Raw genomic sequence first — 138091 nt, 5'->3', positions numbered from 1 at the left:
TCTGAGTCAAATGTGTTGGCTTTAGGCCCTCCTCCGACTAATAGCTTGTTTAGGGCAAGGACTGTCTTACTCTTCTTTGAGTCTCTCAGAGCTTGATGCGTGCAAAGTAGAAAGTGAATAAACATTTATTAAATATAATGTAAGGAGGTCTCCAAGAGGGTGGGAGGGACGTGGGTCGTCTCCAACTAGACAGGACTCAAGCAGGCTGGACCTGCTCCCACTTAACACTTGTGCTCAGAACCCCTCACAGATTCCTCTCTTTTGCTCTGTAAAGCTCATGGTAACATGTTTACTAAGACCTTCCCTGCTCTGGACACACCTGACTCTCTGCCCCACTCCCAAGACAAATCCTGTGCCCCAGCAGTCAAACTGGTCCATTCACCACTCCCAGAGCGCACCTTGGGGCTCCCTGCCTCAGGCCCTTGCTCATGCCTTTCCCAATCTCTGCCACTGAAAACCCAGCTCACACGGCCTACTCCCTAAAGACTCACCTACTGTTGCCCTGAAGGCTGGGCTTCCTTCCTCTTCCAAGTCTCCAGGTGCTTCTCTCAGAGTTGTAGCCACCTTGCATTATGGTCGTCTAAGCCTCCCCTACTGCAGCATAAAACCCTGCCTTCCCCCGTGGCTATTACATTGCTAGGAAATGCTTTCTTTAGAAAGAGAGAAGGAGAAACACAAAGGTGTAGTTCAAGTCAGAGGTAGAATTAGGTTAAAGGTTGAGTTTAGAATTAGAATTAGAACTGGGTTAATTCTGGTTAATTCGAACTGGGTTAGTCGATTCCTAATCCCACCCACCAGGCGGCGCCCGCAGTCTCATTCCGGTCCAGACGCCTCCGGTTTTTGAAGTTTATTACCTGTCTAACAAGTTTCCTTCCTGCTCTACTGTCCCTTTAAGAAGGTGATCCAGGTGAGGCCCGGCTCCGCCCCCGGTGCCGGCCCCGCCCCCCGCCCCCGCCCGGCCCTCCCAGCTCGCCCAGTCCTCGCGACCTGACCCAGCCGTCTGGGCCGAGGTCCCAGGTCCCGGCCGGCGCCATGGAGCGGCGCTGGCCCCTGGGGCTCGGGCTGCTGCTGCTGCTCTGCGCCCCGCTGCCCCCCGGGGCGCGCACCAAGGAAGGTACCGACCCCCGCCCCGCCCCCCCCCCAGGGGCCCGGCCGGCACCCTTTCCAGGAGCCGGCATTCCTGCGGAGGCCCTCTCCGCGCGCGCCCCTCTCCAGCGCTCTTGTTTTGCCCTGCCGCCAGGCGATCGACTGGCCAGGCCAGTCTTTGGTCTTTGACCCCCAAACAACTGGTGGCCCTGGTCAGTCGCCCTGGTCAACAGTTTGCGCCTGGTGGTGGGGAGGGACCTACTGACCGCTGCGAGGAAGCGGCGTCCAGACCCCCGCGCCCCCCCCCCCCCCCAGCACTCGTGGGGATCCCTCATTCCCAGGCAGTCTCAGTCTCAGGTGCCCAACCCAAAGATCCGGACCCTATGAAGTCAGGGATGGGAAGTCCCCTTATGCCATCCTAAGCCTGAGGGGGCGCGGGGTGGGGGTGGGGGTGGGCAGAGGGACCTGCCACTGGGGAATGGATTCGAACTCGGGATTGCAGGAGTTTCCAGATGTAGAGATCAAATCTTAATGGTGAAGGCCTGTACACCCTCTCTGGCCCTACTACCCCCATTTTCCCAGGCTCAAGAGCTACGCCTGGTACCGTCACTACACACCCCCAACCACAGGCAGAGCAGGCCATTTGCCTGTAGGAAGGAGCCTCCCCACTCAGGAACCCCCTGTAAGGTTCCCTGACCACACCCTACCCACTCAGGACCCCCAGGGGCTGAGATCCTCTCTTGCCCACACACTCTTCCAATTTTGCAGCTGCTGTATTTCCCCCAGCCAGCACCAGCCACTGCTGAGTGAGAGGGTGCAGGTCTTAAGTGGGGCTGCGCTTCCCAACACTTCCTGCCTTGACTTTGGTCAAGGATCCAGCCTCCAACCCTTGCCCGACTCTGCCTTCCTCCCTTCACACTCTGGAGGAAGACGGACTAATCCCTGAGCTCTTCACTCCTCCTTCCCCAGCTAAACCTCAGGAAGTCACAGCTGTTAGGAACAGGACGTTGAAGCCTTGGGGCTGGGGGCCCAGAATGAGGAATGTGGGTTGCACGTGTGGGTCCTCCTCCCCCAAAGGTGACCAACCTTTTCCTCACCACTTCAGTCACTCTGATGGACACGAGCACAGCACAGGGAGAGCTGGGCTGGCTGCTGGATCCCCCAGAGGATGGGGTAAGTGTCAAGGGAGGGGAAGGCTCAAAGCTGCAGGCCAGTGGGAAATGGGCGGAGAGGTGGGTGGAGGAACGGAGAAAAGAGCAGGAAAAACTGGAAGTGTCTCCTCAGGGAGGGGGAAGGGAGGTGAGTCAGAGCCTCCTGAATGGGACATTTGGGGGGGGTTCAGGCTTCACCCCAGAAGAACGCTTCAATGCCTGGCTCCTCCCCTCCCTGCCCCAGAGAGAGGACTTGGGAGGTGATGAGACCACAGTCCTCCAGGCAGAGGATGAACGGGACCAGGGATGCAATCATTGAGGGCTAAGAACCAAAACACTAGATGTATCTTCAATGCGAGGTCCATCTATCCCAATAGAGTTGCACAGACAGACTTCAGAGGGTCAAGGGTCAAGGAACCCCATAAAAGTGGATCCTAAATTGCATAGATGTATGGGGATATTCTTTTCTGGATAGGAAAGCCAAAGTTTTCTGCAAGTTCTTCAAACGGTGTTTGCCTCCCCAAAATTCAAAGCTGCCCTCCCACTAGAGAGAGGTCCCTGAGTGCTTGGCACCTTGTCCATTTTCCTCAGCCCAGGCACAGCATGCATTCCAGCTGTCTGAACCTGCTCCAAGTCCCTTCCCTCCACAGATATTCCTAAGACCTAGTGAGCAGAGAGACGTTCTTGTGAGTCCCAAAGCACACCTTTCCATCACTCAGCAGAGCTGGCCACAGAACCCCAGGAGGCTGCCCTCGCTGTCTCAGCTTCCTGGAGTCTGGCCTCAGGGCCTCCTTCCCTCTGGTCCTGGACCCCTTTGGCCTTCCTATTCCTATAGGAACGCAGCCTCTATTTCTGGTATTGGGGTCACCTGCTTTCTTTCCCTCTGGGTCCTAGGGTCCTGGCTCTACTCTTAGTTCTCCCACAGAGTGGCCTATAATTAGAATTAATAGACTAAACCATAATGTATCCTACAGGAGGGGCTGCTTGGAAAATCCTGGATTAGGCCAGCCGTAATAGGCGCCTCATCTCATAAAGCAGCTAATCACTCCACAATGAGGGCTGCAGGTCCATTAGCTGGCTCCCACAGGCCTTCGCTGTGCCCCAGCCACCCCCACCCAAATAACTCTTCCCTAATTGGGCTGGAGTGGAAGCAAGGCCCCTTGTGCAGCTCAGGTCAAACAGCATATGTAATGCATATATGCACATATATATGCATATATATGCATTATATACATATATAATATATTTGCACCGGGAGGGCAAGAAGACGGGAGCAGTTACAGACTCCCAATGTCTGCCGTGTCCCCTCCCCTCATCTCACACACATGCACTCGGATTCAGGCTCACCAGAATGTACCCATGTAGCAGCCAGCAGCCTGAGTGATAAGTGAAAGGATCCTTGTTGCTGATCCTGGGCAGCTGGTTCTCCCCCATCTGTCACCGCTGGAACTGGGAAAGGCAAGTCACAGCTGGGAACATCTGCTCCTCCGAGCTCCAGCTGCAGCCATGACAATCTAGCTAAGGAGCTGCACATTAACCGCCTACCACCCTTCCACCTGACCTCCACGCCATGCCTTCCCCTTGGGCTTCCTCATCACAGCTTCCTGCTAAGAACAGGCTCCAGATGCCCTCACTGCTGGACACCCCCTGCCCAATCTTTGAACTGCCTCACACAGTGCAAAATTATGTACCTCATATACTCCTGCCCCTGCCACACCCCACCCAATTCTCAGTTGAGGGTGCTTTCCCCTACTTTTTCCCAGAGCTGAGAGTAGCAATGAAAGCCCTTACAGAAGATGTTCTAAGGGCCTCAGACTCCTCTTTAAGGCTCAGGTCAAGATCTCATGGGTTCGTGAGTTTGAGCCCCTTGTGGGCTGACAGCAGAGAGCCTGCTTGGGATTCTCTCTCTCTCCTCTCTTTCTCTACCCCTCCCCCACTCACATGCACTCCCTCTCTCAAAAATAAAGAAGTAAACTTTAAAAAAAAGTAATTTAAAAATAACAAGGAAGAAAAAGAATGTGAAGTTACATCTCCATTTCATACTTTACACCAAAAAATAAATTCTAAGGAGATTAAAATCTAAACCTAAAAACGAAATCCACAGAAATATGAGGAGAAAATACACAAGATCCTTGTAAGTTTGGGATGAGAGAGCTTCCCAAGCAAAATACACGACCTAGAATTCATAAAGGGAGAGAAGATAGACGTTACTATGTAAAATTTTTAAATGTAGGCCAACATTAAAGATATCATTAGCAAATTAAGTGGCATGACAGGAAGAAAACATTTGAAACATATTTCAAGCAAACGATTAGCATCTATGATGTAAAAAAAAAAAAAAAGGTTCATCCAAATGAACACTCAAAAGGTAACAGGCAAAGTTTACAAACACATAATTACATAAAAATACAGATAGCCAATGAACAAAATAGAAACGCACAGCCTCCTTCTCAAAAGAAATGTAAATTAAAATGGCAGGAAGCTGTGTTTTGTCCATAAGAGAGGCCAAAAGTAAAGAGATCTTCAATATCCAGTTTCTCAAAAAAAAAAAATGAGGGGCGCCTGGGTGGCGCAGTCGGTTAAGCGTCCGACTTCAGCCAGGTCACGATCTCGCGGTCCGTGAGTTTGAGCCCCATGTCGGGCTCTGTGCTGATGGCTCGGAGCCTGGAGCCTGCTTCCGATTCTGTGTCTCCCTCTCTCTCTGCCCCTCGCCCGTTCATGCTCTGTCTCTCTCTGTCCCAAAAATAAATAAACGTTGAAAAAAAAAAAAAAAATGAGCCCTCATGCATTGTTGGTGAAAGTATAAATTGATAAATCCTTTTTGGAGGCCAATTTGACAGTATCTTCTTACAAACTTTATAATATTTACCTTTTAATACAGCACTTCTACAGAAATCTTATAGAAATCTACACATTTACTTAAAAAAAAACTAGAAGCTACCTAAATGTCCAACAACAGGAGAATAATTAAATAAATTACGGTACATCCATACAATGGAATACTATTTTATGGATTGCTAAAAAGACTTAGGTAGATCTTTTTATACTCTCGTGAACATCTTTCAAAGACTTTTTATTTGTTAAAAACAAAAAGTAGGTTACAAAATAACAGGTTAAAAAATTATGTTAAAAACACAGAAAAACATTCAAACGTTTCTCTAGAGGCACTAAAAATGGTCTGGGGAACTTCACTCCAAATTGTTAAGAATAACTTCCCGTGAAGAGGTAGTCGGGTGGGAGGACTTTCACTTTATATTACATATGTTTATTCTTTGACTTTAAAAAAAAAAAAACCTCATTTATTTTGAAAGTGTGTGCATGTGGGGGGGAGGGGGGAAGGGCAGAGAGAAAGGGAGAGAATCCCAAGCAGGCTGGGCACAGTCAGCTCAGGGCCCCTCGTGGGACTTCAATCCGTGAACCTTGAGATCATGACCTGAGCCGAAGTTGGACGCTTAACAGACTGAGCCACCCAGATGCCCCTTCTTTGACTTCAATAATTAGCCCTTAGAAATAAAATGATCAAGAACATAGGAGCACCTGGCTGGCTTAGTGGAGCATGTGACTCTTGACCTCAGGGTCATGAGTTCATGCCCCACACTGGGCAGGGAGCCTACTTAAAAAAAGAGAGAAAGAAAGAAAAAGAGCATAAACTCTGGAGCCTAGAGTGCCTGGGTGCACATCCCAGCTCTGCCTCCTAATGACAATGCACAGGGCAAGTCACTTAACCTCGTTGTGACTCAGTGTCCATCATGGAAAGTGTTTATAACAGTGACTGGTGCATAGTAAGTCCTGTATTAGTGCTAGCCATTGTTATTACTAAGTTTAAAAATAAAATGCTTTTGGGGCTCCTGGGTGGCTCAGTCGGCTAAGCATCCCACTTCAGCTCAGGTCATGATCTCATGGTTTGTGAGTTTGAGTCCCGCATCGGGCTCTGTGCTGATAGCTCAGAGCCTGGAGCCTGTTTCATATTGTCTCCATCTCTCTCTCTGCCCCTCCCCTGCTTGTGCACTATCTCTCTCAGATATAAATAAACATTTAAAAAAACTTTTAATAAATAAATAAAAATAAAATGCTTTTCGTGTAAAAGCAATTAACGGGGGTGGACTAGATGGTGTCTACGAGTCCAAGCAACCCCATCCATTGTTGATTTTGATAGTGACCATAACTGGAAGGAATACTGGAGAGGGTGAGTTCCTTCCATACAGAAGAGATTTATGCTTGTTCGTGCCCTCCAAAAGCTTAGGGGCCTTAATGTTAAAGGTAGTTATCCTCTTTTCTACACAAATAGGCAGAAAGGTTTTGTGAATGAGTTTCTGCCATTTGGGGCACTTGACAATCCTGACTGATGAGACAGGTAAAAAAGCGGTGCTCATACTTCTGCAGCTGAAGTGGGCTCACTGAAGAGACCGGGGCTGGCTGCAGATCACATGGGGGTATTGTCTTGCCCATCCTGTATCCAAATAAATCCTGACTCTAAACATTTAGCTTCTTCTCCTGGAGCCCGGGGGGGGGGGTGGAAAGAGAGCAGGACAAGCAGGTGAACTGGGGGAGCTCTGACACCAGCTTCCCCATCATCAGCTCTAGAAAACCAGAGTTTAGGGAGCAGGTGATGACTTGGATGGAGCCTAACTCGGAGTTTTCCTTCTCGCAGTGGAGTGAAGTGCAGCAGATACTGAATGGGACACCCCTCTACATGTACCAGGACTGCCCACTGCAAGATGGCGGGGACACTGACCACTGGCTGCGCTCCAACTGGATTTACCGGGGGGAGGAAGCTTCGCGTGTCCATGTGGAGCTGCAATTCACCGTGAGGGACTGTAAGAGCTTCCCTGGGGGAGCCAGGCCTCTGGGCTGCAAGGAGACCTTCAACCTCCTGTACATGGAGAGCGACCAGGACGTGGGCATTCAGCTCCGACGGCCCTTGTTCCAGAAGGTGCTTCTACCCCGCCCCACCTCCCACCCCTGCCACTTTGGTCCTAACACTGGTTCCTGCCCCCGCTCAGCTCAGGAAAAGAGACAGTGGCAGAAGGAAGAGAAAGAGGATCTAGGTGTCCAATAAGGACAAGAATGCGGGACTAGCAATCAGAAGAGGTGGATTTGAGTAGCGTAGAGGCCCCCTGACCTGCGGGACATACCTCCCAGGACCCCCCCCCCCCCCCACGGGATGCCTGCACAGACAGTACTGAACCCCGATACATACATTCCCGCGGTTAAGCTTTCACGTATAAATCAGGACGGAGCCAGAGACACAACACTAGCTCGTAATAAAATAAAACAATGATAACAGTACACTGTAATATAAGTTATCAGAGTATAGTCTCTTTCCCTCCCCTTCTGTCTCAAAATATTTCACGTGCTGTACTCACCCATTTCCTCGTGGCGCTGCAAGATAACAAAACGCCTCTCCAGGAGAGGGAGAGAGGAACGAAGCACCGCTGAGTCCTGTCGTCAGCCTGTGACGTGACGTGACGTGGCGTGGCGTGGCGTGACGTGACGTGACGCCGGCGCACCTGGCTACTATTGACCTTCTGACGCAAGGTCAGGAGGAGGAGCCTCTGCTCGCAGGCGTGGTTGACAGCCCTGCCGGCTTTGACAACTGCAAAGCTGAAGCCGCGAAAGCCGGACCGCGGAAAAGGAGGAGCTGCTTTGCCTTTTCTGCTCCGTCCGGCCTTTGCGCTCTGCACTTAACCTCTGAGAGGTTTTCTTGTCTTAAAATAGTGGTGATAATAGCCAATTTAGCCAATAGCCGGCCTTATCTGTTTCGGCGGCTTTGCCTCCGTTGAGATAACGGCATTCCCTGGTGGAGGTATTTGGACTTTTGCTATCAGCACCCAGGCTGCTTGCGAGTGACACACCCCCGTGGGTCTACCTAGAGCTGTGTAGGGAGACACTTCTCTGCAGGCTATCTCTCTAATACCATCCCTCTCTTTCCTACTCAAGAAGATGTACCGGAATGCAAAAGCGTAAGAAGCATATTATTATAGGACGTGCTCGTTTTTTGTTTGTTTTTTTTTTTTTCCCAAAGAGAAGATGTTGTAAAGTTTGTTATTAGTAATAAATGAATGATGACGCACTTCATAACTGATCACCTCATTGGCACAGACGCTGGGAACACCTTCGAATAGTGGAAATTATATGGGCTATAGCGTCTCACTGCCTGGTTACCAGTCCCATCATGTAGCTGTGTGATCTTGTCCAAGGTGTCTAGCCTCTCTTCGCCTTAGTTTCTTCATCTGTTAAGTGGGGATGGTAATCCATCCTACCTCGTAGGTTTATTGCAAGGACTGAACAGCATAACACACATAAGACGCTTAGCCAGTAGCTCACAAGTAATAAGCCCTTGGTTTACAGTTGTGTAAACTATACTTTATTTATTTATTTGTTTGTTTGTTTGTTTATTTATTTATTTATTTATTTATTGTATATTTTAATGTTCGTTTATTTTGAGAAAGAGACACAGAGTATGAGTGGGGGAGGAGCAGAGAGAGAGGGAGACACAGAATCCAAAGAACACTCCAGGCTCTGAGCCGTCAGACCAGAGCCCTACATGGGGCTGGAACCCATAAATCGTGAGATCATGACCTGAGCCAAAGTAAGAGGCTTAAGTGACTGAGCCACCTGGGCACCCCTAAAGTATTTTTTTAACGTTTATTTATTTTTGAGAGAGAGAGTACAAACATGGGAGGAGCGGCGGGGTGGACAGAAGGTGCAAAGCAGGCTCTGCACTGACAGCAGAGAGCCCGATGTGGGGCTTGAACTCATGAACCATGAGATCACGACCCGAGCTAAAGTCGGATGCTCAACCACTGGGCCACCCAGGCGTCCCTGAACTATAAAGTATAGAGCAAACAACGGTTTTCTGTCCTGTGGGAGTGAAGCATGACTTTACCATCCCCTTCTCGCACACCTCTCCTTCCCAGGTGACCACTGTGGCTGCAGACCAGAGCTTCACCATCCGAGACCTCGCATCTGGCGCCGTGAAGCTGAACGTGGAGCGCTGCTCCTTGGGCCGCCTGACCCGCCGAGGCCTCTACCTCGCTTTCCACAACCCAGGTGCCTGTGTGGCCCTGGTGTCTGTAAGGGTGTTCTACCAGCGCTGTCCTGAGGCCGTGCAGGGCTTGGCCCGATTCCCCGACACCCTGCCCGGACCCGGCGGGTTGGTGGAAGTGGCAGGGACCTGCTTGCCCCATGCCCAGGCCAGCCCTGGTCCGGCGGGTGCACCGCGCATGCACTGCAGTCCGGAGGGTGAGTGGTTGGTGCCCGTGGGCCGATGCCACTGTGAGCCTGGCTACGAGGAAGGCAGCAGCGGTGAAGGATGCCTGGGTAAGGAGGCCGGAGGAGGTGGTGGGCACTTGCAGGGGCCACTCGGGGGAGGGCCTCCAGGTGCCGAGGGAGGGAAGGAGGTCCACGCTCCATCTCCGCGAAGTGTTGACTGTGTGGCTGAGCACCCCAGGAGACACATGCAGGGTGCTTCTGGTACAGAGGATTGGAGGCGGTGGCGAATGGGGATGATTCTGCCTGTAAACACATTGGCCAACCATGGCTCTGCTGCTTTCTCCCTCCAGCCTGCCCTAGCGGCTCCTACCGGGCAGACACAGATGCACCACATTGTCTCAAGTGTCCAGAGCACAGCACAGCCGAGCCCGAGGGGGCCACTGTCTGCACCTGTGAGAGCGGCCATTTCCGAGCCCTGGGGGAGGGCCCCCAAGTGGCGTGCACGCGTGAGTCCAAGGGGGAGGGCCTGGCCATCTGTGAGGAAGCTCAGGACTTTTGGTGAGCCCATGTTAAGGTCGAAGTTTTCCGGAACTTTTCAGAAATTGGGCACCATTTAAAGTGCCAGACGTTAGAGCTCCTCCCCCTCCCCCCACTTTCCTGGAAGAATGCAGAGCTGAGCTGGGTCTGAATCCAATCTCCCAGCAAGGCCTTCTGCGGTGGGAGGAGGCAGGGGCCAGCAGGCTAGATGAGAGCAAAGCTGGTTCCTCCTAATGGCCCCTCTTCTCCTTACAGGGCCCCCCTCAGTTCCCCGAAACCTGAGCTTCTCTGTTTTGGGGACTCAGCTCTCCCTGCGTTGGGAACCCCCAGCAGATATGGGGGGGCGCCAGGATGTGAGGTACAGTGTGGGGTGTTCTCAGTGTCGGGGAGCAGCAGTGGACGGGGGACCCTGCCAACCCTGCGGGGGAACTGTGCGCTTTTCCCCGGGAGCCAGCGGGCTCACAGCACCGGCCGTGCGTGTCAACGGCCTTGAACCCTACGCCAACTATACCTTTAACGTTGAGGCCCAGAATGGAGTGTCGGGGTTTGGCCCGTCCACGCATGCCAGCACCTCACTGAGCATCAGCATGGGGCACGCAGGTGAGTGACCTGGGCAGGGGCCAGGACAGGACTGGAGGAAACCAGAAGGGCTCAGGACCACAGAGACAGATTGACGGGCAGAAAGCAATCAAAAAGCGACTTAGGTTCTTTCTTCTTTCTTCCCAAACCCCCTGGAACCCTCTTGACTCACAGAGTCACTGTCAGGCTTGTCCCTGAGGCTGGTAAAGAAGGAGCCACGGCAGCTGGAACTGACCTGGGCAGGGTCCCGGCCCCGCAGTCCAGGGGGGAACTTGAGCTACGAGCTGCATGTGCTGAATCAGGTGAGGATGAGGCAGAGGGACAGTCCCTGGTGTCTGGGTGTCTGTTCTGGGGCACAACTCGCCATTCCTAGCCTGGGTGATGGGACGGAGGGAGAACTGGCCGAAGCGAACGGTGTGGCTTTCTCAGGACAAAGCCTGCAAACAGCCCTGCCCTGACCATTCCCCAAGCCACCCCTGTCCACATGATCCCAAGACTGCCATCGCCTCCACCAGGTCTCTCTCTGCACAGCCCAGTTTCCGTTGGTTCTCATCCACAGGACGAAGAAAGGCACCAGATGGTTCTAGAACCCAGGGTCTTGCTGACCGAACTGCAGCCAGACACCACGTACATTGTCAGAGTTCGAATGCTTACCCCTCTAGGGCCTGGCCCTTTCTCCCCTGACCATGAGTTCCGGACAAGCCCTCCAGGTGGGTGGGTTATCCTGTGTTCTGCCCCAAACACACATGCACCCGTCATCCCACTGAGGCTTCTCAAACACTGCTCCAATCAGTGACCTTTCCTCTTCCGCTATGCATGTGCATATGCACATACATGCACGTACACATAGGAACTGCCTCAGCGGAGAGAGCCCCACATGGACTCCCACAAAGCCCCCTCCCCATAGTAATCTCAGACATTTTCTTGAGAGAGAGCACAAGCAGGGGAAGGGGCACAGAGAGAGAGAGAGAGAGAGAGAGAGAGAGAGAGAGAATCTTAAGCAGGCTCCACACTCAGCAAGGACCTGGGTCCTCAGTCCCACAACCCTGGGATCATGACCTGAGCTGAAATCAAGAGTCAGACACCGGGAGCACCTGGGTGGCTCAGGTGGTTAAGCGACTGATTCTTGGTTTCAGCTCAGGTCATGATCTCATGTTTTGTGAGTCTGAGCCCTACAGCGTGGAGTCTGCTTGGGGTTCTCTCTCTCCCCCCCTCTCTCTCTCTCTCTGCCCCTCCCCCACTCACTCTCTTTGTCTCTCTCAAAAATGAATAATACACTTGAAAAAAAGAGTGGGACACTAAACCAACTGAGCCACCCAGGCGCCCCTCCTCAGAACACCTTCTGCTGCTGGATACTGCCAGCCAGGATCCTGCCAAACCTCCTAGCCCCCCCGGTTTCGTGCTTGTCACCAGGCAGCCCAAAGCTAGGGGCCCTGGGGTGAGGCCTCTCCGCATGCTCCCCACCCCCACACTCCCCCATCTCCTCGCACAGGAGACACACCTGAGGCCCACTGAGGGACCTGCCCCTGGGTGTGCCCTTGTAGCCTTCATCGTCCCTGTGGACTCTGAGCCCTCCAGCCCTCCTCACCCCCTGTGCCACAGTTTCCAGGGGCCTGACTGGAGGAGAGATTGTGGCCATCATCTTTGGGCTGCTGCTGGGCGTAGCTCTGCTGCTGGGGATGCTCTTCTTCCGCTCAAGGTGCTGTTCCTGCCCCTTGCCGGCTGCCACCCGGGGCCCCAGAAGCCCTGGAATGCAGCCCCAACACCCCTCCCCTCGCTAGTATGAAAGCTCCCTCCAGCATTCCCCCACCCTGTCCTGTGCCCCCAGCCCCTGTGGTTTGTGGGTAAAACCCAGCCAGAGCTCCCTGGGCCCCTGCGGCAGTCCCGGGACTCTAAAGCAATGCTCCCTCACCCCTGCAGGAAAGCTCAGCGGCGACACCAGCAGAGGCCCCGTGATCGCGTCACTGACGTGAACCGAGGTGAGCCCAGGGCACCTGTGTGTGTGTGGGGGGGGGGGGGGGGGGGGACGTGTGGGCTTGGGAGGAGCCACTGGGATAGAACCAAAGAACCCACATTTGCCAAGCCAACTCTGGGAGCACGAGTCGGGGCCATGGTCTCTGGAGCTTTTCTGTTTTGCTACCTAATTAACTTTGGTTAATTAACTTTGTACTGATAGCCCCCCAGAGGCTCTGTGCAATTACCTGTTAGCTCTTGGTGCCACTGTTCCGACACCCTGGCTGGCCAGGTCTGCTGGCCGAGGCTTGGTGGGAAGGGGGTTGCTGGCAGGCTCCCTGAAGTCCTCCGAGGCATGTGGGCTTCCTACCGGTCACCTCATTAGGTGCCCCCACGAAAGGGGGAGGCAGTGGTCCCTCCGAGTAACAGGGTGAGGGCGAGGCTTGTCTGGGAATGTGAATGAGGTGTGAGTGATTGGAGGAGTATGGCTAGCAGGGGTGAGGAGGAAGGGCAAGAGATTTGAAGTGTGGTCAGCGAGCCATGGAAAGATTGGGTAACTCGAGGCTGTGAACAGCTTTCAGCCCCAGGTTCTGGGACTGCAGCTCTGGGACTCTGGGGGCGAGGACACAGAGCTTTGCGCGTAGACAGAGGAAGAACCTCATTGCTAAGGACGGAGACTTTCTCCCACTTTAGCCAAAACAGGACTCTTATGGGAACAAAAAAACTCCTGAGCCTTGAAGTTCGAGTTCCTGTGGTGAGCCCCCCACCCCCTGTTCTGCCTGCAGAGGACAAGCTGTGGCTTAAGCCGTATGTGGACCTCCAAGCATATGAGGACCCTGCCCAGGGAGCCCTGGACTTCACCCAGGAGCTTGATCCAGGCTGGCTGATTGTGGACACTGTCATAGGGGAAGGTGAGCCCCGCAGGTCCCCTGTGTGTGGCAGCACAGAGCTGCGAGCCGGCTGGCCTGTCAATTGACCCAAGAGCTCCTACATGAGTTTCCTTTCTGCTCTACCCTGAATCTTCCTCGAATTGCTGTGGTCATGCTGTAACCCCTTTATCAGATGTCCTCAAGCAGCCCCTGCTTCCTACACAGTTTGCTTCAGTGGTTATGGAGTTTCTGATGAACAGCCTTAAACACATCATCTTTGTCAGCAGAGGGGTCATCGTCCCCAGGCTCAGGCTCTTCTCAGATGGTTCCCAAACGTGGGAGAGCTTCAGAGCCTCCCTCGCCCTGCATTCCACCCCACCAGGGGCCCAGTGTCCTTGGGTTGCCCTGATCCCTTGGGTCACTAGAGGAAATGGATCTGAGCAGAGAACAAAGCTCAGCAGTGTCCTTGCTGGCTGTGCAGCCAAGCCAGCTGCGCTGTGACCGGAGGAGCTCGCGCGAGAGGAGGCAATGGTTAGCCTCCCCCACTGGTGCACTGGCCCCGGCCCACCCCGCCCTTTATAAACACAGCCCAGTGCCACTGCACGACACGCACTCACCTGGCATTTACCGAGCACCTACTGTTAGCTGAGAATTCTGCTCACCTGGGACACCGTGCCGAACAGGTTGTGTGGCTGCACCGCTCCTCCAGATTCCTGGCCCCTTGCCTAGGAAGTACAGCCCAAGCCCCTGTCCCACAAAGAGCAAGCCACTTTTCTGATCCAGCGAAGAAAAGAACCAGAGTGCTGGAGGATACTGCTACCTGTCCCCCCAGGGGCATCGGGCCATGGCCTGTCTTCTTTCCACCCAGGAGAGTTTGGAGAAGTGTATCGAGGGACCCTGAGGATCCCCAGCCAGGACTGCAAGACTGTGGCCATTAAGACCTTGAAAGACACATCTCCAGACGGCCAGTGGTGGAACTTCCTTCGAGAGGCCACCATCATGGGCCAGTTCAGCCACCCACACATTTTGCACCTGGAAGGCGTTGTCACCAAGAGTAGGAGCAGTGGTCTCCAGGAGCGTGGGGAGGGAAGGAGGAGGAAGGGAGGGCAAGAGAGCACCGGAAGCATAGGGGAGATCTGCTGCCAAGGGCAGGAAGTCTGGTTCTGGGAGGAGATGGGTAGAGGCTGCCAGGCCGACTTGTGCTTTGTGTCTCAGGAAAGCCCATCATGATCATCACGGAGTTTATGGAGAACGGAGCCCTGGATGCCTTCCTGAGGGTGAGGAGGGTGGACAGCCAGCTGGGGAGGGGGATGCACCATGGATGCCTGGGTTTGGGCTCCTGGTTTGGGAGGAGGAGACCCTGCCCGGTGCCTAACTGGCCCGCTCACCCTGCTGCAGGAGCAGGAAGACCAGCTGGTCCCTGGGCAGCTGGTGGCTATGCTGCAGGGCATCGCGTCAGGCATGAACTACCTCAGCGACCACAGTTATGTCCACCGGGACCTGGCCGCCAGGAACATCTTAGTGAGTCAGAACCTGTGCTGCAAGGTGTCTGACTTTGGCCTCACCCGCCTTCTGGACAACTTCGATGGCACTTACGAAACCCAGGTTAGAGCCCTGCGCTCACTGCGTCTACGCTCGCATTCAACTGTGTGGCATACATACGGTCACACACGTATGAGTATGGGACGCGTGCTTTTGTGGACACAGTAATGACTCATCCCTTTGCACAGGTGTTTTCTCGCGCCCCTCCTTGCCCTGAAACACATCACCTTTCTGCCCTACATGCCCTGTTAGGGAGGAAAGATCCCCATCCGTTGGACAGCCCCCGAAGCCATTGCCCATCGCACCTTCACCACGGCCAGCGACGTGTGGAGCTTTGGGATTGTGATGTGGGAGGTTCTGAGTTTTGGGGACAAACCGTACGGGGAGATGAGCAATCAGGAGGTAAGCCTGGGGTAGTCCTCCCCATGTCACCCCTGACTGACTTCTCATCTCCCCAAACCTTCCCGTGGCCCCTTCCTGTAGACATCCTATTCTTTCTCCCTGACCCAGTCTTTCTGCACTCTTGCTCCTCTGTCCCCATCATCTTACTCCCTGTTCTCTTTCCTGCTGGTCAGGGGGTGGGTAGAGGCTCTATCGCAGTGATCTTGTGTGCACAGAGGCTTCTCATGGGGCCCCTCCCTGCTCCCCTGCTGCAGGTAATGAAGAGCATTGAGGATGGGTACCGGCTGCCCCCTCCCGTGGACTGCCCCGCCCCTCTCTATGAACTCATGAAGAACTGCTGGGCCTATGACCGAGCCCGTCGGCCCTCCTTCCACCAGCTGAAGGCACATCTGGAGCAATTGCTTGCCAACCCCCACCCCTTGCGGACCATTGCCAACTTTGATCCCAGGTAACCACATAGGAGAGGGCAAGGGGATTCAGAGGGCAGATCTGGCAGAAGGAAAATAGGAGTTCAGCAACATTCACCGAGGGCTAGGCCTGTGGACCTGTGGACAGAGCACGGCGTCTGCCCTCGGGGAGAAGATGCCGTCCCATCCTTGATAGGTCTGGGTTGGTAGGATAGAAAACAAGCACAGAGATGGAAAGCACATATAAACAGTGCCTATGACCCGATAACTACTCCAGAGAGCTTGTTTACTTGGGTGGGGATTGGGGTGGGGGAGATAGAGCAACCAGCAAGTGCTAGACAGTGGGATGTGTGCATGTCATGGCCGAGGGAGGGGCAGCCTCGTGGGGTCTCCCAGAGCACATGGCCAGCCTGGGTTGGGGAGCTTAGGGCACACCGGTTACAAATAGCGCAGGGTCCCAGCAGAGATGGTGGGGTCAGTGCAAGGGGGACCAGCTCTGCTGAGAAGTTTGGACTCTACCCTGAGTGCAGAGAACCATTGACCAGTTTGTAAGTCGGAGGGACATGGTCAGCATCGTGTTTTACCAGAAACATTGCCGGCATGTGGAGAATGAACTGGTGGCAGGAGTGAGGTGGGGGAGATGGGCACGGCTGGACTCTGAATGCTGGATCGGGTGAACCAGCCCTGGCATGCTGGCCTCCATATCACACCACCATATATAACCTTGTTTCTGGGAGGAAATATGCTCCAAGCTCCAGCTTTTGAAACTATCTTTCGGAGCAACAACTCCCTCGTATACTGGAGACTGCGTGTGCTAATCTTTCTGGAATGTTGAATATTTTTCCCCCAGCAGATTTACTTTGCTAATGGTTTTGGCTCTGGCTGGCTTTAGTACAGCAACACTCATTGTCTTTGAGGGTGTCGGAGTGCAAGAATAACAGCTGAGGTGGAGGGGGCAAGCCGTGGCTGCTCCCAGAATTCAGGGGGCCGCCCCGAAAACGGCAGGACCATGCCTAGCTTCTAAAGCCTCCGCTCTCCTGCCGTCTGCTTCCTCTCAACTGCGGTGGTTGACGCTTGAGTCTTAACCAGCCACCAGTCAGTTACTCAGGACTGGCCACTCCCATGGGAGATGGGCTGATGGCATGCTTCTGTTGGGGGCTTCCAGGGCTGTCACTTCCCCTGAGTCTATCAGTGCCACAGGACCCTCAGCCTGCCTGTTGCCGTGAGCACACCAGGACTTGGGCCAGGAAATGAGTTCGCAGACAATGGCCAGGCTAATCCACAAAGTCCAGATAATCTCTGTGCTCAGACACCCAACTTGAATGCTGGCTGCAGATGCTCAGAGGCTGAGCCCCGATCTCAGAAAAGCTGGGGCAGGAAGTTGCGGACAGCCCCTGCACGTCCCGTGCAACCGAGGGACCCCTTGTCCCACAGGGTGACGCTCCGCCTTCCCAGCTTGAGTGGCTCTGATGGGATCCCCTATCGAAGCGTCCCTGAGTGGCTGGAATCCATACGAATGAAACGCTACATTCTGCACTTCCGCTCGGCTGGGCTGGACACCATGGAGTGTGTGTTGGAGCTGACGGCCGAGTGAGAACCCCGGGGGGAGGGGGGCCCCAGGCAGGGAGGGCTGCTGGGGGTTGAGCCCAGACTCACAGTCCCCTTTCGTCGCCCACAGGGACCTGGCACAGATGGGAATCACGCTGCCGGGACACCAGAAGCGCATCCTTTGCAGTATTCAGGGATTCAAGGACTGAGCCCCTCCTGCACCTACCCTGGCCTCAAAGAGCAAGGATGGGGCCATGGTCACTCCCCATGGCCCTCCCCTCATCCTACAAGATGTAGGCCTTAGGTGCTGCTCCTGCCCACCCTTGCCTGAGGAACTCACCTCTGGACCCAGGAGCCTTTGTTTTAAAAAGGGAGGTGGGGGTAGAAGTGAAAAGGTAATTGGGGGAGGGACTTGGGGGAGGGTTTAATATATATACATATACATATATATTTTTGTAAATAAACAGGAACGGAGTTTTCACCTTTACCCCGGGCTTTTTTTATCCCTGTATCTCCTCCATCCCACCTGTGAGGGCTGTACACACAAGAAAGATTCCTGAGAATTCTGGAAAACAGGTGTTGTTTTTTTTTTTTGTTTTTTTTTTTTTTATCTGTAGCTATAGCCACAACCTGGCAGCATGGGGGTGGGTGGGGGTGTCCAGGCCAGTCAACCCAGCCCAGCCCAGCCTCCCCGAGTCAGGGGGTCTCCAGGCCCTCAGCAAGCAGAATGCACGGCTGCTAGGGGACCAGCCAAGGGCATCGGTGCAGCAGTGAAAGCAGCAGCGCTCAACCTGGTGCCCCCTCAGGTGGGGCACACCTTGGTGGGGGGGGTGGTCCCTGCAGGATGGGGGTGGACTGGAAACCCAGAGCTGGGACGCTGCAGCCCTAGGCCATGTCGGGGCTTTGCACAGGACACCTGGGATACGGGGCAGGGGCTGGTGTGGAAGGAGAGGCTGAACATCAGAAGATAACTGAAGGGGGGCAGGGCAGGTGGAGGGCAGGGTGGTCTCAGTGTGGATGGTCCGCTAATGGGGAAGGAACGGACTCGCCGGTGCCCACTCAGGTCTGGGCTCTGGCAGTGTGGCACTTCCGGCAGAGCACGTGGCCATCCAGGGGGAAGCAGCCGTTGTCATCCGCCTCAATGGACAGTGGCTTCCCGCAGTCCTGGAAGGAAGGAAGAGTCCACCGTTGGGAAGGCCCCGGTGCACGCCCCCCCCCCCCCACCCCCGCCCGACACCTCCGCCTTTAAATTAGGAAGACCAAATGCTCTATGCCTTGGCTGATGCCCAGCTTCACTGCCTGTGTCCCCAGTCACACCTACCCCTAGCCCTATCCTCACTTCTTCTACTGCCCATTTTCACTCTTGTCCCTAGGCCTCTCCCGCCCAGGTGAGCAGTGGGAAGAGCTGTTCCCAAGGCCTCCACCCAATAAAAGATGTGGGGCCTCTCCCACCTGCCTCAACTCCCCTCACTTCCTCCTTTAGCCTCACCAAGCACATCCCCCCTCCCCAAAATAGCGAAGCCCCACACCCTTTCCTCCACCGGCCGCCCCCTTTCTTGGTTTATCTGAAATACAGCGGAAGCTCAGTGAAACCCCACAGAAACCCCTCCCTGCATCATGGGCAGTGACGGGAGCATCTGGGTGGGGACAAGTATGGGCACCGCGCCCCGTCAAAATTGCAACTGCGACCTCCAGGCTGGCACTGCCCACCAACCACCTGGTAGCGAGCAGTGTCCCACCACCTCCCAGCCCTGGGGGCCGGCCAACCTCACACTTGTAGCACTTCATGTGGAAGTTCTTATCCAGAGCGACCACTCGCACGGTCTCCTCGCGGCCAGGCTCAGGCATGATGGGCCCTTCGCAGACCGAGCACCTGGGGGCGTACTGCCTGGAGGGGCCGAGAGCGGGGCAGGAGTCAGCACGGGGCAAGGGGTACCCAGGGCTGCCCGTGAAAGCGCAGGGGAGGGAGATGGCAGTTGCGTGGCAACAGAGCAGACTTAGCCCATTTTGCGCCACACAAAGTCCTGAGACGAGCCACCTTATCTGGCCCTTGTCAAGGGGGTTTCCCACCTTTCCCCTCACCCACTCCAGGAACCTCTGCCACTGGGTCTTGACTCCGTCTGTCATCCACACTGCAGTCAGAGGCATCCTTCTCCAGCCCCCATCCCTGGACCCTTGACCCTAGCCTTCGGCCACGCAGGTGTCTCTCTGCCAGACCACTGGGGTGTATGGAGGGAGGGATGTGAAGTTCTGGACGCCTAAGGTGGAATTTTTAACAACACACACCTCAGACACACCGTCAGAGGTGGGAGTCGGATTCTGCAGCTTCCCTGCACTGCCCTTGAGCTATGGGATTCTGCCACTGGCCTCAGAAAGTAGCCACCTTGTAAACACTGTTTCTAGGGAAAAACCAGACTTCTAAAAAGCTGATTTCCGAAAGAACTTTTAGAACCCAGCCTGCGTGAAATGAAGTCATTCCAGCACACATTGTTGAACACAAGACCGCACCCACGAGAAGCCTCAGCGAGCCAAAGGCCAGAGGGCACTTGCCAGCAGCCAAGACTTGCTACCAAGGTCTGAGGCCACTGGACAGCTAAATCCAGATGAACTGGTCTCTGCTGTCTACACACAGGATGTGGGGCCAGAAAGGAAGGCCAGGGGTTGGGGGCTGTCTCAGAATCAGGAGGCAACCCAGCTCCCAGACGACCGCGGCTGGCAGCCAGAGAAGAGCCCAGAAGACAGGAGGTGGGTCCTCACTTGTGGTAGTCGGGTACACAGTGGGGCCGGTTGGCCTGATCCACAATGAAGGAGGTGCCCTCCAGCGGGCAGGAGCAGACCACACAGGTGAAGCACTGCGGGTGGTAGGCTTTGCCGGTGGCCCTCAGCATGCGGTCAGTGATGGGCTGCCCGCAGGTGTTGCACTTCTCCAGGGTGTCCTAAGGAGATAGCAGCAGGACATCAGCAAGGAACTGGCACCCAAAAGGCAGCTGCCGAGGTGCGTTGGCCCCAAGTCCCCACCCGGCCCTTGACTGAGCCCCACGGCGGCGTGCCCCTCGGCCCAGCCCTGACTCACGGTATAGCAGCCCTCACAGTAGGGCGCCCCCTCCAGGCTGTAGAACTGCTGTCCCTGCAGCTGCTGCTCACACTGGTGGCAGGTAAAGCAGGTGATGTGGAACAACTGCCCCAGAGCCCGAACTGCAGGCTGCGTGCGTGCCAGGGGCTGATGACACCGGCCACAGGACTCTGGAGAGGCCAGAGAAAACAGAAGTCAATAGGAGGAAGGAGCGGGGCAAGGGATCGGAGGCTCTGGGGGCGGGGTGCGGAGCCCAGGAGCCTGCGGGGCAGCGGCGGGAGGCCCTGAGGGAGGCCGTGAGCTCACCGTTGACAGCCACGTTCTGCCTCTGAGGGTGCTCCATGTCCTGCATCAGCTGCTGGGTCAGCTGCTCCAGCTCCTCCACCTCCTTCAGAGTCAGAGGTCCCGGGGCCCCAGGGGAGCGGACCTGAAACCCCAACACTCTCTTCATCCTCTCTCGACAGTCATCTTCCTCCAAGAACTCTCCCCAGCCAGCTTGGCCACTTTCTTCCAATGAGGACTGACTCCCCGCGCATTTCCCAGACGCTCACGTTGGACTCTGAAAGCTCCTCCTTCTCCCTCCCTGACCCCCAGCACCACGCAAATAAGGGGAAGGGGATGAACCTTCCACCCACTTTGCCCACCCCCCACCCCCCGGGCAGTCACGGACAGGCCAGAACAACTGAGCGGACAGAGGCCACACACACAGCAGCTGAGGTCACCGAAGCAGCCAACACACCCGGCCACGCGTCAACTCCACAGAGCATGCGCAGACATGGCCCCCCACGGAAGAGGTCGGCACGTGATGGCGTGTGCACCCGTGTGCACACACACCTACCCGGCCCGCCTGCTCTGAGCAGCCCCTGTCAGCGTGCGGATACAACACAGGCGGGAATCACAGGTTAAACCCCCAGGGCTGTCGTTGGGAGCCCAGCCCACAGCTCCCCAAGCGGCCTCCCCAGCAGGCCTCAGAGAAGGACCATTCCCTCCACCCGCCTCCCCTTTCTATTAAGAGGGTCCTGGGAGAGCTGCGGACTGGGGGTGGGGGGCACTGCCAGGAACCCCAAGCGGTCCCAGGGGAGCTGCCGCAGGGGCTACCAGTGCTTCCACGAGGCTCCCACAGAAACATGGGGCTGGTTTCCCAGGACTGCGGCCCCCGCAGAATGGAATATCCTACCTGCCACCTGCCAATAATGCCTCGGTTCCTGTAACACTGGAACCCCAAAGCCTCCGAGCTACCTCCTCCCACAGCCACCTTCCCCTCGGCCCCGGCTCCATCGTGCTCATACCCGTGTGCATCCAGAGCTCCAGGCGTTTTCCACATAGAGCGTCCCCTGTAAGCCCCTTCCCACAATGAGCTCCACCCCTCCCTCTCCCAATCTTCCCTTCCTGGCGTCTTGGGGACAGAGGAAGGGCCCTTGCTCTCTGGTACCACTTAGATGCCTGTCCCGCTCTCTGGAAGTAGGAACCATTCACGGACATCAGCTCCCCGCGGGTATGCACAACCCTTCAAGACACACTCAGTCCAGCCACAGTTTCCTCTCTGCCTGCCACAGCTTCAACACCCGTGGCCCTCGGCCCTCTAGCTCTTCAACTTCAGTGGCTCCAAACGTGCTTCCAGCTCAGGTACCTTCCACCACGGAACACTTCGAAATTGCCACTCACTGGTCAAGCTCATCTTACGCCATGATCCTACGCTTGACCTCCCAATGATTACCTTCCGCCCTCCTTCCCCATTCACACCAACCAAATGAGCCGATCAGAAAGGCTCCTCTGCTTCCCAGCCCACCCCCTGCGTCTTACGCATCGAAGCATCGAAACTTTCTGGCTCGCCTCCCCACCCGGTCTGCTCCCTTAACCATTCATTTCTACAAGGCCACCCTCAGCCACCATCTCTTGTTCATCTGGCTCCATCTCAACCCTGGGTCATGCCACTGCCTGCTTCCTGCTTCTGACTCCAAGCTGCAGGAAGTAGGTGGAGGGCTCCCTGAACACTGCAGAGTGGGTTCTCCAAACACTGCAGCACCCTCTGCGCCCTCCAGCCTCAGCCCAGCTGTCTGGTATTTGGCTCCTGCGGATTCCCAGTCGCCTTCCCCACAGCAGCTGTTCCAAACCTTTCCATCTCCTCGAGCCCCCAACTGCGTCCTCCCCTCGCTCCCCGCTCGCTCCCCGCTCACCGATGACCTCACCTCCTACAAGACGGAAGCCAGCCAGCTCCAGCTCCCTCCTCTCCCAGAAAACCCTGTGGCCACACTGCCCTTGCTCTCTGGGAATGCCTGGGGGCGGGGGTGACCCCGTGTTTCCCTCCAGGACTCCATCCTAGCAGCAGCCCCTGCTCTCAGGCATCATAAACCCCTCTTTCATCAGCTTCTTCCCTCTGCTTTTCTCCCTCTCTCTCTCTCTCACGCATACACACACACACACACACACACACACACACGCACGCACACCCTCCCCACCACAGGGCACCAACAGGCCACCCCACAGCCATCTAGGACTTCTGAATAATCAAATCTCTGGGCTCAGTCCTCGCCCGCACCCATGAAGAACTCCTCAGCCATCACACTCTCTTCCAACGAGACCCCACTCTGCCTGGAGCCCCTCTTCCGCCTGCCCCCCTCCCTCGTGGTCAACCTGAGCATCACCCGAGGTTCCTCCCAGGCCCTCAGCTCCTCCTGCTCGGCATCCCCTGGGCCCCTCGGCAGCCCGTGCCACGCCTGGGGCACCACACACTACACCATGTACACCCACACCTCAAGTCTGCCGCCCCCACCTGACACCCAGGCCTCCATTTCTAACTGAATGACAGTCCCAGCTGAGGCCAAGCCCTCCTGGAACCTGTTGCTCAACAGGCTGACAGCTGGACCCCTCCCCTTCCCGTCCGAACCATTTCCCCTTCTGGACTTCTCTATTCGGTCAGCAATACTGTCATTCCCCAACACACCCCTCCTCTTCCAAAGGCTTATCAGCTACCAAGCCTGGAGGCTCTTCCTTTTTAACAGCTCTCCTATCTTGACCTTATTTTTCATAACACTACAGTTGCCCAGGAGTGAACTCTCCCTCACTTTGCTGACCTCCTACCTCCAGCCTGCACCTCTGCCAAAAAACCTTTCCCAAAGCTTCCAAAAGCATGGCTGGGCTGTCGGCTGTCGCCAGCCCTCCAGCCCAGCCATGCAACTCCTCAGAACCCATTCGTGACTCTCCAGGACGGACATGCTCCCTTGGTGTGCTATTTTATTATTTCCTCCTCCCTCCAGCCAGCCCCTCCCTCCCTCGGTACAGCTCTGCAATACTCCCACAGGAACCGACTACTGTGTGTTCTCCAAACACCCTGGCATGCTTGTGCCCTTGAGTCTTGCTCATGCTCTTCCTGCCCAAATGCCCTTCCTGCTCTTCTCCAACCTCAAGTCCCACCATCCTTCAAGGCACACAGGTGCGATGACGCCTTTCCTAACCCACAGGCCCCCATGTTGACGCCTGTCCGGAGCTCTGAAACACCAGGTTCTGCAAAACTCACTGGCATTTAGTATCTCTTCCTCCACTGTGTCTGCACACAAACACACACACCCATGCCGTCAGTTAACTTGATGGCTGGTAGGACTAGACGACCCTCAGGGGCCCTTCTACTCAGACCTCAATCCCCCCAACCAGAAGGCAGAAATGGTCAGACAGGAATAACTTTTCTATTTTGAGCATTCAAGAGCTAGATACAGACCCCAGCACTTTCTACTTTGAGTAAGCTCACTTAATCTTCACAAAACTGTTGTGTGGGGTGTTATGGTAAAGGTGGGGAAACTGAGGCTGAAAGTTCACCTAACTTGCCTAGGGTCTTGTGAGCCGGGAATTCTATCCCAGGCCCATCTGACTCCCTCAGACTTAACCTCTGAGATCTCTTCCCTCCAGAGCACAGAGCACAGAGCACAGAGCCTGGCACCCAGCAGATGCTGGCTCAGCCAGTGTTTACTGCCCCTGTGACTCTTATCACCAGATGGGCCCTGGGGTGGGCCCTGGGGCCGTGAGGGTGGCTCAGAGGAGCAGAGAGATGTAACTCAAGAATCTAAGAAGGGGGAAGAAGCAAGGTCAAACTGGTGATGATCTCATCCCTCCCTTTAACATTCTAGGGGGCAGGGTGCAAGGGAGGGTCCACCAAATCCTTCCCTTGATTCACAGCCTACTGTGCTCCCCCAAAGCCCAGTCAGGCCCCACCCAGACCCAGACCCTGCCAGGCCCTCCTCAGAAGAGCTTTCTCTTACCACTGACCCGCTTGGCCAACTTCAGAGGCTCAAAACTCCTATCCCACCATGCTGCCCACCTCACTGGGACCACCTTCGCCCTCATTCCCTGGCCCCCTGGTCTCAGCCTGGCCTCCCCCGCCTCCCTCACCTGATTTTGGCTTTGCGCTGGTGGGGCCACTGGATACTGCTTCTCCTGCACTCGGGGCTTCTCCTTCTGCTGAGCATAGGTGAAGCTGGGGGACTGAGGGGAGCCTGTGCTACTGGAAGAGGGAGCTTCAGGGGACCCCAACTTCTGATTAGGCTGTGACCCAGGTCCACCTGGGGCTCCAGGGCTGAACTTGGAAGCCACAGGAGTAAACTTGGAAGCCACTGGAGAAAACTTTGGGGCCGGAGATGGGGCTGGGGGTCCTCGAGGCTGGGTGTTCGTGAAAGGCACAGGCTGGGGCTGGGCCTGGGGCTGGGGCTGGGGCTGGGGCTGGGGCTGCACGTGAAGCTGGACCTGAGGCTTGACCTGGGGCTGCACGTGGAACTGGGTCTGGCTCAGAGGCTGAGCCTGAGCCTGGGGCAGAGGCTGGGAGCTAGAAGGGGACTTCCAAGGAGGCAGGGGTGCTGTGCCCCCAGTTGCAGGCTTAGTATTGGACTTGGGAATGTATGGAGTAGCGACTGGTGGGGGTACATATCCAGATGACACCTGCACAGGTAGCGGGAGAGGAGAGCAGCTCAGTTAGAGGAGCAGGCCTGCCCTCCTCGTCCCCTCCCCCCACCTTCCCCCTCTCCAGTCCCTTACCCGGGCTTTGAAGGGATCATTCCTGGTCATGTCATCCAGCAGTGAGGACAGAGAGTCGATCTCCAAATCAATACTGCTCACCTTCTCCCTGGGCTGGAGAGTCTGGGGTCTGAGCACCCATCCCAGGTCTTCGTTCCCACCCCACCCCAATCAGGCCAGAGATGCAGGCGAGATCAGAGGTAAGGACCCTCCTCTGCTCCCTTTGGGGGTGTCCCAGTGTAGCCGCCCTTCCCAAGCTTCCATACCTGTGGGGGGGGAGGTATGGCGGCCTCAGGCCCTCCCTCCTCCTCCAGTGGAGGCGGTGGGGAAGGGAAGATCTCCTCCTCCAGAGGCGCAGGGGGAAACGGTTCCTCGATAGGGGGAGGGGGAGGTGGGAAGGCACCTCCCAGAGCGCCCTCCGAGTCGTCGCCATCCCCAAGGATGGGAGGGGGTGGCGGGGGAAAGTCTGAGGTAGGAAGACCAGAGAAGACAGGAGACAGGACAGTCAGCGGCGCCCCCTCTACCCCTTCCCCAAGTTACCCTCCTTCCACAGCTCTAACCCCTAACCCACGACCTCTCGCCCCCACCCCCACCCTTCGCCGGAGAGCGTGTGGCAAGCAAAGGAAGACGCAGGTCGCCCTGGGAGCACGGGGTCAGTAAAGGCGGGGGCTCGACCCAGGAGTGATGCAGCTCCCGTTACACTTGGGAAAACGGACCCAGAGGGGAAAATTCGTGCCCCACATTCCCGCCTCCCACCCCCCAGGCGGGGGACTTGGAACGGTCCCAGGAGCCCTGGCTCCCAGCCATGAGCTCCGCGATGAGGTAAGAACATCTGCTCGGGACAGGCTAGCTGCGCCCAGCCCCCTTCGCCGCAACCTTTCCAGACACCCCCAAACTCCCGACACCGCTGTCCCCGGCCCGGCGCCCGCCGGGGTCCAGCCCCCAAGCCCAGCCGCATACCTTCCGCGGGCGGCGGGGGGATCTCGCCCACCCGGCCCATCTGCGCGCGCTGGGCCCCGGCGGCCGGGGGAGGCTCGCTATCCCCGGGCCGGAAAGGATTCACTTTGGGCTTTGGGGCCACCACCGGGCCGAACTTCTTCTGCGGGGCGTAAAAAGCCGGAGCGGAGACCGACACGGAGATCGCGGGAGGCGGGCGGGGGGCCGCCATGGCCGGGCCGGGCTGCTGGGGGCGGGCGGCCAGGTTACGCGGCGCGCGACCCGGGCAGACGACCCCTCGCCGGCCCGGCTCCCCCCCACCCCGCCCCCCGCGCGCGGCGGCCCGCGCCCCCGCCCTTCCCCGTGCGCGTCCGCCGGGCGGCTCCCCGCGCCTCACCGCGGGCCGGAGCGTGCGCGCCGCGTCTCGGGTGGCCGCCTCGCAGCCGGGTCCGCGGACTCTGCGTCCGGGTCCCGAGCAGCCTCCAGCCTGGCGGGGAGGGACGCAGGGAAGAGGGAGGGAAGGAGGGGGCGGGGAGAGAGCGGCGCTCAGACCATACAAGGAGCGGCCCGGAGAGGGGGCGGGGAGAGGCGGAGAGGGCGGACCCGGCAGGAAACTCCCCCAGGAAGGGGCCCGGCTCTTGCCCTGAGGCCGGAGGCTCAGCCGAAGTCCTCCCGCCCCCGCTCTGCCGCCCACGCCGCCCCGGCCCGGCTCAGACCTCCCCTCCCCAGGCACAGGCCTCTGATGTCATTTCCTGACTCGCCCCCCCACCCCCACCCCGCTACCCGCCCGACCCGCGGGTGCCCGAGATCTGACTCACTATCCCCACTCCCGGCGGAGCCGGCGGAGGTCCGACGGGTGCCCCAGAGGCGGTGAAGCAGCCCCACTGCGCCTCCGCCGCGGCCCAGCCCCCTCCTCTCCCGGCCTTGCTGCTACCTGCCCCCGCCACCTCCCGGGGCTCCTCCCTCCCCCTTCCCCCCCCCCCCCCCCCCCGCGCCCAGCCTCGTCCCCGGTCCCCTCCGGCTCAGCCCGGACTGGCAGGACTGGGTGGAAACGGGATCCGGGGTGGACGGGGATGGTGAGTGGGGGTTCTCCCTGCCCACGCCCCCCGGGCCTTTCTGTGACCTGGAGGCGGGGTGTGAGCGCCAACCTCCTGGGTCCTCGGAGGATCCTAACTTTAAATCCTGGGCAGCCGCCTAAGGCTTCTAGGAATTCCCATCACCCGCGCCCCCGCCTGCAGATCAGTTAAGCTTCACGGGAGGGAGAGACCCGGAACGGAGGTGGGGGGCGGGGTGGAGGCGAGGGCGGCCGGCGGACTTGGGGCTGGGGGGCATCCGGAGGACGGACGCGGACCGTACGTCGGCGCCCACCGTGACCCGCCCATCTGAGAATCTTTGCGCGGCGGGGCAGCCCCAGGGCAAACGGAGCCTGCGTTCGGTGGAGCCCCCCACTGGTCCGACCGGATTCCTCCGCCCTGGACTCTGTGCCCCTGGCTATGCCAAAGGGAAAGACCTAGGCTCTTTTTACCTTTAATTGAATGTGGAAATTTACCAAATTGCCGCTTGAATTCCACACACTCACTACCTGCAAAGTATGGAGACCTATGACATTTCGGCCTGTAAGGCCACTATATCTACCCGCGGGTGCTTCCTTTTCTCTCTTGCTGTGCTGCCAGCCTTCTCGGCCATCTAAGGCAGTCAGTGCCCTCGGGCACACCATACTCAGTATTGATCTCCAGTTCTTGGCCCTACAAATGAGCTATCCCCTGCTGTCAGCGAGCCTCTGGGCTATGCTCTAGAAACCAGCCAGACGCAGTCCTCACGTTTACCATGAGAAAACAGGCAGGGAGCTTAGGAGATGGGGCCAGGTCAGACCCGGTAAGCTGCAGGGTCTAGACTAGAGCTGGGTATCTTGAGGGCTGTAATGTGAGACTTCATATTCCCCTACACCCTGGTGTCAGATAAAGCAACCCTGGATACAAGAGAGCAGAGTGAGGTCAGGGTTCAGAGACCCAGCCTGAGTGCCCAAAATAAGTGAAAAGTGTCTTCATTCTCTGCTTCATTTTCTATGTAAAAGAGTGGTGATATTTAGTCCACGTCCCTCATTGCATCGTATGGAAAAATAAATAAAACTTTTTATCTGAAAGTACCATATAATGCTTGGTGTTATTATTCAAGTCCCAGTTCTGCCCAGAAGGGAAATTCTGAAGGGTTCATCAAAAAAGGCTGGTTTCCCCTTCAGGGTTGGCAGGCAGACCTCTCAGGGGCCTTGGAATATGCAAAGCCCTGCTCCTTCCTTCAACTTTATTAAATGACTAATTCTACCTAAGACTACAATTTCATCTTCTCAGACCCCACTGATCTTTTCTCTTCTCTGGCATCTTACTGTCTTTGTCACCGGCATTTCTTACGGCCACAAACATGTGTGGCCATGTATGATATTAAGCATGCAGTGCAGACCTTTTCTGACAGGTAGGAGCTGGTCCTGAGCCTGTCCCTATGAAGATCAGCTAGAAATTTGATACTGGATTTCCTGTGCATGTTGGAGATTGTGTCTTGGGCTTTACAGACCAAAAGTCTCATTGCCAACCCTTCAAAATAGAGTTGACCCTTCAGCATTGGTTTGAACTATGCAGGTCTATTTATATGCTTTTTTTTTTTTTTTTTTTTTTTTTTTAGAAATACAGTACTGTAAATGTATTTTCCTCTTCCTTAAGATTAAGTGAACACTTTCTTTTCTCTGGCTTACTTTGTTGTAAGAATACAGTATATAATACATATAGCATACCAAATATGTGTTAATGAGCTGTGTATGTTACCGGTAAGGCTTCCAGGCAATGATAATCTATTAATAAAGTCTGGGGAAGTCAAAAGTTATAGGCAGATTTTTGACTGCACAGGGGTCGGGGCCCCTAACCTCCAGGTTGTTCAAGGGTCAACCATATACCCACTTGGGGAAGAAAGTTAGGAAGATGGTTTCCAGATAGCATCGCAAAAGTAAAAGCCATCTACCCTCTAAATGTCTCCTTGAGGAATGTGCATGTGCAAAATATAGTACGTTTAATTGTTAGGCAGCTGAACCTATTTATATATCAAGAATAGAAGAGTGCGTAGGCAGGCTTAGTTTTACTGACAACTAATAGCATTTGGGATGCAGAACATTAAACCTACGAGTTTTAAGCCAGCTTTTCTAAATACAAGTAGAAACACTTCAGAGCATCCCAGAAGGACACATTCACTAGGCCAGGATGTCTCAAGCGTAACTGCAGGGTTGATGCTATCAAAATGCACACAATGAACAGGAGAAGCCCTAATGACTCTTTTAAATTTTTATTTATTTATTTTGAGAGAGAGCACAGCAGAAAGGGACAGAGAGAGAGAGGGAGACAGAGAATCTGAACTGCGCTCTGTGCTGACAGCAGAGAGCCAAAGCGGGCTCAAACTCACAAACTGCAAGATCATGACCGGAGCTGAAGCTGGGTGCTTAACCGAGTGAGCCACCCAGGCGCCCCTTAGGGATTTTCTTAAGTAAGCAATTCTAATTGGCTTTTTCAGGTAGTATGTATGTGTAAAGTGTAGCAAGTAAGTAGATGTTCCCACCCAATCATTTCCAACTGCTTGGGGCCAGGCAAGAGAGAGGAGGTGAGAAAATAGACAGGGACCTTTGCTACCTAAAACATCTCTACACACCTCCAAGGATTTATATTCACCAGGTCTCAGAAAATTTGCTTCAAGGGCACACAACATAAACCAAGAAGTTAGAGGCAGTCAAACAAGGGATGCTATCATGAGGTTCTTTCCGGATGCTGGCCGCAGATGGACAGAGGGTCAACAGCGTGCCTGGCGTGGCACTGGACACTGTGGCAGCAGCAGGGACACAACCACCATAACAACCACCACCAATAATAATAGCTCACTTGGATAAAAGTATGTGGAGCTAGGCACAAAACTAAGCACTTTAAACATATCACCCCTGGGGCGCCTAGGTGGCTCAGTGGGTTAAGTGTCCGACTTCGGCTCAGGTCATGATCTCACGGCTTGTGAGTTCGAGCCCCAGTCGGGCTCTGTGCTGACAGCTCAGAGCCTGGAGCCTGCTTCACATTCTGTGTCTCCCTCTCTCTCTGCCCCTCCCCTGCTCATGTTCTGTCTCTCTCTGTCTCTCAATAATAAATGTTAAACATATCACCCCATTTTATCCTCACAATAAACCCATGAGGAATGTACATTATTATCCCATTTTTCAGTTAAGGAAGTTGAAGCCAACTGGATGTTGGATTTTGTTGACTTTCAAAACTCAAAAAAAAAGTTGCAATGCAAATACTTTATTATCTGAAGACACTTCTGCCCTCCACTTACACCCTTGCATCTATCATTTCTTCCCTTTCAGAGCCCCAGTCTGGTGCATCAAACACCCTCTGCAGGCCAGCCGCCAACTCCATCCCTCACCTTAAGTACTGGGGCCACTGTTTTCTTTTCCATCACATGGTGCCATCAAATCCTAGCTGTCTGTCCATCTGCATGTGTGTATATACACATGTTTTGTATATGTAACACTCATACACACACACACACACACACACACACACACACTACATCTACATTCTTCTGGAGATTATATATGAAATTATATGTATTTCATATGTAAGCATACTTTTGTATAATAGAACATTTCCAGGAGGTTAAGCATCCAGCTCTTTTCTTAAGTGTTTTTTAAAAATATTTTTTAATGTTTATTTTTGAGAAAGACAGAGACAGAACGTGAGCAGGGGAGGGGCAGAGAGAGAGGGAGACACAGAATCTGAAGCAGACTCCAGGCTCTGAGTTGTCAGCACAGAGTCTGACATGGGGCTCGACCTCAGGAGCCGTGAGATCATGGCCTGAGCCAAAGTCAGATGCTTAACCAACCGAGCCACCCAGGCACCCCTATTTATTTATTTTTGAGAGAGAGAGAGAGAGAGAGATCAAGTAGGGGAGGGGCAGAGAGTGGGAGACAGAATCCCAAGCATGCTCTATCCTTACTGTCAGCACGGAACCTGAGGCAGGGCTCAAACTCACAAACCATGAGATCATGACCTGAGCCAAAGTGAGATGCTTAACCGACTGAGCCACCCTGGCGCCCCTTAAGCCTCATCCTGCCAGGTCCAAAGCAGCAGCGAGCAGAGCCTGCAGAGGGCATCCAGGGAGCAGAGGTCAGAGGAGCAGGAGGGAGGCAGGGCTCCATACATCCCAAGGTCTAAGCCAGATGGGCCCCCAACAGCACAGCGAGCATCAGCAAGGCAGAAATGCGCGGTGGTTGTGGGGGCAGAGTAAGCAGATGGTCAGATGGCGAGGAGTCAGCAGCCGAGAGAACTGGGAAGGGCAGACAGGAAAGGAGACCCAGGGCTCCAACAGCAGCACGGGCGGGTTGCTGGCACCAAGGCAGCTCCTAGTGGAGCGTCTGTTGCCTTCCTTCTCCCTGAACCCAGGAAAGCCAAAATCGGAGACAGTCTGGCCTCAAAGATTGAGCCTTCGTCACTGTACCTTGCAGATTAAGTGACTGTAGGGAGTAAACATTTCAGGGGCCAGGGGGGTGAACTATAGAGAGAGAACCTAGCTGCTCCAGACAAGAAGCACGATGTTTCTCTGGTGGTTCCCACCGCCCCCGCCCCCTTTAACAAGATGGGCCTAATAAGAAAAACCATACCAGGCCACACCGACAAAGGGAGCACGAGCTCTGAGCTCCGGAGCAAAGCCACAGGGCGTGCTGGCGCTTCCTGGGGCGCCTTCTCCCGCTGGGCTTGTCGCTATTTACCTGCCCATCCAGAGCCACGCTGAACACGGCAGATGGACACTCAGTCTCGGAAAGAGGGGATCCACCCAGAACCCTGAGGTCTTCCTGTGGAGACCTCTCCACCTGCTGGAGCTAGCCGAGAGACAAGTCTTCGTACCCAAGTGTGAGATGCTACCAGAGGACTCGCCTAGGCTACAAGCAATCTAGCCAGTTCCAGCAAAGGCATCCGTATGCTCTGTGGCAGCAGGGCGTAGGAGGCCTAGCCAGTGCCTGCCACCAACCCAGGGCGATGAACACACTTACTGACTGCGGCTGAGTTCAGAGCCGTGGAAATCTCATACTAGATCAGAAAGGCCCTGTGTTTAAGGCCTTTTGAATCATGTTGAATCATTCATTCATCCATTTAACAAACATTTATTGAGTAGCTACTATGTGCAGGACTTTGTTAGGTGCTGGGGATATAATACTGAGCAGTAACAGACATGATGCCAGCCCTTATGAAGGGGCCACGTCCTTGGGTACTCTACTAGGGGAGATAAATACCCATCAAATAACCATAAATGCAAAACTGCAGGTAAAGGGAAAGATATGTGATGCCCAAAGGAGATGTGATCTGGTGGGGGAGCTTAAGAAAGGGATGGCCAAACTGAGATCTGAAAGAGAAGTAGGAGTTAATGAGGTGAAGTGGAGGGAGAAGGCATTCCATGCAGAGGTAGTAGCAAGTGCAAAGCCCTTGATGGCTATTGGTCACGTGAGCAGAGGGAGGGCCGGCGTGGGGGACCACTGAGGGTGAGGCAGAGGCGTGACCTGGGAGAGCTGGAGGTTGGGGGGGGGGGGGGGTTGGGAAGATTGGGGGGTGAGGGGGTGCAGAAATGCAGACCATATTTTGTCCTGAGAGCAGTGGGGAGCCACTGCAGGGTTTCAGGTTGAAAAGAATGCATGAAAAGGTGGGAATGTTGAAAATCTCACTGTAGGGGCAATGTGGAGAATAACACAAGAGCACAGATGTGGACAGACTCATGCACGAGGAAGAGGCTTGTGGAGACGGATGAAAGTGGACAGACTGAGGGCTGTTCAGGCATGAAATCATCCGCAGAACCTAGGGATGGTTTGCATTTGATGGGGGGGAGGGGGGCGGGAGCAGGGGGGGTGTTGAGTAGAAAGAGTCATGGACCCAGCCCAGCTTCTGGCTGGTACCTACCCAGAGTGTGGTGCTCAGGGCTGTGAGGTGCAGGTCTGGGAGTGAGGCTGTGTGCTTTGGACTTGCCAAGAATGAGAGGGGGTACGGTGGACAGTGGGCCATCCCGACCGGAAGCAGAGGGCAGAGAACTCTGAGTACCCACATTTACAAGTCGTCTGCCTCCAACTAGTAATCTGAAGCTGTTACTGGCTGAAAAAAATCACCTAGCGAGTAGTTGAGAGGGCCTAGGCTGGGTTTTGATGCATTACAGCACTTGTGGGGCAGGGGGACAGGGAGGCGCGCTTTCCCAGGAAGGAAGCCCCACCCCCCGCCCCTCCGCCCTCCAATAGGAGTGAAGAAAGACCCCCTCCTCCCCTGCGCTTCCTACACTCAGCACCTGGCCTCCATTTGCTCTGGTTGCTTAAGCCCCTTCACCCCCTATGTCAGTCACGGCAGGAAGCCCCAGATGCCCAGCTCCCCCCACATTTTGCTCCTCTGCCCACCTCCCGAAACCAGAACTCACAGACCCTGCCAGCAAATGTGCCTGTTCTTCCCGCAACTCTCCCCACCTGCTCTAACCTGGATCCCCTCTGAGGACACACCTCCCTTTGCAGCCCTGTCAGGTGGCAGCAAAATGTGTCCCCCTGGACTTCTTACCAGGAGCCCTGGATGTGGCACAGATATCCCTTTTGATCCCCGTTACTACTTCCACACTATTCTCCTTCCCTCCTCCCTGAAGTCCCAGCTTTGAATATCCTGTCATCAAACTACACCACCTACTGCCCTCTGAGAGGCACAGCCGGCTATTGCCCTGGGCCATTCATCCTCATTTCTCAAACACTGTTCTGTCCTAGCTCACTGGCACTTTCTCCAAAACAACTTTGCCAGTAAGTCTTGGTCATTTCAACATCACAAACATGAACTTCTCTCTTTGCTCTGTCTTAACCACTATTCCCATGGTCATACCCTAAACCAATACTGACCAACAGAAATGTGATGTGAGCCATATATTTAATTTAAAAAGAAACTAGGGGCGCCTGGGTGGCTCAGTCGGTTGAGCATCTGACTTCGGCTCAGGTCATGATCTCGCAGTCTGTGAGTTCGAGCCCCGCGTCGGGCTCTGTGCTGACAGCTCAGAGCCTGGAGCCTGCTTCAGGTTCTGTGCCTCCCTCTCTCTCTGCCCCTTCCCTGCTCATGCTCTGTCTCTGTCTCAGAAATAAATAAAAACATTAAAAAGAAAAGAAAAGAAAAGAAAAGAAAAGAGCACCTGTGTGGCTCAGTCAGTTAAGCATCCGACGTCAGCTCCGGTCATGATCTCAAGGTTTCTGAGTTCAAACCCCCCATTGGGCTCTGTCAGCACAGAGCCTGCTTTGGATCCTCTGTCTCCCTCTCCCCTGCTTGTGCTCTTGCTCGTTCACTCTCTCTCAAAAATAAGTAAATATTTTTTTAAAAATTTAAAAAGAAACTGGGGCACCTGGGTGGCTCAGTAGGTTGAGCATCTGATTTTGGCTCAGATGATGATCTCACAGTTTGTGAGTTTGAGCCCCTCGTCAGGCTCTATGCTGACAGCTCAGAGCCTGGAGCCTGCTTCAGATTCTGTGCCTCCCTCTCTCTCTGCCCCTCCCCTGGTTGCACTCTATCTCTGTCTCTCAAAAATAAATAAATGTTAAAAAACCAAAAAGTATGATGCTCAGGTCTCACCCCAGACACATTCAAGCAGAATCTCTGAGGGTAGAGCCTGGGCAGCAGTATTAAAAAAGAAGGAAGGAGGGGCGCCTGGGTGGCGCAGTCGGTTAAGCGTCCGACTTCAGCCAGGTCACGATCTCGCGGTCCGTGAGTTTGAGCCCCGCATCGGGCTCTGGGCTGATGGCTCAGAGCCTGGAGCCTGTTTCCGATTCTGTGTCTCCCTCTCTCTCTGCCCCTCCCCCGTTCATGCTCTGTCTCTCTCTGTCCCAAAAATAAATAAACGTTGAAAAAAAAAATTAAAAAAAAAAAAAAAAAAGGAAGGAAGGAAGGAAGGAAGGAAAGGAGAGAGAAAGAAAAGAAGGAACAGGTGACAGTAATTTCAATAATAGATTTAATGTAGCATATCCAAAGATTATCATTTCAACATGTAATCAATATTTTAAAAATTATTAATAAAATATTTTACACTCTTTTTTATTGTTTTGTTACCAAGTCTTGGGGATTTGGCATGCATTTTACCCTTACAGCACATCTGGACTCAGATGAGGCCCATTTCAGTGCTCAGTGGCCACAGGTCACTAACGACTCCTGACTATGCAGGGGACAACCCAGCTCTAGAAGACCATGTGGCAGCCCTTTGCAATAACTGCTTAAAGCAACCCTCTCTCCCACCAGCTCCTTCTATCTTTCCAGTTTACTCCCTTCTTTTACCTTAACAATCCTTGGACCCACCGGGAACTACAGTTTATGTCAGCTTTTCTCTTTACCTCCCCCTGCATCGTGCCCTCCCTACCCAGTTGATTTTTTTTTTAATATGAAATTTATTGTCAAGTTGGCTTCCATGCAACACCCAGTGCTCATCCCAACAGGTACCCTCAATACCCATCACCCACCCACCCCTCCCTCCCACCCCCCATAAACCCTCAGTTTGTTCTCAGTTTTTAGGAGTCTCCTATGTTTTGGCTCCCTCCCTCTCTAACCATTTTTTTTCCTTCCCCTCCCCCATGGTCTTCTGTTAAGTTTCTCAGGATCCACATAGGAGTGAAAACATATGGAATCTGTCCTTCTCTGTATGACTTATTTCACTTAGCAGCACACTCTCCACTTCCATCCACGTTGCTACAAAAGGCCATATTTCATTCTTTCTCATCGCCATGTAGTACTCCATTGTGTATATAAACCACAATTTCTTTATCCATTCATCAGTTGATGGACATTTAGGCTCTTTCCATAATTTAGCTATTGTTGAGAGTGCTGCTATAAACAATGGGGTACAAGTGCCTCTATGCATCAGTACTCCTGTATCCCTTGCCTCCCTACCCAGTTTAAAAGCCGTGGGGGGCACCTGGGTGCTTCAGTCAGTTAAGCATCTGACTTCAGCTCAGGTCATGATCTCATGGCTTGTGAGTTTGAGCCCCACATCGGGCTCTGTGCTCACAGCTCAGAGCCTGGGGCCTGCTTCGGATTCTTCGGGCTCTCTCTCTCTCTCTCTCTCTCTCTGCCCCTCCTGCTCACGCTCTATCTCTCTCTGTCTCTCAAAAACAAACATTAAAATAAATAAATAAATAAATAAATAAATAAATAAATAAAAGCCTTGGGCAATCATGAGAGCTAGTCCCTTGCACCTGCCCTCAACTCCCTTGTCCCTCCCTCTCACTTTGTGGTACTCACTGGGCAAAACCCAAACGTGGCTTCCACCCAGCTCTACCAAACGCACCCCTGCAGCCGGGCAGCTCAGGGGGACTGGAGGGAAGCACACAGCCCTTCTGACCAGTCTCATTTTGAAGTTCATGACAAGCCTTTAGGTGCCACTCAGTAATTCTACTTCCCGGTAAGCATAGCAATTTCTCTTGCCCGTTCACTTCCCACTCTTTTGAAAGACTTCTAGATCTTCCGTCTCTTCAACTTCTTCCCCATCCACACCCATAGCTGATGACCTTGCATCCTTGCTTCCTGTTGTACTGAGAAAACTGAAGAAATTGAAAAGATCTTGCCCAGGCTCCCCTGACATCCACCCTCCCACCTGAGTCTGCTTTGCTGCACTCTGCTTTCCTCCCCCTTACTAAAGTGGACTCCCCACAGTCATTTTTATTTTATTTTTTAACATTAAAGAAAATTTATTTTAGAGAGTGCATATGCATGTGCATGAGAGCTGGGAAGGGGAGGGGCAGAGAGAGAGAGAGAGAAAGAGAGAATTAAGCAGGCTCAGTACTCGTTGTGGAGCCCAATCCAGTGTCCCTGGGATCATGATCTTCCCTGAAATCAAGAGTCAGATGCTCAACTGCTCAACCGACTGAGCCACCCAGGCACCCCACCCATAGTCATTTTTAAATGTTTATTTAGGGGCGCCTGGGTGGCTCAGTCAGTTGAGCATCCAACTTTGGCTCAGGTCATGATCTCACAGTTCACCAGTTCGAGCCCCGCATCAGGTCCTGTGCTGACAGCTCAGAGCTTGGGTCTGCTCCCGATTCTATGTCTCCCTCTCTCTCTGCCCCTCCCCTGCTCACACTGTCTCTCTCTCTCTCTTTCTCTCAAGATAAATAAACATTAAAACAAATTTTTTTTACATTTTTTTTAACTTTTATTTATTTTTGAGACAGAGAGAGACAGAGCATGAACTGGGGAGGAGCAGAGAGAGAGGGAGACACAGAATCTGAAACAGGCTCCAGGCTCTGAGCTGTCAGCACAGAGCCTGACGCAGGGCTTGAACTCACGGACCGTGAGATCATGACCTGAGCCGAAGTCGGACGCCCAACTGACCAAACCACCCAGGGGCCCCTAAACATTAAAAAATTAAAAAAAAATAAATGTTTATTTATTTTTGAGAGAGAGAAAGAGAGAGAGAGTGCAGGGGAGGTGCAGAAAGAGAGGGAGACAGAGGATCTGAAGTGGGCTCCATGCTGACAGCTGAGAGCCCAACATGGGCTTGAACTCACTGGATCATGACCTGAATGGAATCTGACACTTAACCCACTGAGGCCCCCAGGCACACCCCCCCAACAGTCATTTTTCAGCTGCCATCACCACTCTTGCCCTAGATTCTATTCATTCTCACCTGCCCTAGGATTGTTGCTCTCACAATTAATGCACTCCCTTGAATTTCAGTTTTTTCCTCTCTACTAGATGATTATCATCAGTATACAGCTAGGCCCCAACTTTAAAATTAACCCCATTTCCCCCTCCAGCTACCACTCCATTTCTCTGCTCATTTCTGCAGCAAAATGTCTTCTCTATACTTGATAGCCCTAATTCCTCTTCTCCCATTTTCTCTTAACTTGCTCCAACCATCTTTGACCCCCACCACTTAACTGACAGTATGTTTGTCAAGATCAGCAATGACCTCCCTATTGCCAAAGTCAATTACTTTTGACACATCAGCTATATTTGATTCAGCTGTTTACTCTCTTCTGCATGAAACATCTGCTGCTTCTCTGCACACCACAATCTCTTTTCCCCCAACCCCACTGGTCCATACTTCTCATTCTCCTCTGGCTCCACCTTATCTGCTCAGCCTCTAAGTGCTGGGAAGGAGTCCTTGCATCTCTTATCCTCCACCTACCACTCTTCTGGCTGACCATACCCAGTCTGAAGCCTTTAAATGCCATCCCTATGCTAATGATCCTCAAATTTGTACCTGTATCTCGGATCTTTTCTATGGCCCAACAACACACACATCCAGCCTCTTACTCTTAATTCCCACTTGATCATCTAGTGGACATTTCAAACTAAATATGTCCAAAGCTTAATTCCTACTCTTTCCCCCCCAAACTTGTTCTACCCACAATCTTCCTCATTCAGCTGATAAAAACTCCATTCTTTGGTTCAGGCCAAAAATTTTGGAGATATCTCTGACATCTCTCTTTCTTTGGCACTCAAAATCCATCGAATCCTGCGCACCCTGGCTTCAAAACATTTCCAGAATCTGCCCACTTCTTGCCATCTCTACCACTACCCTCTTGTTCACAGCCCCCATCATCTCCCCGATTTACTGCAATATCTTGCCTCCCTACACTCTACTCTAAATATAACTGCCACTGTTATCCCTTCATCTGATTTCACATCATGTTACTCTAATCAAAACTCTCCTTTCTCCTTTCACTCGGAATGAAAGCCAGAGTACAAGGCTCTGCCCAAATGAGTCCCACATACTCTCTGAGCTCATGTCCTATGACTCATTCTGCTCCAACCACACTGGCCTCCTTGCTATCCCTCCAAAATGCAAGTCACATTCCCACCTCAGAGCCTTGCACCTGCTGTCCCCCTGCTTGGAAGGCTCTTCCCCAGACATCTGCGTGGATCACTCTATTTTCTCCATATCTTCCTCAAATACCACCTTCTCAGTGAGGCCATCCCTGATCACCCGATTTAAAACCGCATCACCAGAGTACCTGGGGGGCTCAGTCAGTTAAGCGTCCGACCCTTGGTTTCGGCTCAGGTCATGATCTCACATTTCATGAGTTCAAGCCCCATGTCAGGCTCCTCTCTGTCCTTGGGAGCTTGCTTGGGATTCTCTCTCTCTCTGCCCCTCACCTCTCTCTCTCTGCTGCTCAAAATAAATAAACAGACTTAAAAAAAAAACTACATGGGGCGCCTGGGTGGTGCAGTCGGTTAAGCGTCCGACTTCAGCCAGGTCACGATCTCGCGGTCCGTGAGTTCGAGCCTGGCGTCAGGCTCTGGGCTGATGGCTCAGAACCTGGAGCCTGTTTCCGATTCTGTGTCTCCCTCTCTCTCTGCCCCTCCCCCATTCATGCTCTGTCTCTCTCTGTCCCAAAAATAAATAAACGTTGAAAAAAAAAAAACTACATACACCAATGCCCTTTATTCATTATCCTCCTTTCTTCCATTTTTCTTTAAAGCACTTAATGACCTTAAATGTATTATGGGGCGCCTGGGTGGCTCAGTCGGTTAAGCGTCCGACTTCAGCTCAGGTCACGATCTCACGGTCCGTGAGTTCGAGCCCCGCGTCGGGCTCTGTGCTGACAGCTCAGAGCCTGGAGCCTGCTTCCGATTCTGTGTCTCCCTCTCTCTCTGCTCCTCCCCCCTTCATGCTCTGTCTCTCTCTGTCTCAAAAATAAATAAACTTTAAAAAAAAAATTAAAAAAAAATGTATTATATAGGTAGGTCCTGGGCATCAACACCAAAAGAAATGTATATTACTCATTTCACTTCTCTATTGCTAACTCCTCCTCACTACTTCTCACTAGACAGTAAGCCTCATGAAGGTATGAGTTTTGGCCCCTAGCACCTAGAATAGTACTGACATATAGATGCTCAATAAATACTTGTAATATGGAATGAATGAATGAATGAATGAAATGAATTGGCAAAGAAAGAAGGCAGAGAAGGAGCAGCCAGAAAGGCAGGAGGAAAACCAGGAAACAATGTTCAGGGACAAGGGAGTGGTCAACTGTGGAATGCTCCCGATATGTCAGGTTAGTATTAGAAATGCACACGATCTGCCGGAGGATATAGGAGCCCGCCGCGTGAGCTGTTTCCGTGAAGACGCCACCCTGGAGTGGGGTGAGGAGTGGGTGGAAGCAGGGAAATGAGGGTGAGTATTAGCAGCTCTTCGGAGCCCTCTGGCTGTGAAGGAAACTGGAGATATGGGGAGTGAAAGACCAAGAGGCAAATTCCAGCTCCCACTTTAGAATGCAGAACTTGCTCCCGTCTCCTCCCTCAACTCGATTCTCCACTGTCAGTAATAAAGTCCAACCTCCGTTACCACCCGCTGCCACGGCGCATGTATATATATGTATATGTATATATATATTTATACGTGTGTGTGTGTATATGTATATACGTATATACATATATACATATATGTGTACATGTATATACATACACGTATATACATATATATGTGTATATATATATATACACACATATATACGTATATATGTATATACGTATATATATACACACACACACACTGGTGCATATATATATGTACATATATATATGTATGTATGCACAAGTCAGGTTGAAAAGAAATGTTGCAAAACGTGCATAGTGTAAATAACAGGTGATGGCTTTGGTTTCTTCTTTCTGCTTGTGTGTATTTAAAAATTTTTTTTCTAGGTGCTCCTGGCTGGCTCAATCTGTAGAGCGTGCAACCCTTAATCTCAGGGCTCTGAGTTCAAACCCCACGTTGGGTGTGGAGCCTACTTACAATAACAACTTTTTTCTAAAATGAGTACATATTGCTTGAGAAAAACATGTCTGCACCACCCAGAATTCAAAACCTCCCATCTCTTTTGGACTTTCCCGTCCAGGTGGGTCCACTGCCCACTGGCAGGACAATCATGATTGATTCGGTCAGTAAACAGCCCTCACCTTCCCCACCACCCAGGAGAGTGAAGCCTTGTCCCCATCAGCTTATCACCACAAAAAAACCCTAACCACAAACGATGACCTGCACATAGACACAAAGATTACACACCCATTACACACCCAGAAGAAAGCCCTGGAACTCCTAAGTTAGAACAATGTTCTTTTTTTAAATTATTATTATTGTGTTAAGAACACTTAGCATGAAATCTACACTTTCAGAACAATGTTCATTTTACCCAGAAGGAGCTGATCAGTCTACGTGAGCCAAAGGAGTATGGGATCTGAGCATATTTCAGCAGAGTTCGGCGTTACACACATTTTACACAATAAAATCAGAAAAATAACCCAATGTAGGTTTAGGGTAGCATCATGGGATAGGGCAAAGAATGCTAGAAGAGAGATGGAGAACGCGAGTTTTGGTTTCAGTTGTCACTTTTTAGCCATAGGACTGTGAAGATCTGAGCAATGAATCCTCCTTGTCTGTGAAACTATAGCAACAGACTTGATGTCTACGGTCTTGTCCAGTTCCAACACTCACAGCCCTGTATTTAATGCCCTGTATATCCACTGCTCTCCCACTGTCAGGAAGACACCTCTGCTGTCTTCTCTGGACCTGGCTGGCTTGCTTATAGAAGAAGACAGCAGACTGGGAAGGGTGGAGTCCTGGAGCTACACTGACCCGTTATGTATTAAACACACACCACTTAAGATCCAGGACCAGTTGCAGGAAAGAAGACAAGATTCCAGGCAGTTAGACATTGCAGCAAAACCAAGAAAGCATCTGCAAGGGGAATTCGTGCTGAGATTGCAAGACATCCCAAGAGCGAGGGAAGGCAAGGGGGTTGGGAACCCAGAATGGGGGTATATTCAGGAATCCGAAAGGGGGGCTGTCAACTGTCAGCTGGCAGGTAGTAATGGAGCGTCAGCCACAAGGCTCGTAATTCAGAGGCAACCAGGGGAGTAAGCAGAGGAAAGCATCTCGCCTGGGGGATCTGGGCATTAAGGGGGTGCCAGCAGGGGGCAGGTGAGAGGGCTCCACAGGCATGATGTGACAGGGCTGCTCCTCTCCCCTGAGTTAGTGCATACTGGCCAGACAGCTATCGACGATGTGATGCTCAGAGCAGAACCTTCCAGTTCCCAATTCTCACTGATTCTCCCGGAGGGAGGGGCACCACATTGGCACGTAGGCTGGAGGAAGTGACTGTCTGGAGTTACCTACCTGATTCTTCCCTTTCTGTCAGTGGCTCTGGGATGTGTGAGTGCTGAGCACTTGCTTGATGTCTGAAGGTCCCGTCTGGTCTGGCTCTCTTACGATTGATAAACTCCATTTTTTTATTGCTTACCCGGCCCCTGACACATGCTTGCCCAAACTCCAGGCCTGCTTCCTTGGTTCTGGCATCCTGCCTGGTCCACTGCTGGCTGTGACCTGGACATGATGAGAATGATACCCCCGAGGCCCTTAAATATACTTGGGGCCTGACTTGGAAGCTGTAGTAGAGCCCTGACATCGTTCTGGGCCCTCTGGACGAAACCTTCCCTTCTATGAGGGAGGTAGGATCCCACTGGCCTAGAACCTCTGGCCTGGCCTTTCTCATCGGAATGTTTGGTGGGAACCCCCAACTCTGAAGGGATTCTCTTTCAGCCTTTCCCACAGAGCTGCTTCTCAAAGAGAAGACAGGGCAGATGCATGGCCTTGATATCTTAATGTGGTTTGGGTACTCTCTTCTGCCGAATGGATCCACAGGATCCTTAAAATGTGGATTCAGTGATGCTGACCTGCCCATGCAGGAGACTTTGCCCCATACTGGGAGGCTGCACCATGGGTGGGGGGTGGGGGGTGGGGAGGGCGCTAACACTCCCCAGCTACCAAGCTTCCTTGTCTCACTACGTTGGAGTGAGCTCACCTTACATAGAATCGTAAAGTTCTTCGAAGTTTCAAACATCATCTGAGAGTCAAACCAGCAATGACCCATGCTGGTCTAAAAGGGTTTATCTTCCTCAATGTCCAGGAGATCAGAGATTGGTCAAATGGGGTCTTTTGGCCTCCACCACCAACAAGGAAGCCAGAGAAGTTCTGCTGTGGAACGCGTCAGCCTGTATAAGTTGCGGCCCTGACAGGAGCCGCCTCTCTTCTGAGGGCAAACGCACAGAGGAGGCGGCCACCTCCTACTCCATGGAAATACAATCTGCACACTGCCAACACCCCTGCCCATCCGTGACTTAGCTCTGGGTCTGCACCTGTGTGTCAGGAACCTAACCCCCAAGTTCCATTCTTTGTCTTTGTTCCCTGAGGATTAAGTCAATTACTCCCATTTAAAAGAATACCCACCTCCATCACTGCCCTGCCTCAGCGTCTTCTGATTTCCACCCAGATGCCCGTGCTGTTCCCAAGTACACCGTCACCAAATGACCTACCGCAGCACGTTCCCCAAGTTCTCCAGGATCTGCAGGCCTACTTCTGGCGCCTTCAGCGAACACGGCCTCCTGTGAGCCACTAAGGGCTGCCACGAAGCTGACTACACGTGGGGGCGGCCTGAGTCACCTGCTGTCACCCTGAGATAGAGACTTTGATACGAAACACCGGCATTGATACATAGGAACTGAGACTCACCAGTCATCAGTGCCTCAGGACAGCATCAAAGACCCATGGTAGTGGCTGTAAGTGTCCCTGAAGAAAGATCCTTGCCTTTTCATTTCAAAACGTAGGAATGTAGACAGATTTGGCCCTCTCTTCAGCTTACGGCCCCACCTTCAAAAAAGAAAGACAAGACTGAAGGAATGTGTATCAGATAAAACCCTGAACCAAGTAACTCTAGTTATTTTAAAAAACAGAGGAGTGAACACATAAATAAAGCTCTCTCCCACCTCATCCAGGATGAATTTTCTATTTGAGGGGCTGAGTTTATGCTCTAGCTTCTTCTCTTTCCAGCTGGGTAATTTTGGGGAAAAGAAAGCTAATAGGCCTCTAAGCCCAGCTTTCTCTCTCTCTCTCTCTTTAATGTTTATTTACTTCTAACAGAGAGAGAGTGAACAGGGAAGGGGAAGAGAGAGAGGTTCTGAAGCACAGAGCCTGACACGGGGCTCGAACTCACAAGCGGTGAGATCATGACCTGAGCCGAAGTCGGACGCTTAACCAACCAAGCCACGCAGGCGCCCCATCTAAGCCCAGATTTCTCAACTGCAACACAAATATAATGATTTCCTTCCTGGACTGTTGTAAGAAGACGCTGAAAACGCTTTGTCAACTGCTAAGTGATAGTTGCCTATTACTTATTGTTATCTTATTGTATCTCCCCCTCTTAGTAGATGATCTCACTTCCCACTTCTCAGAGAAAACAGACACCATCAGACTGGAATCCCTCATCTTGCCGACACCAAACGTGCAACCTACTGGCATCTGCTCCATCGTTCCATCTGCTAGAATCGCTGGGCTCCTCCATCTGAGCCCAGTCCCCCTCCCTCAGCCTTGTGGGCATCCCTCGTGGCTGCCTTAGGAAATCACGTTCAGCATTGATAAGTCTTCCTCTCCTGTACTTTGAACCTCCCCCCCTCAGTTGGATCTTTTCATCTGCCCTTAATGGTGATCTAGTGTCTCCCATTACGACAAAATAAATTCTTTATTAAGCTGTTGTGATTTTAAATTAAAAAAAATTTTTTTTAAGTTTATTTATTTTAGAGAGAGACAAAGCGTGAACAGGGGAGGGGCAGAGAGAGAGAGGGAGACACAGGATCCGAAACAGGCTCCAGGCTCTGAGCTGTCAGCACAGTGGGGCTCAAACCCACGAACCAGGAGATCATGACCTGAGCTACAGTCGGACACTTAACCAACTGAGCCACCCAGGCGCCCAAAGCCGTTGTGTTTTTAGAGTTGCCTCTCCATTTGTTTGGGACAGGCATGAAGCTTAGGATGTGGCTCTTCTCGTCCTGCGGATAAAAGGGACATATCTTTGTTTTGGGGGACCCAGGCTTCAAAATGGGATGTCATCTGCTTTGCTTGGTCATTTAAGTTGGTACTATTAACAGGATTATTAAGCTCCTGCAGAATTAGAGAGTTCTCCACTCCACCACCACTACCAAAAATATATTTAGAGGTCAAGGGTTCTTTTTTTATTTAAGATTTTTAAAATTATTTTTAAGTAATCTCTATACCCAACATGGGGCTCGAATTTATAATCCAGAGATCAAGAGTCACATGCTCTACCGAATGAGCCAGCCAGGTGCCCCGGAGGCCAGGGATTCTTAAACATTTTTCTGCCCTGGATCCCTTGGCAATCTGGGAAATCCACGGCTTCCCTGTCAGAATAATACTAAATGCATCAAATAAAACACAAAGGGAACCACTAATGTAAAAAAAAAAGTTATTATAAAATTGTGATATGGTAATGTATCTGGTTCTTTATAAAAGCATTAAATGGGAAAACATGCACACAGGTAAATACCACCATAGTTTCAAAGTAGTGATGAACATGAAGGCTGGTGTGAGAAATCTGCAGCAGCTGTTGTATAATGGAAACATCTGTGATTTTTATGGGCGGTGAAGACACAGTACAACAGCTGTAACACCACTGTGCTTTGCTGCCTATATGCATAACTGAAGGACATGGGGAATTTTAGGTACAAGTCAGTGAACATAAAGATTTAGGTCTTGGGGTGCCTGGGTGGCTCAGTTGGTTAAGCATCCAACTTCACTCAGGTCACGATCCCACGGTTTATGCGTTCGAGCTCCACATCGGGCTCTGTGCTGTCAGCTCAGAACATGGAGCCTGCTTTGGATTCTGTATCTCCCTCTCTCTCTTCCCATCCCCCGCTCACAGTCTGTCTCTCTCAAAAATAAATAAACATTAAAAAACATTTTTTTTTTTAAATTTAAGACTTAGGTCTTCCCAACCAAGGTTATGGACTCTGGATTATGCCCATGGATTCTGGGACAAGAGCTCCTGTCTTATTTTGTTTTGTTTTAAAGGTGTGTGTGTGTGTGTGTGTGTGTGTGTGTGTGTGTGTGTGTGTTTTATCTCTGAGAGAAAGAGAGAGAGCAAGGGAGGGGCAGCAAGAGAGGGAGACAGAATCCCAAGCAGGCTCTGCCCTGTTAGTGCAGAGCCCAAAGTGGGGCTCGAACCAACAAACCCATGAGATCATGACCTGAGCAGAAGTTGGGTGCTTAATCAGCTGAGCCACCCAGGTGCCCCAGGAGTCCCTGTTTTAGGTTGTACTATTTCTGAATGTGGTTTTGTTCCTTTTGTCCAAGAGCTATCCATAGGAGATTAGGAGCATGAAGTAGCAACAATGGAGAGGGTGGAAACATCACTTCACCATGTCGTACCAATGCCATTCTGGGATATTTGGCCAAACTCCTTTACTTTTAGACTTTGCTAATGGACTGGTTAATATTGTGATATCATTGAGGGCCAAACTTAACTGATGAGTGGGCTTGGACTCCTGTAAGACACAGGCTTTCCACAGGGAATCCCATAAATTACTTGGGATGGAAAGTCTGACAAAAGGCAGGAGAATGTGTGTATGCGATTTGTAAGCAAAACTTTAAATACTCTAATTCTTATATTACAGCCTGCTTCTCTATATAATGTCACAATATATTTTGTCACAATAGGTCAACAAATACAATTATAAAATATGATCAATGGCTACATAGTATTCTAAGCATATACCGTAATTTATTTAATTAACCCCCAGGTTTGAGCATGTGAGTTCTTTCATTATTATGTAAATAGCGCCCTGATGGGTGCTGTAGATTAAATCTTTGTCCACGGTCTATTTTTATTTCCTTGGAATATTTCTATAAATGGAATAGCTGTGTCACAATTTAGTAATGTCGCAACAACAGCAATGCATATTTTAAAGATTTTTTGATCAGTGCTGTCAAATCGTCCTCCAGAAAGGTTGTTCCTGTTCGTATCAGAACTGGAATCTTTGACCTTGGCTCAGAAGATGGCAAAGAGACCAGGAGAATGCCTCTAAATAGTGAGCAGAGGATCCTGTAGCAGAAGCCGGAAGAAAGCAGGCCAGTGTCGTGCCTATGATGTTCTGCTTTTCTCTGGTGCTAGAAATGCCCTTTAGGCAGAATGTGGACCAGGACTGAGTCTTCAAGGCCTGGGGTCCCTTGTGTTGACTTGATGCAGATCGTTTGGATAAACCCAGCCTCCTCGAACGAGGGGAGTGGTCTGTATCCATGTTTGGACCAGACTATTAGCGAGAATACTGGAATCAGAGAGCACCCCAGAGGCAGAGCAGGTTCGAGGGGGAAGGCATGAGCAGAGCTGGCCACTTTGTCTGTTACTTCCTGACCTGGACATTCCCATCAGCACTGCTTCTCCACCGGAAAATAGGGGTTGACTGGCACCTGCTGTAGTAAAGAAGGCTGTTTCTCTTCCTCCTTCTCCCTCTCCCCCTCCCCCCCCCCCCCCCCGCATTCTTTCCATTTTCTTTCCTTCGCAGCTAGACAGTATATTCCAGGAGGGCAGAAGCCATGTGATGCTTCTTTTGTAAAACCAACAAGAGTAGATATGGGGGAAAATACTTGGGAATTCTTCTGTCAAAATAAGGTATCAGGTCTTGCCACAGTCACACCGGATGATTGAAATCTCAGCAGACTTACTGACCGCTCTCTCTTCTCTCTCATGGTTTTGTAGATGCAGATTGGGTTTATTTCTTCATGCACAGACACCAAAGATCAGTTCTGTCTCCATAATCCCATCTCCCAGATCTGCAATTAGATTATTAGCCTCTTCTCTCCCATCTCTCATCTGGGATTCCACAGAATGTAGTGATTATCACCCCAGAGTTTAGTCTCCATTCATACTCTAAAGGTTAAAAAGATGCATCTATTAGAGTTGGTCTCTTGCCCTGGGGACACCCACACAGCGGACCCCCGGCCAGGTGCCCTGCTCCTGCCCAACCTCAGGAGGGACATGAAAGCTGGTGACGAGCAAACAGCCCCTGGATTAGCATTTGCTCTGTCATTGGTGCTGACCTTGTCTGCTGTCTCACACTTCAGGTTTGCGGGTGCTGCTTAGACCCACAAACAAAAAGAGTCTCCTTGCCCTTTCTTGTGTGACTTTCCTAGACTTCACTTCTTGCCTGCTTTAACTATGGTGTCCACTTGACCCCTGCCACGTACATCATGCTTTCTCTCAGTTTTTTTTTTTTAATTTTTTAATGTTTACTTATTTTTGAGAGAGAGAGAGACAGGGCATGAGCATGGGAGGGCAGAGAGAGAGGGAGACACAGAATCCTAAGCAGGCTCCAGGCTCTGAGCTGTCAGCAAAGAGCCTGACGCGGGGCTCGAACTCACGAACCGTGAGATGACCTGGGCCACAACCCAGGCGCCCCATCTCTCTCCATCTCTTACCCACGAGACCCTGGGTACCTACCTGACCCCTTCTGGCTAGCCAGGGGGCAATCCTCTCCTCTCTTGACTGCTTCCTTCCTGACAACCATGCTCTCGTTTGTCAGCGAAGACCAAGGCTCAGAAAGTTAAACGGGATTTAAAACTATGCCTTCTAGTCGGTCTCGAGTCCCGATTTTCACTTCCCTCTAGCTGGGACCGAATCGCCCCGTTCCACTCCCCCAGCCCCCGTCGGGCCCGGAGATGATCTGCACCCACCCCCACAGCCATCCGCGAGTTTCCAGCGAGCGCCCAGGACACCCGCAAACACTTCGCGATCTGTTTGGGTGCACTAAACAGCGCACAGGAAGCGCAGAGCAACCGTGGCCGTATCCTATCGCGCTCGCGCTCGCGTGCCAGCTGCCGCCCCGGGAAGAAAACAAGTGTTTGCGGAATTTGGCGGCCGCGGCCCTCCACCCGGGCTTTATTGCACCGCCCCGCCTTTCTCCCCGGGCATCCCCAACCGCGGCCCTCGAAATCCATCCTCCAGGAGCGGGGTTCTCTCCCCGGCTCCCGGAGACCCGAGGCGGGCGTCCCCCGGGTCTCCGGCACCCCCAGGGGCGCGAGCCCGGCCGGGAGACGGCGAGGAGCCCCCGCGCGCGCGCCGAGGGCAGGGCCGGCGGAGGGGAGCGCCGCGAGGTGCGCAGGGCGCGCGGCGGCGGGGTCGGGGGCAGGGGCGGGGAGGCGCCACGCGCAGCCAATCCCCGGGCCGCCCCCTCCCCGCCGCCGCCAGCCGAGCCGGGGCGGGGGAGCCAGGCGGCGGCGGCGGCGGCGGCGGCGACGGAGGCTGCCGTGGGGAGGGATGGAGAGGGGAGGGGGGAGCGGAGCCGAGCGGAGACAGCCGCGGCGCTGCAGAGCGGCTGGGGCGGCGGCGCGGCTCCCGGTGCTGCCCCCGGCGCCCGCCCCGCGGCGGTGAGCGCCCGGCCACGGAGGCGCCGGAGCCATGGGCTGCATCGGCTCCCGGACCGTGGGTGGGTACCGCGGCGGGGCGGGGGCGGGCGGAGGCGGGCTCGGCCCGCGCCGGTCCCCGGCCCCCCTCCCCCACCGCTCCCGGCGCCCCCCCCGCCCCGCCCGGCCTGGCTCCCGCACTTTCCCTGCGCTCGGCTCTCCTCCGCGCCCGCTCACCCCTCGCGCCTCCGGGGCCGGCCGCCCTCTCCGCTCCTCCGCTCCCTCGTCGCCCTCCGGCCTCCCTGCGCCGCCCTCCCCCAGGCGCGGTCCCTCTCCATCATCTCTCCACCGGCCTCCTCTCCCTCCGCGGCCGCTCTCCCTACTCCCGCGTCCCCTCGCCCGCCACCTCCAGGCCCTCCGCCTCGACTCTGCCCTCCCCGGCGCCTCTCCCCCTCCATTTCTGGGGCAGCCCCTCCCGAGGACCCCCGGCCTCCGCCCCGGCAGGAGTCCTTCTCACGCCCCCCCCTCCCCACCGCCTCCGTCTGGCTTGGGTGTTTTGCTCCCACCTCTTTGCTTCTCTGTTGCCTTTTTCTGTCGTTCCTGCCTCCCCCGATTCGCATTGTTCACGTGCATTTTCCCTCCGGGGCGGGGGCGGGATGCGCCCGGTGCCTCAGGGAGGGGAACGGGGTCCACGCCCGGAGAAAATGGGGCCGCGCCGGGCCCGGCTGGAGGGAAGGGCTGGGGGGCGCGGGGAGGAGGCGGGGGTTTAGGGGGACGGACCGGGGTCGGGAGCCGGCTCCCAGGAGGGTGGGGCCGGCCGGAGGAGCCGGGACCTGCACCTGTCGGCGGGGGCTGGCGGGGCGGGGCCGTCTCTTTATTTACCTTGGACTGGGGGCGGGCACGGGCGCTTCCTAAGTCTTCTCTCCCCTCAGCCTCTGCCTCGCTTCTACCCCCTGTCCCCCGGCCCACGCACCCACTCCACGCTCACGGCTCAACGAATGAGTCCAGCCCTCTCCCCAAACCCCCAATTTTCCCCCACTTCTCCCGCCTACACGACCCAGTGACCTCAGGCTGAGAGAATAATTCGTATTATTATTACAAACAAACTCACTCTCTGGAAGCCTGATTTCTCTGAGACCCGGTTTATTTCCATGGATACCCCCCTCCTCTGCTTTCACCTCTTCCCAGGGTTCTCTCTCTCCCCCTCCCTGCCCCCCAGGGCTCTGACTCAGCTCTCCCTCCTCTACAAAGGCCACCTCCCCCTCCCCTCTCTCTTGCTCTGCCCTCTTCATCCCTGCTCTCCTCTCTGTCCGCCCCATTCCTGCTCTCTACGCCCAGAGGCTCATTTCCTCTTCCCTGCCGGCCACAGCCCCTGGTCTGACCCATCTCCTCACTCCCCTGTAGCCCTGAGGGAGAGGGGTTCACCTAGGAGGGGTCCTGCCTCCTTCCCACCCATTAACCACAATCCCTCTGCACTAGCGGTGGGGATGCATGCTGAATGCCTCCTCCTGCTCCAGACTCTGTGCCCTTCACTCCTTCCCAAGACTGGGCCCCTAACCCCAAATTCAGAATCACAAAACTCCGCGTGCAGGAAGGACCTATAAGGTCCGGTTCCACAGACATCTGATCCTTGAGCCCCTTTCCAACTGCTCAGGCGGTTCCTCCCCCGCCTGCCTCCCCGGAGAGGCACCAGCCTGCCCTGTTGCCAGCGTCTGCCTTGGCCACATGCTCTCACCTGAACATTTACCATCAGTTTCCCAGTCAGCCCTCAGACCCTGTCCACCCCTCCCATTGTCTTTGCCTTGTCTTTAAGTTGAATGCCTATCCTTTCAGTTCCAGTTTTAAAAAGTTCCCTTGTCTCCTCCTCTGACCCCCTTTGCTCCTCTCCCATCCATCACTTGCCTCCCAACCGCGAGGGAAAACGATCACACCTCACTCTTGGCCTCCTCTCCCGTCACCGTTTCCGGGTGAACACACGCAGTTCCTGCCTCTAGCCCCACCACATCCCCTCCCTGTCAGACAAATTCGCCAACTCCAAGATACAAGCCGTAAAGCCCACTTGGAGGGAAGCTCACCCCTAAAGAAGTTCTGCCCTTAATTGTAGGAACATCATAGCTCTCATGCTCTCCCATCTAGAAACACTCCAGGATTCCTCAGGACAGAATAAAGAACTGTTTTCCTGCTAAAACCCAACCACGGACCCCCTCCGTTTCAACAACAACAAATAAGGCCATATAACACTTTCCTGGGAGGGAATATTTCGGCTCAACCTTACAGTTTGTCCCTACCAAAAATTTGGGGGAGAGGAGGGATGTAAAAGGGCCCGTGCTATCAGAAGGAGCAGTGGCTGGAGGGAAGGGAGGGGTCTGGAGGGGCTGCCCCTGTGTGGCCTCAGCATTGTGAGACCCAAGAGGGGCCTGTGGGCTGGGACCTAGGGAGGCTGAAGGTCAAGCAAGTAACCCTGTGGCCACTGCAGGGAATGAGGTGATTGCGGTGGATTGGAAGGGCCTGAAGGATGTCGACCAAATCAACATGGACAGCACCAGCTCGCTGCACGGGAGCAGCCTCCACCGGCCGTCCACCGAGGTGAGGCCCCGTGCCCTGCTGCCCCCCTAACCAAAGGACTTTTAGAAGACCCCAGAGACCATCCTGAACAAAGCCGCCCAGTTGCCCGATCCTTGAATTATCTTCCTAAATTCCAAGAGAACATCCCAGACACTCCTTCAGACTGACACTTTTACAGAACATTTCCTTTCCTCAAAACACAGGCCAAATGTTCTACTCTGAGATCCTAATTCCCTATGTTAAGCTGGGGGGGGGGGGGGGAGGGTGGGAAAAAAAAACCTGTCTACTTCACACACTTCTGGAAGTCCCTGGGGGTGGGGGTGGGGGGGGCTGCTTGCATTTCTGGAAGTGCCTGTGATCCCCGCTCCCTTTTCTCTCTCCTCACAGCAAACCCGAACTGATTTCTCCTGGGATGGCATCAATGTGAGTTCACCCCCCCCCCCCCCCGGTTTTCTCTAGCTCCTCTCCCTTATATTCTCCCTTAGACTGCTACAGAACACAGCTGTTCTAGGTTCCCTACCGACCTGCCATGCTTTTCAAGGGCAGTTAGGGGATGAGCTTCCTTGGGACTCCTGGGTATAATGAATGGTTCCCTTATCACCTGCCCTGGCTCAGGCCCTTCCTTCCTCCTGGAAACCGTGAACTCTCCTCTGCCCCTCCTCCCACATTCTTTATCCCAGCTCTCCATGGAGGACACCACTTCCATTCTGCCGAAGCTTAAGCGAAATTCTAATGCCTACGGCATTGGGGCCCTGGCCAAATCATCATTCTCAGGTGAGACTCCCGACCTGGGGATGTGTCCAGAGAGGAGAATCCCTACAGACTCCTTGTCTCTATCTCCTTGCTCCTTCAGATCTAAAGAAGACCCCCCCCCCCGACCTATTTGCCCTTTCCTTCATGCCCTCCTGTCCAGGCCGCCCCTCATATGGAGGCCTAAGGGATCCCTTCCCTCATCGGGCAGAGTCCCATGGGACTCGGGTGGGGATACCAGGTGGGTCTTGTATGGGCATCCTGTGATATTCTGGAGGATGTGGGGAATGTCTGGCCCCTCAGGGATTTCTCGCAGCATGAAGGACCATGTGACGAAGCCCACAGCCATGGGGCAAGGCCGGGTGGCCCACATGATTGAGTGGCAGGGCTGGGGGAAGACACCAGCCATTCAGCCGCAACACAGCCATGAGGCGGTGCGCAGGGATACCGATGCCTACTCCGACCTCAGCGATGGCGAGAAGGAGGCACGTTTCCTAGCAGGTACTTGTTCTTGGGACCCTCAAGAGACACGTGTTCAGGATGGCCAGAGACTGACCTTCCAACCTGATCCCCTCTGGCAGGACTTGCTCTATCCATATCGTGACCATAAGACTTAATTTCCCAATCAGCCCTGATTTCAGGCACTTGGACTTAATTGATTCGGATAAAGGTCTTCAAACTTATTTTCATTATCATCTCAGAAGTTAAGAAGAATTACATGGGATTGTGGGTCCACCTGTTCCAGATGCCTTCTGTTCTACATGGGAGGACTGTCAGTACCTGATGGAAAGGCAGGGGCCTCTGACTCGGAAAGGCTCTCCTTCTACCCATGTTCTTTGTTTTTGTTTTTGAGGGAGAAGGAGGGGGGTGGAGAGCAGATGAGAGCCGGGTAGAGGGGCAGAGGGAGAGAGAGAGAATCCCAAGCAGCCCCATGCTCACTGTGGAGTCTGACGCAGGACTCCATCCCACAGCCCTGGGATCATGACCTGAGCCGAAGTCAAGAGTCCGATGCTCAACTGACTGAACCATTTAGGCCCCCCTCTACCCATGATTCTTGAGGAAAAAGAACAGAAGGCTGTAGGGATCCCTTCTAGCCTTTGCTCCTCAGCACCTTGCAGTAGAGGATTCCCTTACTTGGCTCATTACTTGTGACAGCTGCTAGGTCAAGGGGCCTGGGTGAGGAGAGGATCGTATACAGAAGAGATTTCTTTCCAGGAAAGTGGTATTGCTACAGGACAGGCATATGGCATACCTACAACAGTGACCAAGCCCCTCTAACACGTCTCCATAGATACGTAGGAAGAATGAGATCCAGAAGAGAAGAGAGGGCTCTCGGTGGCGGTGTTGGTGGTGTGGATGGTGGAAGAACTCTCCATGAGGAGGGGAGCCAAACATGTAGTGGGTAGGGAATAGTTTAGGGCAGCTGGCTATGTAAACTTCAACTTAGGACTTTGACTGGGATGGGGACTCCCAAGTCTACCCATCCTCCCTAGTCTATTCTCCCTCCCTTCTCCTTCCAATTTCTTGAACTTTCCACTTTTTTTTTTAAATGTTTATTTTATTTTTGTTTTTGAGAGAGAGTGCACACACATGTGTGAGTGGGGGAGGGGGAGAGAGAGAATCCCAAGAGGAATCCATGCTGTCCGTGCAGCCCCCAATGTGGGGCTCAATCCCACAAACGACTTGAGACTAAATCAAGAGTCGGGCATGCAACCGTCTGAGCCACCCAGGTACCCCTCTTGACCTTTCCACTTAATAATACTATGGACCTACAAGCCCATGGTACTCCTTTGGGGATTCTCTGTTGAACCTGAACCCTCTCATTTAGATTCCTCTGTCTTTGACTACTAGCTAACATTCTTAAAACCTTCCAAAGATAAACTTCTGGGAATTCCTCATTTCAATCCCTTTGGATATCTTACCAGAAGACCCCTTAACTCTAGGAATTCTTTTTTTTTTTTTTAAGTTTATTTATTTATTTGGGGGGGGGGGAGGAGGAGGAATGGGGGTGGAGCAGAGAGGGCGAGAAACAGAATATCCTAAGCAGGTTCCATGCTCAGTGCAGAACCTGACGTGGGGCTTGATCTCACAACTATGAAGTCATGACCTGAGCCAAAATCAAGAGTCAGTTGCTTAACGAACTGAGCCATCCGGGTGCCCCAACTCTAGGAATTCTTAATCTGACCTTCTGGGAAATCTCATGCGGTTTTGCCCTATTTTGGGGCATTTGCAAAGTCTGTGTTGTCCAGTAGAGTAGCCACTGGCCACATGGTGGCTACTGAGAACTTGAAATGTGGCCAGTCTGAATGGAGATGCACCGTCGGTATAAAATACCCACTGGATTTCAGAGACTCGTCTAAATAAAATAATGTAAACGATCTCATTAATCATTTTTATGTGGATTAAGTGTTGAAAGAAAATCTAATATATATTGGGTTAAGTAAGATATAACAATTAATTTCATCTGTTTCTTTTAAAGTGTCTTTACTATGGCTACTAGAACATTTTAAATTACCAAAGTGGCTTGCATTATATTTCTGTTGAATGGCGCTGCCTCGCTGTCCCTCTACCCCCTGCATGTGTCTAAGGGTTCCCAGAGCTATCTCGTGCCAACCACTGTTCTTCTAGGTGTCATGGAGCAGTTTGCCATCTCCGAGGCTACACTCATGGCCTGGTCTTCCATGGATGGTGAGGACATGAGCGTCAACTCCGCCCAGGAGCCATTGGGCTGCAACTACAGTGACAACTACCAGGAGCTGATGGAGAGTCAAGGTGAGGGATGGTTCCTCTCAGGCCGAGGAGGCCTTGTCTGCTATCTAGGCTGCCTCTGTTCCTCTCTGTTCTTCTGAGACTTTCTGTTCATCTCAGCTTTCCTACTCTCCTCCCCGCGGTCTCCCTCTCATCCTCTGTGCTGTTGTTACTGCTTTTGACGTTCTGTAACCCTGCCGACCTCCGTGATTCTCTTCACAGATGCCCTTGCTCAAGCCCCCATGGATGGATGGCCTCACTCCTATGTGTCCCAGGGCATGTACTGTCTGGGGTCGTCAGATGCCTGGGAAGCCAGTGACCAGTCCCTCATCGCCTCCCCGGCCACAGGATCCTATCTTGGCCCTGCATTCGATGACTCGCAGCCTAGCTTGCATGAAATGGGGCCTTCCCAACCTGCTTCCGGGTACTCTGCTCAGGAGCCTCCACCTTTGCTGGGGGCGGACGCTGACTGGGCTCCGGGGGGCGGTGGGGTGGACCTGGCTAGGGGCCCTGCTGAGGAGGAGAAGAGGCCGTTGGCCCCCGAGGAGGAAGAGGATGCAGGATGCCGGGACCTGGAGTCACTTTCCCCACGAGAAGACCCTGAGATGGCCACTGCCCTCAGCCGGAAGGTGTCTGATGTCACATCCTCAGGTGTGCAGTCCTTTGATGAGGAGGAGGGCGAGGCTAACAACTAGCTTCCACCCACTCCACGCCCAGCCTTCCACTCCCAGCTGAGGGGCCTGGCTGCAACAACACCCTCCCTTCCCCCAGCAGTACAGCTGAGACCCGGGCAGAAGACCACGAGGAACCCAGGAGTTGCCTGTCCTCGCCAGGAAAATGGAGAGCCAGGGTGGGATTTAATCCAGGCATATGCTGTAGAACCACAGGTCTGGGAACTGAGGCCCAGGCAACCAGATGGCCGTGAACTTTGCTTGGCTGCGGGCTTCTGGGTCTGTGATGATGAAGCTCCAGGGCGTCTCCCGAGGTCGGGAGCACAGAGCGGCTTGTAGCCGTCGATGGGGATCTCACTTCTTCACTTTCTGATTCGTCTTCCAGGAGCCCTGACTGTGGCTGTGGGAATGCCTCCTTTCTCCATGTCGCTCTTGCTTTTCCCGACTCTGTATTTTCTCTGGCTGTGGCCCCAGCTCATCCCCACCGTGAGGAACAGACCTCAGGGGCTATTGGTTTGGCTCGACAGGCACAGGGGAAGCCACCGAAAGGCACAGGTCCTTAGAGGGTGGAGAATCTGCCCTCGGCGAAAAATGGGCTTCTGAGATCGGGAGTCATGGGGGAGGTGCGTGTGGCAGCTGGGATGCACAGGGACTCGAACACGATTCTTTACATCAAGGCCTGCCCACAGCCCAGAAAGTCACCGATGAGACCAAGAACAAACATGGCCGCCTGTTCTGGGACCTTGACTATCCCATGGCTGGAAGGAAGATCCAAGGATCTGGGGCCGGGGCTGGCTGCTCCAGCTCTTGCTTCCTTTTCTGCCTTCTTCTGGCTCCTGCTCTGGGAACCCTGACCCTGAGGGGGTGACGCAGAATGCAGGTGTCCTGGCCAAACGGGGAAGCATGAGGGCTGTGTCTCCCTCCATCCACCCTCTAATTCTCTGGAGCTGTTTACACTTTTCTCTTTGCCTTTTCTACATTTTTATAACTTCTTGGGGACTCAGGGTTGAGTGGGGTGGAGGGAGGAGGCCGGTGCTGTCAGGCCCCAGCCAGGGTGGGCTGTTTGTGAAGGAGCAGTGTGGGCACATGGCTCCTTTGCCCCTTCTTCAGCTGCTCCCAGGACTCCAAAGAGGGCCTCACAGGTGTTCTCCCTCCCTCCCCAGGCCTCCTGTGGAGGAAGAGAGGAGAATCAGAGTATTCTTCCTTCCAGGACAGGTGACAGTGAGGCATACGCCCCTGGAACGGCGTGCCCTCCCCCACCCAGTTCCCACTGTGGTGGGGACCTCTGTGTGGCGCTTCTGTGAGAGATCCTGACAGCAGGGGCCGGGGGTAGAGCAAAGGCCGCCGCAGCTGTGGAGCTGGACGGCACACTGCCCTCCCTGCTGCAGTGACACAGGGACACTGTGGGTAGAAGAGAGAAGCTGAGAGCTTCCTTGTTGCCTCTCCTTGTGCCCGACGAAGGCTGCGGGTCCAAGGCCTTGTGTCCCACCCAAAGTTTGTCAGGGGTCCTACCACTTTCTCCTCTGCCAGGAAGGGAGCACTGTCCCAGACCCTGGGCAGAAGTGCACCCCCCCCCCCCATGCCCCAGACTTCTATTTCTTTGGAATGAGGAGGCTGAGAGTCGGGGTGTTTCTGTCCATCCATGACCCCACCCCCACAGAGTTCACCCTTTCATCTGTGCTTCTAAAATGCAGCCGAGAACAAGGGCCCGTGTCCTCCAGGGGAGAGGAGAGGTTTTCCTGGGGTCGGTCTTTGGAGGACCCAGGAGTGGGCACGGTGAGCACACGTAAGCAAAGTCACCTTTTCTACAACTGTCTCAACAGAAGACCCCTCTCGTCTTTGAAAATGTGACCTGCCTCAGGTGGCGGCAGGACCAGTAGCTGGGAGCTCTGGAAGTGGCCTCGCGTGGCCCTCACGCCAGACTCCTGCCGCGGGTCCTCGGGGTTTTGCATGCTGGCGAGTCCCTGTGTCCTCGCCTGTGCCACCTGCCGTCTCAGCGCACCACCTTTCCCTCTTAGCCTCACCCCCTTCGTGCCTATGTTCTGCCCCCGTGCCCGGACCGCAGCGGCCATCCAGTCCAGCGGGTTCGTTCATTACAGTTCCTTTTTGCTCAGGGCCTGTGGAGTCGGGAAAGGTGGACTGAAGCGGCGTTCTCCCCGTCCTCCCTTCCTCCCTCCCTTCCCCCAGGAAGCCAGATGGTCCCTGAAACAGTGGCTGGAACTGGGAGGGAGTCTAGCAGACTTTGCACGAGGAGGGGGCTTGCAGACCAGAGGTCAGGTGGGGGCCTGCATTTCCCACTCTGAAGAGGGAGAAGAACCAAGGACCTGCCCTGGGACCCTCTTAGGACTCTGGTGGAGGGAGGAACTGCTCTCCGGTGCTGGGGGCAGGTGCATGGGGTTTGCTTATAGCCTATTCTAGGGGGAGGGGAGGGGCATGTGCAGGAAGAGGCTGTGGGGGGGCGGGGGGGTTGCTTTTTCCTTTGGGGTTAAAGGCTGTGCAGCACGTTTTACGACAGTCCTGGAACAGGGCTGTTTTTATATTCTTGTGAATGAAACTGCTCTTGCTCAATGATTTTCCTTTGGGGGGGAGGGGGGTGCACTTTGATTTTCAAATCACTTTATTAAAGAAAAATCCAAATCTCCCATTCCTCCCCTTCCACTGCCCCACTGCCCCCCACGCCTTCCTTCTTGCCCCTCAGCTGAGGAGGGGCTCTTGGTGAATGAGTGTATGCCCTTCTCTTTGCCCCCACTTCTACATCCCATTCTGTGTCTTCCAGGTCTGGGAAATAATTCATTTTTATGGCCAGTCTTAGCATGTTTTCTTAATGTGACATTCCCACCCCAGGCCCAAGAGAGATTCTATGACATATATTACAGAGAGAATTATATATAAATATATATATATAAATATTATAGATTATTTACACATGGGCACGGGCTCACATGCCTACTGCCAACCCCCTCCCCAGGCTGTGCCCCCTCTCTCTCTCTCTCTCTCTCTCTCTCTCTCTCGGCCTGGGGAGGTGGAAGGGACGTGATGTTGGAGAGGGCTACAGGCTGTGTTCAATGGCACTAAACAGAATGTGGTGGCACATCTGACTATGAGTGTCTTATTTGGGGGGTGACGGAGACTGGGCACAGGGGAGGAGAATGTCGGAAAGGGGTAAAACTGCAGAAGCAGACAAGGCATAAAAGGAGGAAGGGAGGAAAGCCTTGGGTGTGGAGGCTCAGAGCACCCGAGACCACTTATAAGAAAGACAGGCTAACAGCAGACACCCTGTTGCCGATTGGGGGAGGATACGGATCTGACTTCCCCAGTGTGGGAAGCATCAAAGACATCTGCCACCTTGACTTTGAACCCTCCTCTCTCCACCTCTAGGAGAGGAACACAAAGAACCAGCCTAAAGGCTGGTGTCTGAGTGACCCAGTGACCTTGCCCTGAGCCTTGGTGCCGGGTAGAAGAAGCCACAGCCACAGCAGCGGGAGGGCACAGCCGACCCTTGGGCAGGACAGATCAGTGATGACACTGGGGAGGGGGATGTATGTTTCCAGGGAGTGACCTGGAAACTGGAGGGTGAGGAAACTGGTATGGGAGTGATTTCTGCCTGAAGGAGGTAGGAGTGACCCTGCTTCCTCCACAGAGAACTTTTCTCTGTCAGGCTGCCCCTCCTTTATCCACATTGCACTGCTTAAGTCTGAGGCAAAGGAGGAGGTGATGGGACCGGCCTTTCCGTGCCCTAGCGATGACCCTTGCCTTGTGACAGGTAGTGGGGGGCAACTTTCAGGGAGCCGGTGTGAGCCAGTGGGAGAACGGGGTGGGGGGCTCTGAGAGAGGGGTGCGGACTGTTCTGGGGTATATTCCGGGGCCATCTGTCCACGAGGTCATGAGGGCCTCCCATCTCCTCCACAGGCCACAGTCATGTGGGTCCCCGCCATGGAGACTGGCAGACACATAGGCAGAGCCAGGAAGGTGTTGGGACAAGAACCTCAGGGGCTCCTGGAGAATAAGGGGAGGCCTGAAAGTCGCAGGGTATGTCCCACCCCACACACCAGAGAGACTCGGGAAACCCCACGGACTATCAGGCCCTCCGCTGGGGTTAGAAGCCCCTGCCTGTCTGGATGGGGGGACGTGGCCTAAATAACTGATCAAGGCTACTCTCTGCTGCAAGGAACCCTCCTCTAAGACTGTCACTATCCCATTTCACAATTCCCAGGAGGGGGCAGGACATCGGTGTGATCCCTCCAAACTCAGGACGTACCCTCTCCCACACAAAGCCAGCCTGGGGCCGGGGCCTCTGGACAGTCTTGAGGAGGAGGTCCTGGAGGCGTCACAGGATCAGTTCGTCCTCGTCCTCCTCATCGGTGGACCGCAGACTGGGGCCCTGCAGGATATCAGCCAGCTCCTCTTCCGGCCCGGGACTCTCCACCAGCTCTAGCTCCTCCAGCTCGCCCTCCACCTTGGCTGGAGCCACTGAGAGAGGGGGCTCCGGGGAGGGGGAGAGCACGGGGGTCTCTGGGGAGGCGGGAGCCCTGTCCCCCGCCCCGGCCGCCCCGGTTCCGTCCTCAGGCAGGCTCCACGTGTCCGTGGGAGGGGGCGGGCCCCCAGGGTTCTTCCGAGCTGTCGTCGTGTTCCGGAAGCTGGCGAGGGGCGGGCGGAGCTGCACCCCGGACTTGGTGTGCCCTTCGATGGCCTTCTGCAGCTGCGGGGAGAGGGAAAGAGGGTACACGGTTGGGAAGAGGACGAAGATGGGGCAGGTGAGAGACACGGGCGCGAGAGAACAGACTCGCACGATGAGGAGGAACAGGACACATGGAGAGGCAGGAGACGGGGCCTGGGGAAGAGGCGCACCCGCCGGGCCCCGAGTCTCCAGCTCCTCTGGCCGGGCCCCTTCCTGGTGACCCTCAGGCCTCCTTCAGCCACATCCCACCCCATCCCATTTTCCCACAGATCACACACATGGAACTGTGACTCACGCCCTGAACCCTCACCCCAAACCCAAGCAGTCCACGAAGATCCTGGGGGCGGTCCTCTCCACCTGCCCCTTGCGCCACCCACCCCCTTCAGTCTCCGCGTGAGAAACAGAGTGGGAAGTCTGGGGGACCCCCCCCAGATGTCAAGCCATCCCCTCCCCACCCCCTTATCCTGTGCCCCTTCTTCCTCCTGCTGCTCCAGTGGGACATGTCATTACCTCCTCCAACGCCAGCACGCCCCTGAGCTTCCCCATGCTGGTCACGTAAGCAAGGTGGAGGCCGAGGAGCGAGAAGAGCGTGTGGGTCTGCAGGAAGAGAGCTGCAGGTCAGTGCGTGGCCGCCCCACACCTCCCCTGCCTGCAGCAGCCCGGAGCGGTGGTGGGCGAGGACTCGCCTTGTGCAGAGACGTCTGCTCCACCAGCTGGAAGGGAGACTGGTCAATGCAGCAGTAGTCAAAACACACCGGCTGGCTCAGCTGCTCCTTCTCCCAGGCCTCAATCTGTTGGGCAGAGTAGGGCCGTCGCTCAGTATCACGGGGCCCCCTTCAGCCTCAGATCTACAGCCAGGGCCCCAAACAGCCCTCCTAGCCAGCCCAGACCCTGAAATACGCAATGGAGTGTCACTGACCGCACACCCCCCCCCCCCCCGCCCAGTACTAGCCCTCCTCCCTTCCCACCAGGGGCCAGCACCCTCTCCTCTCCTCCCTCATCAGGCCCCACATCACCTTGTCTCTCAGGCACAAAGAGCACCTCTCTGTCTTCTTGTCCTCTACCCCCTCCCCTCCCCACTCCCCGTGCCCCAACCCAACTGCCCAGTCTTATTTTCCACCACTCCTGTGATACCCATTGCTCAGGGAAACCAGACGTGCCTTCCCAAACCTGCGTTTGCTATTCTCGCCCCTTGGATTCCCCTTACTGCCCCCACCCTGCCTGCACAGGCTCTCCTGACCTCCCAGGAGCAGGTTTTTCGTTTCCTATAGCACATTACTGGGCCCTCCTTTACAGAAATGACATGGATCATGCTCAGTCTTTTACTGGCGTTTGTCTTACTCTGCCTACAGGACAGGGATGAAGAACTCTTTTTTTTTTTTTTTTAATGTTTATTTATTTTTGAGAGACAGAGTGCAAGCAGGGGAGAGGCAGAAAGAGAGGCGGAACAGAGAGTATGAAGTGAAGCGCGCTCTGCGCTGACAGCAGCGAGCCCCGTGTGGGGCTAGAACCCAGGAACCACGGTATCATGACCTGAGCTGAAGTTGGCTGCTCAGCTAACTGAGCCCCCCAGGCGCCCTGGACGTAAACTCCTAGGAGTGTTACGTGCGTTTGCCCACCGCGTGTTGTGCAGAAACCAGCACATTCGTCTCTTCCAGATTGCAGGGACTGTTGGGCGTGAAGAAGAGCTGTACCGACTCACATGGCACCCGATGTGACTGGCTGGAGTCAAACCGTTTTTGTTTTGTTTTGTCTATCACAGAAGCATTAAGGCACGAAGGCCTTAATTTCCTCTTGATTTAGATACACGCACCCAAATTCCCAAGATTCCAAATGATCCAGGAGAACTCTGACTTTTATAATGGAATCTAAAATTTCCTGAAATCTCTTCTCAGTCAGCACCTTCCGATCGCTGTGCTCCTTTATTTTTCTGTTTGTCCAAGTCCCCATGTCTCAAGCTCCAGAGAAGGTCTCTGAAGGCCACGTCCCGGTTCTCGTGCCGGGTGTATGGTCCAGGCTGGTGTGCTCTCCATCTGTCCCTTCCTGGTTGTTCTGGACCGCAACCACACCTCCTCCAGGCCCCCCCCTTTCCTGACGGGAGGTTCACACAGGGTTTGGCTGGTCCTCACAGCACAGGATGGATGACCACTTAGCAGGTGTGCTGGAGACATGATTTATTTGTAGGGCCCTTGCCAACCCTGGTCTGGTTGATCCTGTCCTCCTGGATCTTTCTACCACCATTTCCTGCCTTCCCTGGTTCCATTCTTGTCTTCCCTTAAGGAACAACAACAGTAACAGAACCATTTCCAGCATACATGCACCAAGCACTCCCTCTGTGCCAAGCATCATTCGGGTGGTTTTACATGTCTTCACTCACTGAATCCTCTCCAACGACCTATCATTACCTCCATTTTACAGATGAGGAGATAGAGGAAAAGGGTGCATAAGTTGCCTGCCCAAGATGACACAGAGGTAGAGCAGTGCTTCCGACCTTGACTGCTGATCAAGTTCCAGGAACCTCCAGCTTGTGTCCAAGGGGCAGGGGATCTCTGCTTTGGGGTCCCACTACTTGTAAAGGCTCAGTCCCGGTAACAAACTGGGGCTCTAACTGTGTGTACTCCTAACAGAGGAACAGATAAACATGACCTCTGGTGACCTGTTAGTGAATTCTTCCACTCTTTCCGAAGGTGTCACCTTGATATTGCCAAGAGTGCCTTCTTGATCTCATCTGAAAACCATGTTCAGAATATCCTGAATTTTTACTCCTATGGATCTTATCCTCCTAGAATGGCCCAGTGGGTCATGTGGGAGATTACATCCTTAAAGTCTTTTTTGGGAAAGACATAAGCTAAAAATACATGCTTTCTGGTGGCACTTTATTTCCAGTGGTCATTAAATAGCCCCACTGATCAACTAGCTAGCTTTCCCTCTGGGGTACTTTTTAAAAGAGTATTATTATTGGTTTTGAACTCCAGCGAAACCCTCCTCAACCACTGTCATGACCCATCTGACTCCTGCCTGGGGGCAAAAGCTGTAGCTGTTCTCTCCTCTGTGCTCATCTATTCCATTTGTCCATAAGGCATTGATCAGAAGGGTGTGTGTTTTGAGGGGTGACAAGGAGAGAAGGGACAGATTTCCCTCCTCTCTTGTCATGTCCCATGCCCTCCCCCATATAGTCTGGACAACCAAGAAGATGTTTATTTTAGGGGTGCCCGAGTGGCTCGTCGATTAAAGCGTTCCAGCTCTTGATTTCGGCTCAGGTCATGATCTTATGGTTCATGAGATTGAACCCTGTGTCAGGCTCTGCACTAACAGCTCAGAGCCCGCTTGGGATTCTCTCTTTGCCCCTTCCCCACCTCAAAATAAATAAATAAACTTTATAAAAAAAAGACGCTTATTTTAAAATAATATCCATTATGGTTGTCATCTACCTACTTTTAAAAAACTCTACCTTTTCAGTTCCATGGTGGGCCTGCATTCTTTTGCTAAATGGAATGGCTGCTAATGGACCCTGTTGTGTCTCTGCAACCCCAGGGTCTGTTCGGTACTGCTCAGCTTTCTCCTCCAGATCATTGCTCCCCGTCTGTCCGCTCCGCACAGCCAGGCTTATTCAGGGCCAGATTTTCTCTCCCACGGACTCAATAACTACCTTTTTTAGGAAATAGCTGTTTGTCCCAGTGGGGCACTGCTGTCAATATCTGCCCTAGGTTTTTGGTTCTTTCCAGTCTTGTTTACTGGCATTTTCTTGTAGTCCATTGTCTCAGGACCCTGACCAATCCAGCATCGTAACCTCCGGCAGGCATGGACCATTTCAGCTTCCATGCTGTTCTGCATCGCTATGTGTAACTGCTGGCTGCCTGCCATTTTACTTCAGGTGAAGCTCATGCTTCCTACACAGTCTCTGCCTGGTCCACAATATCCCGAATGTCTAAATGTTATAAGATCTAAGACTCATCTGAGCACTACGGTCCCATCCATGCCTGGAGGCTCAAAATTTCCCTCTTCTGATCCCTCTGAGAACAGCTACCTCTGAGCAATGTGCCCAGCCCTCCCTCCATAGTCGTATCTCATTCCCAACCTCTCACAATGCTTTCTGGCCTAGACTCGCATCTTATTCTTACAACAACATAATGAAGAAAGGGAACAGTGTCTCCATTTGGCAGAACAGTCCACCCCAGGTTGTTCCTGTTTCTCTTACCTCTTCAGGTGACATGGTGTCCACCAAATCCGTTGACTCCTAGAGAAGAAAGACATAGGTCCAAGTTCTTTCCCTTTTCATGGCAGTTATGGTTCCTTTGGCCATTAGCCATCTCTCACAGGCCAGGGCCACAGATGCTTGCCTTCCTAGTCATGGTTCCTTCCATATGAACCTTCTCCATGGTGGGGCCTTCTCACTTCTGCCTTGCGGACCATGGATGTCTCAGTTCACAGAGGCACACCCCTTTCCCTGTCCACCCTCCGCGACACATCTGCTCTCACCTGGGTTGTTTTCTTCTTCGTGGGGCGAGGTCTGCCCAGTAAGCAGCGCAGCAGGGACCGGAAGACAGAGGGTCTTTGACCTGAGGGGAGTGGCAGGTGGATGGAAAGGGAAACAGAGCGGTATCTGTTCTAGGAGGAAACGGCCGGCTGGGGAGGCTCTGCGGGACCCCGGACACTTTGCCAAACAAGGTGTGCACTTCCTGGATGCGTCACCTCCATGGACACCCTCTCTCCTACCCTCCTAAATCAGCTCTTGCCCTTCCCTGGGACGGTAATATGTAGACTCAATGAATAGGAATCCCATCCCCCCGCCCCCCTCCTTATAGTAGCAGCTGTTAGGTTGAGGAGAGCCCAGAGAGAAGCCACAGGCATGAATGCGGGTGCATGCTGGGAGAATCTTCACCTGCGGGCTCTGGGGCTTCTGGCTGCTGTTTGTGGCTGGGCAGGGGCCCATTGGGCTCTTCTGGGGACAATGGAGTGGCAGGAAAGGATCGAGGAGCGGGGAGAGGAGGCAGCTGTAAGGAACAGTAAAAATTCTCAGTCCTGGGGAAGAGGCTGCCTAGCACTTTCCCCCCCTTATCAGCTGGTGTCCTGGGAAATCTCTCGACCTCTATTCTTTCTCCCCTTTCAGAATTCCTGTGTCTCTTTGGGTTCTCATTGGTACCATCGCCTGCAACCTTATCTCCTTCAGCCCCTGGCCCCCAGGGACACTGGTCTCTTTGACCTTCTCAGTGATCAGCATGCCCTCTCTGTCCTCTGCCCCAATCTATCCAGCTCCCCCAGCCCCACCCCTGCCTGGTCACCTCGGGCTTCCCAGAGAGGTCCTCCTCTTCATCCTCATCCACAAAGGCAAAGGACTCCCTCCGGCCCTCGGATGGGACGCCTTGGTGCCCCCTGCCAGCAGGCCGCGCCTTTCCATCATAAGGCAGCTCAGACAGCTTCCTGGCCATGTCCTGGGCTGCCCGCAGCCTCCGCTCAGGGCACAGGTGGCGCTGCAGGAGGGACTGCAGCTCTGACCGCTCCACGGAGCCCAGCAGGATCATTGAATCTGGGGGAGAGCGGAGCACAGCCTGAGGGCCCGTTCCTTCCACTCCCCGCTCCGCAGGATCCAGTCCGGGACAGAAGCCCAGCACCCCTGCTTCATTTCCCAGCTTTTACCCTCTCTTTCTGAAAACTCATTTCAAACATCTGCCAGGACTGACCTCACCCAATCCCTTTTATTTCACTCATTCAGCACTTAGAGACCCAACTGATACTATCCTACTTAGTGCTAATTTGTACTTATTTGAATGCAGCCCTTCCTTATACAGGCTGTTTGTAAATAGGTGAACTTGGCATCAAAATAGCTAATCAACCCTGTCTCAAAAAAAAAACCAAAAAACAAAAAACAAAAACCCAAAACACTTTAAAATCCACTTATATAGGCTGAGATGTGAATATACTTTGAAAGAAGTACAAGGATATCTGATGCTTAATCACTTAAAGACTCTGGGTCCTTCTAGGATATAAACAAAACGCCTACTTTTCCTGGGAAGGTGTTTCATATACGGAAATTTCTGCTACCATAATGAACCTTTTCATTAAGTTGTAAGCCCATAAAATTGCGGCAGTGTTATTAAGATAAATCTTACCATTAAGCCTTTGTCATTATTATGAAAACCTTGTATCTCATTGGCTGTACCCAGACTCCAATGAAAAGCCACTGCTTTAGAGGCCACTTAAAAAGTATTTGGGATTTGGGGAAAATATTAAAATGAGTCTAACCTGAACAATTTGGATACTCTGATTATCTGAAATCAGGAACTAACAAATTTAATGGCTCCAAGTGGCCGTACATGATTCTTCTTAATTACACTAATTCAAGCACTAGGCGAGTATCGATTTAATATCTAGTAAATACCTACAGGGAGACAGCCTGAAGGGGATAGAAGTTACAGTGTCTGCCCTCAAAGAATTCCCAATCTAGTGAGACATAGATATATAAACTACACAAGAAATAATACACAGCAGGATTAAATGCCGAAGGATGATGAAATAAAGAAGTGTGTGAAATCACTGCTTTAAACCATTCACTCCTCAGAGCGCCTGGGTGGCTCAGTCGGTTAAGCGTCGACTTTTTTTTTTAATGTTTATTTATTTGGGGGGGGGGGGGAGAGAGAGAGAGAGAGAGAGAGAGAGAGAGAGAGAGAGAGCGCGCACAAGCAGAGGAGGGGCAGAGAGAGAGAGAGAGAGAGGGAGGGAGACACAGAATCCGAAGCAGCCTCCAGGGTCTGAGCTGTCAGCAAAGAGCCCAACATGGGGCTTGAACTCATTAACTGTGAGATCATGACCTGAGACAAAGTTGGATGTTTAACCGACTGAGCCACCCAGATGCCCCAAGTGTGGACTCTTGGTTTTGGCTCAGGTCATGATCTCACGGTTCGTGAAATCGAACCCTGAGTGGGGCTCTGCACTGACTGTGCAGAGAGTACTTGGGATTCTCTCTCCCTGTCTCTCTTTGCCCCCACCCCCCAAAATAAATAAACATTAAAAAGGATAAACCATTCACTCCTTCATACAGAACGGTTTCCTCTGCCCCTCACGTCAGGCACTAAAGAACAGCTACCGTTTAGTGAAGTAGCAAAGAGAACCACGTAAGGGGCTAAGCCTCACTGTTCATGGATTCCTTGATTGCAAATTTGTCTCCTGTCTCAAATACGGGGGCGTATTTGTAACCCCCAGATCAGTGCTCAAGGTGCCCTCGCCGTCATTCACAGACCTGTACAGAGCGGCGAATGACCGGGGGCCTCCCTGTGCACGTGTTCCCAGCTAAGCTGCAAAAGTGATGCTCTGCTTCTTGTTTCAGCTCCCATATTGTAAACAAGCATTCTTTCCATGGTCTGTTTAATGCCACATTTTCACATTTTTGTTGGTTCTGTGTTGGTGATTTTGCTGCTTAAACCCCACCCCACCCCTCCCCATCCCCAAGCAAGAAGGCTGTGATGGGCCTTATGGAGAACATCCGTGTGCTAGGCAAGCTTCGTTCAGGCCTGAGTTATAGCCCTGTCGGCCATGAATTCTAGTTAGTGAATCAACACTATATACACGAAATAAGCTGTCTTTAAAGAGAAACACACATAAAACAAGTTTATGCATTGATTAGTTGAAGAAAATGTGACCAGAGGAACCTAACCCTGTATTTCCTCCAGGGCAATGGTTCAGTATCATATCCCTAATTCAGTGTTCATGGCAACTTTAGAGAACATAACTACAATGACTAATGAGAATCAGCTATAGTTCTCTAATTGGATTTTTAACTATCTTCTTGCGCTTGTGTTAGGACTGTATTTTTCCTTCTCAAAGATGATCGTGTTCCTTAAGGAACACAGGCTGGGTATGCTGTGGCACAAATGGGTGGTCCCTAATGACAAGCCCACACTACAGTGTCTCTTCCACCTCTGTGGAGCCCTTGTTCAGGTCGCTAGCTCAGGAGTTTGTTTCCTTCCTTCCCACTGACCTTTCGAATCAACCAGTGGTAAAGTCTTGACTGTGGTGGTCTGGAGCAGGGTTTGCAATTCCCCATACGTGCAGGCAGCTGAAACAAACTTCACATCACGCACCATGATGTCCTCAACAAAGATTGTAAATTTGCTACGGAGAAAGAAAGCATGGGGGTTAGCCCCACCATACGCTTGTTCCTTTGCCATCCCAGGCATTCCATCACTCATAATATTCATCAAGTACATGGGAACATAAAAGTAAGTAAAAAACAGTGTTTCCAAATGTTGACCCTAACCTTGGTCTCAACCTCAGAACTTCCCACCCCCACCCCATCAAGTCTGAACTAATTCCAGCTGGTGCCCCTGACCTGAGCTGGTTCCAACCAAGGTCAGGCAAGTAGGGTAGCTTCTTGACCTGGATGATGCTGTCATAGAGGGAGGGCTGCAGGCTCTGAGCCACCATGTTGGCCAAGATGACAGCCACCATCATGGGGAGGATGTGGGCAATCTGACCCGTTAACTCGAAGCAAATCACAGCTGTGGAGACCGTATGGGACACTGCGCCAGTCAGCGCTGCTGCCCCTAGAATGACACACAGGAAGCGGTGGGTTAGGGTTGCCATTCCTGGCATGAAGGGCACGTGAGGATGCCATGGGAGTGACGTAGAATGGGGAGACATGACCCCAGTCAGTACCAACACTCCTGACATAATCATCTGTCAAGAGTAGTGGTGAGAATGCTCAAGTATTAGAAAACCATTTTAATCTTACTCGATGTCCTTTGGCAATTTGCAAAATCATTGTGTGTGCCCGGATTTTCACTTATAAAATGAAGACAGTGATGTCCTATCTATTCCTTGCTGTAGAAAGTTTGGATCATTCTGTTTTGTTTTGTTTTGTTTTGTTTTGAAGTAGTCTCTACACCCAGTGTGGAGCTTGAACTCACAACCCTGAGATCAAGAGTCACATGCTCTACCGACTGAGCCACCCAGGCACCCCAGAAGTTTGGACTGTTCTTAACTGAGCATTTTAAAACCCAGTGATAGCATTTTACTTTGGGCCTCAGGTTTTGATGTCAACAATTTATGAATGAAGACGGTCAAACCCAGGACTCAGGCTGTGGACTTGGAACATGACACCTGTGTCAGATCCTGGTTCTACAGTTTCTCAACTGTGCAAACAGAACTTGATGCTTCTGGAATCCCATATTCCTATCTCTGAGGTAAATGAGGTATTAAATAAGTTGTAAGGCCCTTGCAGACCTACAATGTTATGATTCTGTGAACTCTTTGAAAACAGAATCCGTCTTATTTGTTTTTAGTTATGTTTTCCCATCAACAGAAATAGTTGCTAGAAGGTATACATGGAAAGAGAACAAGAAAAATTTACAAAAAAGAAGGGCACAGTCAGTAGAGCGTGCAATTCTTGATCTCGGGGTGGTGAGTTCAAGCCCCATGTTGGGTGTACAGCTTACTTGATGGGGAATAAGAGCAGATGACTCTTACTGATGAAAGAGGCTTTTGTAAAGGACTGTGATCGGGGAGTAAGGTCGCCATATGCAATGCAAAGCTGGTTAAGGCTTCTATATTTAAGGGAGGCATGGCCTTAGATGTTATGGGATTTTGGTGAAGAACATAGGAGGGAGGAGGCATACTAATTTTGAGGATTACACTGGCTTCTGTGTTAGACATGGTTTCAGTTGGATGGTTTCAGTTGGATTATCACAGATTATCAGAATGTTAGGACCGTGAGATATCTCAGAAGTCACGTGAGGGCAAAGAAAGTGGGGTGCAGAAAGGTAGCTAACTTGCTCTGTAGTCATGCAGGTGACAAGTGGCAGGGATGAGCACATGTTCTTAGGTCTTAGTCATGTACTCTTAAGTCCCGTCAATATTGGCACATCTGTAGGTTGGGAGTATCCAAGCAAGTCACCTGTACTGCTGTTTCTCTGATTCTTTGGAAGCAAAGAAAAAACCCTCACCAAACATTCAGACACAATCCTAGGTGCTTTCCTTCTTATCTTGTTTAATCCCCATAATGATCCCTTTTCTACAGAAAGAAACTAAGGCTCAAAGACGTTCAATAAGAGCTAATGAGAGTCAGAGCCAAGGGCTGATTATTTGAACAAAAGTTGAATCAAATAGCAAAAAATTAAAACCTCATTGTGAAGCCTGGAATAAAGATGTCATGGGAGAGTTTGAGTGTGGCTATTAGGGGTTCCGGAGGGTAGAATGTGTCTCACCAATTACTGCATAGCCCCCGGGTAGGATCTTGTAGATGATGTCATCGAATAGGATACCGTCAGGGAATAGCATGGCCATGATCTCTCCCACCAGTCTTCCAAATGCAGCTCCTAGAGGAAAGACAAAAGGAACGAAGGTATTGAAAGATCCAAGTTCCAGATCCTCTATATTTTCAGAGCCAATCCCTGCTTGGGCACTAAGACCAAACATAAGCCCCAAGCATCCAGACCTTTCCTTGATTTCCCAGTACCCTAGATTGCAGCTCTCAGTAAGATCCCAGGCTTCCCACCAGAACTTACCTAGCACAAACACAGGCATGAAGCCTCCACAGGGTATGGGCATAGTGGTGGCCACGATGGACATCCAAAACTGGGGTAAAAAGAGGCATCAGGACACCCTCTCAACCCTGCCCAATACACATGCATACACTCCACCCTCTCCCCACTTCCAACCCTCCTTCTTGCTTCGAGAGTCACAGAAACCCTGGGATAGCAAATCCTTTTGGAAGCCATTTTGTCTGCACCCTTCCTCCAGAACCAAAAAAAACGTGGAGTGCTCAGTCTAAGAGACAACCAAAGACAACATTATAAGAAAGTTCCTCCTGATCGTTAACTCAAATTGTTCTGACTTGGAGCGGCTGTGTTTGCCTTTAGGCAATCTAGAAGGAAGAGTGGAGCCCCTGAAGACTCCTGTCCCTGCTCCAGAAGGCTCCTGGCCTATACTGTACCCTCTTAGCCTGAAAAGGTCACCTCAGCTGAACAGCCTAAAAGTCTTGAAGCTGGAGGATATCTTTTCCCAGTCAGATTATGTTTCTGAAAAAGAGCCCATTTCTAAGTGGCAGACACCTTAAAGTCGTAGTGACTTACTACATGACTAATGTAGCTTTGAGGTGGTCATTTACAAAGCTGTTTATATGGTAAACCTCACAAGGGAGTCTGGAGCGAAGCCTGTCTTGCCGGAGCCATTTCCTAACATCAAATCACCTTAAGCAGAGATTCAAAACACATCAGATCTGTCCTGCCATCCTGGAAGGGCACACTGAGAAACCTAGCCAATCTCCAAGGCCAACTCTGTCGGGAAGTATTCCAACAGAAATTGGAACAATTTTAGCAAAAGCAATAGGTACATTCTGTGGCAAGGAATGCAGAAGAATTGAGAAATAAGAGTGGAGAAAAGAGTATTGGTTGAGCTTTTGAAATATCTGTGAAAGAAATAAAAATGTGAGACATAGCATGTGAATTAGGTTTATGTATCACTTCCAAAATAAGTCAGCTAATCTTACAAAAGGATCTCAAACTAATTTGGTGAAAGATGGTAGCAGCTAAGTCCGAACAAATTGACAGGATGAAACATTTACAATTAAAAACCTGTGCAAATTTACTGTAAGCTGGTAAGAAATAAATTTCTTAATATTCTAAACCTTAGAAAGATTCCCTTGAGGAGTGCCTGGGTGACTCGGTCGGTTAAGTTTAGGTCGTGATCTCACGGCCTGTGAGTTCGAGCCCTGTGTCTGACAGCACAGAGCCTGCTTGGGATTCTCTATCTCCCTCTCTCTCTGCCCATCCCTCGTTCGTTCTCTGTCTCTCTCTCTCTCTCAAAATAAATAAAAATTAAAAAAAAAAAAAGATTCCATTGAGACAGGGCTGGTGTCAAGAGCCATGACAGAAACTCTGGGAAGGTTTCTTTCCAGAAGCTCTGAGTTGATGCAAAATGCATACATACTTCTTCAGGTCAGAATATGAGTGGGTAAAACAATTGAGAACTGCAAAGTCAAGTGAAGAGATATAAACTAAGAACGCCTTGAGTAGAAAGCAACCGCATGCCTCTTCTCTGCCTGCTCTCAGCACTGGCATGGTGCTCATAAATGCAAGTCAGATGTAGGTAGGTCACTGGGGAGGGAGGGAAGGAGGGAGGAAGGAAACAAAGAAGAGAGTTTGCTTGGTCCATGCAAGTGTCCGTGCAAATAGTGTCCATACAAAACAGAAAAGGCTTCTCAGAGATAATATTTGCTACAACACCCAACAGAAATGCTCACTGGTAAACTGGTTGAAACTGCAGATGACCAGACACCACGTCAGTCTGTCTAGACATGGAGTTCTAGACCCTTCTAGTTTAACCTTCATAAGTGATTCTGACATATAACAATTGGGACCCCTTGAACTATTCTGTGCCATCTTTTTGGAATAAGCACATGAAAGCCATATAGAATTTTGTTGGCTTGGGTTAACCTGAACACTCCAGTAATACAGATAATACGTGGATAATAGGGCTGAATTCAGAGGACAAAGTTTGGATTATCCCCCAAGATATGTGTAAGAACAGATGAGGATCAGAGGACATGGAAGTGATCAACCCCTGTAGCACAAAGAATGACATATGAGGTTAGCAAACTTTCTGAGCTATTAGCGCATGAAAGGAAGGATCCAGAAGCAATGTAAGTAATGTGGAACACAAATAACTCCCAAGAATTTAAACACCCAGTTCTAGAGAATTGGGAAAGTAGACACCTGTTATGACAGATGTCACTTTATTTAGACCCTTCACAAGAAGGGGTGCTATGAAGAATTCTACTGAACCCTGGGCTATGCTGAACAGTGATACCAGGTAATGATGTTGGACTCTTAAAAAGGGAAACTGAGAAGTTGTAATATTCATACGCATTGTGGGAGCTGGTGACTTACCGCATGGTGATACTTTCTATGTCTTAAGACTGAGGAATACAGAAGTTCCTTTCATCAATAGCTGAGAACCTTATCTACCTGTATGGATACTGCCTGTGTATGTATGTATGTATGTATGTGTGTATATATATGTGTGTGTGTATAGGTAACCTACTACCTATACTTTAAATTTTTTTTTTTAAGACAGAGAGAGACAGAGCATGATTTGGGGATGGGGCAGAGAGAGTGAGACACAGAATCCGAAGCAGGCTCCAGGCTCTGAGCTGTCAGCACACCCTACGTAAGGCTCGAACTCACGAACTGTGAGATCATGACCTGAGCTGAAGTTGGATACTCAACCAACTGAGCCACTCAGGCACCCTTTTAAAAAAATTTTTTTTTTAATTTATTTTTAAGACAGAGAGACCATTACCTACACTTCAGAATAAAGGGATGTGTATGTGTCCAACAGCAGAACAGTGAAAATGCTGGAAGCAATGATAATCAATCAGACAATATCAGATTTATAGCAGTGAGTGGTTTTATGTGTATAAATATTATAGAATAGCACAGGCCTGCTACATACTGTGGGGCTTGAAACATAGCCCAGGAAGTATATGAGTTTCTCCCCCTGACACGCTTATGATATACACATTACCAAGGATGTAATTCAGTGAGAAATTAATAATAGTGACATACAGTTGAGTCCTGCTATATAATCCAATTAGGCTTCTTAGAATAAACTTTAATCTGTGAAGTTGAATCCAGATATATACTTGGGAATCTGGGATGAGGTGAAGTGAGGTGTAGGGGAAATGTTGAAAAATATACAGTATTTTGTTTCTTCAAAACTTTTCAAAAGCTTGACATTTTCTTTTAATTATTTTTTATTATTTATTTATTTGTTTATTTTTGCTCCTTCTACTATCTTGGAACCTGTGGAGGCCTGCTGGGAACAGGACTCCTGAAAATGACAAGTATGTCTGGAAGGCTGTGGTCCAAAGCCATTTTTGCTGGCTATAAGCGGGGTCTCCAGAACCAGAGGGAACACACAGCTCTTCTTAAAATTGAAGGTGTTTATGTAGAGATGAAACTGAATTCTATCTAGGCAAGAGATGTGCTTCTGTGTACAAGGCAAAGAACAACACAGTGACTCCTGGTGGCAAACCGAACAAAACCAGAATACTCAGGAAAAGTAACTCATGCTCCAGGAAACAGTGGCATGGTTCGTGCCAAATTCCAAAGCAACCTTCCTACTAAAGCCATTGGCCACAGAATCTGTGTGACGTTGTACCCCTCAAGGATTTAAACTAACTGAAAAGTAAATAAATAAAGATGTAGATTTGTTCTCCTGTAAAAAAATAAAAAGTTGGTTTTTTGTTTGTTTGTTTTTAATTTTAGAGAGAGAGTGCATGCAAGCAAGGGAGAGGGGCAGAGGGAGAGAGAGAATCCTAGACAGGCTCCACAGCTAGCACAGAGCCTGACGTGGGGCTCAATCCCATGACCATGAGCTCATGACCTGAGCTGAAATCAAGAGTCAAATGCTCAGCTGACTGAGTCACCCAGGCGCCCCAAAACCTTGACATTTTAAAAGTATATATGATCCTATCAACAACAGCCAAATTATAGAAACAGCCTAAATGTCCATCGACTGAAGAATGGATAAAAAAGATGTGGTATATATACACAATGGAATAGTACTTGGCGATCAAAAAGAATGAAATCTTGCAATTTGCAGCAACATTGATGGAATTAGAATGAATTATGCTAAGCAAAATAAGTCAGAGAAAGATAAATATCATATGACTTCACTCATACATGCAATTTAAGAAACAGAACAGATGAACATAGAGGAAGGGAAGGAAAAATAAGATGAAAACAGAGAGGGGTGCCTGGGTGGCTCAGTCGGTTAAGCATCCGAATTCGGCTCAGGTCATGATCTCACAGTTCATGGGTTTGAGTCCCGCGTCGGGCTCTGTGCTGATAGCTTGGGGCCTGGAGCCTGCTTCGGATTCTGGGTCTCCCTCTCTCTCTCTCTCTGCCCCTCCCCCGCTCACGTTCTGTCTCCCTCTCTCTGTCAAAAATGAATAAACATTAAAAAAAATTAAAAAAAAAACAACAGAGAGGGAGGCAAACCATAAGAAACTCCTAAGTACAAAAAACAAATTGAGGGTTGATGGGAGGCGGGGCTTGGGTGGGGGAATGCACTAAATGGGTGATGGGTATTAAGGAGGGCCCTTGTTGGGATGAGTACTGGGTGTTATACTAAATTCTACTCCTGGAACCATTATTACATTACTTTAACTAACTTGGATTTGAATACAATTTAAAAAAAAGTATATATGATCCCAAAGTTACCATACAGCTCAGTCTATATTATTTTCCTTGAACAATAAATTCTGAGATGCTATCAAAACTTGGACTCGGTTACTTACAGGAAGCTGCGATTTATAAGTGAGAGAAGATGAACGCTGTACTGGAAGTCCAAAAGTCAAATCCCTAACAAGACAGCGAGACTACTTTTACGATAAAAATATCAAATCTTGTGAAGGAAGAAACAAAAACGGACCTAATTAATAAAGCAGGTGTGCAAAATATGGAAGCTGTTGACCCACTGAACCCACATGGAGTAGAATGGGAAAGAACATGCACAGATACAGCTTCCAGAAACCCAGAGCAAATCCTGAGAATGTAAGTCACAGACTTGGAACCTGGTACGTCAAGCACCTGGTATCTTTAATCATGGGATCCTGGGCAAGTACATTAAAGGAGCAGCAAAAAACAAAGACATTTTTTCCAACCATAAGCATATATAACTTAGTGACTCATATCCTGCGAAAATATAGATTCACAAAAATTATCATGGATAAGTTAATAGCAAGGTATTCAAAAGCATGAAGGTTCAGTATGGACAGTCTTTTACTTGAGAACCCTAATATACAGAGGAAATCTTGGAACATACAGGCAACACGCACCGTCAGTAATAAGGCAATCATCAAAAGACAAAAAAGAAAGGCAAGCAGCAGCCAGAAGAGATGTCACAACTAGGGGTGGAAATAAAAATATCTTTGTATAAGGCGGTGGCTGAGAAGCTTAGGAATACATGGTTCTTGATGGGCAGACATGGAAGAGAACGGATGTAAGAGACCAGTTGTGGTTTCCTAACTGAAATTAGGAGAAAAAGGCTTGAGAGTGGTAAAATCCTCACGGCCTCACTACCTAACTAGGGAACAATACCATGTATAAAAATTACATATAGCCACTAATAAAATTGATTTAAATATTTTATCTCTTTTGCAATTCTAGAAAAGAGATTACCCACTAGACAGGGGGAAAATGGATATGCAAATCATCCAAAAATGGATAATCAGACGCATGGAGAATGAAGTATACAATTCTCTAATATGTGGTGGGATTTGGTTAGCTTATCTTAGGTGTTCCCACAGTCATCTATACTGCTCAACCCCGTCTTGTCCTTGTTTACCAGGCTGCTGTGACATCTTAAGCACTTAGCAAGTGGAACTTTTAGCAGGCTTATGGTAATAATGGTAACATCGCTAAGTTGACATGAATAGACACTGGCTCACTCCTATAGATGGGCAACTTACCTGCGCTATGGTTTCCAGCTACTTGTTTTTTGTTTTTTTTTCCCAACGTTTATTTATTTTGGGGACAGAGAGAGACAGAGCATGAACAGGTGAGGGGCAGAGAGAGAGGGAGACACAGAATCGGAAACAGGCTCCAGGCTCTGAGCCATCAGCCCAGAGCCCGACGCGGGGCTCGAACTCCCGGACCGCGAGATCGTGACCTGGCTGAAGTCGGACGCTTAACCGACTGCGCCACCCAGGCGCCCCTCCAGCTACTTGTTTTTAGGTCCACATGAAGTTTACCCTTTTCTACCCTACGCAAACCATGGGTTCCAGGTTGAAAACAGACAGAAGCTTAGGGGGTCAGGAGTGCAGGGAGGGGTACCTTCATGATAAAGAAGAGGAGGATGATGATGACGACGTTGACTTGTGGATGGATCCACACAGCCGACTGGCCCAGGCTTGCAGGGTCACCCACATGCTTTACCCACGTGTTGTTGTCAAAGAGGGTACTGATGGCTTCGCGAGGCATCAGCTGTGAGAGGGAGAAGCAAAAGGGGGCAGGTCTCCAAGGATGTTTGGTGTTAGCACTTTGTACAGAACTGATTCTCCTGGGGTTTCCCGGGTAGCTCAGTCGGTTAAGCATCCGACTTCAGCTCAGGTTATGATCTCATGGTTCATGAGTTCGAGCCCTGCATCGGGCTTTCTGCTGTCAGCGTGGAGCCTGCTTGGGATTCTATCTCTCCTTCTCTCTGCCCCTCCCTCTCTCTCTCCCAAAAAACAAACAAACAAACAAACAAACAAACAAACAAACATACAAGTGGATCCTCTCATCTCATTTTTCAAGGGTCTCTCTTGTCTGTTCTTGGGGAGAGATTCTACACTTGGGTAAAAGTACCTGTGCTCAGAAGCTGGAGGGATGTCTGTGCTGTGGCCCTGCCCTGGCTTAGTCCCAGCTCAGTGACCTGACGCCCACCTCCCTCCCCAGACTCTTTGGAGCTGACCTCTCCAGCCATGAATTGACCCATTCCTGGCGGAAAAGTGAATGAAGCGATGACAAAGGTGACGATTCCGGGATACAGCAGGCGACTGAAAAAGACACAGATTTAAGCCCCCCCAAGTTAGCCACAGTGGATGTCACACTGAGCTGGCTAGCTGGGTTCTAGTAGCCCACTGCAGACTTAGCTCTTTATTTTTATTTTATTTTTTTAGGAGAGAGAGAAAGTGCGTGAGGGAGAGGAGTGGGGCAGGGGGAGGGAGAGAGAGAGAGAGGAGAGAGAGCCCACAAACTGTGAGATCATGACCTGAGCTGAAACCAAGAGTCAGATGCTCAGTCCACTGAGCCACCCAGGCATCCCATCCTCAGCTCTTTAAACACAGAATGTTCTTGCCACCAAAAAGCAATCTTTAACGGGCAAACCACACCGTGTTCTCTCTCTATGTGGAATATCAGGTCTTCTATATTTTATCGCAAGTCATGTATTGGCATTTACAGCCTTTGAGAAAGATTAAAAGGGAGGGGCTCGTGGAGAAAGCAGAAAGTAAATGGGTAGGACACAGAAGGGCAGTGACTCACTGCTTCGCCAGAAACCGGCTGAGGGCCTTGTGCCTTCGGACACCAAGCATGACTTGGCGGTGCAGATACACAAATACAGCTCCCAGGAACCCACAGCAAATCCTGAGGGCGCAAGTCATACAGCAATGGAACCCTCATCCCAGACCTGGCTGTGGCAGGGAAACAAATACCAGGCGCCCACCCTCCCCCAGCAACTCACACTCACCCACGCCTGCCCCCAGGCTTTCAGCTTGAGCCCCTCCCAGCCCAAAGCCGCACCCTGCCCTGCTCCCACCCCCAGCTAACCACTCCCAGGGCACTCCACTGACCCGATGATGGCAAAGGCTGGGAGTTCCTGCAGGTCAAAGGGGAAATCCATTCGGAAATTGGTTCTGAAGAGGGCGGTGATGGTGACTACAGGATGGAAAGGCATGGTGGGAGCGCCACAGAGACCCGATGGGAAGCCAGGGTCATCAGCCGAGGGTCAATTCCTTCCTTCCTCCGAGGCCAATGTCACCTCTTCCACTGAATTTCCAGTTTTTATGGCCGAACACTGCCCTTCTACTCCGTGATCCAGGACCTATATCTTTGCTCTATATCCTTGGGCCCACTTCCGAAATAATGCCATCCATTCCTTTTCTAAACCGCCCTAAGGAGCTTCCCTACACGCCCCATTACCAGCCTCCCTCTTTCCCTGTTACCGGCATCCTTGTTCCACACGGCCAGCACGCGGAAAACAAAGGCACTGAACGTGGCCGCAAAGAATCCTCGCCAGTAGTTCCGCACGGCAAAGTAGGTAGAGGTGACCTCGATGCTGAACAGCACTCCTGCAGGGGCATGGGGGTGGTCAGGGCCAGACAGAGTAAGAGGCTCTCCCCCAGCCCCCACCCTGTGGCCCCGAGGTGCTTTTGCTGAAACCTGAATCACGAGGGGAAGCAGCAGTGGGAAGTAATGGTCTCCTGGAACCTCACGCTCTAAAACACACACCTGCTCACGCTGGCGGTTGTTAGCAGGCCAGGGATGTGGTCCAGTAAGATACAGAGAGGAGCTCGGGGTGGGGGACGGGGAGTGTGGTCCTCAACCCACAGACCGAGGGGGTCAGGTGGTCCCACCCTCTCTCTCCCTTAGAAAGTAGGGTTGGGTGGGATTCACGATTGTCAGATAGCCACAGGGACTTAAGGGTTGTTGCAAAGTTTCTGCAGGGAAGTTATGGGAGAAAACATTTCCAGAGCAGGTGCTCAGCAGAGCTCAGGACCCACGGGAACTCTCCTTCACATTCCCTCCAATCTCTACTCCCTCCTCCCAGGTACCACATACCTTGAGGCAACTTTATAAGGAACAAATAAGAAAAATGAACATGAGAAGCCTTCATGAGAGCTGACAATAATCAATATTCCAAGAAAAGAAGAGGATTCATCAAAGTGTTTAAAAATTAATATTAGGGGCGCCTGGGCGGCTCAGTCGGCTGAGTGTCTGACTCTTGATTTTGGCTCAGGCCATGATCCCGGGTCATGAGATTGAGCCCTGTGCATGCACATTGAATGCAGAGCCAGCTTAATATTCTCTCTCTCTCTCTCTCTCCCCCTCTCCCCTGTGCGTGCTCTCTCTCAAATTAAAAAAAAAGTTAACATTAAAAACCTGACATAAAATAACAAAAACAAGGGGAAAAACCAAGAGGCTAGGAGTTAAAAACAATTTTGTTTCAGAAAGGTGAGTGGGGCAGAAGGAAAGCTAATTAAAAGGCCTAAATAGCACTGTTTCTGAGCAGATGCTGGAGCGGAAAATGAGGAGGTCGATACACAGACCGATAGCAAGCAGAGGGAGGGACAAAGTGAGGAACGCTAATGAGGGCCTAAAAGCGAGATTCAAGAGACAGCAAGGAAAATAACCTTTGAACGTATTAAGAATACGGGAGTGGACTTTGATTAGATGCAGGATAAAAATTGATGGCAAGAAGAAGTAGCTAGCTAAGCCTCATCTTTATGGAAAATGAGGAAGAGAAACCAGAAAAATGCAACATGTAACTAGATGAGTGGAGGGGAGGCCTGGGCCCAAGAGCAACCAGGAACCAGATAAGGTGCGTCTCCTCCTTTCCCCCCACGGTGAACGGTTGCTGGCCTGAGACCCCTCAGGTAGCAGCTTCCGTCCGAGCCAATGTTTTTCTCCCTGTTCTACATGCAAAGTCACAACTCTGGACTCCTCCGGGACCGCCCCGCTCTGTTTCACAGGTGACAGTCAATAGTTGAGTAAGTTACTTGCGCCAAGAGGATAGTGGCCTGCCGGTTACTCCCTCACAGAGTAGCTGCAGCATTTTGGCTGAGGGTCCCTAGGGGTCAGCTCAAAAGTCACCTTCTCTGGGAAGGCATTCCAGGTGCCCCTCGTCATGTGGAAACAGCTGACTGTCTCAGAATTTTGGACTGTTTGAGCACTTGTTATGTGTTTCCATCTCTGAGTTCCCCCTAGGATCAAAAGTTCCTTGGAAACCACCACCTAATACAATGCCTGACACATCGTAGGGGCTTTCTGTCTGTTCTATGGGTGAACGGGAGAGGAAGGGGAGGAGAGAGAACAAGAGAGAACAGAACGGGTGAAATTTCAGAGAGCGGAGCAAGGGAAGGGGGAATTTGGGGCAGCTGGAGCTGCCAGCCACCCTTTCTGCCCCTGCTCCTCAAATCACGGCCGGTAAGGCTGCTGTCTCCTCGGGCTGAAAGGAGGATTTGACACAGTGTGGGGAGCAGGTGGAGGAAGTCTCTCTCCTTTTCTTTACCAGTAATAAAACAAAGTCAGCTTTGATTTGTTGGGGTGTAAGCTATCCAACTTATGAATATTTTACGACCATATTTTGAAACCCTGGGCTAGATTTTCTTTCCTATGATGTGGTTCTGGGATGCTTTCCCCAGCAGTCTGTCACTCTATACTCAGGAATGAGAACTGATTTTACTATTAGTCTGAGCCAAGCAGAAAATGTGCCGCTAAGAGCAAACAAAGCATTAAAAACACAAACAGCTTCTGGAAACTCTCTGGTTTCTGTTCCGTGGTACAGCTCTCTTCTGCCGCCCTGGATGTTCCCTGTTCTCCCCCTCTGGCTCCTTTGCCCCTGCCCAAGCCAGGGCCTTGACCTTGGTCTCCTGCTCTTGCTACTCACAGACACACTTTCTCCATTTCATGGCTTCAACTGCCACCGACAGGCTACTTGTTAGCAAAGCCATGTGTTCAGCTCAGTTCCTGGACTTCAGACTCAACAGTCCAGCTGCCTGGTCGGTATCACTCGGCTATGCCACTGGATCTTCAAACTCAATAGATTTAAAGTAAAATGAATCAACTCCTCCAGACCCGTTTCATGTCCCATATTCCTTGTCTTGCTGACCAGCACCGCTGTTCACCCAATTTTCCTTGGAATAAACTTTGGGAGTTGGCCCAGATTCCTCTTTCTGTCTCATCCTTTATAGCCTCACATAAAATCAACCTCCAGGTCACATCAATTTTACTTTCTATCATCCGTATGTATCATCCTCTTCTCTCTTCTGCCTCTGTCCAGTTCAGTCTCTCATCATCTGGCATCAGGGCTTTGACAATAGCCTTCTTCTTAATCTTAGACTTAATCCTGTTAATCTACAGGCTGGTCCAACTCTGCACGCATCTGCTGGAGGGACTGGATGGATGTGCCGGGCCTGTCGTGTGTCACTCCCTTCCTTGCACAGAATTCTTCCATGGCTCCCCTTCCTCCGTGACAGCATTTCCAAAAGCCCGATCTGTGAGGTCCTCTGAGTCTTATGAGAAGTTCCTTGCAGAAGGGATTCTATGGGAAATGCTGTACTGGAGCCACATTTTGCATATTCACAAAGCATGCCAGCATATCCAACATTCCGATAACTCTTCCAGTTTAACTTCACATGTTACCTCTATTAATGCCATGGAGAACCATGTTCTGTAAAACACATTTGGACAAACTGTGGCCTAGAGAATAGAATCTACATTCTTGTGCATGGCCTGTGAGGACCTTCACGATTCGTGATTTCCTTCCTTCGTGGTTTCCCTGTGCAGACTCACTTCCTGTTCCTGTTTCTCTTAACAATGCTCTCATCTACTGTGATTACAGCCCCCAGATCTTGACTTTGCAATGCTGCCTCTTCTGTCCAAAGTACCCTGTCCTCATTGTCTTCCTTGCACTTTGCCCAAACTCTCATCGAGACACTTCTTTGGGTGGGCTATGATGATGGGTTTATCTGCCCATCCACCCCGTCAGCTGTGAGCCCCCGGGAGTATGGGATCCAGCACACCCAGAGGGCACACAGCACAGAGGGCACATGGTAGAAGCAAAAAGATGTTTGTCGTTTTAGCAGGTTGTTGAAGCAGATTTCTTTCATCAGTGTAAGGAATTAAGAGTTGGCTATGTAATGAATAAATTATCGTTTTACTAATGTTTTCTTTCAGAATTACTCTATGTTCTTAAAAAAAGAAAAATAATCAAATAAGCCTACCTTCCAGGGTATTTGTTTTTTAATTTTTAAAAAATTTGAGGGGCGCCTGGGTGGCGCAGTCGGTTAAGCATCCGACTTCAGCCAGGTCACCATCTCGCGGTCCGTGAGTTCGAGCCCCGCGTCGGGCTCTGGGCTGATGGCTCAGAGCCTGGAGCCTGTTTCCGATTCTGTGTCTCCCTCTCTCTCTGCCCCTCCCCCGTTCATGCTCTGTCTCTCTCTGTCCCAAAAATAAATAAACATTGAAAAAAAAAATTAAAAAAAAAATTTGAGAAAGAGTGTGTGCATGCGTGCGCAAGTGGGGGGGGGGGCAGAGAAAGGAAGAGAGGATCTCAATCAGGTTCCATGCTCAGCACAGAACCCAATGCTGGGCTTGATTCCAAGACCCTGGGATCATGACCTGAGCTGAAATCAAGAGTCGGATGCTCAACTGACTGAGCCACCCAGGCGCCCCCTGAAAATGGCATCTTAATTTTTCAGTACTGAACCTTTTCTCGGGTCAAGAGCCATGTTTCACCTGTCGCTCCCTTACCACCTTCCCTATATTCTACACTGGACCAAGAGAAACCTTCCTCGTTCATCCTAGACATTCCAGTTTTATGCAAAAAATACACATTCTCTTCATTTTAAAATAATCTGGCTGATTAAAAAAAATTTTTTTAAAAAGCCCACCTGTCTGAAAATGCTTTTTAGACCTTCTGGATTTGTAAGGCAAAAAGAGAAAGTAAAGGTGAAAGTGGGTGCAAATGTTAAGTGTGAATGTCTAACGTGTACAGAAATTCAAACGCACTGAAGTGTGTACAGAAATTCAAATACACCCCTCACTCATGGAGACTGGTGACTTTAATGACAAGAGCTGACACCAGAAGTACAGACAGGATGCTAGCTGATCTTACGCTGGGCACAGCATCAGGACAAACGGGTATGACACACTTTCTGCTCCCTCTGAACGCTTACTCGTAAGTCATTCCTGAGCTGAGACGTGGGAGTTACCTGCGCACTCCTCTATGAAGGGACTGATTATATTTTCATAATTGAAAAGCTACCTCTAACGTTTAAGGAGCATATGCTTTTCCGGCAATTTTGTTTCCCCAGTGTCAACTCGGTGCCCTTTTTATCACCAATGAATCCAATGAATGAATGATCCATGTAGTCCATCCTGTGTTAATCTTGTTACAACGGACTCACCACTAAGTAAACACGGCTGCTTTCTCTCTCCGTGCCCACTTGTTAGTGACCCAGGACAAAGAAAACAGTCTGAAAAGCTGCCCTTTGCCTTTCATGTGCGGGGAGAACTAATCTCAGGTTTATGTTGCTGTCAGGGAGCAAAGGTGCTTTAATTCCTGTCCGCAGCCCTCATTAAAGCTGACCATTAGTCTGAATAACCGCACCTAGACCCCCGTGTCCTTGATAACACACACAATGGAAGCTGTCCCGTGGAGAACACACTACATAAGGTCCCCGGTTAGAGGACGTAATAAGTGGAGGGCAAAGGTGTCCAACAATTTCGACAGGCTTTATTGATTACAAGTAGGGGGACTGGGGGGACTGCCTTGGTTTTCATTCCCCGCTCTACCTCTTGCTAATGGGCTGGCCTTGCTCAAGTCACTTACCCTCTCTGTGATCAGTTTTCTCCTCCCTCTCCTCTGTGCTGTCAGTCTCATACAGTTTTTAGCAGGAGTAAGGTGCTTAGAACATCACCTGCACACGGTAAATGCTCACTAAAAGTTTGCTGTTCTTGTCATACTTTTGTTTTAACTGGCAGTATCGCACTCGGGGAGCAGGGCCAGGCAGTGGACTGATGTAGGAGGGGGTAAATCACTTGCCTCCGAGTGGTGTCCCAAAACAACAGCCAACTCCCACAGCACAGCCCACAGTCAGCATGTCAGTGTAATAGTATGGCTGCTACTAGGGGAGAGAGAGAGACAGACAGAGAGATGGGGGGTGGGGCAGGGAAGGGGAGCAGAGAGGAACGGAGAACAGGCAAGGGTGGGGAATAAGGCAGAAAGAGAGGCTTAAGTCACAGAGACTCACAGTGGTCCCATCTCCCCCAGTGATTCCCAGGTCAAGAGATACTCAGTTTGGCAAACAGGAAGTGACCTCATAGGGCAAGCCAAACTTAGAAATAAAAGGTAAATATATGCAAGGCAGGTAAGCCAATAAATGATCATCAGAGAGGGGCTGGAGATGCGGACAACCCGGGCAAGAAGTGTCGATAGGAAGAGAAGCAGAGAGGACTTCAGACAAACGGTACCAATAAAAGCCTGCATAAAACAGCCGCCAGCCGCGAAAGAACACATAGCCCTCTGGCGGAAAAGCGTGGGTGGCTGGAACCCAGGGGCTGCGATCCGGGGTCACTCCTTGAACGCCCACCCACCAGTCCCTTCAGCGAGCACCCTCTCCACCCCAAAGCTTAGGCAGCCACTCAAACCCCCTTCCAGGTCGTGCTCCGGGGTAGGGAGGAAGTGGGACTTGCCTCCGATAGGGGCTGCAAAGCAGCATCCCACGCCCACCGCACAGGCCGGCACCAGGAGATCAAGCCGCCCAGACACGGTCTGCAACAGAGAAGCACGCAGGACGAGGAGGGTGGAGGGCTAGGGCGGGCAGCAGTGCTTGTGAGAGATGGGGTGGGGAGGACCAGGAAAACAGAGGGACAGGGTGGGTACAGGAGGCAAGGGCGGAGCTTGGATGGGGCGCGGGGGTGGGGGGCACTGACGAGGGGCAGCATGGTTGCTGGTGGGCCTGCAGGCCTGGAGGAGCCGGGGAGCAGATGGAGAAGGGCGGCCAGGAAAAGGCTGGGGTACGTGGCCGCGGGGGGGGGGGGGGGGGGGGAGGAGGGGGGAGGGGGGGCTGGGGCGCGGTGTGTGTGTAGAATAAAGGAGCGTGGGTTAGCGCGACGCCCCCTTTCAGCATCATGGCCAGCCCAGAGCAAAGGCAGCCCTCCCGACGCCCTAAGCACACACAGCCCGTCCCTCATTTTCTTTCTCAACCTTACCTCATATACCCCGCAGAACATTGACATGAACTTGCTGAGGACAGCAGCACAGATGCTGGCTATGTGCACAAATGGGCCCTGGGAGAGAGAGGGAGGTGAGGGGTCAGCAGCAGGGGTCCAGACGGGAGGCTGTGCGTCCTTCACTGGACAAGCTTTATGGCTCCAGGCACTGAGCTGGGTGCCAGAAATGCGGCAGTGAGCACGACAGAGGATCTGCCCTCCTGCACTTCATTCCAGAGGGGAAGGGGGTGGGGGGTGGGGGTGGGGAGATGGACCAGCATTTCAGGGAGGCTACAGGTGGGGAAAATGAGAAAGGGTGAGGGGATAGAGAGAGGCAGACAGACTAGGGTGTGATGTGGGTTTAGAGAAGGCACTCGGGGACGGCCACAATTGAGTAGTGTCTCCACTGAAATGAGGCAGTGAGCCACGTGGGTGTCAGGAGGAAGAACGCTCCACGCTGGGTCCTGGGACGGGAACAGCTTGTGTGATTGAGGGACAGGAAGACCCTGTCACCCAAACGCAGTGAACAAGGGCGGCTTGGGAGAGCAGAAGACCAGACAGAAAGAAGCCAGATCAGCACAGGTCTCCTAGGCCCCAGAGAGACGTTTGTACTTGATTTTTAGAAGACTGGAAAGCCATTAGAAGTTCTTAAGCAGAGGTTCTGCCAGTACTGATTCCATTTTGAAAAGACTCTGGCTGCCGTGTGGATTCCCGATTGTGGCCGGGCAAGAATGCACGTGAGTATAACCTTGAAAAAAACACAGCCTCTCTCTGGGGTTCAGCTTCCGTTATATTAAAACAAGGAAACTGGTCTGAATTGCCTCCAAGGCAGTGGTCCTCCACCGGGCGAGATCCCTCTCCCCACCCCCCAGGGAAATTTGCCAATATCTGGAGGCATTCTGATTCTCGAAACGAGGGGGCGCTACCAACATCTAGGAGGTAGAGGCCAGGGATCTGCTAAACCTTCCACAATGCACAGGGCAGTCCCCCAGAACCAAGAATTACCCGACCCAAAATGTCAACAGGGCCCAGTCTGGGAGACTGCTCTAAGGCCCTACCGGCTCAGACTTCTGTTATTCTGCTCCAGGACTAGGACCTTCCCTAGTATTTCCCCTCCCTAACGTACCCTGGCGCTGGCTCTCCCAGCGCCCCCGGTCTCAGGCTCCCAGAGCTCCCTCTGGGCTCAGTGCTGCCCTCTGCCGGAGCACCAGTGGACTTACCTCCTTCCCCACAGGAATGCCACTGCCCAGCCCTGCAGTCAGGGCCACAACCTTGGCCACAAAGGCCTTGAGGGTGAGATATTCCTTCAGGATGACCCCACGGAGTATTGTCTTCATCTCAGGGATCCCGGAGCCTAAAAGGTTCAAAGAGTGATTATGTGCCGCTTCCAGCTAGACGTTAAAAGGGAGACAAACATCCAGACAGGCGGACGTGGTGATGGGCGTGGGTGGGGAGACGATGGCAAGACAGGGGAAAGGGCCGTCAGTCGGGTTGAGGGGCTGAGCGAGGGAGGAAGGGCACTGGAAGGGTCTACAGGCTAAAGAGATAACACTGATGACACGACAGGGGTAGGGTGGTGAGCGGATGTGGGGGTGGGAGGTTCTCACCAACGGCCTGGGGAGAGATGAGGTGGCAAAAGAGGGCGCTGAAGAGGATGAGAGTTAGCGGGAAGGTGACCCAGACCAGGTACTGCAGAGGCAGGCTGGGCTGCATCTGGTAATAGGTCCACTTGTAGGCTGCAGAGACACGTGCCTGAGCTCAGTCCCAGCGTGGCGGGATGTCACCGCACCCCCATGGCGCAGCACATCACAGTGTGCAAGGAGCGTCCTCACGGCCTGGCCATCCCGTCTGACCTCACCACACGGTATTGTTCTCACTGGACACAAGGGAGCCCGAGTTGTGGGCGGTGCCGTGACCTGTCCAAGTTCCCACCACTTGTAGGAGGTAGAGTCCGCGAACCCCACTTCTGAGTGCTGGGACTGCAGGCTGCCCCAGTTTGCCCAGAACCTGGGGTGGGGGGAGGGTGCCTGGGACTCAGGGTGGTCAGTGCCCAAACCAGAAAAGCCCTGGGGAAATGGGGATGAGCTGGTCACCCTATTAGAGGGGCACCCACAGGTTGTCTGGCAGCAGCTGAAGGGGCAGAAGTGCATCTGGCGCCGGGTCTGGTCTTCTCCTGGGCCAGACCTCCTCTGTGCCGCGGCCCCCCCTCCCCCAAACACGCCCAGCTTATCCCAGGCAGGAACTCTAGAAACTCTAGGAACCGCTGTGCGAAGAGAGGCTGAGGGTAAAGGACCAGGTTAAACCTACCCTGAAGGCTTTTGGCACTGACATAATCCATGCTCCAGCTAACCAGAGCCATAAGCAGTCCCAGGAGCACCAGAAAGATCCAGTCTTCTCCTAATTTCCGTCTTACCACGTGTCCCAGGCGGCGCATACAGTCTGGGAAGAGGGAAAGACAAAAAGAGCGGCTAACCGGTCACTGCTCTGGGCTGTGACTGAGGACAGGAGCGGAGGAGCTGGGCCCCTGGGGTCTTGTCTATCTCTGCACCTCATTCACTGGGTTTGCCCATGGGATACCTGAGTTCTTTCTAACTCTCCTTTCCTGGGGGTGGCTGGGAGGGAGAGGAGGGAGCCAGGCAGGGTGAGAGGAGGCAGAGAGAGATGCCTTTCCCTACTGCTTGGAGGGGGGCTTGGGTGTGGGTGAGGGGAGGGCGGAGAGTGAGCTACAGGCGGTGGGGATGTCCCAGTTCTCCTAATCCCTGCGCCTCCTTCCATTCCAGATCCCTTTATTCCTCAGTCCCCGTCACCTTGACATTTAGAAGAGTGATCCTCATCCTTGCTGTCCAGGCTGTCACTGGAGCCCGTCTTCGGGGGCATCCCCATGCCCTGCTCCTTGTGCGGGGGCTGCTGTTTGTGATGGCCATAGATCTGGACACAGGGGGAATGGAAAATGTCTGTTTTGTTGGAGTCCGAAGGAATAGATGGAGAGAAGCACCCAGACCCACAGAGGAAACAAACAGCTTTTTAAATTCCTGGGTGTTGAGAGCCTCACGTAGGGTCACTTTGTGATGGTCTCTGCCCTCAATGCTCCATCTACACACTCCCACTCTGGATGCCTGTACCCCTGTACCCATCCTCACCCCACCTCTGTCCTCATCTTGATGGATGGCAAGGAGGCCAGCTTCTACTCTAAAGTGGAGACACAGGAACTCTGCTAAGACGGGGCATCTGTGTCAATCAGGTGTTTTATGTGTGACCCAGCTTACTGTGTGTCAGCCTCTCCCTACTATCCCAGACCCCCCTTCTCTGCCTGGCCTCCCTCCTAGGAATCCTGACGTGGACCAGCAAGGACAGACTAGCAGGGGACTCTTGGTTTCTCTTTGCCTTGGTGTGTCTGGCCTCTCTTGAGGCCCCTCAGATGCTCTCTCAAGTTCAGAGGAAGCCCACCCGCCTCACCTCCCTGTGCTCATGTGCACAATCAGGAAGCAGTCCTGGTAAGGGACTTCCCATGGCAGGATTACTAGACGCTCACACTACGGGGAGAGGACAGAGCGGCGCCCCTCAGATCTGGGAGCCCTCTGCTCTCATCCCCATGGAGAACACGTGTGTTTGGGGCCGGGGGCGCAAGGGCTCTCACTGCTTTTGGTCTGTCCTCCCCCCCTTCACTAGCTCCGTCCTCTGGGGCCAGGGTCAGGCCAGGTCGTGTTGCCGGTTCTGGGAGAGCCTGGGTGGGAGAGATCTGATTTCACAATATGAGCAGCAGAGTTTACGCCCCAGTTCTGGACAGGAGCACACTCTTTGCCCAGCTCATGGCTGTTCTGTCTTCTGGGATGAGGTGGGTGACTGAGCGAGACAGTGTGTCCCTCCCTGCCCTACCTGGCCACAGAGAGCAGACACTCCCCCTGTGGCTCAGTGCATGTTCCTCCACCTGCTGTTTCAGCTGTCTGGGACCCCAGGCTGGTGGAGGCAAGGAAGGGGGTGTGGAGGTGAGGAAGGGGGTGCTGCAGACCAAACCCTGGCTGGGAAACACCTGAGAGAGCCAAATCTGTGCCGGGTGGTTCAGGGCGAGGCACTGCATCAGAGCAGAGCTGGGGGAAGAGAGGGACAGCTCAAGTGTGAGGGGGGTGCTGGGATTCACGGGTGTGTAGGGGTGAGGCTGGGAATAGGAAGGAGAGGTGAAGCAGTGTAGACACAATATCGGTGATTGTTGAAAGCTGGGTAAGGGGCATTTGGGGGTTCATTACATGGGTCTATTTTTTAAGTTTGGAATTTTCCATAATAAAAATGAAACAAAGAAAAACTTAAGTCCAAACCTCTCTTCTTTACTTTCAGGCCAGCTCTACTTCTGAAATTAATTTACCATTCTTCTCCATCACGAAGCTTCCTGCTACTTTGTCGCCGCGCCTTGACGGCATTTCACTCGCCCCACCAAGGCATGTGGTGACCGGTGAGAGGAGCAGGGCCCTGAGGAGGGGCCTTTCTGTCCAATCCCGTCTGGTGTTGCAAGGCCAGGCCAGGCCCCACCTTCTCCGGGAAGCCCCTCTCCCCGCACTCACCATTCCCATCTCTCCTGACTTTGTGTCCCCACCCCCACTGATTCCCCAGGGGTGCCCTTAGTAACCATCTCCATCTCCGGGATAATGCGGACTGCTGCGTGGATCCTCTCGTCCCCCAGTGCTGACATCACCTGCACAGCCACCCCTTGGTTCCCTGCCCTGTCTGCATCCCCTCATCACCCACCCCTCCCCGCCATCTTTAGCTAAAACACGTGCACACACATTTCCTCACGGTTCACCTGCTTGTTTATCTGCGGCAACCTCGCAGGCTTTCCTTCATAGTTGTGCCGTCAGTCCCCTTTTTCGGATGCCCGCAGTGAGCTCACTAGGAACGCACACCTCTACCTCCCCGGGGCGGGGCGCCTACAACCTGATGGACTCCTACCTGATCGACCTTCCCACCCGAAAGTTAGGCTGCGGTTCTTCTGCTCATTTTGACCCTGGTGTACCTTTGATCACTGATCTGCAATCCAGTTCGTTTTCTCCACTTAACCCCAGCACCTTTCTTCTGCCTTGTGCAGAAGCGTTTATTTGTGCGCGCACTGCAGAGGGTCAGCAGGGAGAGAGCTGGTGGTGTCTGCGTGGGGGTGAGGGAGGAAGAGGCAGCTTCACACAGAGGTGTGGGCTCCCACGCCAACCACTCTGGGCAGGTTATGTAAGCACGGGCTAGTCAAGCCTGTGTGGCTATGCCTTTCCACCCTAGGATTCGGGTGTCCTGTTAGTCAGGGTTATATAAAAAAAGGGGATGGGATCTCTATAAACGCACGCTTAGCTAAGCTCAGCCCTTTGAAGGATTTTCGTATTTTGAACACATCACCACGTACTTTTTAAAGTTAACACAACACTTCTCCCGCTTTCACCTGATTCCTCATTCACCCACCCCCAGCCGTCACACAACTGTCCCCCGGATTCCACCACCCCCTCCCCCTTGGACTTTACCTGTGTGGGGCGGGTGTTGGGACGGGGGCCTGCGTCCCTCCGGAGCCTGTGCTGAAGGGCCCCATTTTCGGAGGGTAGTCCGTAGCTGGTGCAGTGCTCAAAAGGCATATACTGGTACTGGGGGGCACTACCCCACCAGCTTTGCTCCCCCCCACGCCGCTGGGACTCTGACCGCTCCATGTTCCTTCCCTGAGCCAGGCCTTGGCCTGCTCGCCCCGGGGCCTCCCCCAGTACAGCTCCTTAAGCCCGTCCTCTTGCCTGTCCCCAAGGCGTCTGGGGCAGCATGCCCACCCCCAGCTATTTATAGCCATCTCTCCGTCACATGACCCCCCCCATTGCCACATCTGATCTGCTTGGGGTCGAAGCAGGTGTGAGAGGGGTGCGGGGGAGGGGTTGGGACAAGAACCTGAGGGACAGCCCGCAGGGAATTCCCTCAGTGGGGGCCAGCAGCCCTGTCCCCTCCATAGTCACAAGGAGGCTTCCAGCCCCAAGCCACTGGGCCCCCTATAAACATCGCCCAGACCAGCATGGAGAGGGGCTCTGCACACTCAGACCTGTGTGTTCCCGGGGGCACTGGACCTGCACCCTTAGGGTGTCCTGCCCTCGCTTCCCCGAGGAAAGGTGAGGGGTGGGTGCTGGACGGAGGGATCCGGAAGATAACTCACCTGAGGGAGTAACTGGTGCCTCTCTGCCATCTTTCCCTGTCCAGTTGCTCCCAGCTCAGTATCTTCCCAAGATTGGGTCTTCATCTGTGGGGCCAGCTCTCCCATCCTGGCCAGTTTTCAGGTTGCCCCTCCAGCTTTGCTATTTCTATCTGCCAGAGGCCGCTAATAATGCTTTGGCGTCATCCCCTTGACGCCACTCTTATTACCCACTGGGTGTGGGAAGCAGGGGTAACAGCCTTGGGTTCTGGCCTTTCTCCCACTTCCCAGACAGATATGTCAGTCACACCAGAAGCCTGGACTCTCGGGGAGGGACAGAGCCTCCATGTAGACTATGGAGCACCTGCCTAGGTCTGTCAGGGCAGGTTAGATAACATGGGAGAAGGAGAAGTGGGTCAGGGGCATGGGGTGGCGGGGGGGGTGGGGGGGGGAAGGGAGTGTCTCATCATGAGCCCAACAAAAAAAGGATGACGGGGAAGTTCTCTGCTACTCCTCCTTTTCGGGTCAATAAGTTTTGGCCAAGGCCCAACTACCCTATCTGGTGTCTTTTTTTTTTTAAGCCAAGTTTCCTAGGACATTCCTTCCCCTGTGAACTCCTCACTATAGAAGAAAAGTTACAAACATGAGCCAACGCATAGTTTAGAATTTGTCACCAAGTGGGGTCCGCCCCAGGGTATTCCAAGTTCAGGGACTGCAGGGTACTGACACCAATCACTTGCTCTGCAATTAAACCTTGACCTCGGCTAAATGGCATTGTCCAAAGCAGGGGAAGTGGATGCCATTAAAAGCACGTTTTCTAACACCAACCCTATGAGCTCGAAGGCTTATAATCCACCGCCAATGATTACAAATGTGTGCTGGTGTGAGGGCCTGAAGGCTGACAGATGCCTTCTCTGCAGGCAGAATGTAAGGAAAGAGATCTAATGACTTGGTGTAAGATGAAAGAATAGAGTGCCAAAGTCAAAGTAGGTTCTTTGGGGGAGGGGGGAACTTTAGAAACAGAAAACGTTGCCACATTTGAGAAGGGCTCTTCTGAATGTAGCCGGTTTCTATAGACACTCAATAATCCTGAGAAACAAGTATCTAACACAATTACTGTTTCTTCATGCTTCCTTAGAAAATCAGGACCTGGTTATAGATTCCAGGATTTGAAGGCAGAGAGATCAGTGGGACTGGGAAAATCCACACTCCACCAAGCCAAGTAGAAACACCAGCTTGTGAAGTAGAAAAACCAGATTCTGAAACTGGGAGAGTCAAGGCAACCTACTGCTGCTAACGCTGAGGGCAGGGATTTGTGAGTAACTTGAGTCTGACATCGGAAATTGTTAATATCTCATGGGTTGCCATCTTTAAGAGAACAAGAAAATAAAATGTCAGGGTGCCTGGATGGCTTGGTTGGGGGAGTGTGCACCTCTTGATTTGGGGTTGTAAGGTCAAGCCCCATGCTGACTGTAGAGAGTACTTAACTAAAGTCTTTAAAACGGAGAAAAGAACTATGACCACCCCCTACCCATAGGTACAATGCTTGGGTTCTTATTTGGAACATGGGTTTCTGGGGAGTTCTGTGAAAAGCTCCACAATCTGGAAACAAATTTATAAGCATGCACGCATTCTAGAAAGTATGTATACTGTGTAAGGAATGAATTATTCTGGGGTTTTGAATATATTTTTTTAAGCTTATTTTTTTGTTTTTGAGAAAGAGTGAGTGGAGGAGGGGCAGAGAGACGGACAGAGAGAATCCCACACAGGCTCTGCACCATCAGTGTAGAGCCTGATGCAGGGCTCAAACCCACGAACCGGGATATCATGACCCGAGCTGAAGTCGGATACTTAACCAACTAAGCCACCCAGGTGCCCCTTGAAGAGATTTTCTTGGGGTCTACGATACTAAAAAGTAAAACCTATAGGCTTATGGAATTGCTATTTGAAGGGAGGTTGCCAAAAATGACCATATGGGACACATGTGCAGGGGAAAGTGTGTGTTGGAGTACAGGTGGGTGTGAACGAGCCACTCCCCGCCCCCTCGCCCAACAGCTTCCCATCAACTGAAGCATGAACTTTCTCTCTGGGTTACACCCTTGTTTTCAGACCTCTTCAAATCCAGCCCCCCAACCCACTGGACACTGCACCATTACATTGTCTTTAACAGCCTCCAGATATCACTTTCCCTCTGCACATCTAGTCTAACATCAAACCCATGACCACATGCTTTTGTTTCACCTAGGCAACTGTTAACTCTGCGTCCCCCACCCCCCCAAACCGCACACACCTTCTAATTGTACTCCCTGGTAGTAGTAGCTTCTCTACTCCCCACTGGACCCCGCCCCCCCAGATCTTTACAAATACTTGGTCCCTTCCAAGGCCTGCATGAGGCCTTCCTGATAGCACTGGAGAGGTCTCTTTCCCTTCTGGTTTCTCAAACATGATACACTTGTTCTCTATTCTCTACCTAAATAGTGCAAAGATGGGATAGTCTCTGGTCTCAGGCTTATTTGCCCAGCCCAGTGGGAAAAATCTATAACCCAAAAAAGTGAAGAGGAAAAAAAAAAATCTCAGGCTAGGAAGTCACACAAGTCATACTGTTAGTTAAGAGCATACATTAAAGCTAACATTTTGTTTCACATCCTGACCTCAGTTTCTTTAGAAAGGCAGTAACTTAGAGGGTTATGGTAATAAGAGAATGCATGCAAAAAACTTCTAGTGTTTGCCCTCATAGCAAGCACTGAATATGAATGCATATTATTGAACTGAAGCTCATTCTGCCAGAGTTCACAATTCTCAAGCATTTGTAATGCATTAATACTGTGTCACCACACATCATACTTAATCCTCATGGGGACCTTTTAAGGGAGAACACTTTTCATTTTCAGCTAAGGGAAACCGAGGTTCCAGGAGGCTAGGTACCTTAGCCAAGGTCTCCAATACCTCAAAAGGCTGAGCCAGGATTCAAAATCTATTTAATTGTAGACTTCATGGCCTTCAAGCTACGTTTCTTCCCTTTTTTGTGTTATTTGAAGTCTGAGCCTCATTTTCCCCAACTGAGAAAATAAGTGGAAAATGACCAGCTCATGCGCCCGCAGGGAGGGTGGCCTGTGAAGGTGCACGTGTTCCTGTCTCCCTCTTCGGTCCAGGCGCCTGCCCTGCCCTCCCCTAATATCACGACTCTGCTCTCATGGCCCAATTTCCTCTTCCCCCTTAAGAGGAAGCTGGATGGAGGAGAGCTGCAGAGAAGGGCAGCCCCCAGCTCAGGGAGGGGATAATTTTAGCAGAGAATCCCTGGCAGAGGTAAGCAGGGGGGAAGGGAGGGGAGCTGTGAAATTCAACCTGATACTCATTCAAGGGCGGGGCGGGAAGGACATGCAATCCAGGTCAGAAACCTCGCTCCTGCGCTGTAATTCCCAAACGTAGCACCCCCACAAAGAAGCTCTCCCCTGCTGAAAATGGGTACTTTGCTTACTCCCACTGTTCCAGTAATTTCCTAGCCTCTCTGAAACTTTGTATCCCTTCCTCTCTTGAGGACGGCCCCTTTTCCCTTGGGGTGCAGCCAACCAGGGTCAGCAGGCTTTTCATGCCCTTCCCTGTTGTTCAGCCAACTCCCTCCCTCCCCCTGGTGAGGTGCTCCAGCTCAACTCTTTTTGCTCTTTCCCCTCCATATCCCTCACCACTTCCCCCCAGGTCCCACTGATGCCTCCCACCACGAGGCTCCTGCAGAATCTCTCATCTCTCACTGGGCCCATATGCACTCGCACACTTGCCTCTCCAGGCACACACTTTAGATACACTGCGCCCCAAGGATTTTCTAACCTACAGAGCCCAGTGCTTAGATCTCCTTCATGCTGCCCTGAATTCTCTTAAAATCCGTGTCCGTGCTACAAAGCCTTAAATCCAACTTGGGACCATGTAAATTCTATAATCGTGACCATCCTCCTATTCCAGTCCAATCTCTTTCTCCAGCTTTCATCCCATAATCTACATAATCCAGAAGCAACAATGCTTGCTAATGACTCTTTGGTCTCATCTGACAATAAGAAATCCCAGTGCCACTACATTTTGGGCAGTTGCCTGTGGCCAAGACAACTCAGATGGGCCCACATCTGCGTATGTAATAAAGATCATGCAGCAGAGTAACAAAGGTGCTCGGCTCTGTGTCCAGCTCGTAAGGTGGTGAGGAATGCTGTAAGGGGCTAAGGAAATGAGAATACGTGGGCTTTAGAAGATTATCTGTGGAAACAGAGGTGTCGGGCATACATCAGTAATAAATATGAGCGTTTATTTGGCACCTGAAGGCATATAAAATCCCGGCAGTGGGAAGTTGAAAGGTTCTATCACCCGAATACTTCCATATTTCGACCCAAGGGTAGAATTCCGCAACAAGTCTCCAAACCACCTGGCTCACCGAACAGGTATTTATTGAGCACCTGAACTACTACAGGCTGGGCACTGTGCCAGGTACCACAGGAGATAGAGGGCATCTGTCTTCAAGAGCCAACAGTATCAGTGAACAAAACACATGGAAAAATCTAGAGTATAAATACTAAACTTGTGTATATTTTAAAGGGAAATTTTGTCCCAAAACATTTATTGAAGACCTATCCTGTCCCAGGCACTGGGTACATACTGGAGAACAAAAGAGACAAGGTTTCCACCCTCAGGGAGCTTATGACCTAGTTGGGGAGACAGAAATGAAGTGAAGCAAGCAAACACGTAATTATAAATTGTGCTAAGTGCAATGAGGGGATTAAACAGGATACAGTAATAAGGAAACATGGAAGATTATTTAGAGATAGAAAGGTCTTGGGCAGGTGGCATTTAGGCCACGACTTGAGAGGAGTGGAGCTCAGGAGACCCCAGAAGAGTGTCTGCGATGGTCCAGGGCAGGGAAAGAGCTCAGAATGTTTGAGAAACTGAGGAAGGGGCTGGGCTGTCACTTAGAGGGAAATCAGCATTTTGTGAGGTCCAAGCGGGGCGGGTAGGAGCCCTGCAGGCCAAGGTTAGGAGTTTGGACATTACTTGAGGTGTAACAGAAATTCGAGCAGGAGAGTGACCTGATCAGATTTATAAAGACCCCAAACGAAAATCTGCCATATAGAGATTAGATTGGAGGGGGCAAGAATGGAAGTACAAGAGGCCTTGAAGAACAGGGAAGCTTCATATGGCACACATGATAAACAACGCATGTAACAGTCTCTCTAAAATGGAGACATATGGCAAGGGAAACAGGCCATATAAAATCAAAAGGGGATTTGATACTGAAACAGAAAGCAGGAACAAACTAGTACATGACATCCTTGAGCAGCCAAATGATCCAATTAAGTAGTATTTTAGACAGATTTGGTGGCAGCCATGAAAGGAAGAGAGGAGAAAAGGGGAGAAACAGGAAGTAGGGAGATAACAACTAGGACACTTTTTAAAAGGGACATTTCAGAGGAAGAAAAAGTTGATAAGGGGACAGGTTATGGAGTATGAGGAAGCATACCACTCTTATCTGCCTCTGCTAACATTCTCCGCGAGGCTCATTTCAGTAAAAAAGCTGAGAGAGAATAACCGATTAAAAGATCTTTGGAACCTCCCTGGGCAAAGATCAACGAGTTCTAGGTACACGGCATCCAAGCTGTAGCCTCTGCCAAGAGGCTGGGTTCCTTGAGCCTCAAGGAGCCAACAGTGGAGAACACGGGCCTTCCACTGGGTGGCCCCGTGGTGCCGCAAGGGGCGCACAGGTCACAACCACACACACAGTGGCACAGTGTGCGTTTAGTCCCACCTGCCCTCTTGAGGCTAAATGAAAAATGCCTCTGTTGAATCCAAACTCTCAGGCGGAGAGAAACGGGGTTGGGATATGAAAGAAAGACAAGACAGGAGATGGCCTCTGAAACATCTTAACTAATAAAAACAACTAATAAAAGCAATTACCAAAGTGCTGTCTGTAAAAGCCCTGAGGGCGGGAACCAAACACCAGCAGCGAGGCAACCCATGTGCCCTCTCCCCATCAAGACCCTGTGTTCACAACATCATCCGCCAGGCGCCTCTACAGTAGCCAGACACTCCCGGCAGCCAGGCCAGCCAGAGCCCGCTCTACAGGAAGGGAGATTCAGCGAGACCGCTGGCCTATGGTCCCTGGCGCTAGAAGACAGGGAGGAGCCGATGAGGGGCGTGGTGTGCCACAAGCCTGGGAGATTCCCGATCCCTGAGGGGGAACAGAAACCGTGCGTCCGAAGAGAAAAGGCCCGGTGGCCTCCGTGCCGACAAGGATGGCCTCACGACAAGGAGGGCCTCACGTGGGAGGGTGTCCCGGGAACAGGTAGAGGTGCCGGCACAGGGTGCTACAGTACTCAGACATCTCCTTGCACCGGTGGAACTCTGTGCCGGGGGCATAGCCTTCACGCTCCTTGATAAGTGCGTTCACCTGGAAAGACAGGAACCAGTAGTCCAGAGTCTGAGAATCTGGGGTTTGCACAAGAGGAAGGGTAGGGAGGCTATGAAGGATGGTGCAAGGGAGGACGAGGAGGAAGGGGGAACACCGCGCAGAGGCTACTCACCGTAACAAGCATGTCGGCCACGTGCGTGTCACAAGCCCTCTCAGAGAACACTTGAGTGAGGGCCTCAATGTACCAGGAGCCCCGCTTGGTGTTCCGCATGGCAGCGGTGCCTGCAACCGGGATGGTATAAACCACACTGAGGAGGTCACGGGATACCTCACGCAGCTGGGTGTCCCAAAGTAGACTTCCGTGGTACCCTGTACCCTCCCCAGTCAGAGAGCCCAGCACGCGAAAGAGCACGTCTAAGAGGGTGCAGCCTCGGACTGTGGCTGGGGGCTCAGGATACCTCTGAGGCAGGCATAGCCGCAGATCATGTCCGAGCGCGTGGGCAGTCGGGTCTTCAGCATCTCCTTGCTGTCATCGCTCTCCTCGCACTCGGAGGACCCCGCGCGGTTCTTTCCGTCTTGCTGGTCAACCCCACGATCTGTTTCATCTGTACCAACGGCAGACAGGACGGACAAACATGTTATTTCCTCCCATTGCTCTGGGGCCTGCCACAGGCAAGCCAAAGTTCCTTATGGCCTTGACTGGGAAGAGCCACTTCCAGCTGTTGCCTCCGACTTCTGGCTGCTGAAATTAAAAAACAAAACAACAAAACCATTACTCCCATCCCTGCCCCAGCACGCGTCCATTCCTCGGGGGAGCACCCAGAGGCCCGGCACCACGCTCAAGCATCTGCACATGTGCAAGGTACAGGGTCTGAGCTCCATCCGTGCTGTGTAAATCACAGAGTGCTGATCAAATACTCCTTGTAAACAGAACTAAAAATCATATGCCCATGATTTACTTGTTCAATTAGCAATGTACCTGCCAGTCACAGTGCTTTTTATTGCAAAACACAAATATTGATAATGCAGCTTTGTATCAAAAAAACAAGTTAATAAATCAATATGATTACATGTAGGCTATGTAAAAACCACCTCAAATCTATGTTATGAAACTGAACATGCTCAGTTTCCAAGGTATTTTGGTATTTTTAATTTCATAAGCCAAATTGTAGCAGGTATCCAAGATCTGTGAAAAATTTATAAGAGGAAAAACTTAAAATTGCGGTAATTTGACTATTTTCTTCTAGATAATTGAAAAAGAACACCATTATTCAATTTTAGCAGTTCCTCAACATACCCTGAGTATATCCAACCTCCTGATGCAGGCCTCCTCTGTGCCCAGACATAGTCTTATTTGGATGTTGCACTTTTATTTTGGAGGAGGGTGGGGTGAGGTCAGTAGCAGAGACAGAGACCGAGGACACCCAGCTCAACACACTTAAGCTAAGAGAGATGCTCCTTTCCAGTACTTTCTGTTCCATGCAACACTCAAGAGCCTAAAAGGCAAGTGAAGCTTGAAGAACTATGGTGAAATGACCAAAATTCACTGATCCTACAAACAGTTATCGAACAACTGCCATGTGCCAGGTACTGCTTTGCATTAAGCCCTAGGGATGTAGAGAAGGAGAGTCTCCTGCCCTTATGGAGCTCACATTCCACTTTGGGAGCCGGTCAACCGGGGAAGGGAGAGTAATTTCACAGACGTCAATTACACGAACTAAGTGCAGGAGAAGACAGGTGAGCTCAAATCTTCAAAGGTCATCTCTTGAAGGATTTACTCTGAGAGAGAAGGTTCGGATTACCCTAGGAAAGAGCAATTTCTCCCTATCCAGCTCTGATCCTGTACACAGATCTCCGAATATAGGAGGAGAAAATGATCACGAGTATCTTCATTTCACTTTGCCAGTAATACCTCCTAAAGGAAATAGGCCAAGCTAAATGTGTTCCCTCAAGAAAAAAGAAGCTTCTTTCCTCCCTTGGTGTCTCAAATCTATTAATCAATAAGTGTTACTGCTTCTTCCAATAACACAATATCCCATCTGTTTTCTGTATTATTGCTATTTTTTTAAGGAGATTAATTTTCATCCCTTCATTCAATATTTATTAAGTACTACCATATATCAGGCAGTGCTCTGGGGCTGGGCATCTAGCTGAACAGACACTAAGTTCCTGTCCTCACGTACTCTTTCCTCAGTGCAGTTCCCTAGCACGGTAATCGTCCTGGAAAAGAATTCATCACATTATTTAAGCTACCAACAGCTCCACACAATGATCTGCTGAAGTCCAAAATCTGTTTGACTAAAGATTTATCATCAGTGGCCTACCTTATCTTACTACACACCCACATAGATACCCAGTCTCTAAATCAGATCCGGGCAGACTTCCAGCCCAGCACAACATCTGGGGAAGAGTGGGGGCTGTCCTTTTAGTCCTGGTGTGCTTGTGGTCTTGATTCCTGTTTCGTCTGGAAGCCCCTATTTACTACGCTACACCTATGCAGATTTTATCATTTTGGGTCCAAATTAAGCCTTACTAAATTAAGTCTCTACCAAATGTGTTCAAACTAAGCCAACTTAAAACGATCTATTCCCTACTGCTTACTCCTTCACACATATGGTTTGCATCTCACTAATTTCACCCTTGCTTGAGGCCTCTGAATTATTCTCAAGCTACTTCACGTACATTTGCTTTCTCTTTCTAGTCATCGGTAGGCTATTTAGAGAGACACCACATTTTTTCTTCTTTTTTTTTTAAAGAGGAGCAGTTAGAGAGCCCACACATTTTCTTTTGCCTTTGTGACAGTGCCTAGTGTAGTCACGTTGTAGAACCTTAATAAAATTATCTCCTTTGGTGATATTATGACATTATTAACAGTATTAACCATTTACATCTGTTGAATACACAACAGATAAAAAAAATTATTTGTACGTTAGGACAAAGTGACCTTTAAGCCAAACTATAAGCCCCTTGAGGCCACTAACCATGTAATAATGGTCATGGCTGGCATTTTCTGTGGATTTACTATGAGCCAGGTCCTGTGCTAAGTAAGCCCTTCAAGTGTATGATTCTATTCAGTGATCACAACAACCTTACGAAGTAGGTCTGATCATTATCTACATTTTGTACGCAGGAAACTAAGGTGGAGAGACATCAAGTAACTTCTCTAACTTGACAGAACTGGTCAGTGGTAAAGTCAAAATGTGACTCCAAAGTTAGAGTTGCCCTCCAGGATGAAGAGTATGCCCGCATGTCTTTGGAGCCTAGTCCTGGAGTCCTGGCTGCAGGCGAGAAAGAAGAGGAACAGAAGTGTCTCAGGGAAAAGTAAGAGACAAAGCCCGACCTGGGGCTTCTGCACTGCAACCCTGCCCGGTACAAGGATGATGAAGAGGCAACGATGGAGCGCAGGTGAAAAGACGAGAGGGGAAGAGGGATGCAGGAAGGAAAAGAGGAAGTGAAAGAGAGACAGAAGAGACAGACAGAAGTGCCTCAACTGCAGTGAGTAACAAAAGAAAGCGCAGCAGAGTTAATAGTGCAGAGGTGACAGAGTTCTCACGAAGGAAGGCAAGGCACTGAGAAAGAGTCTTGAGAAGAGGGTAAGGTGGTGCACAGAGAGCTGACCAACCTGAGAGCCATGGGCTGCCCAAGTCCCAGCACACCCCATGCATCGGGAGACACTTACAGAGCAAGAGAGGCGGTGGCAGCAGTGAACAGAAGGAGGTGCCCAAGGGATCCGATAGCACCTGAGAGGAGCAAACAGGAAAGTGAGAGCTGGTGGGAGGCTGCCCAGGAGCCACCACCCGGGTGCTGGTCTGCCAGGGCACTCACCTCCACGGCAGGCCTGGATGAAGAACATTTTCGGCTTGTTCTGTAGGTTTGGGCAACTAGCGTTGTCAAAGAGCCGAAAAACCTCTTGAAGCTGCCAGAAAGGAAGGAAAGAGAAGGGAGGTTAAGTAGCCCGCAGGGCCTCCTGAGTCCTGTATTGGCCACAGCAGCCATTACAGGAGAGATGGCTAGGCAGGAGGGGAAGTCACCGAGCTCAGACAGCTGTCGGACACGAGATGACACACACCTGAAGCAGTTTGCCATCCACACCGTAGATGCCTCCCTCCACGCCATGAGAGAGGAGCGCCACTATGCAGGAGTCAGTGACACGGTGGGCAGGTAACTGGGCAAAATTCTGAAGTTTCTCTTGCATTTCCTGCAGGAAAAATACCTTTTGGTTAGTGTCGTTCACTGTAGTCTGCGCCAATATCATCTTTCTTTGGTGTCTGAACCCCTGAGCTATTAGAAGACCTGATGCGTTCTATATATTATGTGGCCAACGATAACAGATGTCAGAGACCCTATGAGAGGCTAAAAAAAGGCTATGGACTCATCACAAAAATGCATGACTTCAGACACAGAATTCTGAATATAATTTCACAAAATTCAGACTCACTGAGATACGTTAAGAACTCCTGGACTAAAGCAAGTTACTAATGAAGCTAATCATGAGATAGTTAACTTTATCCACTCCCCAGTCATCAACCAAATCTTCTAGCAAATGCCCTTGTATAAAAATGACACAAGGAGGACCACCAGGTGAGTTATGAGTGAATCAAATATTTACCCAGCCATAAGGAAATAAGCTGTTCTCACTAAGGGCTAACAGGATCATGACAATAGAGAATACTAGCACTTTTATGCTATTTTCTGTCTGAGATTTTAAGTTCCCAGAAACAATGATGATATCTGTACAAAATGCTCACTTCAGGGAAGAGTGTGCTGTAAAGATAATTAAGCACAGGGCCATGGCTACAACCATGGGCTACAGGATCAGACAGACCTAGCTTTGATCCCTGAGTTCATAAATTAGAATCAATTATTTCGTCCCTCAAAGCTCTAATACTCATTTTGTAAGAGGGTAATTAAGAGTAAATTTTTTCCAAGTTTGTATAAAGATTAAATGAGATACTGCATAGAAAGGATTTAGAATTATGACTGGCACCTACTGCAAAGATCTGCCATTATTATAATGTGCATATCTTACAAAGAGTAGCGATGTCATTTTCTCAAAGAAACCTACTACTGGTCAATCTTGTAGTCCAACTTAAGAACCTTATTTGTCATGCACCAGGTTGCCACATGTGAGTATCACTCTACCTTAAACACTTGGCCCATCCAATGGCAAGCTATACAAAATAGTTTAATAATCCAATTTAAACTATTAAATCTAGGTCTCCCTCTACAACTAGAGAAGTCTGAATGGTCCCTCCTATTTGAGATGAGCAGGGAGAAAGCAAGTTCATTTTGACTATGAATTTTAATATCATGAAAATGAATATGCTATCTAGGCACATTAGTTACCATGTACAGCCCCCAATAAAAAGCACACTTGTATAATACATTTCTTACAAGTTCTGGAAAGTTGTAAGAAAGGCAAAGTCTTGGGTCCTAGCAAACTCCAGGTGATTCTGACATGCTAAAGTTTGAGAACTACTAATCTATTTGTTCAGAATACTTCCGTTTGCAGATAATGGAGACAATTATACAAAAGCCTTGAAAGGCTGCAACTTAAACTGGATATGAAGAACTTGGCTTTATTGAAAAGTATGTTCATTTTCTGGGCAAAGAGAAGCCAATCATAATATTGCAAATCTTACGGTAATAAAAAGATATCCAAAATTCATTTATTTCTAGAATATATAATCTTAAGAGAATACATGAGTATGAATGTTCTTCTTGAGTCGACCATAATAGAATTGCAACATAGAGTAGTTGAAGTTCATTTTGCTGGAAGAAGGTTGTAAAAATGTATGTTTGGTACCTACTCAAGAGCATTTTGAACTTAAGTGAGACTATCAGGTCAGTAAATAGTGGACAACAGAGCCCAAAGTAAAAACACACACACTTAGTAATTGAATTTAATAGTACTAAATGGACAAATGGGGGTTATATCATTTGGGTAAAATTTTCTGAAAGCAGCAAAGCTTAAAATAGGATCTCTAGATTTATTCCTGATAAAATTACAGTACTTCTAAAAATAGCAGAGTTCTTAACCAGAGGTTGGGGGACACAAGAGAATAACCTATAAACCCTCTGAAATGATACGCAAAACTTTACGGCTAGCTGCATTTTCCAGGAATGAGCCATAGCATGTCCTTACATTTTCAAAGCAGTCTGTGACCCAAATGTAAGTTAAAAATCAATACCACATGGCGGGAGGCGGTGGGGGGGTGCCTGGGTGGCTCAGTCAGTTGAGCGTCTGACTTCGGCTCAGGTCATGATCTCACAGTTCGTGAGTTCGAGCCCCGTGTTGGGCTCTGTGCTGACAGCTCAGAGCCTGGAGTCTGCTTCAGATTCTGTGTCTCCCTCTCTCTCTGCCCCATACCCACTCATGCTCTGTCTCTGTCTTAAAAATAAATAAAACGCTACAAAAAATTTTTAAAAAATAAATACCACGTGGTAAAAGGAAATCTGCCACTTTAAAATGTATCTCATTTCCTTGGGGTGCCTGGGTGGCTCAGTCGGTTGAGCGACCGACTTTGGCTCAGGTCATGATCTCACAGTTTGTGAGTTCGAGCCCCGCGTCAGACTCTGTGCTGACAGCTCAGAGTCTGGAACCTGCTTCTGATTCTGTGTCTCCCTCTCTCTCTGCCCTTCCCCCATTCATGCTCTGTCTCTGTCTCAGAAATAAATAAACATTAAAAAAAAATTAAAAAAATAAATAAAAATAAAATGTATCTCATTTCCTAATATACGATAACTGTTAATTCTAGAACTAGTAGCCTCATGGGAGGTGCAGTGACAGAAGACTTTGATGACCAGGAGGAAAACTGAAAACCTCCACGAGCAGTGAGAATACCAGTGTACTGTCCAGCACCGTGTAGTGGAGAGAATTCTCTAAGACTATACTATTTCAAATTTTTAAATGCAATTATTTCTAAAGTCAAAAAGGTATAATAGGGAGAAAAAAAGATCTTAATTTTTTTTGGCTCTCTTTGCTTGCCAAATAATTACATGAGAAAAGAGTTGAGTCTCTTGAGAAGTCCTACCAGGAAGAAAATATTCTGTGCAGATGCCCAAAGAACCAAATTATCACAACCACTGTAACTACCTGGTTTTAACTGTACTGAGAGTTTGATTGATTGGCCACTGTTGGAAACTGACTGTGCAACGTCCTCCTCATGTTTCTGAGTCTCCAGAGCTAAGGACCAGGCTACAGGGAGGGCTATCCCCCAAGGTTTAGTTCTATGCCTTTTGGTCTTCTGACTCTAACCTCCTTCTCAAAGATTTCATATTCTTATCACTTAAAGTATTTCTCCTGCACAGGTAATGCCCAAATGTTTGGTCCTGATTTCTCTGAGACCCTCAAATCCTTAATTTTTCTTTTTCTATATGCAGTCATTTAACCACCGAGCACAAACAGTACAATCATGCCATTACGCTATTTTCCACACACATTCTTTCCCTCTTGGTCTACTATTCTGTCCAGGATCCCAACATATCTTGTACTCCCATTATATTAACTCCAAACTGGATTCCCTGCCACTCGTCTCCACTTCACTCTTCCCAATGGTAGCCCAAATCATCACTGTGAATGTATCACCTTTCTGTTAAAAAAATTACTAACGGTTTTGTAAAACAAGGAAGTTCAAGGGCCTGGGATTCTAGTCCCTTTATCTCCAATCTTATTTTTGGCACTTTTTTGCCATGGCACATTTGCTTTACCCATTATTTCCCTAACATCACAGACACATTTCTATCTATAGGCTATTCTCCCTGCCTAGGACCCCTTCCCCACTCCTCTGTGCTTCAGGGGCTTCTATCTTTCAAGGCCAGCTCAAGTCTCACACAATCCATTTATCTTTCTGACCACATCTACTGAGGGGATGGTTTCTTTATCTTAACTACTGTAGAAGACTTGTCTACTCTTGCTTGGTCCTTAAGAATATAAGGGAAGTACTTCTTTTTTTGCTGATGTCAAGACTACCTCATCTGAGGTCCTGTGAACTCAAGAATCACATTAAAAAAAAATTTCTAGTAAATTTATAGAAGCAAACATAGTTCCGCCTCAGCCATTGTAAAGTGTTCAAAATTAATTAATATTTATTTATTTTTATTTTTTTAAAAGTCGGCTCCATGGCCAGTGTGGAGCCCACCATGGGGCTTGAACTCACAACCCTGTGATCTGGACACGAACTGAGATCAAGAGTAGGATGCTTAACCAACTGAGCCACCCACGTGCCTCTGATTAATTTTTAAAGTAAGTTCTATGCCCAACGTGGGGGTTGAACTTACAACACCAAGATCAAGAATCATATGCTTTCCCAACTGAGCCAGCCAGGAGCCCCTAGGACAATGTAACCAGAGAATTAGAATCTAATAGGTACTTGAATCTACATCAATTTTAGCATAAATGGGAATGGTATTTGTGAAGTGGGTTCATGGGTACACCAAATCTGCTGAATGCCTCTGAAAAACAGTAGTATATAGCTGACTTGGTGACTCAGGACTGTTGTTATTTATTTATTTATTTATTTTTTAAGTTTATTTTGAGAGACAAAGAACAAGCTGGGGAGGGGCAGAGAGAGGGGGAGACAGAGGATCGGAAGTGGGCTCAGTGCTGACAGCAGAGCCTGACGTGGGGCTGGAACTCACAAACCATGAGATCATGGCCTGAGCCAAAGTCAGATAATTAACTGAGTCACCCAGGCACCCCAGCACTGTATTTTTAATTATCAAGCATATAAAATCCCTTATCAACTGCATACAATTTGGAAAACTATGACATAATAACTTCCTAGTGAAAGGAATGGCTAGAGGGGCACCTGGATGGCTCAGTCGGTTAAGCATCTGACCCTTGATTTTGGCTCAGGTCATGATCTCATGGTTCATGAGTTCGAACACCTCCTTGGGCTCTGTGCTGAACAGCATGGAGCCTGCTTGGGATTCTTTCTCTCCCCTCTGTTCCTCCCCTACATGTGCATGTGCTCTCTCTCTCTCAGAATATTTAAAAAAGAAAAAAAAAAAGGCTAGACCAAAAGCTCTAGAGAAACATAAATAAACATTCATTTTGTTAAGTGGTCTTCTAAGTGGTCTCTTGGTAGGAATTACGGCTGATGTCCTACCCTCATTCCCTTCACGCTCAGTAGACCTCTTAGGAAAGCATATAACCTACTTGATCAAGAGTCACAGCCTCTACTGACTGAGCCAGCTAGGTGCCCCGAGCATATAACCTACTTGAATATCACTTGATTACTACAGAAGCTGTTCCAGCCATGGCTTTGAAGCATGGATGGGTTTACTTCTCTGCATGGGCTATTATTACAAAGGTGGTGAAAAGAGCGGTGGTAAATAGGTGGTAAATAACAACACTCAGGTATCTACTGTTGAAACTGGCCTTACCAAAAGTACAGCATGTATACAATCATTCTCATAGAAGATAGCTGAGAAACAGAAATGAAGACCACAGACAATGCTGAAGACAAAACAAAGATTTCCTATCTCAACAAGTCAAAGAGAATTTCCTACAAACTCTGATTTTACCACTGATGTTCCCAAAAGCAAATTTGAGAAAGTACTATTATTCTGGAATCAAAATGAAGAATTAGGGGTGGAGAGATGGGTTAAATAGGTGATGGGGATTAAGGAGTGCACTTGTCATGATGAGCACAGGGTGATGTATGAAGTATTGAATTACTATATTTGTATACATGCAACTAACATACCACTGTATGTTAACTAACTGGAATTAAAATAAAAACTTAAAAAGAGCAAAAGGATGGAAATGGGAAAAAAAATGAAAATTAATATCTATTTACCAATAGGCTATCATCAATTCCAGAAGAGAAATACCTAAAGGTAACTAAGTCAGCAGTACGGCTCAGTAATTGGGGTTAACAGGGAAACAGGGAATAGCACACAATGAAAATGCTTGCGATTTGTAGGAATCTAGTCCGGAAGTAATCTACTCTAAGATCTGTCTTGTGGTCACACAACTGGTAAGGGTAAGGAATTTTTCCATGTTAATTCATGGAAACTGCCAAGGACAGTTCTAGCAAACTTTCACTTGCAAGAATTTTATCTGCCAAAGTAATCTTTTCAACAATAACTGGACTTGTAAGCAACAATATCAACCAAGAAATAAATGTCCTGTGTCATCATGGCTTAGAAGTATCTTTCCTGATTGGCTGGGATAATCTCAGTGTCTCCTCACATCCTGAGTGACTGCGAACCAAGTTTCTGAACATGGAAGAGTAAGAACCCAAACTGGGACTGGTATTGCTCAGGAGAGCACAGTGACCCTAAGCTTAACACTGGAGCTGCTGGCTGGCCTGAATTTTTTTTTTTTAACTAGCTTGCAAGGCAAGACACAGAACAGAATGAGTAAAAAGGTACAAAGGAAAATAGAACTTGAGGGGCACCTGGGTGGCTCAGTCAGTTTAGTGTCCGACTTCGGCTCAGGTCACGATCTCACGGCTCGTGAGTTTGAGACCTGCACTGGGTTCTGTGCTGACAGCTCAGAGCCTGGAGCCTGCTTTGGATTCTGCGTCTCCCTCTCTCTCAAAAATAAACATAAAAAAAAAAAATAAAAAAAAAAAAACAAAAACAACAAAAAACCCACCATAATTTGAGTAACACCTGAGTAACATCTATCCAGCAGGTAGAAGAGCAGTGAATGTTCCTGGCCCCAAAATGTTGCCCAGCCCTCCAATGCACACATTAGATGTACCTGTGCAGTCTGGTCAAGTAGAACATGGACTTTGTAGCCTAAGAGCTTGAAAAGGGTGACCAGAGTGCTGTGGTCCACATCCCCTCCAGAGCGAAATTCCAGGTCTTTCTCTCCAGTGAAGTGTACATTGCTCAGCACCAACGCCAGGCCACGAGGCCGAGACTGCAACCTATAGGCCTGGGGCAGGATGGGGGTATTGGGGAGGCCAATTAGAGCTTCTTATGGACACAAACTATGTCTCCCCAACTAAAAAATCCGACACATTTCAAGAAAACAAAGCCATCCTATTTTCGTTAACCCCACCAGGTCAATACAGAGAAATGCCCAGAGAAGATAACCAATCAGTAATGCCTTTCTGACTAATAAAGCAGGAAGGAGATATATACACAGTCTAAGTTCAGATGCCTAGGAAGGGTCTCCCATTTCCCAACTCTTCCTCTTGCATTCTGCATGACTCACCAGCTGGTAGTGTGTTTGATAAAACTCGGGAGTGCAAGGCTTCACCTGAAGGCAGGGAGGACCATCTCCATTGTCTAGGGAGTGTTCCACAGCATCTGTGGCATAGAGAGCCAAAAACACTAGTATACAATCTGTGTCAATCCTAGTACTTCACTGTAACTTAAGGCACCCCGTTGAACTGGGGTTTTAATAATTAGCGATTCTGCTCACTCCCCAAAACTGTCAAATCCAGGAGGGCAGAGACCCTATGTGCTTTTGCTCACTGCTGGATTACCCTCCCACATACCGTACTGAATGGGGTATCTGATAAAAGCCTTGTTCTAATCAATAGGCTACTCAGTCAGCAGGCTAGTGGCCCAAAATGTAGTCTTTGCTCATTCTAAAGTAGCGGCTTTAAGGAGCCAGGCCACTCGGGTAGGAATTTCCTACTTATACCTGAGCTAAGGGCTAAATACTGTGGAAAAATCATCTGTGATGGAAGGAAGCAGGCCCAACCAATACTCCATCTAAACTTTCCTGCTAGTCCCTAACAAATTCATGGAGGAAACTGTTCCCAGTATGAATATAAATAGGAATCGTGCTAGGGCAAAGTCAGATACCAGTCAAGAAACAAGTCAATCTGTGGGATGTGTTATGCCATCGATTCTCACCTGGAGACAGGCGGAGTTGCTTGTGAGGGGGACAGGACTCACACATCGGGAAGGGGAGACTCCAGTCGTTGTCACAGCTCAACTGTAAGAAACCAGGACCCATCATACCAGGTCTTAAGGAGATGATCCAGTCTGAATAAAACCATCATCTAGTCTCCCCAGCCCCATTTCAAAAATTCCTTTCCCACCAAACGAATCCTTCTCAACACACCACATGTCTAGGGCTCCATACCGGTGGGATTGCATGCTGAAGATCAGAGAGGGTAGTGAGCAACAGATCCTCCAGATGACCCTGCTTGGTCTCCCTCAGGGCCACACAGAAGGCATTAAAAGCCTGGGGACCCCTCTTAGGCAGCAAGTTGAGAAGTTCCACATTTTGGCTGAAACTGCCCACTTTGGCCTAAGATAAAAAAAAAAACAACAACATGAAATCATATTTACTTATCCAGCTATAATTTTCTCTCTGCAGACGACCTTCTTAGTAATCTCAAGAATCCTTTTACAGGAAAAATACATGTATGGGGGGAAGTCTTTCCTATTATTCTTAAATTATATGTCTTTTCCGTTTAAGGCTTTAGGGTAGAAGGGCATTTTCATTTCCTTAAAGGCTCTACATCCTTGCCATACTTTGTCATACTCCCACGACCAATTTATTTATTTGGTGTTTCTCTTTTGCTTCCAAATACCTGAATGTGCTCCCTCATTTCCAAGGTGATGATGTCCTTCTCTAGGAGGTGTTCTAACAGTTCACTCAGTAAAAGTTGTTTGGCCAGTACCACTCGGTTCTTTTTTAGTGCTTCCTGATGGTCAGGATGCATGCCACACACTCCCAGTATCCTACAGATTTAAGGCAGAGGGAAAGGCTGTCAGGTACAAGATTTGGCACAGAAGAGTAGAATGGAACAGCTGTGGGTAGACAGAACACAAAGAATGGGACTGCAATAACCAATATTAAGCATATTTTATTGAATCTGGTTAAAATCAAAGCAGTATTCAGCAGTAACACACTGGTCATAAAGAAATAACGTATAATTTTTTATGGAGTATATTAAACTGAGACCATCCTCTGAGATGAATTAGTCTGTCTAGGGGAGGAAAATACCTATCTTCAAAAAAATGATACACACAGAAGCACACATGTATTTATGAGAAGAAATATTCCTCTGACACACCAATTTCAATTAAGAGATTATTCCAGGGGGCCTGGGCGGCTCAGTTGGTTAAGTGTCCGACTTTGGTGGCTCAGGTCATGATCTCGCGGTTTGTGGGTTGGAGCCCCGCATCGGGTTCTGGGCTGACAGCTTTGAGCCTGGAGCCTGCTTCCCCACTCTGTGTGTCTGTCTGTCTGTCTCTCTCTGCCCCTCCCCCACTCGTGCTCTGTCCCTCTCTCTCAAAAATAAAGACATTAAAAAAATTAAAAAAAAAAAATTTAAAAGATTACTCCAGAAAACCTTTTGCATTATTTATCTAGGCTGCTATAAATGACATGTTTAAAATGATCCCGGGTGAGGAATAAAATAATTTAATACAATGGCAAAAGTTCAAGCCAATCGCTGGCTTTAACACGAAATAAATGAGATAGGTGTACACACACGCACGTACTCTCTATCCCACTTATACCTATGGTTTTTAAAACTTAAGTTCCTGTGACAAAATGATGCTAGGAATAAGAACTGGGTAAGTAGAAAGTATGACAGAAAGTCACAGTAAATACAGAAGACAAACAGAATCAACATAACTTGAGATCACTTTAAAGAGTTAAAACATAAAGGCTAAATTCTTTTGGTAATTTAATAGAGATGGCTATTTCAAGGATTCTTGGTTTTGCTATTGGTTTGGAAAGAGACCAGCTTCTGTTTATGAATTTTAAAATTCCCATTTCCAATATATATCATCTCTGTGCCTAGTTTACATAAACCCAGAGCTCACCAGCCTGCTTAGTTCCCAAGAAGATGACAACAGTAAGGGTCTGACGGCGGGAAAGGGATGAGATAACAGCTTCAGTTTATAACTTTAAAGCCTATTTAAAGATGCATACTGGGGCGCCTGGGTGGCGCAGTCGGTTAAGCGTCCGACTTCAGCCAGGTCACGATCTCGCGGTCCGTGAGTTCGAGCCCCGCGTCAGGCTCTGGGCTGATGGCTCAGAGCCTGGAGCCTGTTTCCGATTCTGTGTCTCCCTCTCTCTCTGCCCCTCCCCCGTTCATGCTCTGTCTCTCTCTGTCCCAAAAATAAATAAACGTTGAAAAAGAAAAAAAAGATGCATACTGATTTCAAAGATATTAAAATGTGGGGGAGGGGGGATGAGGAATTTGCATCTTAGAATCAGTTAAATACCATGCATTTATAGGATGCACTTGGCTTAACTCCAGGTTAGAGATATATAGAGGAAGGAAAAGCAGAGTCCTGGAAGAGCTGAGAGACCCAAGAGGAGGATGGCTTGTGGACCTTAAGGCAGAGGAAGTGGTCAGCAAAACATTCCCAAGATTGGAAGCAGCCAACTTCAGTTAAGTTTAGGGTTTGGGACAGTGATGTTTGAAACTCCATTTAAGCTTCGGGTTTCTGTTTATTAGAAATACTCCCATGACCCCAAACCTTCAGTAGAAACCTGCTACAATAGATCTGGAGAAATCAAAAACCTTATTTAAGAAATCACCTTAGGGGCGCCTGGCTGGCTCAGTCAGCAGAGTGAACAACTCTTGATCCCGGGTTTGTGAGTTTGAGCCCCACGCTGGGTGCAGAGATTCGTTTTAAAAAAAAAAAAAAAGTGGGGCACCTGGATGGCTCAGTTGGTTAAGTGTCTGACTCTTGATATTGGCCCAGGTCATGATCTCAGAGTCAGCTGTGGAATTGAGCCCCGTGTCTGGCTCAGCTGGCAGTGTGGAGCCTGCTTGGGATTCTCTCGCTGCCCTTCCTGTGCTCTCTCTCTTGAAATAAATAAACTTAAAAAAAATTAAAATAAAAAAATCTTTAGGGTGACTGAGTGACTCAGTTGAGTGTCTGACTCTTGATTTCGGGTTGGGTCATGATCCTAGGGTCATGGGATCAAGCCCTGCATGGGGCTTTGTGCTGAGCGTGGAGCCTGGTTGAGATGCTCTCTCTCCCTCTGCCCCTCTCCCCTGCTTGTGCTTGTTCTCTCTTAAATAATAAATTAATTAATGAGTGAATAAATAGACATCTAAAAAATACATATATAAAAGAATCACCTTAGAAAACACCAAGCCAGTAACAATGATGGCATATATGAAACTCTGGTAAAAATAAATGTTATCAGGCCAACTGCAAGACAACATCACAGCTGGAGATGCTGGGTATTTCCTTAAGATACCTATCATTGGTGAAGCAGGTTTCCTCAAGTTTCTTCCCTTAGTTTACCAGCAGCATTTCAAACTTTCTCCTCCCTTGGTTTCCCTGATACTTTCTCTCCAGTCCCTCTCTCCGCCAACTGTTCCTGTTCCTTCACAAGATCTGTAGCCTGCCCTTGAATGTTGACATTCCATTAAGAACCCCCTCAAAGAGCCTCTCCCTATTCAATTTCACCCATACTCACAATTCACTAACTGACTCACAATTCTTAACTCTTTCAAGTTCTAGACTTAAATTGTCAATTAGGTTTAATTAGAAGCATTATCCATTCTCCACACACCTGCTGCTTTCTGCATTCCACTTTAGGCCAAAGTCTCAATTGTGGACTTTCCCAAAGTAATCATAATCATCTAGAACTCCAGGCCACAGATGGAAGGGGAGGAGGAAAAGGAGAAGAGGACACAAAAGGAATTCCTAAGTCTGGATTCTGTGTTTTTCTGCAGGTTCTGGCTCCAAAGCCCTAAGTTAATCTTCTGGGTCTGGACCACGAGGCATTAAAATGTTATCCAGGGTGATGCCTGCCATGAAATGATATAACTGGGGCAGAGGCGGAGACACACTGGGAGTCTCGGAACCACCTCGTCCTTTCAAAGTACTCAACCCCTAAAGCCCGTGTCGACTGCTTTGAAAACCTGATCACTGTACCCAAAGCAATACGTGTCATGATACAGTCAATCCAAATCAAATGCACATCAGGGAGAACTGCGAGGTCTGCAGATGTCATCCGCTTTTAAGGGGGCAAAGTTCCTCATATAGGAGTAGAGGGAAAAAGAGGATGGAGAATCTTTAAGAGAAGCCGAGATTCGGCAGTACCGGAGAGCTCCTCATGTCCAGAGACCCCTGGGGTTGGTCAAAGCAGGCTGGGGCAGTCGGCTCACGAGGAACAGGGCCGAGAGGAAGCCCGCCGCTCGCGCGCCCCTCGGGGACTCGCCTGGCCTCCCACCCTTGGCTGCACGGGTGGACACTGCTGCTTCCAGGGGCTCCGAGGGGAGGGGGCGCCAGGGCCATGATCCGTATTCCCTTCCCTGGGCCCAACTAAGGACCTGTGCGACCCTCCCTCACTCACCTGCGCCCTCTGTCAGCGGCCATTACCTCCTTTCGGTGCAGACAGGGCCGGGAGGCCGCGCTCGGCGCCGCCATTTACTGCTTTTCCCGGGCTGCGCGCGTACCGCCCACATCCAAACAAACGGAAAACCCTCACGCCCTCAGCATCCCTCTCCCCGCCCGCCGGCGCACATTGCGTCTGCGCGCTGCTTCTTCTAGCTCCACCCCCACGCGAGAGCTGCCCTGCCTCTGCCGTCGCCAGTGCGTGCGCAGGCACAGAGCCCTCGCGCTAGAAGCGCCGTCCAATGGGGTGAGAGAGCGCTCTTGGCGGAAAGGGAAGGGGCGGGGGGAGGCGAGGAAACACCCGGTCCTACGCGGGGATCCGATTGGTCGTCGGTTCCCGCGGAAATCGCGGATGCCTCTCCGGCGCCTCCCACCCTGTCTCACCCGCCTATTGCAACGTTACTGAGACGGGTTTGGCCGGACTTTATGCTTTATTGAAGTTGAACTGTTGGGGCCAGGATAAGGAAGAGATAGAGGGCACTAGGCGTTACACAGATACCACACAGTGGATGAAAGCCTAAGTGGGGAGCGCACTCCTGAGGAAGGTGGGTCAGCGATGGCCGAGCAGCTCCCAGTGGCTAAAACCTACATTACAGCCGAAGCACGATTCCGGATCTAGTGTTCTGTTGGGATCTTAGCGAGCAGGACCCGGGGGGGGGGGGGGGTGCGGGGGTAAAACGCTGCGGTCCGAGCGCAGGGGTGAGGCTTAAGCGGTTAGACACCGTGCATGTGGCTCCAGCGCTTCATAGCAGGTGATTCAAGAGTCACCCTTAGGTACTCCGCCACCCCTGGCAAGCCCCTGTCTTATCCTTTCTGACCCTTGTCCACTCGTCTTAAAATCGGAAGTCCCTCCCCCCGGGGCAGTTTACTCCAGTTTCCCAATGGGGTGGGGACCCTGCCCTGGAGACTGCTCTTTAGCCCCAGGGCAGAAATTGCCCCTTACCTGGAGCAGGGGCTATCACGGCTTTGATTAGCTTTGCTCATCTAGGAGAGAGGGCACACTCCTGGTCACAATCAGCCCACACTGCCCGCAGACACAACTGGTCCACCGTTCTGTCCCTAGGAAGGCTCCCACCTGTCTCCAGCAGTTGCTCAAGATAGAGATTGAGAGATTTGTGGATGACCTTGCATTGAAAATACAGTAGGCTTTGGGATCAGAAGGGTAAACATTTTTGTGCTATTTACTAGCAGTGTGCCCCTGTGCAAATTATCAAACTCCTCTGACCCTTGGGATCCTTATTTTTCAAATGAGGGCAGTAATACCTCACAAGGCTGGGAAAGTCTTCTTGTGCTAATAGAGATGAAGCACCCAGAACAGAAGCAACATAGCTGTCACTCAGATGTTTCTTTTCTTCCTTCTCCAGATTCTCTGGGTCACTCCTCTCATACTCGTCTAACTCTGGAAATATCAGATATGGGGTAGGTCACTGAATGTTACTCGAAGACTCCAACAGTGCTATGTACATCTCAGCTGGGAGAGGCTTAGGATAGCCTGACTCCCCTCGGTGTTAAGTTCCCCACGTGGAAACAGAGTTCCTGATACGTGGCAGGCACTGGGAAATGTTGGTCAAATGAATGAATGAGTCTGGCGCAGAGAGGATATATCCTGGCATAGTCTTTTAGGGGGGTGTCCGGTTGTTTTCAAAGAAAACATCATCAGGTTGACCAAAGCTGACATCATAGTCAGGGGGTGGGGTAAGAGGCTCCAGTTTGGGGGGCATCCCCAAGATCTGCAGATCAGGAGCAGTGGACACAGCTCGGGGTCCCCGAAGCCGAAGGCTGATTGGAGCTCTTCCAGGGTTTCCTGAGGTCGTGGATCCCTCTGAGCCCACTCGCCTTTCCAGTCTAGCTCTTTCGGGCCCCTCTGGATGGCCAGGCTGTCCTTCCTCAAGTACTGGAGGGGTTACAACACTGCTGTAGGGGGGTGGTTGACCCAGCTCTTGGGGGCGGCACTGTGATTCCAACACCACAGCCTCTTCATAGGTTGGCACCTCAAAGGCCTCGTTGTCGCTGAGGGAGGAGAAATAAAATCACTGGTGGCCTCCTGTGTGGAGTCCTTTTCCGCTTTACTGTCTTCTATTGGCAAAAGAACCTTCCACTAACCCCACCCCCCACCCCCTCATTGATACTAGTAACAGGGAAGCAGAGCTATATGCCTGAGAGACTAGAGGGACACCAGGAAAAAGGGGCCATCATGTATTCCTAGAGTTCTGCCCGTCCCTTAACTCACCGTGCATTGCTTGAGGCCCCCGAACTCTCGGTCTGCATGGATCGGAACCCCCTTTCCAGAATACAGGCCAGGAGGCAGGCAAACAAGAAGAAGCCACCCAAGGTGAGAAAGAAATAAGCAACAGGGGCGATGTCTGGCTGTATGCCCAGCAAAGCCAGCCCCAGGAGGAAGGAGGCGCAGCACAGGAAGAGAAGCGGCTTCTCCAGTCTCCCCCAAAACTGTCTTGGCACCATGGCCCCTCCCCAGGCTCCTGCAAAAAGACACACAGGTATTGTGTCTAAACTAGCAACTGGCGTCCCGGCCAGGTCAGTTTCCGCAGTAACCATATCGGACACCTTTGGGTCTCAGGTTCTTCAGTCTCAAATCAAATAAATGGCCAAAACATATGACCTTCAGGGTTCCCTTCAGCTTTGTAATTCTCTCTAGGATCAATCAGAGTGCCAGGGTATCAGTGCGTGTGGAGTAGCCAGGAAATAAACCCAGGATCTTCCATGCAACTTACTGTGTAATGGCCCTGCCTTCCTTCCTTCTTCCTTCTTCTTTGCAGTGTCCCTTCCAGCTCTTTCTACACCATCCAAGACCCAGTCCTGGCTGGCCCTGCCTGGGGCTTTGATGCTCACCAGCATCTGTGGAATCCAGGTAATGAGGCAAACCCTGCCTTTTCTCTATAATTGCTCTGCACTGGACCTCCACCCTACCTCCCCGTCTCCCCACTTAGACCCTGTTGGGGAGAGAAGTTGGGAAGGAGCACCATTACCCTGTCTGACTCCATCTTCCCATTTCCTCTACTCAGCCCGTGCTCTGGTTGGATGGAGAAAATGTACATGGACCCGACAAAGCCACAGGGACACAACTATATGAGAGAGCCTCTTACAAAGGCCTCCATCTATTGGAGGCCCAGATGGAGCTCAGATAACTGGAGGCCCAGATAACTCCTGATCTCTCTATACTCCGCACCTGCCAGGGTACCCCATCCTCTATGGGCCTTAACTCCGTAAGCTCAGATTTCAAACTTCCTGTCTGAAGTTACCACAAGGGCTGGGAGGCTGGTGGGGAGAAGCAGCAACACCTGGTTAGCAGGACCCCAAAACCAACCCATCAGGAATTCCCTGAACTCTGCTATCAAGAAGCCAAAGACTCTAGGTCGGGCCCAGACCCCCTTCTTTAACCCTAACTCCAATCCCCCTTCTTGAACCCAACCCCCCCTACCCTTCTCACCGGTCTTAGAAGTTCCTCTCTCACCTGTCTGGAACGACTCCGCAGAAAGTAGGTTGTAGCCGAGCCGGAGGAGGCGGGGGTGGAGCCCACTGGCTCCACCCACTTTTCTGTTCCAATCCCTCAGTTCCTGGCATAGGCTTCCTCCTCTTTCTGCTTCCACTTGACCTGCTGTTGCCCCACCTTGATTTTTTTTTTTCTTTTTTGGTTTTTACTCCACCCACCCCGTACCCGTGCCTTAATGAGAGTGCTCCTGTCACCCCCACCCCCACCTCAGTGATCTTTGTACTTAGGACCAGAGTTATATTCAGTTTCCACCTCTGCTCAAAGCACACTGTATTCTGAATAGTTTGTCTTATATTTAGGTAATGTATTTAATGCCTAGGAGCGGAGGCCACAATTTATTTAATCTCTCTAGATCACATAGTGCTTTGCATGGTTTGCTGTTGGCATTGGATGGCGTGTCCTGCTTCAGCTGCTGCCAAAGTACTGTTTCTGTGAACTTGTTTTCTGCAGGCCTGTAAGACATTTTGGTGTATGCTTCTTGGCCCACTTGACTCTTGATTCTTCAAAAGCCACATCCAGGGTGATGCCTACTGTGGAGGCTGTCTCCACAGTGTATCTAGAACATTCCTTCCTACCCCTGTTTAAGCCTTTAGCTGTTTATTTAGTAATTTTCTGTTTACATACCTTTCTTCCACTGTAAGCTTTTCTTTAAAAATTTTTAAGTTTATTTATTTATTTTGAGAGAGGCAGAGACAGCACAAGTAGGGGAGAAGAGAGAGAGGGAGAGAGAGAGAATCCCAAGCAGGCTGAGGAATCCTGAGGAATCCAAGCAGGCTTGAGAGAATCCCAAGGCCAGGCTTGAACTCACGAAACCTCAAGATCATCACCTGAGGCAAAACCAAGGGTCTGACGCTTAACCAACTGAGCCACCCAGGTGCTCCCACTGTGAGCTTTTCAAAGTGAGTGATTAGTTTCAATACTTTCTGAATCCCTGCAACTGACATTGGTTTCTGACACGTTAGGTGCTCACTAAACAAAGTCGAATGCTCTCATTAGAAGGCTACCATTTTGCCTGGCCTCACCACCCACTGGAGATCCAGGACCCACTCTTTTTTTTTTTTTTTGTTAATGCTTATTTATTTTTGAGAGAGACACAGACAGAGCATGAGCAGGGAAAGGGGAGAGAGAGGGGGGGACACAGAATCTGAAGCAGGCTCCAGGCTCTGAGCTGTCAGCACAGAGTCCAATGCATGGTTCAAACTCACAAGCCATGAGTGAGATCATGACCTGAGCCAAAGTTGGACACTTAACTGACTGAGCCACCCAGGAGCCCCAAGGACCCAGTCTTTTAAGGGAACCCTGACAATAAGTCAAGGTGAGGCAGGTGTTGGGAGGTGTAGAGAGGATGGAGGCATACTTTTTTCTTGAGAAACAGAGCAGGACAGAGGAGGCTGGGTTCCGGGCCTTTGGACAAACTGAAAGAAGTAGGAGATAGTGGGGCACAAATCTAATCCCACGGACAGTTGTGGGGCATAGCCAGGGCTGCTGCATCAGAGGATGTATGGAGTGTATGTATGTGTGTGTGAGAGTGAGAGAGAGAGGGAGAGAGGAGGGAAGAAGGATGAAGATGAGGATGAGGGGCCTGGAGTGGAGTGCAGGTGTGTACAATGGTGGGCTATCAATGATGACTCTCCCACAGATGGAGGGAGAAGATGTAATGGGAAGGCTGTGCTAGTCTAAATGAGCTGTGTCTCTACAGGGAGTGGGAATGGAGAGTAGGGGGGGACCTGGTTGTTGTTTTGTTTACACCAGTTTCCATACTGTTGGTCCCATAAAAGGAAAGTGATCAGAAGGATTTGCATCTGCAGTTAATATATTAATAGAAGGAAATTGGCCAAGAGTCATTGGTATGTGTGATAAGTAAGAGGGCTTTGTTAAGGAGTGAGTCCCTGGACAGGGACATGGCAGGGAGCGTAGGCTGAGAGGCAAGAGAGTCAAAGGGGGAGACTGAATGTCTACAGTTCAGGCTTTTACAGGCTTTGCAGTTGGGAGAATGAGATCTTTGTGCATGAGGCTCTTGGTTACCAGAAGGAGCCTACACTAGAGATGCTTGCTGGTTAAAAACCGGGTCCACGTCAGAAAGGCTGGATTGCTGGCTGGCTGGCTGGCTGACTGGGCCCTTCAATGTATTCTCTGTTACATTAATCAACATTAAGTAGATTTCCTAGAAATTCTACTTCTTAAATATAAAATCTTGCAAAAATATTTAAAGACTATAAAGAAAAAGCACCCACTATCTCATTATTCTAACATGGCCATTTAAAATTTCTACACATTTCTTCTAGTCTGTCCACACCCTGGTTGAAATTAGAGTATATTCATAATTTTGTATCCTTAAAAAATACTAAACATTATATCATGTATATACTTCACTTTTTGGTACAGTCTTTGTTGTGGTAATTTTTAACAGCCACATAATACTGAATGGATGTACCATAATTTAGCATACCTTTATGTTATGTTACTTGGTAACAATGAGTTTATTTTCTTATTTTTTATTTATTTTTTTTGGTTGTTGTTGTTGATCATCAACTGCTTTAAGAGACAGAAAGGAGATTAATGATTGCCAGGAGCTGAGAGAGAGAGGAATAGGGAGTAACTCCTAATGGATTTCTTCTGAGGGTAATGAAAAGCTTTTAAAATTAGTGTTGCTTGCACAACTCTGCGAATATACTAAAAAAAGACCCACTGAATTTTACACTTCAAAAGGGTGAATTATGCTTCTATAAATCTGTTTTAAAAATGATGCTACAATGGGGCTCCTGGTTGGTTTAGTCAGTTGAGTCAATCTAACTCTTGATTTCGGCTCAATCATGATCTCAGGGTTCGTGAGCTCGAGCCCCACGTTGGGCTCTGCGCTGACAGCTTGAAGCCTGCTTGGGATTCTCTCTTTCTGCCCCTCCTCTACTTGCTTGCATGTGCATGCGTACTCTCTCTCAGAATTTAAAAAAAAATGCTACAACGAACATCTTTTTACGTATAGTTTTGCCTTCTTTTTGGATTATTTACTCCGGTTCAGTCTAAGAAATGTCATCAAGACAATGTGAAAGAAAGCTTTTGTTGCCTTGAATACATATGGCCAAACTTCTTTCCAAAGGTTTTACTTTTCCTCTTTTCCTTCACCAACTTAGTATGAGTGCTAAGGATACTATTAGTCATTTCATTTTCTACTTGCCTGCCTCTGCAAATCATCTTGTGAGCAGTTGGATTACTGCTCTAGGCTGGCCCACTGTGCCATTTTGGGGGACGATGGTGAAGAGAAGTGGGAGGTGAGGGAAGGAGGGAGAAGCAGAGATAACTGACAGACTTCCTGTGAATGATAATGGATGTCTACCCCCCCTGTGCTTCTCTGTGTCTCCATATACTTGTGATTTGGTGTTTCTGAATGTGGGTCTGTGTTATAGCCAACATGTGTGGAGTGTTTTTTGTGTACTACTCACTATGCTGGATGCTTTATACAAATTAATTTAAAATATAGTGTAATAAAAGGTAGTTATAATTATTATATTCATTTTATAGGTGAGGTCAGAAACTTGAGGAAAATATATAGCTAATCAAGGTTGGGGTCAAGATTTGAACCCATAGTCCCAGTGCAGAAACCTGGCTCTTAACCGCCATGTCATCTGACTATAAACACTGTTTTTTGGCCACCTTAATAATGATAATTTAACAAAACACTTATGATATTCTTTTTTTTAAAGTTTATTTATTTATTTTGAGAGAGAGAGAATGTACAAGTGAGCAGGGGAGGGGCAGAGAGAGAGGGAGAGAGAAAATCCCAAGCAAGCTCCATGCTGACATGGAGCCTGACATGGGGCTCAATCCCATGAACTGTGAGATCGTGACATGAGCCAAAACCAAGAGTTGGACACTTAACTGACTGAGACACCAGGCGCCCCCATACTTATGACATTCTGAGATCATTACTCTGGGGTTTCCATGGAGGAGTGGTTAGATGCTATTTTTCTCATTGTTTGGCATCTTAAGAAAAGGCTGACCTTCTGACAGCAAAGGCAGCAAAAGAGATTATGAGAAGATTAAGTAAGGTTATCAACATATAAGGCAAGAATGGAAATTAAGATTTCAGGCTCTGTAGCAGTATATGTTTATCTTTTAGGAGCTAATTAAGAGTGATTACAAAAGATAAGGCTCTTACCTGAATAGCTCTAGAAGCCCAATGTGCGGGTGACTTTTTTTGTAAAGGGTGTAGGTGGGAATGTGTATGTGTAGAAACAATTTGTTCCGATCTCATTTGATCCTTAATAACAGTCATGTAGGTAAGTCTGATTATCATTTTCATGTTACAGAGGAGGAAACCAGCTCAGAGAAAGTACATGATTTATTTAGTTAGAATCAAACTCAGAATCTTGACCTTCTCACTCAGCTGAAAGTGTTTTTCTCTGTGTTAGCTGCCTTACCCACCGCTCTTTCAAATGTGTAGGGAAGGGGATAAATGATTTAATGTGAATTGTATCAGCATCATTGATATTTCTTGAATGGAAATGCTTCCGATAAATCATAAATTCTCAAGTATGTAAGGATAAATACACGTTATCACTCAGCAACTAGTTGTAATACCACACAAAGCTCACTGGCAATGTGCTGAGTGAATATGAGGTTTAGGCTGTCCCTCTAGCTCAGATATTCAGCACTAAGCCACAAAAGTGATTCTCAAATTTGAGAAGTTGAGTGTAATTGTTGCGCAGTACAAATAATACATTGTGTTTATAGAAGATGTCTGTAGATAGTGGCAAAAATGTCCCACATGAATATGTCCCTAAATAAGAGAAGACAAGAAGGTATCGTGGTTGCGGTTAAGCACATATTTTTGGAGATGGCCAGACCAGGTTTCAAGTCTCATTTCTACCAATTACTAACTGTGTGACCTTTGATAAGCTATTTAACCTTTTTTCATGCATAAAAGTAACTAGAGTTAAGTATTAGTTAACTTGTTTTCTTTTTAAATAAGATTGGTCTACAGTAAAATGCACAAATTTTCAGTGGGCAATTCCATAAGTTTTGATAAAGACTTATACTTGTGTAACCCAAATTCCAATCAAGATACAAAACACTACTATCATCCAAAGTTCCCTGCAAGCCCCCTTCAGTCAACCCCATAGGCAACCACTGGTTTTTTTTTTTTTTTTTTCCATCTACTATATTCTTAAAAATGGTTTCTGTTTTATGGAACAACAATTTATTGAACCATAAACATTTAGTTATCTGATAACCAGTTAGTTTGTTTCCAGGATTTTGCAATTCATATATTTCTTTTTTTTTTTTTAATTTTATTTTAAGTAGGCTCCACATGCAATGTGTCTCAAGACCTGAGATCAAGTCACATGCTCTATCAAGACTGAGCCAGCCAGTTGCCCTCATATATTCCTATACGTGTTTTTATTCATATGTGTGATTCAGAAAAAATCCTGAAAGTAAAGTTTCTAATAGATACCACCATGTGCTCTCAAAAGGAGTTGTAAATATTCACACTCCTACTCACATTGCAGGGTTACCTATTGGCCCACACCCTGATCAACAGTGAGTTATCAAACTTGGGTTCAATAAATTTTTACTGTTCACTTGCTACACAGGACACTCCAAGGCATATTCAGTAGATCTGACAGGAATATCACTCTCAAAGAGCTTACTGTCCCTAAGGGGAAAGGCGTGTGTACATGACTAACCGTAGGGCAGGATACAGAGACAAGGTACAAAGTGCTGCTGAGAGCAGAAACTTGGTGCTGACAAGGGTGGGGATCAGGAATACATCACGGATATAAAGGGGGTTTGTTTACACTCCTTTTTTAAAAAAATGTTTATTATCTTGAGAGAGAGAGAGAGAGAGAGAGTGTGTGCGCGCGCATGCGTGCACTTGTGAGCAGGGGAGGGGCAGAGAGAGAGGGAGAGAGTCCCAAGGAGGCTCCACACTGTCGGAGCAGAGCCCAACTCTGGGATTGATCCTGAGAACTGTGAGATCATGACCTGAGCCTAAATCAAGAGTCTGATGCTTAACCGCTTAGCCACCCAGGTGCCCCTACACTCTCTTTATGTCCATCTCATCATTATGCATGGAGTAGACAATAAATGCTTGTATCATTTGTTGGTAGTAAATATTTACTGATTTAGTGATTCATGATCTTTGGATCCCTTGATCCTCCCTCAATTGTCTCCCCCTCTTTTCCAGTCTTTTTTGGTCTGGCATCAGCTAGCACCAGCCATACCCTTGAACATGGGCTTGGCGGAAGAGGGAATTAGTCTGACCCAGCCAGGGGTTTCAGTTTTCCTGTTTGTGAACACATTGAAGGAACTCTCTGGGATTAAGGTCACGGGATGAGTGAGGAACAGCATCCAATTGGCCTCCCTGCCGCCAATTCCCTGGGATACAAGTGGCTACTTCTTTATGCTTTCACTTCTGCTTATACCTGGGAATCTTAGTCAAATGAAGGACTAGGCTTCCTCTGAGAAGGAGAATGATAAATAATGGGCCCCAAGTCCCTGTCTTCCAGTTGGACTCCTACCTTCTCCGTGCACTTCCCCGGCAGCATCATTTTCTGGAATCCCTGTTCACCTTTTCTACTTCAAGACTTCCCCCATCTCCTCTGTGACCTTGTTATCTCCTTCTTTTGCCACCTCCCATCTCTTTTTCCCTTCTCTCACTTTCTCCTCTTTTCTTTGGTCCATTTGTTTGGTAAGAATTTACTCAGCATGTATTATGTGCTCACAGGAACAGCTGCATACAGTACATAGTTTGTTGGGTCCAGTGCAAACTGAAAATGCAGGGCCGCTTGCTCAAAATTATGAAGGATTACAAGACAGTGCTGGCAGAGCATCAAACCAGTCATGGGGCCCTGTGTGAGTGCACAGGATGCAAGTCCTTGAGGCTGACCTTGTGTGCACAGTACTGTGGGGATATGTGAAAATGTGTAATATCACAGAATTTAAATTTCAGTACATTTTTTTAAGTTTATTTATTTACTTTGAGAGAGAGAGAGAGAAAGAGAGACCTTGCAAGCAGGGGAGGGGCAGAGAGAGAGAGAGGGAGAGAGGAAGAATCCCAAGCATGCTGTCCTATGCTGTCAGCATGAAGCCTGATGCGGGGCTCAATCTCATGAACCCTGAGATCATGACCTGAGCCAAAACCAAGAATTGGATACTTAACTGACTGAGCCACCCAGGCACCTCCCCCCCTTTTTTAAAGTAATTTCTACACCCTATGTGGGGCTTGAACTGATGGCCCTGAGATCAAGAGTCATAAGCTCCAATGACTGAGCCAGCCAGGTGCCCCTCAGTACACTTTCAAGACATTATTATGGAAATAATCCCAACACACATAAATGAGGAAAGAATAGTATAATGAACTCTTCATGTACCCATCACTCAGCTCCAACAATCGTCTCATCTATTTTTTCCACCTCCCCCACTTTTTTCATGGGGGGGGGAGGGGCAAAAGGACAGAGAGAGAGAGAGAGAGAGAGAGAGAGAGATGGAGGGAGGGAGAGAGGGAGGGAGGGAGGGTGAATCTTAAGCAGGCTCCACACTTGCACTGAGTCTAACACTGGGGCTTGATCCCACAACCCTGGGATCATGACCTGAGCAGAAATCAAGAGCTGGATGCTCAACCAGCTGAACCACCCAGGCGCCCCACCTCCCCAACTTTTTAAAAGGCAGCATGTCACCTCTACCCTAAATGTTTTAGAATGCAATTCCAATTGATGAGAACTTACTCGTGCATGCCACCCTGCCATTATCACACTTAATTCCTTAGTATCACCTAATATCCAGTCTCTGTTACTTTCCCTCAGTTGTCTTAAAATGTACATTCTTTTAAAATATACTATTAAGAACAATATTGACATTTCATTTAAAAAAAAATTTTTTTTTAATGTTTATTTATTTTTGAGAGAGAGAGAGACGGATCATGAACGGGGAGGGTCAGAGAGAGAGGGAGACACAGAATCCGAAACAGGCTCCAGGCTCTGAGCAGTCAGCACAGAGCCCAACGCGGGGCTTGAACTCACGGACCGTGAGATCATGACCTGAGCCGAAGTCGGACGTTCAACCGACTGAGCCACCCAGGCGCCCCAATATTGACATTTCAAAAACAGTCAATCCAGTTAGAAAATGGGCAAAAGGCATGAACAGATATTTCACTGGAGAGGATGTCCAGATGACAAAGCATACACAAAAAGATGTTCATGAGCCCTTAGGGAAATGCAGATTAAAATTACAGTGAGCTATCACTACACATCTATCAGAATGGCTAAAATAAAAAAAATAGCAGTAACACCAAATGCTGGTGAGGATGCAGAGAAACTGGATCACTCGTGCATTTCTACTGGCATGGCCACTTAGGAAAAGTATAGCAGTTTCTTATAAAACTAAACATGCACTTATTATATGACTCTGGGGCATTTACCCCAGAAAAACAAAAATTTGTGTGCACACAAAAACCTGTACAAGAATATTCATACCAGGTCTATTTGTAATAGCCCCAAACTGGAAACAACCTAAGTGTCCTTCAACAGGTTAAACAAATTGGCACATCCATACCCGGACTACTACTCAGCAATAAAAAGAACCAGAGACATGCAACACCTTGTGTGGATCTGAAGGGAATATGCTGAGTGAAAATAAGCCAATCTGATTCCATTTATATAGCACTCTTGAAGTGACAAAACTATACGAAGAATAGATTGGTCATTGGTAGGGCTTAGAGAAGTGGGGAGGGCAGGTGGCCCTAGCTATAAAAGGGGGAGCATGAGGATCCCTTATGCTCAAAATATTTCATATCTTGTGATGGTGGTCACATACACAATAAAATAATACAGAACTAAATCTACACAAATGAGTGCACGAAAAACTGATGAAATCTGAATAGGGTTGATGGATTGCGTCAGTGTCAATGTTCTGTTTGTGTCACTATACTATAGCTGTGCAAGATGTTACCATTGAGGAAACTGGATGAAGGGTATATTGAATCACTGACTTATGGCTGACATTCATGTGTTAAAAAATACAAACATTTCTGGGTACACACAAAAAAACCAGAGAGTACAAATGGAAATGAAAAAGGGGAGACTCTTCACTTGATAGCTTGCTGGGTTTTTTTTTGTTTTGTTTTACCACATGCATGTGATACTTTTTGTTGTTTGTTAACACTTGTGTTTCGAGTCTGTCAAAAAATACCATTCTAGAAGTTCTACCTAAGTTTGTTTTAGAAGTATAATGTTATTTGGTAAGCCTGGAATTTGAACTCCAGTGCAAGATAGTGGTTCAGTATTCTAAGTATTGACATAACTATGAATTTTATATTACACTACAACTATTGATCAGAAGGGGAGGAGAGGAAGGAACTAAGTATGAAGCTTTTTGGATTAGAAGAGTGTTCCTTTATTTTAAAAATACAGCTGCATTTGGGGGCTTTCCCCTTTCTCATTGTGATGGTTAATTTCATGTGCCAACTTGACTGAGCTAAGGGATGCCCAGAGAGCTGATAAAACAATACTTCTGGGTGTGCCTGTGAGGGTGCTTCTAGAAGAGATTAACATTTGAATCGGTACACTGAGTAAAGGTGGCCCTCACCAGTGTGGGTGGGCATCATCCAGTTTATTGAGGGCCTGAATGGCACAAAAAAGCAAAGGGCAAACTTGTTCTTTCTGTTTGAACTGAGACATGCATGTTCTGTTGCCCTCAGACACAGGTGCTGCTGGTTCTCAGGCTTTGGATTCTGGATTGGAACTGCACCACCAGCCAGCTTTCCCAGGCCTCCAGCTTGCAGATGGCAGATCGTGGAACTTCTTAGCCTCCATAGTCATGTAAGCCAACCCCTGATAATAGATCTCTTTTATATACATGGGTAAATACCCTATTGTTTCTGTTTTTTTTTTGTTTTGTTTTGTTTTTAAAAATTTTATTATTTTTTAAAATTTACATCCAAGTTAGTTAGCATATAATGCAACAATGATTTCAGGGGTAGTACTGTTTCTGTTTCTTTGGAGAACCCTAATACACTTGTTTCAGATTCTATTTGGCAGAAGTTCAGACATTATAAGCCAGAGCGTGTTTGTAAGGTTTAGTCTAGAAATTGTCTCATTCCTCCAGAGAAGATTACATTTACTATTGGATTAGGAAAATAGGATGTTAGACTCTTTGAAGGAAGACTGGGCAGACCTGGGAAATGCCTGCGTCTACAGTAAGAGATTAGTTCACATTAGCCTGGGATAAAATTTGGGATTAGGTTAAGCAACTGATAATGTTTCAAAAACAATGGGAAGGATGCACAATTGTAGCCAAATGTGAATCCAGAAGTTCTTGTATTTTTATACATTTTTGTTTGCCAGAAAAGATGATCATTTCAAAAAGTCTACAAATGAAATGGAAACATCTTGGCATATTTTATTCCAGGATTAATAAATTGATTTCCTCTGTAATATTTTTTTATAAGTCAACATGTAATTGAGATCATACCATGTAGTTTAATCTTTTTTTCCAATTAATAATATATCCCAAGAATTTCCAGCATTAAAATTCTTTACAAGTGTAATTTTTGATAGTTATCAAACATTACATCCTGGATGTACCATAACTTATTCAAGCATCTGCCTATTGTTAGATATTTAAGGTACTTGATATCACAAACAATGCTGAGATCAGCACCTTTATTCATAAAACTTTGTCTCCACTACTGTCTTCTCAGCATAGATGAGAACTTCTATATACTTGAATATATAACATAAATACATGAGATGTAACATTTTAATTTGCTCTTAGGTTTCTTACTATTGGACATTTCCCCGTATTTTAAATTAATATTAGATGTACATGTCATGATATCTCTTTTGAAAGACGGAGTGTGTACTTGGAGATGTACTTCTGGTTAGTTAGCAGCTAAGCCTAGTAAGGATAACTTGAAAGTTATCCTTACTAGGATAGAGTATGCTGGAATAATGGAAAAGGGGAGAGGAGGAAGACAGAAAATGATGGGGAATAAAAGGGGCAAATGAGCTTGGAGATTAGAAAGAGCCAGAGGGAGGGAACAAGGCATCCCCTCTTAAAGCCTCTCAACCTTTGAGCCATCAAAAACTCCACACCTGGTTCCCAACAGATGCCTAAGTGTGGTTTCAGCTTTGAATAAAGAGTATTCTCAAAGAAGTCCAAAGATTGTTGAAACACAAGGTATTCTGATTACTGCATAGCTGGCACAAACAGAGCCGGGCCTTTGGATAAATAATTGAGGGAGTGGGAAAGCTACAGGTTTGTATGGGAAGGAACAGGGGTTCCAGGGAGAGAGGCCCTGGGATTTTCTCGAAATCTGCTTTGTGGGTGAGGGAACTCTGTGGGATGAGCACCTTGCCCAGGCCATGGCAACTCCAGCCTGTCTCCCTGTGCTGCCTTGCCCTTGTTCTGCTGGTCAGTGTAGTTGGAGCTGTTCAAATATCTGGGTAGAAGCTCAGCCATGCTCTGGCTCCCTCTCAGGCACCATGACTGGTTAGAAGGCAGTAGGTACCAAACTGGTTAGTTAGTTTTCGGTCCCTGAAGAGGGATGGTTTCCTGCTCCTTCCACACAAGCTGGCCTGAGGGGAGCAGCGGGGCTGGCAGTATGGAAAACGCTGTTTAGAAACACCCAGAGTGGACAGAATATGACAGTAGGAAGAACACACAAACACCAGACAGGACACAGAAATATTCTGCCTGATGATGTTAGGTTTATTCTGAGAGAAAGTAGAGTTTGGGGCTCTTGAAAGGCACTTGTGAGGCATGCAAGTAAAAGCAGTCATGAGCCTAAGGTAGATGATGTAACACGCAGTCCCCCTCCCCGGCATCTCCAGGGCCACAGAGGAACCGCTGTCAGACAGGAAAACCAGAATGCTAGTGTCACACAGTGGAAGAAGCGTAAGCAGATTATCTACTTTTTTATTCCAGTAGTTTTGCTTCCCTTGGCCATCCTTAAATTTTGGCATTTATGGCTGGAGGCACAGGGCCCATCCACTTCTCTCCTGGATGGAGAAAATCACATATGTTAGAGGCTGGCCCCACAAGCCTCAGGGGTTTTCTAAGGAGACCTCTGCTTGGCTTCCTTCTTTTCTGTGGGGGTGAAGGTGGTCTCTCCCCATTCAACCTTGAGGACCCCTGTGTATGAGGCTTCATTGTTGGAAATGCATAGAATATGTTTTGCTCTGCATCTGTCATTCTGGTCAACTGATATAATGGGGTGGGGCTGGGGTCAAGGGCAGCTCACCACGAACCTGTAACTTACCCAGCAGGTGTGCCAGCAACTCCATCCGGTCAGAGCCAAACAGCATGTGGGTTTGGCCATCCAGATGGGCCACGGTGACAGGCAGCCCAAAGGCCTGGAGAAAGCAGTGATGGAGCAGGTGTTTATTAGGCTGGGGTCAAAGGCTAAGAGTCAATACTTGTCTGAGGTCATAGAAGCAAAGTAGCCAAAGATGTGATTGCTAAGAAGTTCCTTGGCTCTAAGGAGTTTTCTGGTTTTAACTCTCAGATGTTGTCTTTCTTCTTGCCATCCAGCTCCCTCCCTTTTTCTCCATGGACTATGGGATGGGAAGGGAGAGGATGAGGGTTGACTGGGGGCTGGGAGGACTCATGCTGGGAGCAACTTCTGGGATAGGTGCATGGGGACCCAGCAGATTCTCATCCTGTCTCTAGCACTGGGGCTGGGGACCCACATCAGGAGTTGCTCACCCCGTATTTGCAGGCTGCGTTGGTGGTATCCCTGAGCTCATTCTTCACCTTTGGTGTTGAGATCTTTTCCAGAAGTCCCTGGGCTTGTTCTGTAGACATGCCAGCTTTCTCTGCAGCCTGAGGGCATGTGGTAGGGAACACAACTGTGTCTGAATTAGTGGGACCAGAAAATTCTGGTCTTTTTATTTTCTGCTCCCATCTTCATGGTAAGGCCTTTGTCCACCCACAAGTGGAGGTCTAGCTTTGCTAAGAGGGGCAAAACCTTGAGACTGGTGGAAAGAACAGGTGGCAGAGTCATAGCTGTAGAAATTTAAAGCCAGGGGGCATCTTAGAAACCAGTGAAGGGACTGTTATCCAGAGGCAGTCCATGACTTGGTTGGCATTAAAGAGCTTGTTAGTGGCAGAGCCAATGCTAGAATCCAGGTCCCCTGACAGTAAGTCTGGGCTCTTGCCTTCTTATTTCTCAGAATTCTTGAATATCTTGTGCTCTTCTGACTCAAGGGCTAGGCTACAAATTCTCATGGAATTTCTGGAGGACTTCTGAGCAGAGCACAGGGATACAGCTTCCTGCATGGCTAACAATAACAAAGGCTTCAGTATGGGGTTTGTTGGTATCGTTTGGGATTAGGGGTTCTTAACTTTGGCTGCACGTTAGAATCTCCCAAGGGAGCTTTTAAAAAATCCCATTCACAAGTCACCCCCTGGAACAATTACATCAGAACTTTTGGTAGGCAGTGTCCAGGTGCTCTAGGGGACTTAAATATACAGTCGAGGATGAGAACCCCTGCAGCCTGACCTCCTCAACCTGGAGGAGGAAACACAAAGTTGTGCAGTGTATTCTAATGTGACACTATCTTTCTTGTACTTGTCTACGTAAGAGAATTGCGTCCCAGACTAAATGTTCAACAGGGGAATGGTTAAGTAAACAAAATGCTTCAAAAACAAAAAAACAAAATTGCCCACTGAATGCAATGCTATGTAGAAACTAAGAATGGTACTTTCAAAGAGCTTATGATGGCATGGAAAAGGATTGTTCATAAGTGGAAAGGCAAGCCTGGGCATATACTCTGCAGGAATAAAAACAGTGGAGGAATATATTGGCCATTCTTTGTATGTGTACTTTTGGTGATTTGCCATCTTATGTATTAAATCTGAATATGCTTCGACTATCATTTTGTAAACTGCAGGGGAAATATTATTTTGAGTTTCCCGATTTAATTCCAATGAAAAACTTAAGTTTTTATATACCTCATCGATGGCTGGCACACATTCCAATGTTTTGAGCTATTTCTATTTGTTTTCACTCAGGCTTTTGTGTAATTCTGGCTTGAGCCGGTTATCTCTTTTAGTCTCTTTAAAGTCTGTCTGTAAAGTCTCCTGCTTTCTACTCTGGCTATGTTGGTGTGGTCTGTGTTGGAGTCTCTGGGGCCAAGATTGGCAATGCTTCATCCCTCCCATGTGGGGATGCCACCATTTAACAGCTCTCTCCCACTGACTCCTTTCATGAGATAAATTCTACCCATGCAGAAGTTTGCACTTCCCCTTTCAACCATGAGAGAATCTTCTGAGTGTCCTCCTAGTTCCAACCTTTCAGTAATTTGGCTTCTCAAACACAGACCTGCTTTCTCCCCTAATAACTATGACCTCTTGCACTGAATATGAAATCTGTGCCCTCTCTGCCCCTAAACACCAACTGTTCTCAGCTTTGCTATGAGAGGAGTGGGGACAAGCCAGGATACTCACAGCCAGGATGCTCTTGGGCTCTGAGATGTCTTCATCCTGAGAAGAAGAGAACACTCAGCAGGAAGGAGGTGGAGAGGGCGGAGATGGGGGACAAGTAGGCCAGTGAACAAGAGGGAAAGGCAGGACCAGGATGCTGGGAATGGTTCTGGGGGAGGGTCAGAACACCACCCAGGGTCTCCCAAGCAGGTTCCCAGAGTTCTGTCCTCACTCGTGACCAGACGCGCATCCATAGTTCTCTGGACACTTTCTCCAGCATCTTTGGGTGCTCCAGGTTCACAGCGGTGAGGAATCGCATGGCTGATAAACTTCCTGCAGGACAGAGGTACTCAGAGGTGGGCTCTCCTGGCTTGTTTCTGATGAAGGACCAGCTCTTTCATGCTTCTGGCATCCCCAGAGCTCAGTTGCCTTCAGCCTCCCACCCAAATTTCTCATAGCCAATTTGACCTGCTCTTTCTCTCCTTCTGTCCCCATAAGCTTCTGCTGACTCAACTCTGACCTGCGTTTCCCCCAGGTTTGTTTCAGTTTCATGTGGTTGCCAGCCCTTACTTCTTGCCACTGGTTTCCAAATGCGCTGCCTTTCACTAGATACCCCTTCTGTATCCCACTGTCTTCACCTTTTTCAAGGATCACAGAGAAGAAATCCTTGGGGAACTGGATGGGAACCTGGATTTGCTGTCCCAGGAGCCTGATGTCATTTTGAAGGTATTGGGCTTTGCGGGGAAGCAGAGCTGGCGGCTGGTTTCCTGCAAATGGAAATTTGGGGACATTGGTGAGAGACCACGTGAGGGTCCCAGGCTTGGGGGCCGGCTACCTGGGTTTTGGCCAGAGGGCAGATTATGAGCTACAGGTGCCAATGTAAAGACCCAATTGAAGCCATCCCTCCCTCAAATCGCGGTCCCAAAGGCGACTGCCTTCACACCGCTGTCTTTCATGATCGCTGCAATGAGGCTCGGGCGCAACTGCAGGTTGATGTTCCAGAGCTTCTTATATCGGCACAGGACCTGCAGAGGCAGAGATGGGGAGCCATTGTGTCAGATGGAGAGAGTGAAGATGGCTAAGCGCAGAGTAGGGGTTCTGTGGATACCCTAAATTTCATTGCTAGAAATCGATCCCATGAACTTTGCTCCGTCCCAAGAAATCGATCGCAGGATCTTTCTGTGGACGGCTTCCATACTTTTCACTCTCAGGCCCCCAAAAGTGGTGGCAGTGCCATGGAATTCTCTTTGATACTTTGGAGTTACCCATCTTCTTCCAAACCGCCGTGGGAAACCACTGCCTTAGAATATAAAGGCTCGACCTGGACCCAGCGACCGTATCCCGTTTAAAAACACAAAGTGACCTTCAGCGCTTCACCTCTCTATCGCGTGTCCTAAACCCCGTCCGGCAGCGCCAGGCCTTTCACGAGACTTCGGTCCCCGCGCCCCGCTCCCGCCCTTCTCTCCTCCCTTGCCCTCCAAGCCCCGGCCGAGGGGGGTCCCGGAGTCACCTCGAAGCCCAACCAGGAGTAGGGGGACAGCACATCGTAGAAGAGCTCCAGAGTGCGCGGCGCCGGCGTCATGCTGGCAGCAGCCGAGATCCTCTCTGGCGCGCCGAGCCCGCGTAGGGATTCCAGGCGTGGTATGGAGGACCCGCCCCGCTCTCCGCCGCGCAGCCGCGCGAGGAAGACAGCCCTGGGCCAAGTCTGGCCGAAGGTCGTGTGGGCGGGGCCGTCTGGCGGGAGCGGGTGGGCGCCGCCCCCTGGGGAGCGCGTGGCGCGTGAGGGCGGGGCTGTCACTGGCCTGGTCCTGAGTATACGGCCCAGGCGGGTGTTTCAGATGTGGACTGTGTTTCTCGTTTAGCTGTGCTCCTTTGGCAGGCCACTTGACGTCTCTGAACCTCACTTTCTTCCTCATCCCTTTTTCTTTCTTTCTTTCTTTCTTTCTTTTTTTCTTTCTTTCTTTCTTTCTTTCTTTCTTTTTTTTTTTTTTTTTTGAGAGAGCTCCTGCGAGCGTGGGAGGGGCAGAGGGAAAGGGAAAATCTCAAATAAATTCCAGGCCCAGCACAGAGCCTGAAGCCGGGGCTGGATTACACCATCCTGAGATTATGACGCCAGCGGAAATCAAGAGTTCCACGTTTACCCGTCAGTCTAACTGTGGGAGCCACACAGAGGACCCCCTCCTCATCCCTCCCCAAAATGGGGATGCTTGGGGCATCTGGGTGGCTCCGTCAGTCAAGACTTGATTTCGGCTCAGGTAATGATCTCACAATTTGTGAGATAAAGCCCCGCTTTGGGCTCCACGCTGACAGCACGGAGCCTGCTTGAGATTCTCTCTCTCTCTCTCTCTCTCTCTCTCTCTCTCTCTCTCTCTCTCTCTGCCCCTCCCCAGCTTGTGCATGTGCTCTCTCAAATAAATAAAATGAAAAAATTTTTTAAAAAATGGGGATGCGTAATGATAACCCCTACCTCACACAGCCTTGTGAGAAGAAAAGGGCTGATACGTGTTAGTTATTTGTGTTACCTGGAAGTTGCAGGAAGTTCCTGGGACCAGGGCCGAGTAAGAAGTGCCCAAATTATACATTTCTTTTGCATTTCTCAGAGCTTAGCCTGGAACATATTTGACAATCAGTGCATATTCTGAGAGTGAGTGCAGGAGAGGAGGAGGCCTCCCTGCAACAATAATAAGAGGAATAATGGGGAATGGTGTGTCCTATCTGTATTCCTGAATATGTCATATTGTCTTATATTGGGATTACACTGACTGCAAAGAAACAGTTAAAATATTTTTTTTTTCCTTTTTAATGTTTACTTTTGAGAGAGAGAGAGAGTACAAGTGGGAAAAGAGCAGAGAGAGAGGGAGACAGGGAATCAGAAGCAGGCTCCAGACTCTGAGCTGTCACAGCACAGAGCCCAACTGAGGCTCAGACTCACCAGCCCAGCGGTGAGATCATGACCTGAGCCAAAGTGGGATGCTCAACAGATTGAGCCACCCAGGCCCCCCAAAGAAACAAATTTTTAAAGTTCCATTTAATTTTATTAAAATTATTCTTAATGTTTCTGATTTTATGAATTGGAAAACACATAACAATAAAGATTCTACTTCTCATGCATATTCAGGAGAAAAAGCAACCCTAAGCCATCGGAATACAAGGGCAGTGTAAACATTTACCTAGAGTAGAAAGTATGAAATGAAATGAGATAGAATGTTATTTTCACCTACTTGAAAATTGAACTAATTGCTTTGCAATCACTGAAACTGAAAAATTACACATTTCTTCAGTTAATATTAATTTAAAAGTTTCCAAGAGCAAATTTAGCTCCATAATAATATCTTATTTTAAATAATATCCCATATTTTAAAAAACCTTAATTTTTAGGAATAATTTTAGGCTTACGGAAGAATTGTAAAGATAGTAGTACAGAGAGTTTCTGCATACCCCTCATCCAGCTTTCCCTGACGTGGACAACTTACATAACCTTGGTATAATGAGCAAAGCTAAGAAATTAACATTGGTACAGTACTATTAACTAGATAATGGGCTTCATTTGGATTTCACCATGTTTTCCACTAATGTCCTTTTTCTGTTCCAGGATCCGTTCCAGGGTACCACCTAGCATTTAGTTGTCATGTCTCTTTAGTCTCCTCCTATCTATGAAAGTTTCTTGATTTTTTTCTTGTGTTTCTTGACCTTGACACTTTTGGAGACCATTAGTCACATATTTTGTAGAATGTCCCTCAATTTCCGGTTTGATGTTTTTTCACGACTAGGCTGGAATTCTGCATTTTTTGGAAGTATACCACAGAGGTGAAGTGCCCTTTTCCTTGAATTGTGTCAGGGGGTTCCTGATACCAACATGACTTATTATTACCCATGTTAACCTTGACCATTTGGGTAAGGTGGAGAAAACTTGTCAAGTTTCTCTACTGTAAAAATCATTGTTTCTTCCTTTCCCTACTCTATTCTTTAGAAGGGAGTCACTAAGTGCAGCCCAGTCTGGAGGTGGGGTTGGTTGTGAAGGACATCAAAGAATTTGTGGATGTATGTTAAAACCACCATAGTATTTAAGACATGTTTTGGGAGAGATACTTTGAAGGTATGAAATGTTCTATTCTTCCTTAAACGTTCACCTACCAGTTTTATCATTCATCAGTAGATTCTGCCTGCAGCAGTTATTACTGTGGTGTTCTAATGGTGATTTTCTATTTCCCTTGTTTCTTCTGCAATTATTAATTGAAATTCTGAAAAGAGAACTGTTCCATTTATGTATTTGTGTATGTATTTATTCATTCAATCATTCGTTTATATCATATGGACTGATGGATATTTATTTTACAAATCATAGCATGGTAAAACATAATCTGACTATATCCTGCCTCCATACACTGTTATTGTTAATATTATTATTATATTGGGCCCTGTGGATAATACAGAGTGGGAACAACAAAAATATTTACACTTCTTTACACCATTATTTCATATTGTTGAGGGGAGTGTCTAGGCACTGACTAGAGTTATTGGAACAAGAAATAGTGATGTAAGCCAATTATTTAAACTAGCAAAAATAACTAGTAAAGGAACTAAATATGATGTAATTATCAAACTTTGGAGGGGTGAAGAAGGGCTGGTATATGTAAACCAAATCCTCATCAGTAATATTGTCTACATTCAAAACATCACGAGAGCTTTAATCATGTAATTTGGAGTTAAGTATTTGAAACCACAGATGTTTTAGACAAATTGCCTTTCCAAGTAAGTAAAAGATGGATTGTTTAATAAGTGGTATTGGGACAACTGGGAGGTTTAAGCAAAACGTAGTTTGACCTATACGTCACACCTTACACAAGGAACATCTCTAGCTTGATGGAGTATTTTTTTGTTGTTTTTGTTTTTTTTAAGGGCTATT

At 49.8% G+C, this 138091-nt stretch overlaps 7 protein-coding genes and 1 long non-coding RNA gene across 16 annotated transcripts; 3 read left to right on the top strand and 5 right to left on the bottom strand.

Moving 5' to 3' along the window:
- Positions 1 to 977: 977 nt before the first annotated feature.
- EPHA1 (EPH receptor A1) lies at positions 978 to 17701 on the top strand. 2 transcript variants are annotated; one of them, XM_047838855.1, is made up of 18 exons: positions 978 to 1114; positions 2192 to 2259; positions 6889 to 7170; positions 9158 to 9560; positions 9803 to 9958; positions 10245 to 10589; positions 10743 to 10870; positions 11128 to 11278; positions 12171 to 12267; positions 12489 to 12547; positions 13307 to 13432; positions 14259 to 14444; positions 14606 to 14667; positions 14789 to 14995; positions 15185 to 15334; positions 15589 to 15782; positions 17176 to 17331; positions 17420 to 17699. In XM_047838855.1, exons 1-18 carry the CDS (start codon positions 1033 to 1035, stop codon positions 17496 to 17498), a joined length of 2931 nt encoding a protein of 976 aa, XP_047694811.1. In that variant the 5' UTR covers positions 978 to 1032; the 3' UTR covers positions 17499 to 17699. The 2 variants fall into 2 exon arrangements, with proteins under 2 accessions (XP_047694811.1, XP_047694820.1); XM_047838864.1 differs by lacking the exon at positions 17176 to 17331 and having other exon boundaries at positions 17420 to 17701.
- A 157-nt stretch (positions 17702 to 17858) lies between these two features.
- ZYX (zyxin) lies at positions 17859 to 26949 on the bottom strand. Of its 2 annotated transcripts, none has more exons than XM_047838942.1 (10): positions 26697 to 26949; positions 26324 to 26546; positions 25630 to 25829; positions 25385 to 25477; positions 24746 to 25288; positions 20669 to 20789; positions 20363 to 20532; positions 20047 to 20225; positions 19057 to 19177; positions 17859 to 18453 (listed from the first exon to the last, which is right to left on the bottom strand). In XM_047838942.1, the coding sequence occupies exons 2-10, from the start codon at positions 26529 to 26531 to the stop codon at positions 18349 to 18351; spliced, it is 1740 nt and encodes a 579-aa protein (XP_047694898.1). In that variant the 5' UTR covers positions 26532 to 26546; positions 26697 to 26949; the 3' UTR covers positions 17859 to 18348. The 2 variants fall into 2 exon arrangements, with proteins under 2 accessions (XP_047694898.1, XP_047694891.1); XM_047838935.1 differs by having other exon boundaries at positions 26324 to 26543; positions 26697 to 26948.
- Positions 26950 to 49508: 22559 nt separating this feature from the next.
- On the top strand, positions 49509 to 58714 carry FAM131B (family with sequence similarity 131 member B). Of its 2 annotated transcripts, XM_047838983.1 has the most exons (8): positions 49509 to 49635; positions 52029 to 52138; positions 52505 to 52540; positions 52798 to 52891; positions 53171 to 53368; positions 55496 to 55639; positions 55838 to 56266; positions 56387 to 58714. In XM_047838983.1, the coding sequence occupies exons 1-8, from the start codon at positions 49608 to 49610 to the stop codon at positions 56623 to 56625; spliced, it is 1278 nt and encodes a 425-aa protein (XP_047694939.1). In that variant the 5' UTR covers positions 49509 to 49607; the 3' UTR covers positions 56626 to 58714. The 2 variants fall into 2 exon arrangements, with proteins under 2 accessions (XP_047694939.1, XP_047694944.1); XM_047838988.1 differs by having other exon boundaries at positions 55838 to 56529.
- A 318-nt stretch (positions 58715 to 59032) lies between these two features.
- On the bottom strand, positions 59033 to 92114 carry CLCN1 (chloride voltage-gated channel 1). The gene is made up of 23 exons (XM_047837701.1): positions 91935 to 92114; positions 89247 to 89367; positions 88747 to 88878; positions 88047 to 88175; positions 87660 to 87793; positions 86440 to 86517; positions 85271 to 85349; positions 79668 to 79793; positions 79296 to 79380; positions 78988 to 79089; positions 78416 to 78500; positions 77797 to 77946; positions 71464 to 71533; positions 71164 to 71274; positions 69291 to 69504; positions 68940 to 69073; positions 66247 to 66491; positions 65847 to 65958; positions 65444 to 65523; positions 65163 to 65201; positions 61651 to 61755; positions 61475 to 61561; positions 59033 to 60985 (listed from the first exon to the last, which is right to left on the bottom strand). The coding sequence occupies exons 1-23, from the start codon at positions 92112 to 92114 to the stop codon at positions 60614 to 60616; spliced, it is 2970 nt and encodes a 989-aa protein (XP_047693657.1). The 3' UTR covers positions 59033 to 60613.
- On the bottom strand, positions 78730 to 115377 carry CASP2 (caspase 2). Of its 3 annotated transcripts, XR_007147823.1 has the most exons (14): positions 115213 to 115376; positions 111470 to 111620; positions 111016 to 111183; positions 110784 to 110865; positions 110134 to 110228; positions 109675 to 109851; positions 103030 to 103158; positions 102786 to 102876; positions 99419 to 99565; positions 99133 to 99242; positions 98073 to 98999; positions 85469 to 85473; positions 81878 to 81883; positions 78730 to 78740 (listed from the first exon to the last, which is right to left on the bottom strand). XR_007147823.1 is itself a non-coding variant. In XM_047838956.1 (11 exons), exons 1-11 carry the CDS (start codon positions 115284 to 115286, stop codon positions 98868 to 98870), a joined length of 1356 nt encoding a protein of 451 aa, XP_047694912.1. In that variant the 5' UTR covers positions 115287 to 115376; the 3' UTR covers positions 96846 to 98867. The 3 variants fall into 3 exon arrangements, 2 of the variants coding, with proteins under 2 accessions (XP_047694912.1, XP_047694925.1); XM_047838956.1 differs by lacking the exons at positions 78730 to 78740; positions 81878 to 81883; positions 85469 to 85473 and having other exon boundaries at positions 96846 to 98999; XM_047838969.1 differs by lacking the exons at positions 78730 to 78740; positions 81878 to 81883; positions 85469 to 85473; ... (1 more) ...; positions 99133 to 99242; positions 99419 to 99565 and adding an exon at positions 102636 to 102700 and having other exon boundaries at positions 115213 to 115377.
- A 287-nt stretch (positions 115378 to 115664) lies between these two features.
- LOC125154598 (uncharacterized) lies at positions 115665 to 128757 on the top strand. The gene is made up of 4 exons (XR_007147847.1): positions 115665 to 115798; positions 116618 to 116672; positions 118031 to 118122; positions 128459 to 128757. It is a non-coding gene; the product is annotated as an uncharacterized LOC125154598 (long non-coding RNA).
- On the bottom strand, positions 115788 to 118939 carry TMEM139 (transmembrane protein 139). 4 transcript variants are annotated; one of them, XM_047839027.1, is made up of 4 exons: positions 118702 to 118939; positions 117986 to 118109; positions 117484 to 117733; positions 115788 to 117263 (listed from the first exon to the last, which is right to left on the bottom strand). In XM_047839027.1, exons 2-4 carry the CDS (start codon positions 118107 to 118109, stop codon positions 116873 to 116875), a joined length of 765 nt encoding a protein of 254 aa, XP_047694983.1. In that variant the 5' UTR covers positions 118702 to 118939; the 3' UTR covers positions 115788 to 116872. The 4 variants fall into 4 exon arrangements, 3 of the variants coding, with proteins under 3 accessions (XP_047694983.1, XP_047694992.1, XP_047695001.1); XM_047839036.1 differs by lacking the exon at positions 117986 to 118109; XM_047839045.1 differs by lacking the exon at positions 117986 to 118109 and having other exon boundaries at positions 118726 to 118939.
- A 1690-nt stretch (positions 128758 to 130447) lies between the features above and the next one.
- Positions 130448 to 134870, bottom strand: GSTK1 (glutathione S-transferase kappa 1). Its single transcript, XM_047839064.1, has 8 exons — positions 134696 to 134870; positions 134129 to 134210; positions 133824 to 133952; positions 133418 to 133518; positions 133210 to 133245; positions 131467 to 131583; positions 131021 to 131114; positions 130448 to 130760 (listed from the first exon to the last, which is right to left on the bottom strand). The coding sequence occupies exons 1-8, from the start codon at positions 134765 to 134767 to the stop codon at positions 130711 to 130713; spliced, it is 681 nt and encodes a 226-aa protein (XP_047695020.1). The 5' UTR covers positions 134768 to 134870; the 3' UTR covers positions 130448 to 130710.
- Positions 134871 to 138091: the final 3221 nt, after the last annotated feature.

This window comes from Prionailurus viverrinus, chromosome A2 (genome assembly GCF_022837055.1).
Source record: "Prionailurus viverrinus isolate Anna chromosome A2, UM_Priviv_1.0, whole genome shotgun sequence".
Taxonomy (NCBI): Eukaryota; Metazoa; Chordata; class Mammalia; order Carnivora; family Felidae; genus Prionailurus; species Prionailurus viverrinus.
Note: the sequence above shows the minus strand (reverse complement) of the source record. Positions and strands in the feature narration are given on the sequence as shown.

What these genes read in the sequence shown, in the direction of transcription:
- EPHA1 (XM_047838855.1), top strand. Translation starts at nt 1,033, where the DNA reads ATGGAGCGGCGCTGGCCCCTGGGGCTCGGGCTGCTGCTGCTGCTCTGC. An exon ending in GACGGCCCTTGTTCCAGAAG is followed by an intron (nt 7,171 to 9,157) that starts GTGCTTCTACCC and finishes TCTCCTTCCCAG; the next exon opens with GTGACCACTGTGGCTGCAGA. An exon ending in CCCCCAAGTGGCGTGCACGC is followed by an intron (nt 9,959 to 10,244) that starts GTGAGTCCAAGG and finishes TTCTCCTTACAG; the next exon opens with GGCCCCCCTCAGTTCCCCGA.
- CLCN1 (XM_047837701.1), bottom strand. Translation starts at nt 92,114, where the DNA reads ATGGAGCGGTCAGAGTCCCAGCGGCGTGGGGGGGAGCAAAGCTGGTGG. An exon ending in TGTTCTGCGGGGTATATGAG is followed by an intron (nt 85,350 to 86,439) that starts GTAAGGTTGAGA and finishes CTCCCCTAGTAG; the next exon opens with CAGCCATACTATTACACTGA. An exon ending in AGCCGGTTTCTGGCGAAGCA is followed by an intron (nt 78,501 to 78,987) that starts GTGAGTCACTGC and finishes TGTCTTTTTCAG; the next exon opens with TCGCCTGCTGTATCCCGGAA.
- CASP2 (XM_047838956.1), bottom strand. Translation starts at nt 115,286, where the DNA reads ATGGCGGCGCCGAGCGCGGCCTCCCGGCCCTGTCTGCACCGAAAGGAG. An exon ending in CATCCAGGCCTGCCGTGGAG is followed by an intron (nt 99,566 to 102,785) that starts GTGAGTGCCCTG and finishes CCGTTGGTACAG; the next exon opens with ATGAAACAGATCGTGGGGTT. An exon ending in CGGCTATGCCTGCCTCAGAG is followed by an intron (nt 99,243 to 99,418) that starts GTATCCTGAGCC and finishes TCCCGGTTGCAG; the next exon opens with GCACCGCTGCCATGCGGAAC.
- FAM131B (XM_047838983.1), top strand. Translation starts at nt 49,608, where the DNA reads ATGGGCTGCATCGGCTCCCGGACCGTGG. An exon ending in TCTCCTGGGATGGCATCAAT is followed by an intron (nt 52,541 to 52,797) that starts GTGAGTTCACCC and finishes TCTTTATCCCAG; the next exon opens with CTCTCCATGGAGGACACCAC. An exon ending in GTCTGATGTCACATCCTCAG is followed by an intron (nt 56,267 to 56,386) that starts GTGTGCAGTCCT and finishes CCCTTCCCCCAG; the next exon opens with CAGTACAGCTGAGACCCGGG.
- GSTK1 (XM_047839064.1), bottom strand. Translation starts at nt 134,767, where the DNA reads ATGACGCCGGCGCCGCGCACTCTGGAGCTCTTCTACGATGTGCTGTCC. An exon ending in ACTCCTGGTTGGGCTTCGAG is followed by an intron (nt 134,211 to 134,695) that starts GTGACTCCGGGA and finishes CTGCCTCTGCAG; the next exon opens with GTCCTGTGCCGATATAAGAA. An exon ending in AGCCCAAGAGCATCCTGGCT is followed by an intron (nt 131,584 to 133,209) that starts GTGAGTATCCTG and finishes ACATGCCCTCAG; the next exon opens with GCTGCAGAGAAAGCTGGCAT.
- ZYX (XM_047838942.1), bottom strand. Translation starts at nt 26,531, where the DNA reads ATGGCGGCCCCCCGCCCGCCTCCCGCGATCTCCGTGTCGGTCTCCGCT. An exon ending in CAGCGCAAAGCCAAAATCAG is followed by an intron (nt 20,790 to 24,745) that starts GTGAGGGAGGCG and finishes TTGGGGTTTCAG; the next exon opens with GTCCGCTCCCCTGGGGCCCC. An exon ending in GCAGAACGTGGCTGTCAACG is followed by an intron (nt 20,533 to 20,668) that starts GTGAGCTCACGG and finishes TGGCCTCTCCAG; the next exon opens with AGTCCTGTGGCCGGTGTCAT.
- TMEM139 (XM_047839027.1), bottom strand. Translation starts at nt 118,109, where the DNA reads ATGCTGGTGAGCATCAAAGCCCCAGGCAGGGCCAGCCAGGACTGGGTC. An exon ending in GAAGGCAGGGCCATTACACA is followed by an intron (nt 117,734 to 117,985) that starts GTAAGTTGCATG and finishes GTCTTTTTGCAG; the next exon opens with GAGCCTGGGGAGGGGCCATG. An exon ending in GGGGCCTCAAGCAATGCACG is followed by an intron (nt 117,264 to 117,483) that starts GTGAGTTAAGGG and finishes CTCCTCCCTCAG; the next exon opens with CGACAACGAGGCCTTTGAGG.